Source organism: Cupressus sempervirens, chromosome 3 (genome assembly GCF_028749045.1).
Source record: "Cupressus sempervirens isolate cs-2001-9-10 chromosome 3, ASM2874904v1, whole genome shotgun sequence".
NCBI lineage: Eukaryota > Viridiplantae > Streptophyta > Pinopsida > Cupressales > Cupressaceae > Cupressus > Cupressus sempervirens.
The window spans coordinates 485,452,192-485,596,370 of record NC_143120.1 but is presented as its reverse complement, the minus strand read 5'-3'; the positions used below and the strand labels follow the sequence as shown (position 1 = coordinate 485,596,370).

At 34.6% G+C, this 144,179-nt stretch overlaps 1 protein-coding gene across 1 annotated transcript; it reads left to right on the top strand.

Annotated features, from left to right (window-relative positions):
• Nucleotides 1-71,356: 71,356 nt before the first annotated feature.
• LOC149567286 (dentin sialophosphoprotein-like protein) lies at nt 71,357-134,376 on the top strand. The gene is made up of 12 exons (XM_089820451.1): nt 71,357-72,089; nt 92,538-92,764; nt 93,057-93,130; nt 101,933-102,007; nt 125,400-125,767; nt 126,089-126,145; nt 126,265-126,353; nt 126,799-129,168; nt 129,256-129,333; nt 129,578-129,692; nt 133,796-133,846; nt 134,000-134,376. The coding sequence occupies exons 1-12, from the start codon at nt 71,718-71,720 to the stop codon at nt 134,051-134,053; spliced, it is 3,930 nt and encodes a 1,309-aa protein (XP_089676577.1). The 5' UTR covers nt 71,357-71,717; the 3' UTR covers nt 134,054-134,376.
• The last annotated feature ends 9,803 nt before the right edge of the window (nt 134,377-144,179 follow it).

The following is a 144,179-nucleotide window of genomic DNA, read 5'->3' as shown; positions in this document are numbered from 1 at the left end:
TTCTTTAAATACTTGATAATAATTATATGGAAAATAATTTTCATAATAATGATAAGAGTTTTTATTCTTAAAAGAACATAATTATTTTATTATAAGTTATGCAAATATATATATTCCTCATCATTTATCAAATTAATTATTTATTACACTATTTACTTATATACATACATAAATGTGTGTGTGTGTGTGTGTGTGTGTGTATAAACACTAATCATATAAAGAATAATGTGTAAAATTAAAATATACCTACACTTCTTACTCAATAGGTTGCTCTCACACCCATGGCATTTGTACTTACTTACCCCTTTTATGTCTTCCAATTGGCGACATATACTTCCTTTGATGTCCATTGAATTTTTTCTTCTATATTTTATTTACTTCTTCCTTGCCTTTTATTTCTCTCCATTTCCCTCCTCTTATTCATGATACATTTTGCTCAATGCACTGATGTGACATACTATCAAGGTCATGACCCTTAGAAGGGTTACATAATATTTAACACCATATATATTATTCTCACTACCTAGAAGTCACTTAGGTATTTGTCTGTTATTAATATTGTTTGAATAATTATACATAAATAATGTATTTTCATATTCTTAGTTTATTAATATTATTGAATTAATTAATAATATTTAATTGATGTCTAAATGTAAGTGGTTTATATATAGACAAATATCTTTAATAAATTATTATTCAATTTAGTATTCAATTAGTTAATCCATTGATATATCCTTTTGATCAATTACAAATAGGTACATCAATCATGATTTAATATTATATCCCTTTATTAGAAGGGGTATTATATTCCTATCCCCCCAAAATTTTCTTGTCCTCAAGCAATTATGATTTTAATTTGATTTGTTAGATCTCAATGAATCATTAGTTCTTGTTACACTACTTTGTTTCAGATCCATGTTTAAATGATACAACCAAGAGTTGAAGATCAATTGATTGAGTATTATGAGTGTTTTAACTTTGATTGGTTATATGTTAATCAGGTAGGTAAATACATGATTGAATCATTTTCAATATTTAGTGATTGATTAGAGGATAAATTTATGAGTTTGTGTTTCACGTGTTCAACACTAATTGATTATATGCTAATCAAATTGGAGAATATAAGATTGACTTATATTTGATCTTTGGTGATTGAATGAGCATGATTGATGATTGATTTATCATTTGATTCATGTTTGATGATTAAATGATATATAATGACTGATGGATTCGTGATTGAAGGGTGGATGTATGATTGATGTCCCTAAGATAATTTTTTTGTACACATTATTTTTGCAATTGATAATTTATTTGATGAAAGACTTGAATGAATTATTTTCGACAACTCTTTGGATATTATCAAACTCATTTATATGTTTCATTCCTTTCAATAGATAAATTGATTAGTTCACCTTTACCCTATAGGATGACAAGATTATAGCTTTAATACCACTTGTAATGTCCCATTTGTGGGTTGGTCAGGATCTATTCTTATTCAACCAATAGTAATATTTGTAACATTCATTTTAATTATCAAATGATATTATTACTTGGATTTATTACTAGAAGATATATATGTTATCCAAGTTGCATAGACACCATTTATGGACTCCCTCAAAGTTTATAGGTCCAAGTCCATTTCACAAAGATTTACAGAATACTGGCCCCTACCCTCTATTGGGACAAGATCCACTAGATTGGATTTATACAAACCCCTCCCTGGTAATGATATGCATCCTTCTCTATAAGTTAGTTAATGATAATATTTGAGACCACTTTACATTTAAGATGAAGACTTTAGGTGTAATCAAGTTGCTTAGACACCAATCCTCAATAGGTGTTCCCTTAAGATTTACAAGTCCAAGTTAGTTTCATGAAGATTTATGAAACGTTGACCCCCACCCTCTTTTGGAATACATCCATTATTTGGAATTCAATCAAGCCTCTCCTTGATTGCATCCTAGACTCTTCTCTTTAAATACCTGATAATAATAATATGGAAAATCATTTTGATAATAGTCTTTATTCTTAAAATAACATAATTATTTTATTGTAAGTTATTAAACTATATATATTCCTCATCATTTATCAAATTAATTATTTATGTTAATTCATATATCATGTTATTCATTAAACTATTTACTTAGATTTAAATTAATTCATTATATACATATATATAACAACCATATAAAAATTAATGTGTAACATTAAAATATACCTACACTTCTTAGTGGATGGGTCATTCTCGCATCCATAATATTCATTCTTACATTCCCCTTTCACATCTTCCACTTTGGTGATATTCACATCATCTCATTCCTTAGATGCCCTTTGAATTTTGTGTTCTACATTTTCTTTACTTCTTCCCCACCTTTTATTGTGTTGCATTCTCCTCCTATCATTCATGATACCTTCCACCCATTATATATCAATGGGTCAACGCCTTAATGTGGTAGAATACCAAGGGTATGACCCTTGGAAGGGTCAAATAATATGTAACACCAGATATACTATTTTGCCACCTAGCAATCACTTGGGATTTCATCCCTTATTAATATTATTCAAATAATGACATATAATGTAATTAGTTTATTAATATTATTCAAGTAATCAATATTATTTAAAGGATATAGTAATAGTTATCATCTCTCAATTATTCTAAGCATATAGTAATGGAAATCATAACTAAATTACCCAAAATCATATATGGCACAATACTTAACCAATCCCAGACAGTCATCTTGAATAAACATCAGTAATCTCAAATTTAAAATATACCAGATAACATTATAAAGCACCATCGATCATATAGTCAAAGTGCCACTAACAACGTGATCAAACATATGAGTCAATACTACTACATGAGCCAAATTAGATGCAACAACCCAAAGCATCACATAGTTCAACACTATTCATATCTCAAGGGTACTCACAAATCAACATTGTGACACCATACAAATCTAGGCAACCACTGGCCCATACCTTAATGAAACTATCTGATACATGATAAATTTCATAAATCAGTCATAAAGCACAATCAGTCTACTAATACAACAAGACGTCTCAAATCACTCGAAGGGTGTAAACTACTCACCATTCTAAACATGATCACTCAAGCAACAAGAATATTAATGTCATATCCATCAAGATGGCATACAAAAATCAAATAGAAGAGGCACTAAAACATGTATGTTGCAAGTTATAGGTTGTGTTGAAATACAAGTGTTCTCTAATTCTAAGAAATCTCTCTCCCTCTAGGGATATCAACATTCAAGTTTGTTGAGGAGTTGTTTTGCATGATGCTTAACTACAGGAATCCTTTCAAACTCCTCTCTTCTAAAGTTAATCTGGGATCAATTCTAAGGTTCCGAGAGATCTTGCAACCTATTGGAATCTGCTCAGTAGAAGATAAATGTGAGTGTTCACGAGGAGGCCTTTGCTAGTTTGAAACAATTTTAGATAAGATGACCAATCTTCTTGTTGTTTCAAAAATAACCACAAAAGAGATATGTTTTTTGGTATTTTCTATTTTTAAATGAATGTAATCTAACAATGCAACTATATGAATTCCTAATTTAACCAAGGGGTTAGTAAAGCAAATAACGAAGGTAGGGAAACAAGAAATTTAATCAAATAACATGAAAAGTAAATCCTAATAGACATAAACCATGATAACAACACGTCTATGAGTTAAGCCTTTGAAAAGATTGGTAAGTAACCAATGGAAATAGAAGCAACGCTTCCTTAATTCCACTAACGCTATTGTCGATGGGAATTCAATAACCATAAGATGTTTCACTTTTCATCAAATTGCAAGGCCACGGAAAGTGTGCTCATGCGAGATGAAAATTTATGCAGGAACAATATGATGATGTCTTCTCGAACTAAGTACACCTATAGAATTTGTAGACCAGTAGTAAACACTAGAATTAAAAGATCACCCAATCAAACTAACGCAATAAAATTATTGGCTTAATTACACTTCATGAACATACACTCATAAAATATAACACATTCAGGCAAGAATTACTACACTCCAAATGTGAGCAACAAAAGCATATATTATTGCATCAAAATAATGAAGGAAACCTTGAATACATATTACATTCTTGTATTTGTAAGAAATCTTCTCCTCAATTTGTGTTGAGAGTGAGAGATACCTTTATGTAATCATATGCTTCTAAACTAATAAAACAAATCTAATTATGTACAAACTAACTATCTAAATGGTGCTAAGGACTCCATCCATATTTATATCATTAATTGGATGCATGAGCCTTTACATGTCATAAAATAAAGAAAGCATGAGAAAATATGAAAGAGAAAGCCTTCAAATGATGTAGAAGTATCTGGAAGTGCCAAAAATAGGAGCTCCTTTTTCACTAGGTGTCTATAGGAGTTAAACTATTGTTAGAATGCATTTTCGATGCATGGAAAGCTCTAAATTTAGAACTAGAAGTTAACTAACAGTGCACCTTTGGATTCCTCAAAATCTTCCAAAATACTATTGAAAAAGTGCACCTACACGCCTGGCACACCAATGCAATAGTGCACCTCAGAAGCAAGCTCCAAAAATTACAAAATTAATTGTCAAAATTGAAATTTTGGCTTCTAGTTTTTGTTCCCCTTTATATCAAAGCTATGTCTGGGTATTTTCCCTTGAATTTCTCAATTATCTTAGTGACTTGAGTTGCATCTGGAAAATCTAAGGCTTCATATTTGTCTTTTACCTTCTGCCTGTAGTTGCCAACCTTGATACGAATCTCCATAAAATCTCCTAATTTCACATCCATATATAACAATGCCTCATCTATTCTAAATGCTTGCCTAATGTCATAATCATTAGTAGCTTCCTCAAAAGTTTTCCAAAATTTCTCAACTACTACCTCTGCTAGTATTAACTTCTCACGTGTATTGTCCTCAAAAATTTCTAAACATGCATCACTATAATGCTTCTCATCTTCCAAAATTTTCTCTTGGGCTTGATCCTTGAGCCTATGAATCTCTGCATGTAATGTCTCCATTACTTTATTATCATTTGTAATCTTTTCAATCCAATCATCAATCTTGTCTAACTCCTTAGTTGTATATACATCCATCAACATCCAATAACTTTGGCCTTTAATTGCATGTAATGCTTACAAATCCTTGCCCCAGGTATGTATATCATCCATCAAACCAAAATCTTGATTCAAAATGGATAGTAGCCTATCCACATTCTCTTGCATGACATGTAATAGCTTTAGATTTCCCTAAATAATCTATACACCTTTTTCCTCAAAAATTTCTCTCCACTATTGACAAGCTCTCAAAAATGGGTCGAATTGTGTTGCACCCTTATCGCTTCTCTCAATTGCTACATTCAAGGTTTTCTCAAGGTTTGTGGGATCCAAGGGACCAAAAAATTCACTTAAATATCCCTTTAGGATTTCATTTTGTTGTTGAAGTGCTATCAATTCTATCCCATCCTATTCTAAGCTCATGAATACTTCTTTGATCCTTGTTGTAACCATTAGCTTAGCAGTATCCAAGGTAGGCTTCCCAAGCATGACCTCCTTGATCTGCTAATCCCTTAGGGTAAATTATTCAACATTTGAATGTGGGGGAGGGATAGCCACATGAGAAAATAAGTCCTAGATCTGATCACTCATGATAAAGGCTAATGCATATGCATCCTTTGGTGGTGACTCAAGTTTCCTCAGCACTTTAAACAATTTAATTCTATCCTCCTCTTTAGTGGTGAATTACTACCTTTTATTTCTTATCACTTCTTTTCTGAACCATCTTGGAATATGTTGTACCAAGGATTTTCCTTTTGAGGATAAAGGAGTTTTCTGAGCTATGCCTTTCCCTTATCTCCCCTCTCTAGAGTCCTCTCCTTTTGTATGAGATGTGCACTAGGAGTCTCTATGTCTATAGAGTTGATAGTCCTTACCTTGGTGTCTTGGGAAGTTTTCTGAGGTTGTTCATTTATCTACCCTTCTTCTAACACTTCTTTGGTAGATGCTTGTTGTGGATCTTCCTCTTGCTCTACCTAAACCCATTCTTCTTTGGTACCTAGAGGAAGAGGAGTAGTTGATCCCTTATCTACACAAAATGTGACTTGCACTGGGGATGGTGAGGTTATTCCAAGACCTTGTGGTTCAGGTGTCAACTGACTCCAATCCTCTTGTTGAGGTTGATTGGTTGGAGTGTCCCTTATCTTATCCTCAACCAATTTAGTACCCATGGGTGTGAAATCAAAATCTGAAATCTTAAAGACATTAGTGCCCTCCACATCTTGCTCATCTATCCATTTTTGCATTTCATCTTCTGATGTTGTAGTCTAAATGGGTTGCTAAGGAATAGATGGAGGTGTGGTGGTGGAGCTTATTCTCCTTTCTGACTCTGTAGCTCTCACAAGACAGGCCTCTAGTTCAAAGGCAAGTTATCCTCTTCATCCTCTTCATCCTCTTCTTCCACTTCTTCCAAGGTAGGTTCAAGGACTGATGGGAAAGGAATCACTCTCTTGATAATCTTTTCTCTCCTTTTGACTGGATTCTTGATCTTAGGAGCAAAAGGGGAGGCTTGTACCTCTTTTGAAGGCATTTCTTGTACTTTTATTTCTACTTCTCCTTGGCCTTGTTCAGCTGACAACACTTGAGGATCATTTTGAGCTTATGCGGCTTCCACACTCTCTAATCCTTGCACACCTTCTTATCCTATATGTGGAGGAGCTTGGGTTTCTTGCTCTTCTGGCTCAACTCACTGAGGAGAAGTCATCTTCCTCTTTCCTTTACCTTTTCCTTTTTGAGCCCTATAATATCTAACTGGCCTATCAATTTGGTGCATCGTTTCTAGTCTTACTGGTGACTGGACTATAAATGTGGACATTGTGACCTTAGCTCCTTGACATTTAGTTGGGCAGGCTTGAGCATGAAAGACTACTATTGGAGGAATTTGATCAAGTTTGAAAGGTCTCTTGATCTAATCCTTTGTCAATTTGATGACATACCTTACTCTGTGATTGATGTATGTGTTTTCTTCTTTATCAACCTTAACATTCATGATAGGTCAATCACCAATCTTATCCCTATTAAACAATGGATCAAGAAGATCCTTTGTATCCTCTTGTATAATCTTCAATGGAATCTTCATCTTTAGAGCTCTTTCTGCCAGATATAGAGTCATCCTACTATAATCCCTTATATGGATATTGTAGTCATCTACTGCGTTCATCTAGTGATCCTCAATCGCATCTTCCTACTAAAATGTCTTACCAACTAGATGTTGCACCCGTCTGATATTATCAAAGTAGGACTGAGGAGAATTATATTCTTCTAAGTGATATTGATCCCATTCACACTCAAAAGATGGAATGTCTTGTCTCCAATCCACATTGAAAAGTTCTATTGCAATAAGCCATATCCATGTCACTTTGTGTTGTCTCCTTACTCTATCGTATGTAGACAAGAGTTGTCGAGCAATCTCCAAGAGTATAAAATTGTCACTTGGATATCTTGGGAGCTTCTTAGGATTGATTGTTGTACCTGCAACCCTCAAATATGTGAACATTCGATAATGGATGTAATAGGCTCCAACCTCTAAAATTGTAGTCACTACCTCTTTTGACATCCTCTTAGCATAATTCCCTTTGATGAACCAAATTATTGTGAATATGAAAACATCATTTACAATCCTATACTCCTTGCTTTGCTCCAAAAGCCTCTTCTTTACTAGCTAAGGATACACAATGTAGGGCCATGCATTTGCATCCTACATACTACCCCTCTTATAGAGCCCTAGGTAATCTGTCACCCTTGTGGCTAATAAATACACCAACTATGATGTCATGTGAAATTTTTTGTTATTCTTCATCATCATCAGCTATTCACCCAGCTTCTCGCTAAGAATGGAAGACCAATCAATCAACATCTCTACATTTTTTATCATCTCAATAAAATGCACCATAAAATTGTTCAGTTATCCAACTGTCAGCAAACCCATAACTCTACTCAAGAGTATGATTGAATATCCAATGTCTTCCTTCATATAGCCTCTTGTCATATCAACTTTGCATGCCTTCCATCCTAGAGGAGTCTTCTCAATGGGGTATGAAGGTTGGATTATCTCAAAAGCTTCATCAATATGTTCCCTGTACTATCTTTCCACTTGGTGATAAGTCAATCCGATAAATTGATATGCCCTTGGAAGATGGAATACCTTCTCTATATTTTTGGGTTAGAGCCCCAAGATAATCTCTCCAATAATGCTCTTGACTACCCTTTCTTCAGAAACATAGTTCTCTACTAATGTCATGATTAATTTTGAAGATTGCATTGACACGTGATGTTGCACTAACAAACCCTATTGTATCAATGCAAAAATCATCAGAGACCTTTTTGTTGGTTTGTTGCATAGTGTCAAGAATGCTCCCAAATTAGTGTGACCTAATTCAATATCTCAAATTTTTGAATGACCATCCTAGAATCATGACTTTGTAGGAACGCCTTGAAACTTGAATACTATAGGCTTTAGGGCCATCTTTTCGACGAGGGAGGATGATGAGGAATCCATTGAATCTACACAAAAATAACATCCATTAGTCCAGAGTTGAGGAAAAATGAATAAAGTTAAACCCTAATACTGACCCAAGAAAACCCAAAAAAAACCCTATGACGGAAAACATAAAAAAAGCTAGTTTATGACTCTTATTTGCAAAAAAGGGCACACCTGGTACACTTGATAGGTGTGCCTGGTGCACCTTTATACTTGGAAAACCCTTAATATATGGATGCACCATAGCACACCTCATTGGGTGCACTAATGCGCACTATAGATTGACTTAAGTGCAAAGGGTGTAAAGTATTTATGGTGTGCATTAGCACACCTAATTAGGTGCACTAATGTGCACCTTAAGTTTGCATTTCATTTGTTTATTTTTTAAGTTCTTTTGTTTTGCATTAAAGTTTTATGGAAAAAGGAGGTGCACATCAACATACCTAGGTAGGTGCACTAATGTGCTTCCCTTTTGATGTTTTATTGACTTATTTTGCAGGGGGAGTAAAGGCGAAAGGCTCACCTCAAAGGTGTGGCACTACGACTCAGGAGCTAGAGGAAGAGAAATATGGCAAGTGAAGAGTTAGATGGGGGGTCCTCGGGTTATATAGCCCAAGGTCCCCAACACCCCCTTGGTGATATGTAGTTGCGTTGTTGTGCATCACCAAGGGTAATACCCTTGCTTAGGCACTTTAGCACACGAGCGCACCTCATGAGGTGCGTTGGTGCGCCTTTTATTTTATTTTTGTAAAAAAGAATTATCTCTATCTTAAATTTTGGATTTTTGAGATCCTGGGTTTTCGAGTCAAGATTCAATCTTGACTAGAAATAATAGATAAAACCCTAAAAAGACTTAGACCCTAGACTAGGGTTCTAGAAAGCTGAAAAATAAACTAGGGGGTCCCCATTTCTAGTCAAAATGGGGCATGCGTTGTGAAACCACAACAAAGTCTTCTTATGAAATATTGATGCTAGGAGCATATGTAGTTGATCTGTGTATGTCAATATTTTTCATTGATAAACTTATGTATAAAAGCTATAAAAGCAATATTTTATTTAGGTGAGTACATGAGAGGAATTTGACCTTCTCGAGTGATTGACTCAAATTTTAGGTGACCCAGTACCTAGGAGTGTTTTCATGTTCCTCCACAAAGCTAAGTTTTACAACTTAGAATAGGGTGCATTTTTTAGAGTTAACATTTACAATGATCAAGGCAAGAGGAGAAGTTTCTACTAAAGAGTGCTTTGCAATCAAGTATGGAAGTATGACACCCAAGAATTAGCATGAATGTTGATGATATTCATATGGGGCAATACCCTAACATTACTATAGCATTGGAGAGATTAATAGGTGTTGCATTCATGACTATATTTGTCATTGATGTCAACATACTAAGAAGGTTGGCAAAGTAGAAGAGAATGTCTGAGACTGTATGGATCAAGGATTGAAGATGAGGTCAAGTGCAGTTGGAGACATGTTCTATAGAGTGTCCTAGTGTTGTGGCTAAGAGCACATACAGAAAGTTACAGACTGGTTATAGTTAGTTAAGGCTTACAAAAGACAATTTACAAAAAAATTTCATGAGAAGTAGTTTCTGGTAATTGGATTATATCTCCTACTAGAGATAGAATCTGGATGATCAAAGTTAGCTAGAGGTAGAAGACATTATGATGATAGATTGAGAAAGTGCATAAAGTTTGAAGTCACGCATGTGAAATATTTATAAAGACTGTGAGTTGGCAGTGTTATGTAATTATGAAAAATATAATGTAGCATGTTATCTTAATGAGGTCCTATTGTAATTGTAATTAGGAAAGCCTCAAGATCAACTCAATGAAGTATTTTGAGGACTTGCTACAAAGGAAGGTCTATCTCCTTGATTGAAGAAGTGGAAAAAGTGTGTGTATGTGATAAGTGAAGAAGATTAGTAAATGTGAGTAAGTGATCAAAGGGATTATCATGATGTAAGTTTGCGGATATGGTATTGAGATCTGAGAAGAGTTTGGTGTGGAAAAGGCATGGTAAGAGGACATAGCAAGAGTTTGAATTGCTGGGATCAATTGTATTTTCTATTATTCTGAAAGGAATAATACAAAGGCCAGTTGGATAGTGAGTTTAGTGGTCTTGCCCCTAAATTTGTTTGGACAATGGGTCCTTCTGCCTTCTACAACTCCTAACAGGGTTGGCACAACTCCTAATAGGGTTGGAATCTCCTCACAGGGATTCAAATTCTCCTAACAAGAACTGATATGTATTGAATGTATTTCATTGGCTCCTAATAGAGTCTATCCTCTTACAAGGAACTTATATATTAGTACATCATTTTGTGGGTACCATCCCCACCAAGTTTTTTGTTTGATCAAGGGTTTCCCTAGTCAACATATTTGTTGTTATTGTGTATGTATATCTTCTTATGGTTGTTTATATTGATCACATGTTTGAGAATTAATAAGGTTAATAAAAGTTGTTGTATTGATATGATAATTAGTTCACCCCCCCTCCCCTCTCAATTATCTTGGTGGACTTTACTTTAAAACAGTTGGTATTAGAGCATCATGTCCTTGAAGGAAAAGCTTAATAGCTTAAGGAGATAAACGGCGAGTCATTTTAGAAAAGAAATTCCTAAGTTTTATGGAGTGAACTATGACAACTAGAAAGAGAATATGAAGACACATTTTTTATGCATGGGTCCATGATATTGATTTATCACTAAGAATGGGAAGACCATAGTTAAAGAAAGAAAACTTGAAGAATGTACTAAAGTTGAAAGAGATTTGTTCATGTGTAACATGCTTGCCATAGAAGTAGTTTTGTTAGCTCCTCCTGAAAATGAGTATAGTCAAGTAAAATCTTTAGGGTTATCTAGTTAAATTTGGAAAGCTTTGGAATCTACTTTTGAAGGAGATAATAATGCTAAAATGGTTAGATTTCAAAATTGGATGTGTCTATTTCCAGAAGCTAAAATGATGGAAGATGAATCTGTAAGAAGCTATATTGGCATAATATCAAAGATTGTTGTGAGAATCAAGGCTTGTGAAGGAAATAAAGAAGAAGATGTGATCATATGGAAAATCTTGAAAACTTTGACACCACCATTCAAGAAGGTAGTGTAGATATTTGAGAAAATAATACTTTGTATAAAGAATTTCTCTAGAGAGACTCTTCTTCGAAGATTGTAAGCAACATAAATAATTTTGAAACAAGATGGAGATTTTCCTAGAGTGGAGACTTCCTATAGCACATTAAGTGTTCGTCCTACCCTATCAACTGAGTACAAGAACCAATGGAGATTATGCTAACAGCAGTAGATCAAGATATGAAGAAGACAAAAAGATTGAAGAAGGAATTTCCTTGCTTGTAAGGAGAGAACTAGATCATAAGAAAATCTTTAAATGTTGAAATTGCAATGAATTTGGTCATTGTGCTTCTAAATTTCCTAAAAGAGTAAACATGCACAAAAATAATTTCATGTCTAGAAATCCTAGAGAATGTTTGTTTGCAAATGATGATGATGAATTAGATGAAAGATTTCTAAGTGAAAGTGGTGATGAGTTAAGATTTTTTGCTATAAAAGAAGAAAATCTTAAAAAAGAAATTAAAGAGGAAAAATCTCGTGTCACAAGTCAAGATGTAATTTTATTGGATCATAGATAGTCATTGTTCACATCATATAACTGGTGATATGAATAAATTTGTTGAGTTCAACAGTTGTGATGAAGGAATTATTAGAGTTGGGAATAATGTGGCTTGTCATATTAAGGGAATAGGATCTATTACTCTTGATGGTAATACTAACATGGATGATGTTTTTTTTTTGATGGACTAAAACATAATCTTCTAAAGTTTGGACAATTGATTGACAAGGGATATTAATTGTAGTTCACAGAAAAGACATGTATCATCAAGGATAACAACGGTAGGATGATTTGAATTGGTGCAAGATCTAGAGATAATGTTTTTCAGTTGAATCCTACAAAGATTACATGTTTGGTTGCTAAAGTTGATAACAGTTGGTTATGGCGTAGAAGGTTTTGTCACATAAAATTTGATAATATTGTGAAAGAAAGTGCTACATTTGCAGTAAGAGACTTGCCTAAAATTATAAAGCCTACTAACATTCTGGATAAGGACTGCATTATGGTTAAACAAAACAAAAGCTCTTTTCCCCACAAGAATCTTTCTACAACACAGTGAAGTTGGAGACTATTCATACAGATTTGAGTGGTCCTACAAAAATAAGAGGATTCTATGGTGAAAGGTAATTTATGATTCTTGTTGATGACTTTACTAGGATGATGTGGGTAGCCTTCCTTAGAGAAAATTTGAAGCGTTTGAGAAGTTTAAGTTGTTCAAGAATAGAGTTGAGAATGAATTTGGGTTAGAGATTAAGTGTTTGAGATCTGATAGAGGTGAAGAGTTCACTTTGAATGAATTTAACACATTTTTTGAATTAAATGGTATTAAGAAAAAACTTTTAGCTCCTAAAACACCTTAGCATAATGGTATAGCTGAGAGAAGAAATATGCCTATAACAAAACTTGCAAGAGATGTGATGTTTGAAAATGATGTATTAAAGATATTATGGAGAGAAGAAAATAATAAAATAGTGTATACAATGAATAGAGTACAGATCAAAAAAGGTACAAAGAAGATTCCTTATGAATTATGGTTGGACATGCACCATCAATGAAGCATTTTAGAATCTTTGGAATCAAATGTTATATCAAGAGAGATGATGATATTGGTAAGTTTGATTCAAGAAGCAATGAAGGTATGTTCCTTGGTTATTCATTAAAAAGAAAAGTTTATAGATGTTTTAATCAGTGGACTAAGACTATTGTTGAGGGTGCAAATGTGAAAGTGGATGAGAAGTTTGGAGTTCAAGAAAGAATACTTGATTATAATTCTAATGAAGAAGCTAATCTTAAGGCTAACCAAGAAAAAGTTGAATTATTTTATGAAACTAACAATGATTAGCAAAATGAGATCCAATTTATGGAATAGAGATAAGAACCAAGTTTTGAAAATAGATCAGAAGTAAGAGTTGAGAAAGTGACACCAAATAAGAATTTGACAAATAATCACCTTGTTGATTAGATTATTAGAAGCAAAAATAGAGGAGTTCTAAAAATAAATAGAGTACATGAAGACTTATGTTTGATTTCTCAAGTTGAACCTAAAAGAGTTAATGAATCTCACAAGGGTGATCATAGGATCAAAGTGATGAAGGAAGGACTAGATTAGATTGTGAAGAATGAGACATGGGAATTGGTTCCTAGACCTAAAGACAAAAATGTCATAGGAATTAAATGGGTTTTTAGAAATAAAATGAATGAACAAATTGAGGTTGTGAAAAACAAAACAAGACTAGCATGCAAAGGATATTCATAGTAAGAAGGTATAGATTATGAAGAGACATTTGCACCTATTGCCAAAATTGAAGTAGTGAGAATGTTCTCTGCTTATGCAACAAGCAAGAAATTCAAAGTGTATCAGATGGATATGAAATCAACATTTTTAAATGGAGAACTTGAATAAAAAGTATACATTAAGCATCCTAAAGGATTTCCTTTGAAAAAAGAAGGAGATATGGTATGTAACTTGAAGAAAACATTGTACAGATTAAAGCAAGCACCTACAACCTAGTATGCGAGGTTGGATAAGTATTTGGAAAAATTGGGATTTGCTAAGATATTGCAAATAGTAATCTACATCTAAAAGAAATTAAGAATGGTATATTGATTATTGTGATATTTTTTGATGACATAATCTTTGGAGGTGATGATGATACAAGTGAAAAATTTGCTGGTGAAATGAAGAAGGTATTTGAAATGAGCATGATAAGTGAGATGAAGTATTTCTTGGGTTTATAGATTATGCAGAATAGTGAAGGTATTTTCATTTCTTAGACTAAGTATTTGAAAGACTTATTGAAGATATTTGGTTTAGATATTTGTAATTTTGTTGGTACACCTATGGCAATTGGTCATAAGTTATCTAGCAAAGATGAGACACCTATTGTTGAGCAGAAGAAGTATAGATCCATGATTGGAGGTTTTTAATATTTGACTCATACAAGACCAGACATAGCTATTGAAGTTGGTATTGTTGTGATATTTCAAGTTGATCCTAAGGAAGCATATTATGTAGTAGTAAAGAAGATTTTCATATATTTGAAGGGTGCACTTGATTTTGGGTTGTGTTATGACAAATCAAATGAATTTACCTTATGTGTATATAATGATGCAGACTAGGTAGGCAATATGGATGACATAAAGAGTACAAGTGGTGGAGCATTCTTCTTGGGAGAAAGGTGTTAGAATCTGAAAAGATTAATAACCCAGAAAATTAGTGCAAAGAGTAAATATCTAAACTATGAATGCAAATGATACAAAATCAAAATAGCATCATAGAGTTAGTCTCCAAGAGAGTAATGCAAATGCTGGAAGCAAAATAGCATTAAGAGGATGCAAAAACAAGAGATACAAATACAAGCCAGGTAGCATGCTTATATAGGCTAAGAAGAGGGAGGAGGTGACAACACCAACCAATGAGGAGCAACCATCTATCGGACTAAAGATAGCAAAGTATCTTCCCAAGATAGCTAATGGATGCTCACATGTAGGAAGGTGACACCTCACAACCATTCACCTAATAAGACATGCTTTATTAACCTAAGAGAGATTATTAAAAGTGTAGGAAAAACCTAGCAAAATAGGAAAAATAAAAAACTACACTAACAAAAGGTTGGTTTCTTTGCTAAGCAAGAAACAATATTGTATTTCATAAAGCACAAAAAAAGAAAAATGTGTAGCAACAATAAACAATTGCAATCAAATCATGTGGATGAAATATATGTTGAAATATATTAGGATAGAGTATTCAGAATCTATTGACATACATTTTGATAATACAAATACAATGAGACTATTGCGGTTTTAGGTCCCTATAAAACCTAGTGTGTTTGTGTTTATTTGGTAAACTTTAGGTTTCAAGGCCTTGTAAAACTTGGTGGTGCTTAATGTTGATCTTTAGCTTTTGTTAAAGGGTTTTGAGCCGCTTCAAAACCTATTTTTTCCTTAATCTAAAACACAAGTACAATGAGTATGTCTAAGAATCTTGTATTACATTCTAAGACAAAGCAAATATTTATTATGTTTTGAGAGAGAAGGTTATAGAGAAAGAGATAAATTAGAATATGTTAGTACAAATGACTAGATTGTAGATATATTCACAAAGCCTTTGCCTAAGGATACATTTGAGTATTTGTGAGGTATGATTAGGGATATGCCCATGCCTACTTCAAGGTAGATGATTTAGAGATTGCATTAGTCCAATGGTACATAACACTATTATTTATCTAGACTAAATGTTGATGCTTCCTCTATGGGGGAGTATCTATATTTGAGTAAAGTCATGAAGGACTCTTGGTAGCTGGTATTGAACTATGTCTTTGGAAACTTGATCTAATTGAAGACATTGAGTAGAAGATTGACATAATGATGCCTTTATCATTGATGACAATGGGGGAGAGAATGCATGAAAACATCTCCTGAGAATGGGGAGAGAAGTATCTCATGTGAATGGGAGAGAATTGTTCGTGAGATGAAGAGAATATTGATGTCAATAGGGAATTATATCAATGAGGGAGAAACAACAATGATGAAGAGTTATTCTTGAGTGATTTAGATTTAATTGATGAAGAGGATTTGAAAAAGATAAGAGCAACAACAAGAGCATATTTGTGTTTGGTATTCATGGAACTTAGATTTTTTCATCTATTTTCCATCAATACAAAAGGGGGAGATTTTTAACATGAATCTTGATCATATTCCTATGGGGGAGTATCCTAGTGTTACTAGACTATTGGAGAGATTGATAGCATGACTGTATGTTGCATTCATGACTATATTTGTCATTGATGGCAACTACTGCAAAGATTGGAAGACTAGTAGATAATGTTTGAGACCATATGGATTGTGGATTGAAGATGAGATCAAACATAGTTGGGGACATGTTCTATAGAGTGTCCTAATAACATAGCTAAGAGGGCATGCATAAAATCAAAGACTAGTAATGGTTATTCAAGATTTACAGAAGACAGTTTACAAACAAAGTTCCTGAGAAGTGGTTTTTGGTAATTGGATTATATCTCCTAATAGGGATAGAATCTAGATGAGTGAATTTAGAAAGAGGTAGAAGACGTCAATGAATGTGCAAAGTTTGAAGTCACACATGTGAAAGATTTGTAAAGACTACGAGCTGAAAATGTTATGTAATTATGAAAAATGTAATGTATTGTGTTATCTTAATGAGGTCCTATTGTAATTATAATTGGGAAAGCATTAAGGCCAGCTCAATGAATTATTTTGAGGACTTGGTATAAAGGAAAGTTTGTTTCCTTGGTTGAATAAGTGGAAAAAGTGTGCATATGTGATAAGTGAAGAAGATTAGTAAATGCGAGTAAGCGATCAAAGGGATTATTGTGATGTGAGTTTGCAGATCTACTATTGAGAACTGAGAAGTGTTTGGTGCAAAAAAGGCACAGTAAGAGGACTGAGCAAGAGTTTGAGTTGCTAAGATCAATTTTATTTTCTATTATTCTGAAAGAAATAATATAGAGGCCTATTGGACAATAAGCTTGATGGTCTTTCCCTTGAAGCTATTTGGATAGTGGGTCCTTATGCCTTCCACAACTCCTAATAGGGTTAGAATCTCCTCACCGGGCTTAAAATTCTCCTAACATGGACTAGTATGTGTTGAATGTATTTTATTGGTTCTTAATAGAGTCCATCCTCTTACAAAGAACTTGTATATTAGTACATCATTTTGTGGGTACCATCCCACCAAGGTTTTCCCTCTAATCAAGGGTTTCCCTAGTCAACATTTTTGGTATTACTGTGTATGTGTATCATCTTATGGTTGTTGTTTATATTGATCACATTTTTGAGAATTAATAAGGTTAATAAAATTTGTACTGGTTTGATAACTTATTCACACCACCCCCCTCCACACTCTTAGTTATCTTGATTACTGTCTAACACGAAGTGCCTTAGCTCCCATACTGTAACTTAGGTTATCTACATTTTATCATTTTCTGTGCCTTTATTGTTGTCTTTGTTTTATTGCTTTTGATTTTGGGATTAGTTTATTGCCTATCTTTGTGCCTTGGTGTGTTTTGTGTTTCTTGGGTTTGATTTTTGCATATTTATAAGTCCTTATCTTTCCATTATTCTCCCACCCTGGGTCACTCATGGGAGATTTGATGGTTGAAATTATGAATGACAGTAGAGGAGGAGATAACTATATCAAAATGATGAATGAGGATAAGAATATAAATAGTGTTAGTGCTCAATATGATTCACAAAGTAAGGCAAAGGATGAAAGCATGAAGTCATCTTACAAGGTTGTTGTTACTGAGGAATTAACGATTTATTGCTCATCTACTGCTTGGTTTTCTGGGAAAGTTTGTAAAATCTTTATAGATGGAAGCCAAAACAATAGACCCCAACTTATGGAAGTGACCTTAGAGGTGGAGGACATGGCATGACTTATGAGGGTGGAAGAGAGGAGGAAAGCAAGTCTTCATCCGATGAAGTGAAGACCCTTTCTCTCTCATTGAATGAGGATATGATAAGAGCCATTAGGGAAGAGCAATTATATTTAAAGAATAGTGTAGTATTTTTTACTTGTTTGGATAAGGAAGTTTTATATTCCCATAAGTTTTTCAATGAATGGATAGCTAATGTTTGGGGAAATAAACTCAAAATTTATGTTTTATGATGTAGAATGATTCAAAATGGTATTTTTGTTCTTTTTGTTAAAACTCACAATATGCAGGAAATAATCCTTAATAAGAAAATTTTGAATGAGCGTAAATCACTCTTTCGAGCCTTCCCTTGGTCTCCTATTGGAAATGTAGAGGGGGTCTCTACTAAGGTTTCACCTAATTGGGTTGCAATTAAAAATTCGAATCTGGAATTTTGGCCCTTTATTCACTATTTGTTGAAGCCTATCAGTTATGTTTTGCAGTTTGAATAGTCTAAAACTATCCTTCCTCATATGAATGTTTTTGGTTGCTCTTGAACCAAGAATTTTATTTCTAGATGTTATATCTCTTTCTATTAATTCTAAAAAAAAATTCATGGAATATATCTCTAATTGGTAATTTAGGTGCTTGTTTCCATTGCAAAAGGAATGAGCGTGCTAGGAAAGATTGCCCAGATTTAATTAGAAATCAAATAGAAAATTTTGATATTTCAAAGAGTAATGTTAGTAAAGTTCCTATTATTGATAGGAATTTTTTTTATAGAAGCACACTCTATTAACTCTAAATCTAATATAGTTCCTCTTAAGCCACATGGGTCTGATAGTAGTAAGGGTGTTTCTCCTCCCCTTGAAGAAGAATTTATTATAGTTGTCAACTCCTTGTATAATTCAGAACTATTCCCTCCTCTCAATAATGCCACTCTTGGCTCTAAGGTCATCCCTAATTTTCCCAACCGATTACAATCTATTATTTGCTATAAAAAAATGTTGACCTAGTGTCTTTGGTTGAAACCCCTACCAAATTTAATGCCTAATAACTAGCCCTTAATACTATGGCTGAGATGGAAGACATTGTTAAGATTGCCAACCAATATTTGACTAGGAAAAATATGCATTTGGATGGTTTGAAGCCTACAGGGATGGATATATCTCTTGAGAAGAAGACAAATGCCCCTTTTTTTGAAGTCATTATAAACAAAGTAAAAAAAATGGAAAGGAAATGATAATTAGATTTTAACTAGTTCTAATGGTTTTAAGAATAAGCAAGGAGATATATCTTATTGTTTTAATCAATTGTATAATAATGGTAAAAAAATCTAAAAATCATCAACATGATCAACATCCATAGTTGGAATGTTAGTTGACTAGAGATGGTTGATAGAAAATGCATTCTTAGAAGATGGTGTAATAAAATTTAACAAGATGATTTCCTTTGCCTTCAAGAGATTAAAGTTGTTGGCTTTCAGGCTCATACCATTATTAAAATGATATGGGACCAAGCTATTGCCTTTTATTATAATCATGAAAGAGGAGGAGGGGGAGGTGGCCATATTAGCTAGACCAAACTTGGTTGATTTTATTGTGAATAGAGGGTTCTCTCCTTGTCATAGAGCTCTTTGGATGGCAATTAGTAAGAATGGGTTGACTTTTGGGATTTGCAACTTATATGCACTAATGATTATAGAGATAGAGATTCATTATGGAATGGGCCACAACTAATCTACCTAATACCCACTAGATTTTTATTGGTGACTTCAACATGGTTGAGTATAGAGAAGATAAAGCAATAGGTAACTCATTTAGTTGTAAAGGTAATGGATTATTCTTTTGGAATAAACTAAAGAGAATATTTAAGGTTCCAGACCCTATAGAAAGAAGGAAAGTTGAATTCCAATATATTTGGTACACTTGGTGTAATAACCAAAAAGGGTCCCATAGGGTCTATTGTCAACTTGACAAAATCTATGTAGAATTTACCTTATTTTTCTTTCAACCTAAACTTGGTCATTCTCCTATTATTGTTAATCTTTCTTCTCTCTTAGACCATTCCCCTATTTGTGCTAAGATTGATGTTCCACGTGGGGAACCATCTCTGAGGGTGTCTATCTGCAAATCCCTAAAGTTTAATCTTTCTCTTCTTAAGGATCAAGATATAACTAGTGCACTTCAATAGGTGACCTCTTTGGTTAAAATGACTAGTTTAAACACCTCACCCAGAGAAAAGGTTGAATCATGGCAAAAAATATTTCAAATAATTTGAAAATGGAGCAAAGATATGGATATTGAAGAAACAAGGGATCAAGCTATTTTTAACATTTTTGAAAAGGAACTCCAAGTCAGGATTGAGGATATAGAGTTAGAGATTGCTTTGATTAAGACCAAAAACTTAGGGAGGAAGATCCAAAATTATAAGATCCAAGGATAGAGGACTAGATCCAAACTAAAGTAGACCCTTGAAGGAGATAGAAGATCCAAGTATTTTTTTAATACCATTAAAGAAAAAAATAAGAGGTAGATTATTGAAAGTATTTACATCAATGACCAATAGACTTCTGACCCAAAAATAATGAAATTGGCTTTTTTAATTACTAATCTCAACTTCTTTCTTTTGAAATGACTTTTGTTAATCATGAGGCTCTTGATAAGCGTCTTCATTTAATTCCTAAAAACATCATAGATGATGATTTTATAAGACTCAATAAACCTATCACTCTAGAAGAAATTAAATAGGCTATTAACTCCCTAGCCAACAAAAAATTCTCTAGGATTCGATGGACTTACTATTGAGTTCTACAAATCCAATATAGATTGGATATCTAGTGACCTCTTGGAATTATACAAAGAATCCTTCAATAGAGGATCTTTAGGTGGGAATATTAATAAAGGAATGATTAAGTTGATCCAAAAAGTTGGTGAAAAATGTCAAATTAAGAATTGGAAAATGATTCCATTGTTGAACACTTCTTATAAGATCATTGCAAATTTGCTAGCTGAAAAAATTGAGGATATGCTTGATAGGATTATTTCAGTCACACAAACATGATTGATTAAGGGAAGATACATTTTGGATCACTTAATAACAAGTTAGGAAGAAATGCATTGGGCTAATAAGAGTAATCAAAATATGGCAATGATCCTACTTGACTTTGAAAAATCCTATGATAGAATAGAGTGGTCATTTTCTATTGGCATGCTCAAAGTATTTAGTTTTCATGACTATTTCAATAGTTGGATTGAGATGCGGTTTAAATATTCTTTTACAATCATTGATGTGAATGACAATTGTTAGCATTAATCCTACTATTACTAAATTGTGGAGTATCCTAAGCATTTTTATGTATTGACATGTTGCATTCATGACTGTGTTTGTCATTGATGCCAACATAACAGTAAGTTTTTGAAGACTGGTAGAATAACACAGAGAGATCTTAGTTGTACGGACAAGATTTTTCTTATCTGGTGATGCACGGTAATGGAAATGCTTAGTACAGTGTCCTGATGACATGGTCCAATGCATAGCATGTAAGTCAAAGATGTATGGAAGTTTTACTTGATTTACTAAGGGCAGTTTAGAGACAGAGTGCTTGGAAAGTAGTTTCTAATATTTGTATTATATCTTTCATTTGAGATGTAATAAAGAGATGCATGGTTAGCCAGTGATAAAGGAAAGTCAGATGATGATGTCAACAGATGTGTAAGCCCTAGTATCATACATGTGAAGTTTTGTATAGACTGTGAGCCTACAGTACTATTGTAATTAATTAATTATCTAATTATAATTAATTAGGAAAACCTCAAGGCTGACTCAAGGAATTATTTTGAAGATAAGGTATGAAGGAAAGATGTTTTCCTTGTTTGTAATGTGTGGAGAACATTGTATGAAGTGTGAAGTGCAAAAAGGAGTAGAATGTTTACTGAATGAATGTAAGGGATCCAAGGAATTATTAAATGTGAGTTTTGTGATATAGGTACAAGATTTGAAGGAGCATAAGTCTAGTTGATAGGACAGAGAAAGAGGAAGGAAGTACTATTCATTTATATTATTCTACAAGGAATAATACAGAGATCATTTGGACAGTGGGTTCATTGGTCTTAACCTTGAAGCTATTTGGGCAGTGGGTCCAATTGTCTCCCACAACTCCTAACAGGGTCAAAATCTCCTAACAAGGATTAAAAGTCTCCTAACAAGGACTAATATGTACTGAATGTTGTTATAGACTCCTAATAGGGTCCATCCTCTAACAAGGAATATTTATATTAGTACATCATCTTGTGGGTACCATCCCCACCAAAGTTTTCACTTTAATCAAGGGTTTCCCTAGTTAACATATCTGGTGTTATTGTGTATGAGTATCTTGTTATGGTTTCTAATTATATTACCGATATGGTTAAGTTTGTTTAAGGTTGATAATTGTGATAATAGTTGGATAACTAATTCACCCCCTCCCCCACCTCTTAGTTACATTGGTGGACTATATATTCTAACAATTGGTATTAGAGTGTTAGGTCCTTGAAGAGAAAGCTTAACAAATTTAGGAGATCAATGATGAGAAAGGATAGTCTCAAGTTAGATAGAGTAAATTTTGTCTCATGAAAGATAGAGCTTCTTGGTGAGTTATCAGATCTGTGTAGAGAACAGAGCATTGTGTTTCCAGATCCAAAATCCTTTTTTTTCATACAAAAGAACATAAGCACAAGCAATGATAGAACTAGATCTGAAGAAGAAGGTATTGATCTTCTTATAAAGCCAAAAGGTATCAAAATTTTTGCTTCTTGTACATGTAAAATAGTTTGGTCATTTTTTATCTATATGTCCTAAGAGAGTGAAAAAATCTAGAAAGAGTTCACTTTCTGATGAAGATGAAGAATTTAAAGCTACCATGGAAAGATTCTCGAATGAATGTGATGATAAAGATAATGAATTTGAATTGGGTAAGAAAGAGGAAGCAATAGAAGAGATAGCTTTGGTAACTATTATTGATCCAAAGGCTAACCATGAAAATGTGGAAATTATCATTGAGACTTACAATGATTTGTGGAATGGGAATCAAATTAAAGAGCAAAGATTTGAGCCTAGAGCAAAAGAAAGAGTTGAGTTGACAATGCCTAGTTGAATTATATCAAAGAATCACCCTCCTGAATACATCATTGGGAGCAAAAACAAAATTAATGAGGAATTATGTCTAATTTCTCAAGTTGAACCTAAGATTGCAAATGAAGCATGTAAAGATGACCATTGGATTCAAGCAATGAAGGAAGAAGTTTTTCAGATGGATGTTAAATCAACTTTCCTAAATGAAGAACTTGAAGAAGAGGTATATATTTGTAGGACCTAGAAAACAGGATAAATGCATAACATACTATGAGAAAATTACAAAACTCAATCAACATACGTTAGCACCCACTAGTCTACCATGAAATACAAACTAATAAAGAAAGCAATATAAACCCTCTCTTTCATTTGTAGCTCTCATGTCCTTCTTTCTTCTCCAAATGATGTAGCTCCAACTTGCCTATAGTGCACACAATATTGAAGCAAAGTATATGATAGGGATAATGCCATGAGAATACTAGAAGTGTGATTTTAAGCTTGAGAGAAAATGGTGTGAAAATGCAAAGAAGATAAGGATCTAAGGACTTCGAAGACTTCAAGGGTTCAAGGACCAAAAATGAGAGAAAGAGTGTCCATTTTATAATCAACATGGAGGATGAGAACATTGGATTTGTCACCCATAGATATGCGATGTGGCAAGAGATTCCTTTGAGAATCCATGACGCATATGACAAATTATGCCAATCGTAAGATTCTATGACACATGGAAGTCAAACTTGGCTAAATGTGGAAGAGAATCTATGATGCATCATAAGACACCTCAAGCCCACTTAAAGCCAAGAATCTATGACAAATAAGCTAAATAGGGACATGCATAAGAGAATAAGAATATTTGATTATGACCTATCTTATCCAAATGTCAAAGGAGAATCCATGAGGTGCCATATCCAAGTGTCACTATGATGCCATATTTTATGGAATATTCAAATTAAAAATCCTTTTATTCCACAAAATAAAAATTAGTAGAAAATGGAATTAATGATGGAAAATGGAACTTAGGAAATTAAGAATTTCCATGGTTTGTGGAAAATGAATCAATTAATTAATAAAATTAATTAATTTAGGATGATAATTAGGAAGAATAATTAGAAGGAATAATAGAATTAAATTATGGGTTATTTAATCCTATAGAGAAAATTAGTAGATGATTGGCCAAATTGATTAAATGAATGTGACCGTATCCTTTAATGAAAATGTGACAATGATCGATATCGAATAAGATGATGAAAAGTGGACCAAAGTCATGGTTAGATTGATTGATTGAAATTGATAACATGCCAAGGACACATGACATGAATTGGTTGATATGTAACATTTAACTGACATTGTGAATGCTATAGGATTAAAATTAATTGAAAAGGTTTGATCATAATAACATCGACAAACACTATCAATATTATTAAAATGGTTGATAATGCCATGATATAACATTGAAAGCCTCAACAATGTCAAAGATTGGATGACATGAATGATAGTTTGACCTAGCACTGAGAGCCACAAAAGTACTAAGGTTAGATTAATAAGATTGATAGGTTGATAGGTTTCTGAGGCACTAAAAGCCACAAAAATACCTAGAAATTGATAAGTGATGATTGATTTGAGATGTTTGATATGTTTTGGGTTGATTAGGATTGATTCTAAGTGATTTTGAGTTGATTTGGGGTGATTTTGAGTTGATATGAAATGGTTTCGAGTTGATTTGATATGATTTCGAAATGACATGAATTTGATGTGAAAGAGGATACAAATGAAAATGTATGATCAATTTGGCCAAAAGATCAAAGTTAGTAGAATGATAAAATGGGACAAATTAGTATGAAGAAGTGATGAAACCATAGATGCGAACCATTTTTGAGCATCTACATTTTGCCCCTCTTTGATACAATGTGATTTAGAGCATTGTGTCAAAGAATGCTAATGAAAAAGCCATAAGAGCATGCCCTAGCAATGTGGTATATATTTATGCCCCCTCAATAAACTGACCAACATAGGCATATGATAGATCAATTTCATTGACAATGAGAAAACAAAGCCATAGCAACTGACGAATCAAAAATCAGAGTTAAAACGCAAAAGTTATGGCCTCTGGAGTGCAAATAAGCATCACAACCAACACAAAAAGGGTCTTTGGCACAACCATCTAGGTAGAAAAAAGCTATAAAAGGGCTTGGAGAGGAGTTTGAAAGTCATTTTCACTCTCTCATTTGGAAGGAAAGAGCTCTGGAGCAAGGAGGATGGATCGACTACCCAAGGAGCAACATCGTGGTGAACGGGTGCGAACCTTCCGACAGAGGGCAGATGCTGGACCTTTGGTGAGTACATCGAGGCCATCTTTGTACTTCTTCTTTTTTTCATGCTTTTTGCTGCATTTCCATGCTTTTTTACCACTTTTTAGGCACCTAGGAGTATGTCGAGGGGAAACAGGGGTCAAACAGGGTCAATCAGGGGTCCTAGGGCCAGGTAGGGCTTTCCAAACACCCCAATTGAGCCCAAAATGCAACCAAGTGCATCAATGATACAGGTGGCATTCCCAAGAGTTTCAATGACATAGTTGGTATGGCCAAGTGTGTCAATGATGCAGTTGGGAAGCCCAACTGCGCCCTAGGATGCACTAGAGCTCCGATTGAGGTCTGGATGGTCCTAGATCGAGCCGAAACTTGGTATGGGTTAGCATAAACCTAGGGTGGATGTTAGAAACATGATAAAATGTAGTCAAAAGTGGTGAAAATGCTTATAATTTGGTCAAACATAGGGTAGATGAAGGTCAAACCTAGGTAAATGTTGACAACAAACAGTGCAAAGGGCCCGAAAGGGTGCAAACGAACTCGAAATGACTGAAAATTTGGACGACATGTTAAAAACCCTATTCAAAGTTGAAAAAATAGGTTAATTGAGACTAGGATAATTAGAAAAAAGTCAAACTTGGTTAAACTTAACTTTGATGGAGGAGAAAGGCTGACCAATGGATAGGGATAGGGTCAAAATGATCCAAATGAGCTCGAAATGACCCAAAACTTGGCAAACATGTTCAAAACCCTAGGAAGAGTTAAAAACATAAGTCAACTTCATCAAAAATGCTCACAAAAAGTCAAAATTAGTCAAACTAGAGTCAAACTAAGTTAAATGTGGGTCAAAAGTAGGGTAAACTAGATGCAAAACCATAGGAGGTTGACATAGGCTATGTGATTATGCTGGAGGAGCTACCCTTGTTACAGGTACAAGGACATAAGCCACAGAGCCTTGCACTATGTCATCAGATGACACCTAGTGAGTGGGGGATATTGGCTGGGTTGGGATTATATCATGTGACATTTATGCAAGAGGTGAGGGGGAACAGAGCTTTGCTGACAGCTTTGACAGAGAGGTGGCATTCAGAGACTAGTTCATTCCACCTACCGATCGAGGAGGTGACTGTGACACTAAAGGATGTATGGTGCATTTTGAGGATCCCTATTCATGGAGAGTTAGTAGCATATGACCTAGCTGCAGGACGAACAGCTCTACACTAGTCATTTGGATGCAAAGATGCAAAGCTAGGGATCTGAGACTATGAGATCGGATGGGACCTATTGGTGGCATGCCATGAGAAGTTGATAATTGTGATCTATTGGGTGATTGGTGGATTGTTAATACCTGATAGATGAGGACATGGATTCTTGATTGGATGGGGCCGAGTACTTGAGCAGATGATTATGGAGGGCACTATGTTTGCTTGGGGCCCATGCATGTTGGGGATGTTATATTATTATTTGCATCAGGTAGCGTATAGAGGGGCACTATCCTTTAGCACTGGTGGCACATTATTATAGATCTAGGCCTATGAACATTTTGCAGTATTTAGGCCTCTAGTAGTTAAGCATTGGGTGGATGATATGCCATATGCTTACAGCTATAGAGGTGTCCTAGCCCGAGGACCATTGAGATATGCAAGATACTTTTTCCATTAGATAGACATGATGACACAGTTCATATGGAGACCATACAGAGATTGCCCCAGATGGGATGATGATGATATCCACTTAGCGCTACCTCATAGGGCGCACAGTGATTAGTCACCTGGTTATAGAGATGTACCTGCCAGAGCGAGTACGGAGATAGTTTGGGGAGACACAGGATGTACCTACAGGGTTAGCACTATTTTCCTGATCTAGAGCAGAGGTGTGAGAGTGGGGACCACCCATTAGGACACAGGTAGCATATGCACAGCTAGCAGAGTTACAGATGAGGCTATGGGGGGCAACAACAGATATAGTGGATGTAGGCACGATAACAACATATGATAGGTGGTTTGCACAGCATCGGTTGAGACCTTTAACAGATCTAGCAGTACCAGTACCTCGAGGGAGGCCACAGGATGAGGAGGAGGAGGATTGGGGAGAGGATGAGGAGGGATTTGATGATGGGGATGATGAGGAGGGGGAGGATGAGGAGGGAGATGACACTGAGGATGATGAGAGGGGGGATGATGAGGATGATGATGAAGGTGACGACGATGATGCGGGGGATGATGAGGGTGAGGATGAGGGTGATGATGAGGAGGATGCTAGGGAAGAGGATGAGGGGGGATTTGATGATGGGGAGGGTGGAGGGAGTGTGGGTGGGTATGGGGATGACTACTAGGAGAATAGGGATGCAGCTATGATGGATGTGGAGGGGGATCCCGTGGATGACACCGAGAGAGCATTAGTACCAATAAAGGTAGGGCCTAATCATTTAGATCTCTTGGGGGTGATCAGAGGGCTACATATTTAGTTGGGTCAGGTTGTGGCAGAGAGGGATGCTGTGATAGGAGAGTGGGATGCGGTTACAATGGAGAGAGATCAGGTGATGGCTGAGAGAGACCAAGCTAGGGCTAAGAGAGATGCAACTATGCACAAGATAGAGATGGAAGCAAAGGAGTCTCAGGAGTTCATCAATAGCATCAGAGATGTGAACTTTAGAGATCTAGCAATGCTGATGAGTAGGGCTCACGTGGAGGCACAGTATTGGTGAGATCAGTATGAGAGATTGGTGCCACCAAGGTAGAGAGTAGAGAGTTTCTAAGCATCAATATCTCATTCCCACATGACACAAAGGACACAAAGCAGTGCAGGGGTGATGGGGCCTATGAGGTCACCATAGAGAGCAGAGGGATCCTCCTCAAGGCCAGACAGAGGCTGTGAGGCTAGGGATAGTATAGGATGACACTAGGGTACTCACGTATAGAGGGGCTTCTCTATGTTGCTTTTTGGTTTTTTACTATGCTCTTTCATGGTTCACGCCTACAAGCAGTCAGTATTGATGTAAACCATGGTCATGTACTCCAATACTTTTGTGCAACATTTATGGGATGTACTTATGTTATGATGACTATATGTTATGGACTAGATGATGACTTATGTTATGATGCCTATATGTTATGTTATGCATATGCTTTATATGTTTTATATGGATGCATTTATGCTTTTTGTGTGGACTTATATATGATGACATCACGTGTTGATTTATCACATGTTATGCATAGGAAATGCCATCTTTTATTTTGTGAATGCAAATGAAATGAAATGAATGCAAATGAAATGTGAATATGATAGCGAATGAATACAAATGCAATGTAAAATGGATGTAAATGAAATGTGAATATAATATAAATGCCATGTTTATTGCTTTGGATCATTTTGGACTTTGGACATATGTAGGAATGCAAGATGACAATGCTTTTGGTGTATCAGAGTACGAGATCAAGTTAGCAGATGAAGAAGACGCAGAAGATCGAGGAAATGAGATGAAGAATTGTTAGTATGATGAGAAGAATTTTTCTTGTAGAAAGTGCACTATATGTCAAATGGAGCTTTATTTTGATATGGAAAATGGAATGCAACACATCATGGCATAAAGGCCCAAAGCGCAAATGCAAGCCTTTTGCATAAACAAGGATGATGCAGACAAAAAATGACCTTGTCCTTCCTAAGGCATATGTACATGCCCCAAAATCTCAAAGGTACATTGTAATAGATAGAAATAGAAAAAGATGACCATGAACCATCCCAACCACTCTCATAGATTAGTTGATATCATCGAGTAGCATAGGGACATGATCAAATAAAAACAAAGCAAAAATAAATCATTCACTAAACAACATGAGCCAACAGCTATTCTTGTCCATTATTACATTCTTATTAATGTTTTAGGTGTGTAGATAGTGTTTTACATGTTGATAATGTGATAGTTCTAGTTGTGGATTCAGTTGATAAGTTCATAGTGACATGTTGGATTGATTGTTGGTTCACATTTCTTAGATAGTGTGATTGTCTTAAAAGCGAAGTGCTTTGGGTTTCAGTCTGCAAAGTGTAAGTGTGTATGCAAAAGGGATGGTTATGCACAGTGAATATGTACAAGGTTTATTGCAAAATTTTGATGGGTTTTATGATTTTTAGGGTTTTTGGGGATATTTGATTTTTTTGTGTGACTAGTTTTTTCAGGACATTTTACAATTTTTAGGGCTTATTCAAGACATTTTATGATTTTTAGTGATTTTTTCAAGATCGTATTTGAATGTTTAGGATTTTTTCAGACATTATGTGATTTTTATTGATTTTTTCAGGATCGTATTTGAATTTTTAAGGATTTTTTCAAGATCATAAAAGCATATACATGTGTTAGCTCCAATCTGTTAAGCGATAGGTCCAATGGACAAAAGATCCTTAGGGATATGCCCACAGTTCAAATTCAAACTCATGCACCGTGTAGGTAATATGCCCCCAGATAAGACAGAAACTATGTATAAAGGCCAATGACATAGTGCATGCAAACTGGTGATGCTTAGGCAAGGTAACAAAGGACATTAACTAGTTCATGAGCCATGGTCAAGGAGCCAAGGATGTCTTCCAATAGGAAGAATATGATCAAGGAATGACAGAGGGGGAAAAGATTAGATGGAATCCCAATAGATGGAGGAGCAACAACTAATTACACATGGCACCTATTTGCCAAGTTTTCACCATGGTACTTTCCCAAAGCACCTGTTTGCCAGGTTTTCACTTTTGGATGGAATTTTTCTCTTGACTCAAATTTTCATGCCAAGATGCCTGTTTGCCAAGTTTTCATCAAGGCATCCATTTTTTCATGACTTTTTTTTTTTAAGGACGTTTTCATTTTTTTTTTTTTGATATTTTTTTAGGATGTTTTCAAGACTTTTTCAAAAAAAATTAATACTTTTTCAAGACTTCTAGACAGAATCAAGTGTATTACTTGCGAAGATGCATGCTATTGATGGAGATGGGCAGTGGTTCACCTTCTGTAGTCACAGGCTAATATACTCTGAACCCAAATGATGCAGTAACTACATAAGGTCCTTCCCAATTTGGCTCAAATTTCCTTGTTTTTCTCTATGTTGTTGAGTCTTGTAGTTTATCTTTAGGACCAAATCACTGACCTCAAAATGACGACCTTAGACTTTCTTGTTATAGCTCTATTTGAGTCAGTTTTGGTAAGCTTGCAAATGTGTCAAGGTAGCTCATCTCCATTCATCAAGCATTTCCAGTTCATGGAGTCTAGATATTTAGTAGGTTTCATCATTAACAACATCTTGTAGGGATACTCTCAATGATGAAATTTCAACTTCATTGGGAAGTATGGCCTCAGTGCCATAGATGAGAGAGTATTGTGTTGCGCTAGTAGGAGCATGCACACTTGTTCGATATGCCCAAAGAGCTAGATTTAGTTGGAGGTGCCAGTCTCGATCTAAATCATTAACTGTCTTTTGGAGAATCTTAACAATGGTCTTGTTAGATGCTTCTGCTTGGCCATTTCCTTGTGGATGGTAAATACTAGAATATTCATGGTATATGTTGTACTTCTCGCAGAGCTTGTCTACATCTTTGTTTTGAAACAGACTACCATGGTTAGTAATAATAGCCAAGGAGACTCCATACCGACATATGATGTAGTTTAGAATAAACCTTGAGATCTACTTGTCAGTGGTGAAGGTTAGAGGGACAGCTTCAAACCACTTGGTAAAATATTTTGTTGCTGTGATAATGAACTTATGACCATCAAAGGATGGAGGAAAAATAGCTCCAATAAGATCAAATGCCCATTGTGAAAAGGGCCATGGTGATATGACTGGTTGTAATTCTTGTGCTGGTGCATGGATTAGATTGCTATGTATCTAACACTTATGACATGTTTTGGAAAAGTCATGGGCATCCTATTCCATGGTAGGCCAATAATACCCAGCTCTGACAAGTTTCTTGGCTAGACTCAGACCATTGAAATGACCTCCACATATACCTTCGTGAACCTCATGCAAGGTAGTTTCAGCTTCTTGCAAGTCAAGGCATCTGAGAAGAGTGTGGTCAAAGGATCTCTTGTAAAGGGTGTCACCGATGATGACGTACCTAGCAGCTTGACGGATAAAGGCTCGATGATCATTTTTGGATAAGTTTGGTGGTAGGATTTGGGCATGTAGGTAATTGTAGATGTCTTGATACTAGGGGGAATTGGGACCAACAAGTTCGCACACAAACTCACATTGAGGAAGTTCGAATGCCAAAATCAAAAGTTGCTCAACAAGGAATTCACAGCATTCCACATTTTGAGGCATATCAATCATAGAAGCAATGGTGGCCATAGCATCTGCTTGCTTGTTGTGTATTCTTGGTAGCTGACGAAAATAGATAGTGACAAATTTAGACTTAAGGAAGTCTGTCATCTGCTTGTAGGGCATTAGTTTATCATCTTTGGTTTTATAGTCATCATTGACTTGGTGGATGACCAACTAGGAATCCCAAAGACTTGTAAATGTTGAATGTTCCATTGGATAGCTATCTTGAGTCCTGTGATCTGTGCCTCATATTCTGCTATGTTGTTTGTACAATGAAATGCTATCCTGTATGACTTGGGGATTATGTCTCCTTGAGGGGTGATAAACATGATGCCGACTCTTGAACCATTTTGTCTATGTGATCCATCAAAATAAATCTTCCATTTATTAGCTATATCCATGTGAAATATGGCTTCATCTGGAAAGTCTATCAACATGGGATGATCATCTGACATAGTTGCTTCTGCTAACTGATCTGCTATCACTTGCCCTTTGATTGCCTTTTTGTCTACATATTCTATGTCAAATTCACTAAGGATCATGACCCATTTGGCTAAGCATCCTATGAGAGCAGCTCTACTGAGGAGTTGTTTCAGTGCGTCGATCTTAGAGATGAGCATTATTTTTTGATGGAGCCTGTACTGTCTAAGCTTTTGGGTTGCAAAGACAACAACAAGGCATGCTCATTAAATTAGTGAATAATTTAGCTCATAGCCCACAAGTGTTCTACTAATGTAGTATATGGCTCGCTCTCTCCCTTGTTCATCATTTTGTGTTAAGAGAGCTCCTAATGTTGTATCTATAGCAGATATATATAAGATAAATGGTTTGCCTGGAATAGGAACCATTAAAATTGGTGGATGTAGAAGATAATCCTTGAGTTGTTGGAAAAATTCTTGGCACTACTTATTCCATTGAAAGGATACACCTTTACGTAAGAGATGTTGTAAGAAGTGACACTTATCTGCCAGTTGTGCAATGAATCTATAGATAGATTGTAGTCTTCCTTGTAGTCCTCTTAAGCTTTTTATATTTGTTGGAGGAGGCATGTCAAGTATTGCTTTTACTTTCTCAGGATCCACTTCAATGCCTCATTGAGAAACAATGTAGTTTAGGAGCTTTCTAGAGACAACTCCAAATATACATTTTTTCAGATTTAGACAAAGCTTATAGCTTTCCATTCTGGTGAATATCTGATCTAGGATGCCCAAATGATCTTTCCTTTTATAGGATTTGCAAAGTAATTCATCAACATAGTCTTCCATGAGGATGTGCATGAAATCATGGAAGATAGTGGTCATTGCTCTTTGATATGTTGCCCCAGCATTTTAAAGACCAAATGGCATGACATTCTAGTAGTATGTTCCCCAAGGACTTGTGAAAGCTATCTTGTGTTGATCTTCAGGGGCTATTCTTATCTGATTATAGCCAAAAAATCCATCCATTAGTGATAACATCTCATACCCAACTGTCATGTCTACAATGATATCTATGTTTGGTAAAGGAAAATCATCCTTGGGACATGCCTTGTTAAGATCACAGAAGTTAGTGCATATCCGGACACCCCCAAAGTGTTTTCTTACTGGTACTAGATTAAATATCCACTCTGCATAATCAATGGGTCTTATGAAGCTGACATCCAATAGTTTCTTCAACTCAGCTTTGACAAGGAGGGCAACTTGAGGATGCATTTTTCTCAACTTTTGCTATATTGGTTTCACTCCTGGTTTTAGTGGTAAGTGATGAAGAACTAGTTTAGGATCTAATCCAGGCATATTTGCATAAGACTAGGAAAAGTTGATTTGCCTCTCTAGAAAGAATCTGATAAATTCATCCTTTTCTTCTCGTGATAAGGAGGCTGCAAAATGTATGACTTTGGGGTTGTTAGGAATTCCCAGATTAATCTCTTCTGTCCTATCCACAAGTAATGTTGATCTTTCCTTTATAGGGGGTGTGTCCAATCTTCCATCCTTGAGTGCCTCATAGAGGTTTTCACCCTCGAATATGTCCTTTATTTTTACTTTTTCATGGTCTAATGGCACCTTTCAGTTTTCACCAAGAGACCTACTTGTGTCTTTTTTTGTTTTTTTTCTCAATTTTGCGACTGAAAGATGGAGTTGACTCCCCAAAATATGCCATGATGTTAAGATCAATGGAAAATCTTGTGGTACATCTTCACGGAGCTCAAAGAATTCTACGATGGCATCATCATTTTCAAATTGGTCAAACATTGGTGGTCCTTGTTGGTCCCAATCAATAAGTTCAAGGAAAACTAAGGAAATGCCATCATTGATGTTGAATAAGCTTTGGTAAAAGGCATATATATGGATATTCACTTCAGTGACATCATCGGGATCATGTTCAGAAGTAGGAGGGCTTGGATCCCAAAATGTTTTGATCCAAGGTGAAGAGTTGCTTTGAGTGACAGGTGGATTGACATGTTTATCTTCCATAGGTAGGCTATCAGGGTCTGCAAACATATGATCAAGACCAAGGGAGGTATCAGGATCATCAATGTTGGATATAGATTAGGTGGGTTCAGGTTGTTTGTTCTCAGATGCCTTGTCATCATTGGAAGCATTCACCTCCTCAGATGAGGATGAATCAATATTAGGAAGACCCAAAACAAATGGTTTGAATCCTAGTCCCAAGCTACGAGGTCGTCCTGATGTAGTGATGGGTTGAACAATGCCTTGCTTTTGGAGTCCTAGGCCACTACATCCATCATATTCCTTTTTCTGCATGATGGTGAATCCAGGTCCATACTTGTTAGGGGATATAGGAGTGATTTCTTATTTTGCTTTAGCCTTCTCAATCCATGTAGAGGTATTTTCATAGACATGTTCTTCATGTAGCCCGCCTCAACTAGTGAAGGCCACAAAAGGTTTCTTTTAGAGAGTGAATTTAGGCTTGATCTGTATAAGCTGAGGTTTACCATATGACTTGGGGGATAAAGGAAGTTTCTCAATGTGAAAGGCATGAGACATGGAGTACTCACTGCAACCTTGGTCTTGGATTTTGAGCTTCCCTTTGGATGCGGGTGTGAGTTTGGAAGGATCAACATACTTGGAGGACTGTAGGGTTTGTTGCATGGTTTGTAGGGACCTAGTATGCAGTGGTTCCTCTAAGATTGGTACAGAACTAGAAGGGATCTGGATCACTTGGGATGGTTACCTCTACATTGTTATAGGAGAACTTTAGGCACTAGTGATATGTAGAAGGGACTGCTTTCATAGCATGGATCCATGGGTGGCCTAGTATCATATTGCAGTTCATCTCTATATCTAGGACCTGGAATAAAGTGTTTTCAGTAGCTGGAACAACTCTAATAGGTAAGATGATAACCCCTGTAGAGAAATGGTCACCATCATCATAGGCTTTGATTGTGATCCTTCGAGAGGGATCCATATCATTTTCAGAATAACCCAAACCTTTGACTACTTTAAGTGTACATATATTCAACTCAACTCCTCCATCTATCAAGACACGTCTAACTTTAACATTGTGAACAAAGACTTCAAGGTGGAGGGGATCATTGCGGTTGGGTTTGTCTTTAGGAATATCTCTAGGTGAAAAAGTGATATGTTGTGATGCGGATAGGTTCCCAACCATGGCTTGGAATTGGGCAACATCAATGTTATCTGGGACTACTGACTCTTTAAGGGCTTGATCCAAGATCTTCTGATGTTGGGGAGATGCACACAGTAGGTCTAAAATGGATATTTTCATAGGGGTCTTGCCAAGCTGTTCAACAAGGCTATAATTAGATGAAGTAGGAATAGTAGGTCTACTAGGGGGTGCAGGTCTAGTAGAAGCAGTAGATCTAGATGGGGCTCTAGGTAGGGTGATCTTGCTATGGCATGTAGTGACAACGCAAGAAGGGTCTTCAGCCCTTAATGTGAATTTGGATGTGTGAGAATCAGACTCATTGAAACAGTTGATAGTGTAGTCATATCCCATGCATGTGTAATTCACATTAGCTTGTGAGCTTGAGTTTGAACTGGAGGGTTTCTTTTTGTCATGATTACCCAAAGGATCTTTGAATATAATGTGGTCAGAGTTGGATGCTAATAGTGATGGATCAATTGTGATTACACCGTCATCAATAAGGTCTTGTATTGCATGTTTCAATTGGAAACACGATGAAGTCTTATGTCTTTTGGTGCAATGGTAATCACGGTACTTTTTGTCATCCCACCAATCGGCTTTAGTCAACGGTTCATCTTTGATTGGGGGTAACTACAAGAAGTTATTATTTAGTAACTATTGTAATGTTGTCTCAAGAGGTATCCCCAATGGTGTGAATTTTTTGTCCTTGGTTCTAGGATGTCTTCGAGGTTTGTCTTGCGTGGAAGTCTCAATTTTCTATTGTTGAGGTGTTGTTTAATTAGGAGTTTGTGAATTTGTGGGGTTTGCACCTTTCAAAGTCAATTGAGGTTGTGCTGTGCTATTTGTGCGAGCATCCACAATGCCATCATTAGTGACGTTCTTGTTTTTGGAGAAAAATTTTGGTTTGTCATTAGATGAGTTGGTGCTTGTGTTTTCTTTGTTTATCTTGAGGATTTCCTTACGAATAAGAGCATCTTCAATACTAGCCCCTTTTTTCATTAGTTTAGAAATGGTGCTTGGGCTCTTGATTTTGAGTTCATATATTAAGTCTGGGACTAAGTTTTCAATGCACAAGTTAACTTGTTGTTCTTCAGGAATGTCTAGTGAGCATTGAGTAACTAAGCTTCTCCAATGCAGTAAGAATGTGATGAATGGCTCTCTTGCCTTTTGTTTAGTTGAGTACAAATCGAAAAGTGTCACCTCATTTGTAATGTTAAAGACAAAGTGGGAGATGAACTTGTCTGTGAGTTCTGACCAAGATTTGATATTACCAGGAAGTTTGGAGTACCATTCAAGTGCAGGCCCACCTAGAGAATGAGGGAACAATCTCATAAGGTAAGTGGGCTCATCACTGATTTCGGTACATGAAGTAAAAAATTCTTTGTTATGATCAACAAGGTTTCCTTTTCCTTGGTATTTTTCAAACCTTGGAGCCTCAAAGTATTTTGGGAATGGAAGCATATACAGACCTTTATCGAATGGATTAGGATGTAGGTCCCTTTCTGTATATAGAGCCTATTTCTTCTGGACTCCCAATGCCTTGAGTTTTTTGAATTGTTGTAATAGTTCTTCATTAGGGTTTTGCATGATGGTCTTTTCTTCAAGTCTTTTGTGTCTGTGAGTAGACTGTTTGTTGTGGCAGGAGCTATGTCTACTCGATTTTGACATTTTTGTGTCTGATGAGTCTGCTAAAGTGTTGCTAGGTGGTGGAGGTATGTTGGCACCTCGAAGATAGAAGGGTCCTTATTGTTGGGGTACTTGTTGTGGCAATTGATGTGGCACTTGTTGTGGGATTGACTGTGATTGTTGTACCATGTGTTGTTGTTGTGCCATGTGTAGCAGTTGCTATTGGGATACCTCTGTTGGTTGTATGTGAGACCATGTATGTGAGTGTTGTTGTAGAGGTATCTATTGAGGTTGTTGTGGCACATGTTTTTGTTGTAATAAATGTTGTTGGTATGCAATTTTTTGCTCAAGGTGTCTTTGATATTCCATTTGTTGTTTGAGTTGTTCTTGTTGTTTAGCAAACATGGTTTGTTGTTGTTGGAATTGTTGCTGAAATTGTTGTTGATAAATTGTGTGTAAGTCAAGTGGGTTCACATGGGACTGTGTATTAGGAATTTTGGATGTTTGCCCCACTTGAGGTTGTTGTCGTTGTGGTTGATGTTGTTGTTGATATGTGGGATGTGTATTAAGTAGATGTATACTTGGTTGAGGGTTGGAAGTGTTGAGTCCTTGCACCACCATAGGTTGATGTTGTTGTGGGAGTTGACTAAGTCCTTGGGAAGTGATCGTCATGTTGGTATTGTTGTTTTGGATCCTTTGTGTTTTGGAGGTTTCTACTTGGGACATCATATTGACTTGACAATGAGGTTCATTCCTTTTGGGAATTGGTGTAATGTCAATAAGACTTTTCCTTTGTATGTCAATAGGGATTGTTGTAGATGATGTTGCACATGGTGCACTCGTGGGAGGCTTTGTAACACTTGATGGCATACCACTTGGTAGGGTTAGGAGCAAAGGTGTACTTTGTTGATTTGTCTCCAAAGAAGGTATGTCTGGCATCCCTAGAGCACAAGTCCCTTTAGGTGCATCTTTTTGTTGCATCATGTGACTAAAATCAAGTCTCAATGTCCTTTTGGGGTGTTTAGGAATTGGTGGTATTTCATCGAACAAGGGATTGACATTGATGTGTTCAAATGTACTTTGGAGGATTTGAATTGTTGGTTCTTGATGGGACCTTATAGGTGCCATTATTGCATTTGAAAACTCCAAATGTTGTTTTCCCTTATCTAAGTCCAAATTGATCATAGGTTGTAGGTTTTCAATGGTTGTGTTGGTTTGATGTTTGGACTTAGGTCCTTCCATATTTAGGTTGAATTTGACAATTTCTTGGGCTGCCAAAAGTTTGAAGTTTTTATGAAAGTTTTTCTCTTTACATGCCCTAGCCATTTCTTCATCGCTGATGCCATAATCAGTGTTAGAGTCATCACTTAGGTGTATAGTACCTTTTTGTATGTTTGATGTGTTATATTTGAAGGTACTTGTGTTAGGTTGGCTGAATTCGAAGGAATGTGATTGTTCATCTTCAGGTGTGGTTGGTACACTTCCACCTCCAAGTGGTATCAACATGAATATAGGTTTAAAGTCAGGACTCCACTGAACCATCCCATGTATAATGGTAGGTGCATTGTTTAAGGTTTGTTGTGTAATAGCTTGATTATGATGCTCTTGTGGATACATGTTTAAGGGGTCTTCTAGTAAAGGTTGTGATGCCTCGATTTGTTCTTCGTCAATGGTTTGTTGGGTTCTCTTGCTTTTCTTCTATCTTGGATGAGGTTTTGGTTGTGTTTGTGCCTCAGAAAACAAAGGTTGATAAAGTTCCTCGGGTCTCTGGGCTGATTGTGTCCTAGTAAGTGTTGGCATGATACCTAAGAATGTAGATGCAATGGAAATTTTGAGTGTTTTGGGTGATTTAGAGTGGTGGGTATGCAAGATATGAGTGTTTTTTGGATTTTTAAGTGTTTAGGGATGTTATGCAATGTGAGGAAATGCTAAATGAATTAGGGTTTTGATGTGTAAAGTGCAAATTTCCTAGGGATGTTATGCAAATGCAAATGCAAGGTGATGTTTTGAGGGTATGCAAAATGAAGGTTAGGGTTATGTTTTGGACTTGCTAAGGATGCCAAAGGTTGATGTATGCAAGGTAGACTATGCAAGGGGTGGTGTTCAAGGGTTGATAATTACGTTTGGGATATGTAAAATGAGGGTAAATGATCAAGAAGACAATTTGGTTGATAGACAATTTGATAGGGTTTGGTAGTGAAAATGATGCTAAGGTTTGAATCATGCAAGATGAAGGGGATGTACCACTAGGGTAAACCAAAATGACATTTAGGGATGCTAGGGATATAATTATGCTATGACAAGGGTATATGCAAGGTTTTGAAATTAGTTGAAATCTTTACAAGGTATTAACCTAAGAGTTTAATGTTATGACAATAGACTTTGGATCTTGACCAAAAAAAAAGGACAAAAAAATGATATGATCAAAATGAAAAAGCCAAATCTACCATGACATAGGTAGTTTTTGAACAAATAAAATGATAAGAAAAAGTGATAAAATGACCATGGTCAAGATCCATTATCCGTTGACACAATGTAATACTCTAGGGTTCATACTTTTGTTTAGATTTTTGACTAAGTTCAAAGGTTTTGGGGGTTCAAAATGATGTTTCAAGGACTCGAAATGGTGGTGATGCTAAGTGGATATGTAATAAGGACAATGCCTATGATGCAAAAGGGGATTTTTGGTGCAAGATGCAGTTTTGGGTCAAGTGTAGAACAAGGAGGTGTAGAGGCTCCTAGATGCAATTTTGGGGTCCTAAAGTGTAGTTCGGAGGCCCAAAATTTGTCATGCAGGTACCCAAGTGCACCCTAAAAGTTCCAAGTGTGCTCAAATAGTACCAACTATGTCATTGACACACTTGGAGCCAATTTGGGCATAGTTGGTAGTTTCTGGGCACAGTTGGTAAGCTAGGAAGAATGTTTGTTGATTTTGAAAGGTATGGTTGCCAAACTAATATGCCAGGAAGCTAAGATGTTGGGGTTGATGTTATGATGGGTTGGGAGATGTAGAACAGAGCTTATGACTTATAGAATGATGTCTTAAGTGAAGGTAATGAAGACTAGGTGATGCAAAATGCAGATCTGGGAAAGCTAATGCAAGGGGAGCTAACCAAGTACCTAAGGACACTGTTGAAGCCCCAAAATGCTATCTAGAATCCAAAACTAGTTCTAAGGACCACTAAGTTTTCCTAGATAGTGCCAACTACATTAATTATGCAGTTGGTAGTTTCAGGGCACAGTTGGTAAAATGGGTTGAAACTAAGGCAATTTTGGGAGCTATGTTTTCCAAATTGATGCTATAGAGAGGTAAACAGTAGGGGAAAATGTTAAGACCAGTATGAATTCTCAAAATGATGGTTAGGACACCCATAATAATGGATAAAGTGGTAAATATGATGAATAGGTGTGCAAAGATGCAAGGTGGTGAATGCAAAGTGTTGAATTTGAGATGGGAATGCCAAAGACTAAGGGAGGTAAACTGAACCTAAATGGATGCAATATGAAAGGTAATAGATACTAAATGAGGACTAAAAGGTGCAATATGAAGTCTCTATTGATGCAAGAATGAAGCCTAGACTAGGGTGAATGCAAGTGAAGTCTATGCAAGAATGAAATCTACATTTTGCCAAGCACATTTAGGAGCACAAGTTTTCCAAGGTTTGAGTGTGTTGAACCAAAGTTTGCAAAGTTTGGACAAGGGCTGAAATGTTTTGGCAATGTGTGATGTTTTGACAAGTTTTTGCATGTTTCCAAGGTGTAAATTTGAATGTTGGCTTTTATCTTGATTATGTTTTACACACACGCAAGACACATTAAGACAAGAATAATTATTGTTAAAAGTGAACAAGCACACCACAACCTAGGCTTTTAGGACTGTATCCACTAAATTCCTACTTGAACCAAAGTTCAGCCACACTTATCCAGAGCAGACAACCTAGGGTCTTGGCACCACAGGCTCCCCCTTACAACGCACTCACTTCTTGGGGCTACCAAGATCTGCTTTCCAAGGGGCATGACTTCCCAAGGGACTGTTGCCTCTATTAAAGACTGCGAGAATGTAGGATGTCTTCACGGGCATGGGTGACCCCTTGAGCCAGTGGATAGAAAGGATTTTGGCCACTAAAACACAATTTTTAGTAAGGTCATACCGTTCGGCAAGTGAATGATAAACTTTCGCAAAAGGTCTCCTAGCCCTGAGAACTGGGGTTTGACGCACCACAAGGGTACTAGAGGAGAGCTATCACACAACAATACCACTGACACAACTTTCACTGTTATCAAATTTTATTTAGTGGCTGGAACGTTGACCTGGATTTGGCCCCTTACCACTCTGAGGTCATCCCCTGGCATACCCAATACCGAGTATCTTGGTCCAAGGTAGGCCTCCTATAGAAGTTACACAGATTTCTCTTACACCTAAGATCCACGAATGGCGAGGGGAGAGGATACGTCCAATGTAACCCCTAGGGATTTAAACATAGTAGACACGCCAAGTAGAAAAGAAAAGGTTCATTTTAAGCACCAAACGAAGTGTTATCTAATCTAGGAGATCCACACACATGGTTTTAGCAAACACGCAAAGTCTTCGACAATGTCCTGCAAAGCAAGCATTAGTAGTTTTTTATGATCATGTCTTCATCCCACGATTGCCACATGCTGCAAGTAGACCATTAGTAACACAAAATCATCTAATATAAGTTCTAGAAGGAAATGGAAACCTTATGTGCATATTTTGATTGATGTATGTGCCTACTATGAACTAGGTGTGCTCTGATAGAGCAGGTGGCACCCCAAAAGGCCAAAATGGCCTAAAACATCCCCAAGTGTGCCCAAACAGTGCAGACTGCATCAATGATGCAGTTGGGGCCCAATTGGGCTTAGTTGGGAAGTCAAGTGCAAAGTGTGGGGGAATGGTGCCCTAAATGAGACCTAAAAACTGCAAATCTTGACAGCTACACTCCCAAGTGTGCCCAAATAGCGCAGACTACATCAATGATGTAGTTGGTAGTTTTATGAAGTAGTTGGAAAGTCAAAAATAGTAGAAAGGGGTTTTGGTAATTGCTCCTAGGAGTCCCAAGTGCGCCCTAACAAAGCAGAGTGCACCCTAGGATAGCAAGCTAACAAAATGCATAGAATGAAAGGATTTAACCATATTAGTATACCCCCTAATTAATCTAGGTGTGAAAAGGAAGAGCAGATAGTTGTTATACCCTTCCAAGTGAGCTCCTTCCTTGCACCCACAAGCACAAAACAAGAAAACCCAAGTTAGATATGCATGTTCACGTCGGGTTCACCAAAATGTAGGACCTAGAAAATGGGCTAAATGCATAACATACTATGAGAAAATCACAAAACACAATCAACATACGTTAGCACCGACTAGTCTACCATGAAAGCCAAACTAATAAAGAAAGCAATAGAAACTCCCTCTTTCGTTTGTAGCTCCCATGTCCTTCTTTCTTCTCCAAATGATGTAGCTCCAACTTGCCTATAGTGCACACAATATTGAAGCAAAGTCTATGATAGGGATAATGCCATGAGAATACTAGAAGTGTGATTTTAAGCTTGAGAGAAAATGGTGTGAAAATGCAAAGAAGCTAAGGATCTAAGGACTTCGAAGAGTTCAAGGGTTCAAGGACCAAAAATGAGAGAAAGAGTGTCCATTTTATAATCAACATGGAGGATGAGAGCATTGGATAGATATGCGATGTGGCAAGAGATTCCTTTGAGAATCCATGATGCATATGACAAAATATGCCAATTGTAAGATTCTATGATGCATGGAAGTCAAACTTGGCTAAATGTGGAAGAGAATCTATGATGCGTCATAAGACAACTCAAGCCCACTTAAAGCCAAGAATCTATGACAAATAAGCCAAATAGGGACATGCATAAGAGAATAAGAATATTTGATTATGACCTATCTTATCCAAATGTCAAAGGAGAATCCATGAGGTGTCATATCCAAGTGTCACTATGATGCCATATTTTATGGAATATTCAAATTAAAAATCCTTTTATTCTGCAAAATAAAAATTAGTAGAAAATGGAATTAATGATGGAAAATGGAACTTAGGAAATTAAGAATTTCCATGGTTTGTGGACAGTGAATCAATTAATTAATAAAATTAATTAATTGGGGATGATAATTAGGAAGTATAATTAGAAGGAATAATAGAATTAAATTATGGGTTATTTAATCCTATAGAAAAAATTAGTAGATGATTGGCCAAATTGATTAAATGAATGCGACCGTATCCTTTGATGAAAATTTGACGATGATGGATATCAAATAGGATGATGAAAAGTAGACCAAAGCCATGGTCATATTGATTGATTGAAGTTGATAACATGCCAAGGACACATGACATGAATTGGTTGATATGTAACATTTAACCGACATTGTGAATGCTATAGGATTGAAATTGATTGAAAAGGTTTGACCATAATAACATTGATGAACACTGTCAATATTATTAAAATGGTTGATAATGCCATGATTTGACATTGAAAGCCTCAACAACGTCAAAGATTGGATGACATGAATGATAGTTTGACCTAGCACTGAGAGTCACAACAGTACTAAGGTTAGATTGATAAGATTGATAGGTTGATAGGTTTTTGAGGCACTGAAAGCCACAACAATACCTAGGAATTGATAAGTGATGATTTATTTGAGATGTTTGATATGTTCTGGGTTGATTAGGATTGATTTCGAGTGATTCTGAGTTGATTTGGGGTGATTCTGAGTTGATATGAAATGGTTTCGAGTTGATTTGATATGATTTAGAAATGACATGAATTTGATGTGAAAGAGGATACAAATGACAAAGTATGATCAATTTGGCCAAAAGATCGAAGTTAGTAAAATGAGAAAATGGGACAAATTAGTATGAAGAAGTGATGAAATCGTAGATGCAAACCATTTTTGAGCGTCTACAATATTGAGTAGCTTGAAGATTTTCCTCTGATAGAAGACAAAGATATGGTATGTAGACTAAAGAAAGCTCTATATGGACTCAAACAAGCACCTAGAACCTGGTATGCAAGGTTGGACAACTTTTGGCAAAACTTGGATTTGCTAAAGGTATGATAGATAGTAACTTATATTTGAAAGAAATTGATAATAGATTGTTGATAATAGTAGTACTTGTTGATGACATCATATTTGGAGGTAATGATGAAGTAAGTGATAAATTTGTTGAAGAAATGAAGAATGAGTTTGAAATGAGCATGATAGGAGAAATGAAGTTTATCCTAGGATTGCAAATTGTGCAGAATAGTGATGGTATTTTCATCTCACAAGCTAAAAACTTGAAAGATTTGTTGAAAATATTTGAATTGGAAAGTTTTAAGCCTGTTGGTACACCTATGATAATTGGTCACAAGTTATATAGCAAGGATGAGACACATATAGTGAAGCAGGGGAAGTACAGATCCATGATTGGAGGTTTGCAGTATCTAACTCGCACTAGACTAGATATAGCAAATGTAGTTGGGATTGTAGCTAGATCTCAACATAATCCTAAGGAGTATCACTATGCAAAAATAAAGAGGATATTCACATATTTGAAAGAAACATCTGACTATGGAATTTGGTGTAATAGATTGAGTGATTTCACTCTATGTGCATATACTGATGCAGATTGGGTAGGTAGTATGGATAATAGGAAGAGCACTAGTAGTAGAGCATTCTTTCTTGGAGGAAGATTGGTTCATTGGCTAAGAAAGAAATAATAGATTGTATTTCTAAGAGTACAACTAAGGCAGAGTATGTTGCAATAACTAACAAGTATAATCAAGTGATGTGGATGAAACAAATGTTGAAGGATATCAAAATTGAGTTTCTAGAACCTGTTATCATTTACTATGACAATACAAGTGTAGTGAGTATGTCTAAGAATCTTGCATTTCATTCTAAGACTAAGCATGTATCTATTAAGTATCATGTGTTGAGAGAGAAAACAAAAGAAAAGGAGATTAGATTAGAGTATGTGAGTACTAAAGATCAAATTGCAGATATCTTTATGAAGTCTTTACCTAAAGATATATTTGAGTACTTGAGAGGTATGCTTAGGGTTATGCCCCTACCTCTTGTGAGTATATGATGCAGTAAGTGCATCAGTCTAGTGGTACATAACACTATTGTTAGACTAGATTGAATGTTGATGCTTCCCGTATGGGGGAGTATCTATGATGAGTTGAGCCATTAAGGACTCTTGCTATTTGGTCTTGAACAATGTCTTTGGACACTTGAGCTAGTTGAATACTTGGAGTAATAAATTTACATAATGAGGAATTTGTCACTGATATCAATGGGGGAGAGAATATGCATGAAAAACATCTCCTAAGTATGAATAGAGGAGATATGTGCATGAATGGGGGAGAGATAGTTATTAGGGAGATTTAGAAAGATTAATTTAAGAAAGAAGGAGAAATATCTCTATGTGGGAGATGTGTATTGCAAGTTGTTTACTGTGAACTATTGTTGATGATCCTAAAGAAGAAAAAGAACATAACAGTGTCTAGAGGATTTAAGATTTGACTGACGAAGAGGATCTAAGAAGATGAGTATAGGAACAACATCAAAGTACTATTTGGTATTCTTTGAACTTAGATATTTTTCATCCATGTTGACATCAATGCCAAAGGGGGAGATTAATAGCATGAATGTTGATGATACTACATTGGGGAGTATCGTAAGCATTGGAGAGTATTGATATATTGCATTCATGACTATGTTTGTCATTGATGCCAACATAGCAGTAAGTCTGTGCAAACTGGCAGAATAGTAGAGAGAGATCTTAGTTGTAGAGACAAGGTTTTGCTTGTCTGGTGATGTGTGGTCATGGACATGCTTAGTATAGTGCCCTGATGATGTGGTTTAATACACATTATGTAAGTCAAAGATGTATGGAAGTTGTACTTGATTTACTGAGGGAAGTTCAAAGACAGAGTGCTTGGAAAACAATTTCTAATGATTGTATTATATCTTTCATCTGAGATGTAATAAAGAGATGTTTGGTCAACTAGTGATAGAGGATAGTCAGATGATGAAATCAACATATTTGCAAGCCCTAGTATCGCACATGTGAATTTTTGTATAGACTATGAGCAGACAATGGTATTGCAATTAATTAATTATCTTATTATAATTAATTGGGAAAGCCTCAAGGCCAACTCAACGAATTATTTTGAAGATAAGGTATAAAGGAAAGATTTTTTCCTTGTTTATAATGTGTGGAGATCATTGTATGAAGTGTGAAGTGTGAAGTGTGAAAAAGGAGCAGAGTGTTTATTGAATGCGTGTAAGCGATCCATGGGATTATTGGATGTGAGTTTTGTGATCTGGTTACAAGATCTTAAGGAGTAGAAGTTTGATTGACAAGAAAGAGAAAGAGAAAGGAAGTACTATTCATTTCTATTATTCTACAAGGAATAATACAAATATCATTTGATAGTGGGTTCATTGGTCTTAACCTTCAAGTTGTTTGGCTAGTGGGTCCAGCTGTCTTCCACAACTCCTAACAGGATTGGCACAACTCCTAATAGGGTTGGAATCTCCTAACAAGGATTCAAAATTTCCTAACATGGACTGATATGTATTGAATGTTGTTATAGACTCCTAGTAGGGTCCATCCTCTAACAAGGAATATTTATATTAGTACATCATCTTGTGGGTACCATCCCCACTGAGGTTTTTCCTCTAATCAAGGGTTTCCATAGTTAACATATCTAGTGTTATTGCATATGAGCATCTTGTTATGGTTTTTGATTATATTGCTCATATGGTTAAGTTTGTTTAAGGTTGATAATTGTGATAATAGTTGGATAACTAATTCACCCCACCCCACCCCACCCCCCACCCCTCTCTTAGTTTTATCGGTGGACTATATATTCTAACAAATCTTGCAGATATCTTCCCTCTTAGGAGATAAATTAGACAGGGTTCTCCCATTGTCCCCTTCCCTCTTTGTGATAACAGTTGATGCCTTATTCTATACCCTTAGATATCCCTCTCCTTGTCCTCATGTTAATGGTCTTCTCCTTCCTAATGAAGATACCTTTTGGAATTCTCAGTTTGTTGATGACACTTCTTTTTTCTTAGAACTTGAAGAGAAATTTTTCTAAGTCCTTAGACAGACTAGAATTTTTTTGTTTGGTCGCTCCACATAAATCTTCTATCCTAGGCTGGTCTAACCCTCCCCCTACTTGGATTTGGTCAATGGGTTGGCAATGGAAAGATCCAAATGAGATTTTCAGATGCCTTGGTATCCCCTTTTCTATTAACCTTTCAAATAAAGACATGTGGCAATGGGTTTTTGATAAAATCCAGAAGAAACATACTAAATGGAAAATCACTACCTCTCTCTAGCTAGTAGAATTCAAGTTGTTTAGAAGGTGTTGTCCTCTCATCATCTAAATTTTGCCTCTACTTGGTTGATGAAAAATTATAAAATAGATAAGCTAGAAAATATTTTGAGAGAATTTTCATAAACTGATGGAATGGGTAACAAAAAAATAAACTATGTGAATTGGAGTTGGTGTTTCAAACCCAAATAATATGGAGGCTTGGGATTGAATGATCTTAATAAACATGTTATTTCTCTTTCTTTTAAATAGATATTAAAGGCTATACATGGCAATAGCCTTGGAAATTTTTGATTAGACACAATATTCAATGCTCCAATTCTAACTAGACATAATATTCAATGCTCTACTATCTCCAAAGGAAAAAAATAGGAGGAATGTCTCATTTTGTGACATGCTAATGGGGGACTTTAAAATCAAGACGTTCTCTAATTTTTTTGCTACCCTACGTAAGGCTTAGACCCATGCAAAGATATTCCTTCTAGTCAGAGTTGTTTTTGGGTCTTTACCACCTTATATTGTATAAGATAGATCAGTTTGGTTGAGGTTATATCCAAATGGAAAACCTTTGACACTTACATAAAGTTGTTCAACAAAACATTGGAATGATCTTGGTATTTAATTAGTCAGTGATTTAATGATTAGTAATCAGTTGGGACCCTGGGAAGAGATTAGAGTCATGTTTGGCATCCCTCAAACTCACAAAAAAACTTATACACTAATTATCAAGGCAATTGGTAATTATAAATTTTCAAGGTTATTGATTCAGATAGTTTCTTTAAACAACTGTTGTGGTATGATAGGATAGTTCTCAATGAAGTAATTCTAAGACAAATATACAAATGCTTGTTTTAGATCTAGATATATGCCAAAGAGTGATCTAGGGTTGGAATTTTTTTTCTCCATTTTCTAATTGCTATTTCTTTTTTCAATATTTTTAGCAGTAAAATGTTGAACCAAAGAATTTATGTTTTAGATGGTTGCTATTACTTTAAAAAGTTGATTTAGGGTCCAATATGGATTCTTGGGCCTTAGTCCTAGACATTGTAATAGTTGTGACTCGGTTGAATGTTTTGAACATGTCTTTTTCCAATGTGATTTTTCCATTATGGTTTGGTCCATCTTTTTTGGTAATCCCATATCGAGGAATTCAAAAATAGGTCTTTCTTGGAGTGAAGCTTTAGCAAAATATGTTGAAGCCTTTGATTCTAAACTTAATATTTCTAGTTTGTACTTACTTGTGAGATCTTATGGTTCCTTTGGAAGGTGAGAATGAAGAGGTGTTTCAATAGAAAGATAGAAGGCTTACTAGATTTACATGTAAAATCACCAATTTTCTAATCGTGTCATAGGTTTCTCTTTCCTTGGAAATTTCTATGGCTCAATTCATGATGTTGGTTCGAGATGGTATGTTATTGATTCACAAAGAAGAGGCCAAGGCTTTCTAGTTTTTGGATTGGTTAAAATACATGCTAGATCTTGCTGATTTAAATCAACTTGAGAAATTGATTGAAGAGCTACAAATCTCCAGTAATTTTCAACACTCTACTACTATTACTAGTGACAGTGAAGAGGTGAAAGAACTTAGTGAGAATGTTCCTAAAGCATATGTGCTTGGAGGTTGAAAAGTTGGACTTTTTGATACAGTTTTTTTACAATCACTAGAGTCTAATGATGGATGGGGCAACATTGGAGATAATTAGAAAACATCTACATTTTTTTTTTATCTAGTAGTATTTTTTGTAAAACTTGTATAGTTGCTTTGAGTTCTTCATACTTTATATACTCCCATTTTGGCTATATGGGATACTTTTCTGATATGTATTCAAATGTGTAGTATTTTTGGGTCTAGATACTAAAGTAATTGCTTAAGTTAGGTACTCTTTGTTGATTACTTTTAGCTGAACTTATTGTATTTAGTCTCTAAACTATTCTAATATCAATGATCAAGGCAAGAGCCTACAACAAAACAATAGCTTATTAGCCTCTCATGTCAAAGGTCATGGGTTTGAGTCTACTTGATCTTAACACATAATAATAATTAATCTAGGCTTCGACCCATTACCTATTAAAAAACATTTACAATGATCAAAGTATAACCAATGGGTCAAACACGTATTAGACTAGGGTTAGACCAAAACTCCTAACCACAAGAGTTTGAAAAATGAGTAGTAATCACATTCCCAACTAGGAATTAACAAAGATAATGAAATGGTTATTGAGTTTGAAAAGGAAGAAACTCTAGACACAAATAGATGTCTTAGACCCATAAGGAATATAATGTATTATGTTAACTATGTGTCCACTATATTAATGTAGTCTATGTTATTCCTTAAAAACCTAGAAGAAAGGTCATGCCTTCCTCCATTATCCTCTAAATAAGAGACAATAATGAATTCTCCAAGGACCCAAGGAAGATAAGTTGCAAGGAATTAAAAAAACCTAAAATGAGATCAATTAAATGATTTCCTTGGAAGATTAGTTGGAATATAAATTTTAGAGAAACATATGACTTCACTTGATTCCAAATTTAAAATTATTAAGGAAACTTAATATATACTAATAATTTGGAACAAAATTGAGTGATTCCTAAAAGAAAGAAACATTGATTGAACTACCTTGAGCCCCTATACACTAATATTAACTTATAACCCTAATCATAGAGGGAAAGTTTACCACATCTTCCACGCACAACTCAGCCCCTTGAATACAAATAATATGAGAAAAATGAGTGTGAATAAAATCTCAACTAGTTTTTTTTTTTTTTTTTTTCTAGTGATGGTCTTCAAAACCTATACATTCCATGAGAAAATAAATCATCTCTAGGAAAGAGAGAAATGAAAATGAATAGTTTTCATGGACCTAGATTTCACTATGCATTGCTAATTAATTTCACTTTTTCCATATCTTTCTTGTGTGCCACTTTGGAAGGCCTTTTTGGAACATCCTTATTAAGAAAATTATTTTGTAATCTTAAGAGTCACATAATTCTTTTACTTTTTTCTAATATCCACAATATCTGTCTCTAAATTGACTAAGATTGAGCCATATTTCAACTCTGTACATTCACTCATTTGCAACTCATTAGGAGTTAAATGAGGCAAATTTGTATACATATCAAGATATATTGACCTCTAATTTGTGACAAGTCAACATTATTAGTTTGAAAATTTGATTGAACATCTATTAAGAAGCCATTGATAAATTAAAATCCCATTGGAATCCCTTCATTTTAGGCCCAAAAAAAATAAAATCAAACTAGTTAAATATCTTATCACCCTTCCTATCTAAACAAGTGAACTCTATTTTCCTTTTTTCATGTTGACCCTTTATATGAATAAAACCTTCCTTATCTACAACACCATTTGAAGTAGGTGCTTTTCCTTTATCTCTCTTAGGCATAGGATGAGAAGGTACATTGACTATAATCATTGCATGGTTGACTATAGGTCACTTCCTATGTAGGTGTCCATACTCACGATATATCCAATAATAAAAATGGGGAGCTTCATAATCTAATTGTCAAGCCTAAGAGGAGGCCCTTGAGACAAATTTTAATGAAACTTTACAAAAATGTATTAAATTAAAATAGTTAAATCATTTTTTTAACAAAATCAAGCATAAGAAATACCCTAGATCCAAATCAGTAGAAACAACTTTCCAAAACACAAAAAAAATCAATAAAACCTCCTTCCATAGAAAAAGATGAACAAAAAAAACTTGCTAGACCCTCAATAAATATACCCAAACTGAAAAAATGCCTTTTTAAGAGCTCCCCCAATACCATACACCGAGCATAATAAAAGGATCTCTCAATACCACCCTACACAACAACTAAAACTAGTGAAAATGTAGCAAGGGCCATGAAGCCCTAGCTTATGTAGCTTATCTTGTACTTATTCAAAACATTGTATCCATACCCTCAAAATCTAATCTCTTATCAAGGATTTCCTATTTTCTTCTTGTCATTATTTTCCAAGAGTAATATTTCTAGAAACATTTAAGATACCAATTTCATGAAGAAACTAAAATGTAGTGCATGTCTAACTTAAAAAATATATTACATACATGTAGCTTGTTAATTCAAAAGAATATAATAAAAAAAAAAAAAAACTCCTTTTCTCTTGCATTCATACCTTTACATAAATTATTGGTTTTAATTTTACATGGATCAATGTGGATTCAACTAACCAAAAAGCTAATCCAATCATAGAACAAAAATATTACAAACATCAAATGTTAGATAACATTTAAAAGAATTTATGTAAGTATTTTAGGCATATCTTAACTTTGATATTTAGGATGATATGAGAAGCCATCTTGATAGGATGATAAATATCAAGAAATGCAATTAGCCTTGCCTCTTTTTCCTTAGAATGTTGAGCATATACTCTATGATACCAAGGATAGGGTGTGAAACACAAAAATTGATATGTACTAAGCTATTCATTTCTAAATAGGATTAGGACATAGTTCACAAACAAAGGCTAATAAGTTGACAACAAAAAAGGACCACAAAAAACTAAAAGAACATAGGCATCCCTCCCAAGGGAAATATGCGCACACGAAATTGAGAAACAAATCACAAATGTTTTGAAATAGTATCTGTAGACACTCAAAAATGGTTCACATCTACGATTTCATCACTTCTTCATACTAATTTGTCCCATTTTCTCATTCTACTAACTTTTATCTTTTGGCCAGATTGACCATATTTTGTCATTTGTATCCCCTTTTGTATCATATCAAATCAACTCAGAATCATATCAAATCAACTCAGAATCACTCGAAATCAGTCCTAATCAACCCAAAACATATCAAAAATCTCAAATCAATCATCATTTATCCACTCCTAGGCATTGTTGTGGCTTTCAGTGCCTTGGAAACCTATCAACTTATCAATCTTATCAATCTGACCTTAGTACTGTCATGGCTCTCAGTGCTAGATCAAAATATCATTCATGTCATTCAATCTTTGACATTGTTGAGGCTTTCAATGTCAGATCATGGCATCATCAACCATTTTAATAATATTGAAAATGTCTGTCAGTGTTATTATGATCAAACCTTATCAATCAATTTCAATCCTGTAGCATTTACAATGTCGGTTAAATGTTACATATCAATTAATTCATGTCATGTGTCCTTGGCATGTTATCAATTTTGATCTATCAATTAATTTGACCATGGTTTTGGTCTACCTTTTCATCATCTTATTCGATATCCATCATCCTCACATTTTCATCAAAAGATACAGTCGCATTCATTTAATCAATTTGGCCAATCATCTACTAATTTTCTCTATAGGATTAAATAACCCATAATTTAATCCTATTCTTTCTAATTATTCTTTCTAATTATTCTTCCCAATTATCATCCTCAATTAATTAATTTTATTAATTAATTGATTCATTATCTGCAAACCATGGAAATTCTTAATTTCCTAAGTTCCATTTTCCATCATTAATTCCATTTTCTACTAATTATTATTTTGTGGAATAAGAGGATTTTTAATTCAAATATTCCATAAAATATTCCATCATCATAACACTTGGATGTGACACCTCGTGGATTCTCCTTTGACACTTGGCTGAGATTTTTCATAATCAAATATTCTTATCTCTTACGCATGTCCCTATTTGGCTTATTCGTCATAGATTCTTGGCTTTAAGTGGGTTGAGGAATCTTATGACGCATCATAGATTCTCTTCCAAATTTGACTCTCGTGTGTCATAGAATCTTACTTTTGGCATATTCTATCATATGCGTCATAGGAATTACTATTACCTCTTACGCATGTCCCTATTTGGCTTATTCGTCATAGATTCTTGGCTTTAAGTGGGTTGAGGAATCTTATGACGCGTCATAGATTCTCTTCCACATTTAGCCAAGTTTGACTTGCATGTGTCATAGAATCTCACAATTGGCATATTTTGTCATATGTGTCATGGATTCTCAAAGGAATCTCTTGCCACATCGCATATCTATGGGTGAAAAATCCAATGCTCTCATCCTCCATGAAAATTATAAAATGAACACTCTTTCTCTCATTTTGGGTCCTTGAATCTAGAATGCTTAAGTCTTGAGTCTTTGAATCTTTGAGTTTTTGAGTCTCTACTAATTTGCATTCTCACTCTCTCACATAAAATCACACTTCAAGTATTCTCATGGCATTATCCACATCATAGACTTTTGCTTCAATTTTGTGTGCACTATAGGCAACTTTGGAGCTACAATCATTTGGAGAAGAAAGAAGGACATGGGAGCTACAAATGAAAAAGGGGGTTTCTATTGCTTTCTTAATTAGTTTGGCTTTCATGGTAGACTAGAGGGTGCTAATACATGTTGATTGGGTTTGTGATTTGCTCATAGTGTGTTATGCTTTTAACCCGCTTTTCTGGTCCTACAGTATCAAAGTTAAACATGAGCATAAAATGTCCTAGACCTAACATAGCTAATCTCTCAATTTCAAAAAATGTCCTAACACATAGATCCATTATAGCTACTCTTAAAGCATTTACAATAATGGGTAATGAAAAATATGAATAATGTAAAACAAAATGATCTATTCATTCACAAGATCCTTTGTTGAAGTAAAACCATCAAAACATAATTGAACTCTCCTTATATCTCTGAGTGGGCTTTAGTTTGCATCTTATATTTTTATATTCTCTTGCATGCTCCTTCATCTTGATTATGGATCACTATATGTGATTCAAAGCATTGATGTTAAAAAATTCAAACACAATAAAAAAATTCTAAAAAAATCACCATGCATTTATGATGGATTGTGGAAATCTAATGAAATTAAATAATTGAACTCACTCATAATGAAATATTTCACCAAAATAGGGTTGTGATGCTTTTGTTCATGATTGGGAAACAAAAAATACTATACGTAATCATGAAAATCTTATTTGCTCCAAGCTATCAAATATGACATATATATTGTCTAAGTGAATAAAAACATTGTACAATATAACATGTAGTAAGGTAGTTTTCAAGTCAACCTAGTTATCTACCAATGCAACTAATTTTAATCACTATAATATAATACAAATAATCATTGACTAATCAAATGAACTTTTCCCTCTAGTATCAAACATAATATTTCATAATATCAACTTTATGCTCAAACCCACTTGAGGGCAAACACAACATCACACAATATAATTAAGGAAATACTCATATGTTGTTACTATTGTGGTCAATACTTATATGAAATCTGTACTAATTAGGTCACAATTTCATTATTAATATTGCACCACTAAGTCATAACTTGCCATATTATACCTTGTAAGAAAGCTCATGAATAGTGACAACAAATTTGTGGAATTGTGAGGACAAATAAAAGAGGTGTTGAAAGTTTGAACATGTTTGTGGTATGGTTTAGATACCAACCTACCTTGGGTTAACTAAGGGTCATATTGTAAAATAGGGTTTAGGGGGATAGTCCTAATGTAAAATTGTGTGATTAAAATCCTGTTGTTCTTAAAGAGAAAATTTGGGTGACTCATCCAAAATCCCCACGTCGACGTCAAACATGTATAATATAATATATATTTAATGTGGTCATTGTATGGAGATTTTATTATATATATATATATATATATATATATATATATATATATATAGAAATTGAATAATATTGATACTTTGTTTTGTGTATGTTTCTGTGACATACTACTAGAGCTTTATCACACAAATCCTTGTATTGTTGATACTCATTTATATTACCATATTGTATTGTTTCATGGTACAGGAGCACTTCATGAAGACCAAGTAAGAATTTGAAGGATTATGGGATTATAGGAGTACTAGATATGTAATAGGGGTATTTTGGGATAAAATAAGGTCTCAAGGACCAAGTAGAGATGTAATAAGACCCATTTTGTAAGACTAATGACATGATATGCATGTATAAGCCATCATGCTCAAGCTTGGTCAATGGGTCCTAGATGGTCTAGAGATGGGGTAGATGGGATATTAGAGTGTTTTGAGTCATTTGAGATCAATTTTGGTCAAGTTTGAAGACCTAATGTGCAAATTGATAAAAGCATTTTGCAAAAGTTGTCAAAACATTGCCAGGGAACTTTGGGACAACATTGATAACTTTTGGAAGTTGAAGATATAACTTTACCCAATGATCAAAATAGTTCAAAAGATCATTGAGGAATTTTATAGGAGTTTATTTAAAGTTTAAAAAAAAAAATTGATGCAAAGTGGTAGCTATGGAGTTGATGAATGGAGAAGAGTTTATTGTTTTTTTTTATTGTTTTTTCTATACTTTTTAGTGTTCTTCAACTTGATAACTATTTGTGCAAGTTTATTCATTGCTAAAACCTATTGGAGAATGTAGATGAATATGTTAGATAACCCCTAAACTTTATTTGACCTCATTTGGTGCAAGTTGAAGGTAGAAAAGCTCATTTTTGTAAGAATGGGTCTGAAACCCTAGGCTTGATAGAGTTTGCAAGCTAAAATGCCATTAACTTGAGTTTTCACCATTGGAATTCAATGGCTATAGTGGGAACACAAGTAGATAAAGTGTGTTTCATGTTGCAAAAGGTTTGGTGCAAAAATCCTAGTGGAAATAAGAGGAACAACAAGCTCTAGCTAGGCATGTCCATGAGATTGACCATGAAATTGACGCAAATTTTATCACATAAGTAGAAGGGACATGGGTAGACCCCATTTAAAAATATATTAGGTGATTTTGAAGTGTGGCAATAATTTCCCAAGCATTGGACCAATGCATAAAGAAACAAAAGTAGTTGCTCTATAAATGTGCAAATTAGGCTTAATTAGGCTTGTTTACACTAGTAAAGATTGGCCTAGCTAAAGGAGGAACTCAAATTGAATTATTTGGAATTTCAAGGCACTCCTAAAAGGTACCAAGATACATGATTTTTTTGAGGGGTTGTGTGAAGGATATTTAAATTCAATAGGAAAAATTACTTTAGGAGGGCTAATTAGAATTAGGTCTCTTCTAGGTCTAAGATTGTAGAATTACACCTAGGTGGAAGAATGGGTTGTCAAACCTTGGTAGTTTGCATCCAAACAAGAGGAGGAGTCACAAGGTTCTACCTATACTAGAATTGTTAGTTTTTCTTGGTATGATATTTGGAAGGATGTGTAAGTACAAGGTGGTGGTTTAGTGGATTTTGTCACACAAATGTTTGAGGGGTTAGGCATATCAGAGTCTTGGAATTTGTCAAAAGGCTCTAGGGAGTAAGTCACATCTGGTTTAGTTCCATAAAGAACTGGGCTTCACGTCACCCTTTTCATATTAAAAATGACCCATTAGTTAAGACCCCATAATCCTATCTATTGCCTCCTCACCATTTCAAGCTTGTGTATATTTTTAATATATATATTTTTATAATAACTAACTTTGAATTATTATTAATTTATAAATATGCCATAGTATCTAAGCTTGAATTATAACTAAAAAACATCACATTTAACAAATTTATTAAATAATATTATCAATTCCACAAGCACAATGAGGATTTAAACCTTGGTGACAACCTCACCAATGGAATGTTTTAATTACTGCTCTAAATGGGTCAACCCAAAATTATTCTCACTTAATTAAATATATATTTTATTTATTTATTTATTTCACTATAATTCTCTATTAATTAAATATATATTTATTATTTATTTTGTAACGCCCTGCCAAGGGATCCAAAAGAATTAACCTAAAGTTTTACTTAGTTTGCTAAGCATTTTTTATTATAAAGAAAGTATAACATGCACATCAAACACAATAGTAGCGGAAGTAATAACATGTAATCATCAACAAACATACATAACAGGTTACATTCCTTAAGGATCCCAAGATGTTGAGTCACATTTAAATTTAATTAATTCTAAGTCTAACAACTACCACATCCACAACATCCATATGAAAGAATAATTATAAAGTCCAATGTCCTTTTAATATACATTTGTTCTGAATGCCTCTTGGCAAATTAATTCAGAATGCTCAATCATCCACTATACATGTCACAGGGTATGAAAGGCTAAAAGAATATACATATGAAGAAATATAAAATACAACATCCCCCTTGGATCCATGATACAAGTACAATAAAATAAATGAAACTAATAACACACATGATACATCTATCAATCATAAAGATATAACATCATAAAACAAAACTAACTAAATGTGTGGTTCCTCCCAACTGTCAATAGCATCATTAGACCATTGTGGGCCCTAGCCCTCCCCCCACGCGTAATATCCCAAGCCACCAAAAAGATCATCGGTACTATCATAATAGGGATGTCACACCTAAACTTGCTACAACACATGCATAAAGAAATCTAACATGCCAATCATCAATATAAGGAAATACACCAGTAAATAACATCACCTAATCATGATAAACAAGCATCCCAAGAAGCTCTAGCCATGGTGACTATGGAAGGATCTCAAATGGTAAGAGTAAAAAGCACTACCACCCGACCGTGTGGAACCTAAATGGTCCACTCCCACCGCGCTGAGGAGATAGTCTCAAGTCCCAAACAGGATATAAAATCACATAACACAAGTACTCTCTAAGTCCAAGAAATCCTAAAAGTATACTAACTCAAGGTTCCAACACATAGATCGACATCTAGACCTAGAGGCACAACATAGACATGTAGGAATCTACTATGCAAGCGAGAAAGTGTCATCACACGAATCATGTTGGAAGTTACCTGAGCAATCCCCTAGGAATCTTGGGTCCCCTGTGTTCCTATGGCCACTAGTATCCTCTCGTATTGACGAGGCATACTACAGAATGCAAGGTCGCAACCAAGCGTTCTCTCTACCCCATCCTAGTCTGTACTAGCACTCAAGGCATGAGAGAGAACATACAATTATCTTATTAGGATCATTTTAATCCCCATTTAGTGTAAATTTTATCACTTATTAAAACAACTTACAATGGGTTTCTCCAGGCAACCTCTTAGGGCCCCGACCCCCATTGCAAGCCACTTCCCAACACTACACATAGATAACCTACCCTAAGCTCATGAAATCACAAATCACAAAATTACCTCAGCCCTATACAAGCAACTAGAAAGCATCAAAAGATAAGCCACAATAATCACATCAGTTCTCCACGAGAAGCTGGAAAGCATCAAATCATAATCATAATGATCACAACAGTTCTCTATCAGCAATTGAAGGCATCAATGATAAATCACAATATCCATTGGTTCTCCAATGAGCAACCAAAAAGTATCCCAATAATAGATCACAATACTAATCGAAGACTCCAAAATGGTCAAGTCGCAACATGTCGCAACATGACATCATCAAGAATAAATCACTCAAAACATCTCAGTCCTCTCAAAGTGACTGGAAGACAAATCAAATATAACTAATCGATGACTCAAAAATGGTTAAGTCGGGTAACTCAAAAACATACACCTCAGCTTCACACAAGAAGACTAGAAAGTAATAACAACCCATAAATACATCCATCATAGAGCATATCAACACATCACCATGGTTGGGTTTAGAAAGATCGAGAACAAAACATCGTATCATCACAATCGCATAACCCCCGAGCCTCTGGTAAACGTCCTAAACTGGTCAAGCTAAAACAACCCCCAACACCCCCAAACATAGATAACATAGAGAAAACAAGATCATCTCACAGATGGGTATGAATGATAATATATTGTTGAGCCAATGTAAGGTCTCTATTTCTAATTTCATATATGTTTCAAGTAATAAGTTTTCGTAATTACCCCTTTTTCAATTAACCCATTTCTATGTTCGGATAAAATACAAAATTACCCCCTTTATATTTAAAGTTAATTAAATTTAATTTAATAAAGCTAATTATTAGTTATTTATAAAATAACTAGATAATTAACATTTAATTAACCATTATAATTTAAATCTTTTAATAAATTTAATTATAGCCTATAACTATATTAATATTTTATTAAATATAAATTACTTAATAATTAACATACTATTAAATAAGAATTATTAAAATAAAGTACATTACATTACATTTAATTTAACAATTATTAAAAATAACCATTGTTAAAATCAATATTAAATATAATATAATATAATATAACTTAATATAATAAAACCAAAATTAAAATAAATCCTACCATGCGTTTAGGGCCCGCCGGCCAAAAGAAGCCTTGTGGCCCTTTTTGAAGGACGCCGCAAGCTTAAATATGCCATGCGGCCCCTGTACCTTCGCAGGTACACTGCGAATTGTTCAGACCGCAGGTTGTAATGTAATGTTCTCTTTTTTAATATTAAAACTTTAAAAAAAAATGTTTTCCCAAAAGTGATATATATATATATAAGAAACGATTTTTATTTAATCAAAATGACAATTCAAACCCTCCCTCCCCGCCCCCCCACACCCCCCCCACCCCCCCCAATGTGTAATAATTTATGTATTATTTTATTTAATTATAATTTTTAATAAAACTCATTCCTACAACAATTTTATTTATATATATATATATATAATTTTCTTTTTATTATATATATATATTTAATAACTTTTGCAATATTAGTCTGATAGAAAAAATAAATAAATGTAACCATTCGAATTTTTAGTCTAAAATTTTCATTTCCAAAAATCAAATCCTTTCCAAATTCAAATTTCTCGATCCCTTTTTAATTCAACCCAATTCCCAGTTTAATTTCTAATTTTAGTTCTATTGAGGGAGGATTGCTACAATATTTGAAACTTCCATAACCAGATGAAAACAACATGCATGCTCGAATTCCAAATTACAAGAATGTAAGATTCGTCACAAATAATTATTTAGACAAACATTAATAGACACGATGAAGACAGGGGAGAGAAAGAACGTATTAAAATATGCAAAAATCACAAGCGCCTACCTGGACATTGATGCTAATCACTACACCCCAGAGTTGTAGAGAATGTTCCCCCTTTCCCAACCTTCTCCTTCCGAAAATCTCTCCTCCAAAATTCTCTTCCAAAAGTTGTCTCCCAAAAATTTTTTGTCTCCAAAATTCATTCTCCCTCAAAAATGAACCCCAAAGTTGTGATAAGGAGTTTTCTCCTCAAATCGGGGCACTAATTGTGCGTTCACCCGAGAGGACTCCTTGCTCACCAAACTCAAACTCAAAATTAACTTTTATTAATCTTCGCTTTATCTTTTCATGCACATTAACTGAATTATTAAATAACTTTATTTAGTTTTCCTTTTGACTTCTATTTTTAATCTTTATTACTTTTAATTTCATGTGCACTTTATGAAATAAAAATAACATTATTATTTTCACTTATTTTATCTTTTTAATTAATTTCTTTTATTTAATCTCATGCACGCATCATGCGATCTTACAACTTTTTAATAATTAATATCTTTTCACTTTTTTAAATTTATTTTAGAAACCTAATTTGATAGAATATTTATTAACTCAATTAATAATAATATTTAGCATTTATTTAAAAATGAACTCTAAATATATTATTATTAAATTGAATAAATATCATCACGTTCTAAATTTATTTTTATAACTTTCATCTTCAAATTTAATCCTTTTATTTAATTAATTTCTCAATTAATTAAATATTAAAAATATCATATTAATTTTCTATTAAATTGAATCATTAATTTAACCTTTTTAATTAGACTTAATTAATAGAAAATACACCAAGGACTCATAAAGCAACATATGAAAACCCATTATAGAAGAACACATACAAAATCAAACAAAAAGGGTTATAATCACGACTTAACATCATTCGACACATTTGAAGGGTACTCAGCTCATATACTTGTCCTAATTATCAATTAGGACAAATGGCTAAAGGGTTTAGGATTTGGACTTAAGATTTATCTCCCCTCTCTTACCATTGAGATAATGCAATAGGGTACGCTCATCCTGGCAATTCAAGGAAGTCGATACCCGGTACCTGCAACCTACATAAAATTCATGCATGTACATACACAATTTATACTAAGCTAAACAGACAATGGCAGGAAGTGGTGCATCATGTAGATCCTGACTAGCAGGTGACTACGACTCCCTTCCTTAACCGCATCAGAAACGTCATACATAAAGAAAACAAACACACGCACCATACACATGCAAGTATGGGATAAGTATTCATAAGAAAACACGTACAATAACCATCTAACTAATCATCGTCAATAACTGCAAACACTGTGATAATCTTCATACACACATGAAGTATAGAGTATCAAGTAATCTCATCATATAATCAATTGAATGTAGAACAATATCTGATAATCTTAAAACAATGCTTCTAATCATAAGCATAAAACTAACCTAAAAGAGTTCGGTATTGATAACGAAAATGTGAACTAGGGGCAGGCACTACATATTTAATTATTTTATTAGCCTTTTCTCTCTATTATTTATAATATTGATTTAATCATCTAACTTCATCTTTTTCCTGATATTTATTTATTTAATTCTTTAACTTCTTTCTCTATTTTTAGAATAAACATAGTAATAATTATTTTTATTTTACTAGTGTTTTCTTTTCTGATAATTAAATAAATAATTTTTAGTTTATATAATTATTTTATCTTTACTTTCCCTTTTTAAGGAGGAGGAAAGTGATTAATCATCTAAGCAATGAAGTCAAATCAAGGCAACCAAAGCCTAGCCATCGAATCATCATATTATTTAAGGTGAGTCATCTAACCACACTTGTATTTTTGGAGAGCTCTTGCAATCTTGTCATATCTAGTATCACATTTTCATATCTTCATATCTTGCATAAATCAATCATACTTCGTTCTTGAGTAGGGTTTACAAACAATTTTAATTTTTTTTAACATTGTCAATAACAATTGTGACCAACTTGAGTGGAAAATACATCAATATTACAACTCAACACAATGAGTTTTATAGTTTAACCTGAATATCATATTTTAATGAACCTAATTTCTTCTAATAAATGATCTTAAATTTTTACAATCCATAATTTAGCCGATAGGCTATATGTGGAAACTTTGTTCCCATAAAACTATTTTTTTGGCCGAAAAATTGTGGGCTTTTGAATGGAAAACTATCAGCCCTTACCATTAATTATTTTTCGACCAATTTTATCTCACTCCATCTTTAACTCTTATTCTTTTCCTATTTAATTAATTTAATTAGTTATTATCTACACGATTATTTTTTTCTTATTTATTTATTTATCTTCATTTTTAGCACTTTTATTTAATTTATAAATTAATTTATCTATACTTTGAACTCTTATTTTTTCTATTTATTTAGAAAATTAATTAGTTGTTATCTCCACTTTTAACTCATGTTTTTCTTTCTTTTTATTTAATTTTGATTTTTTTATATTGATTCAAGTTTTAATTTCTTAAATTAGTCTAGTTTTTTACTTTAAATATTAATTTTTAGTTTAGCCAATAGGATATTTGTGGGAGGAGTTCCTTTTTTTTACTATATTTTTTTATATTTCTCATATTATTTTTTAAAAATATTTTTCCACAACAAGTTAAATTATTACGCCGAGAGGCGTTCTATACAATGGCAGCACAAATGCCCAGCACCAGAATATGCCAAGATTCCTTGTCAATAAAAAAGAAAAGGGAGCAGTTACAAACTTCTAAATTCATAGAATTAAAAAGCATTCCTGAAATAATAGCTGGTTGAAATTATAGGAAGCCAAATGGAGGCCAAAATAATAGGGCCCGAAAAAGTAGGACCCCAAAAAATAGGGCCCAACACAAATTTATATTAGAAATATTTGATATTCCATAACACAAATTGTCGTTACAATTGAAATAGAATGGCAACTGCATGGTTTGGAATAAAATATTAATCTCATTGCATTCCTTAAAAGGTGAAGAATCATCGGTTATAATTGCAGTTGAATTGGAAAATATGAAATGTAAGGGAGTGGGGAGTCTTCCGTTACGATTGTGCCTATATATCTTTCATTGTGGAACTCATTCCGAAGGTGAAGCAATAGGAGATTCGATACATTTGTTATAATGTGCAATGAGGTTGATGATTTCTGTTCACTGTTTGATAGGAAGAGACACAAATGACAAAGAGAGGTTTTTCGGGAATGTGCAAGGTTGATAAAGTTAACACATACAATTGCAGTGGTCGAATCATATATTCTACCAAAATTATTTTATACTTTGTTGTAATTTTTAGTGGGTTCTGCTATGGATTTCTTTATTGTAATTTAATCTTTGGCTAATACAAAGCTAATTCGTGACTGTAGTGAAATATTGACGATTTGTGCAGATGGAATATGAAGACGAATTTTTTGGTTTTGGAGATGGGTATGATGAATTTGAGGAGAAGGCTTTCTTTTTTAGATCTTCCAGTCTCTGAGCACACTAAAATCATTGCAGAATTCAGAAGATCCATGAGAAATTGAAACATTGAATTTTTGGAGCCTTTTGATTTCAATTTCTATTTGACTTTGATTTGGGTCATTGTATTTGGACAAAATTCCAGAGTTGCTCGATTTTCTTAGATTTTATTTATTTTATTTCTCTGTAAATGTTGTTAATAAGAATGAGTCTTGTTCATTTGAGTGTTGATAGCATCAATCTCTCTGTTTTGAAAATATAGTATTTGTAATGTTTTTATAAAAAAAACCTAAATGAATATTAGATTGTTCTGTGATAGATTGTTCTATGAGGTTCCAGCTTGGAGCTAATAAGATGCTCACTTCTAAAAACTCTTCGTAGTATACCCGTGTGTCTTCTTTAAGTTCTTTACTAATCTTTATCGCCTCCTTGCAATGGATTGTTTTTCAGTGTATTTTAGCCGGTGTGATTCATGAGTACGGAATCAGTTTAAACTATTGATGTAAGAATGCAAATCAACGACAAACCCATTTTGGATTTCGTCATACTCTTCTATCAATGTGAAAAAAAAATTATTTCCTACTTACATTAATATTAATTGGTATGGATTTACTTTCATTATATAATGTATGATATGAACAAAAAAATTTATATTAGAGAAGATACAATAGTTGGAAGTCAAGAATGAATTGTTGCTACATAGTTTTAAAATCTGTATTATGCAGAACAACAAATCTTTTACATAGTTTTAAAATCTGCATTATGCAGAACATATCTATGTTGTGTAGATTTTCTATTTTTAATTTAATCATGTTTGAAACAGAGCAATTAAGTTTTACAATGGGGTGGGTAGATTTGGTAATTTAGTAATTCAATATAAAAGTCATCATTTAATCAATGAAATACACTTCAACACAATTTATTTCTGCCTTGCATCCTGAGCATTTAATATTTTAGTCATTCATTTTAATATTTTCAACTTTGATATTTTATATCTTGATATTGCTGACTCATCTTTGATATTGCAATGCCAAGATGAGACAAAGTTCATTCAAAACCATTAGATAAATGAAAAAAATTAATGCATTTAGTGCACAAAATAAACAATGCATATGCAATCAATTTTTTTATCAATCTTCACGATAGCTTTTTTTTTTAAATAGAAAAGAAAAAATAGAAAATAGAAATTATTCTTTTATGTATGTAGAAAAAAATTAGAAAGATTTTATGTATGTAAAAAATTAAAAGAATTCTATATACATCTAGATTTTTTGAAAAGAATTCTATTTACATCTAGATATTTTGATTGAAATAACCATAATGTAAAAACAAAATATAAAATAGAAATGTTAATATATGTATGTAGAAAAAATTAGAAAGATTGCATGCATCTAAAAAAATTCTATTTACATCTAGATTTTTTTAGAATGGAAAAAAATGGATAATAGAAATATCAGTTGCATGTTTGTAGAAATAAATTAGAAAAACATGTATTTAGAAATTAAAAACATTCTATATGTGTCTAATTTTTAGATTTTACTTTATTCTAAACTAATCGTTGATGGATATATATTTTTAAAATATTTATGTAGTTTAAACTTTAGATTTTAATTAATTTGTATGCAAATAGGAAAAAGAATAAATATTTTATATATATGTAGATTAATTTCTATTTTTAAAATTTACAAGTAAATGAGTACTTTATTCATTTAAAGTAAACAAGTTTTTAAGTAATATATTTTTATTTTAGAAATATATTAATCATAATGTTCATTTATTATTACTTATTTAATATATTTACTCTCAAATCTAAGACAATAGAAATGATATTTTATTAACTTTGAAATAGGGAAGTGTTATGCAAGTTCATTTACAAAAATACCAAAAATATATTTGGTCTTTGATCAAATTGGAGTTAATATTAGAAATATAAATATGATCATTAACAATTAAGCTAAATTCAGTTCAAAACAATAATATTATTTAAATTTAAATAAAATAAGCCATGTTTACTTTGAAACATCAAACAACTAATTAACTAATAGAATAATTAAAATAAATGAATCTATTATGACATAGAAAAATATTTTCAAAGTATAATTTCTTTGTTTTTCAATCAATATGAGTTTTTTTTCTACTTGAAAAGATAAACCATCCTAATTGTCATCCTTAGTTAACCCTAACAGCAACCCCTACCTTAGCCCTAGCCCCAACAATGATGTAAAATCTAACTATAATCCAACATTAAACTATAATTATAGCACTAAAACATATCCCTATTGATATTCTAAACTCTAATCATAACAAAAATCTCAGCCAAAACCATAATCTAAACCAAAAACCTACACACTAATATTGGTTATAGTCCTAACCCTAAAATCTAACCCTTAACCATAATGTAAAAACAAACTCCATAATATTGATCAAAATCCTAAACCTAACTATAGGGATAACCATGATATTAAACTCTAAATCCAGTCCCAAGGTCCTAACCATGGTGTAAACCTATTACTAAACTCTTAAAAAATTTACTAATCCTTGATCCTAATCACATTCCCAACTTTAAACTTGAACCATAAACCATAGTTGTAACCATAATCATAAACTTAAACAAAACCCTAAACCTAAAGGTACAATCATAAAATTAATCATAGCTTAGACCCTAATCCTAGCACAAACCACAATCATGACCAAATATAAATCTTCACCTTACCCCTAATCATAATTTCAATGTTAACCCTAACATTAGTTTCAATCCTACCATGATATGAACCCTAATATAGACTTCGCCTTGATCCTCACCCTAATCTTAAGTCTAATTAAACCCTGACTAAAACCTAATCTAAATGATATATCTAACTATAATCCTAACTGTAACTATCATACAACCCAATGCTAACCCTCATGTATATTTAATCCCTAATCTTAACTCTAAATATTCTATAAACTCTAGAATTGACCTTGATTCTAACCCTAACCCTAAAATCTAAATTGTAACCATAGCACGAAAGGTGGGGATCCCCGCTACGTGGCACAATTCTGGGTCTTGGAGCCTCGCAAAAGCACTACAGAGTGAGGAAATGTCAAAAAGGTGACATGTGGTAACATGACTCAATTTTGGGCTTTAAAGCATTGAAGAAACAATACAGCGTAAGGAGGCGCTAGAATGGAGACTCGTGGAAAGAAGAGGAAAGACTTTCATGTCGCTGGCAGAAAACTGCGAAAAGGGATAACATGATGTGTTAACCTCCCACAAAAAATGCAAGGTTGACCACAGGGGGGAATTTGGTTTCCCCAAAAATCAATGATGGTCATCGATGAAGGTCTTCCTCTCGAAATAGACGACATAGATGCATCGTAAATCCTCACCAATGAAGGATTAAGTCGGAGCCATCAATGTAGATTCTCCCCTCAAAAAGGATGATTGAGATGCAACCAAGAAACTCCTCCCAATGAAGGATTAAGTCACATTCGTCGATCAAGATTGGCTTTATTTCCAATGGATGACTAAGATGTAGTGAAGAGATTCCTCCCAACGAACGAAGCAGATAACACAAAAGGTGTGAACCCCCTCCATGTGGCACAATTTTGGGTCTCAGAGACTCGTGAAAGCATTGTGGAGTGAGGAAATGTTGGAAAGGCAATGCATGGTAGCATGATGCAATTCTGGGCTTCAGAGAATTGAAGAAACAATGTAGCATGACGATGCATCAGAATGGAGATGCATGGCAGCATCTTGTGCAATTCTAGGCTTTAGAGTGTTTCGAAGACACTAGCGTATAAAGAAACGTTAGAATGGGAATGCATGGCAACATCTTGCACTTTTGGGAAGATGGGAAGATAGCTCGCGAAGAAACAAGAGTTGTCGAATCTCGCAGCATGAATCAACCTGACTAAGAAAAAATGATCCAGCTTGGTCAATGAAGAAACCGAGCCAACACAAAATGTTAGCCGCCAACTTTAGCAATGTTAACCCTTTGCAAAGAACCTATCCCATTTAAGGTCTCTCAGATCAAGCATTAGTGATGGGTTGAATAGGGGGAAAAAATAGCCAACAATGCCCTCCTAAATGAGATTCTAAATGTAACACTAATAACCATGGTCCTACTTCTTTCCCTAACCTTATCCATGAGCGTGAGAATATACATATTATTATATAGGGCACCTTATATAATAATAAATATAATCTAAAATCCCAACCCTTACTCCCCTCCTAACTATAACTATGACCATAAGAAAACTCCTAAATATAACCCTTCCTCTAACTCTAACCCTAACCCTAACCCTAACTATAACTATAACCCTATCCCTACCACTAATTGTAACCCTGAATCTAACTCTACCATAATTGGACTTTAACCCTAACTATAACTGTAACCCTAAACCTAACTCTAACCTTAACCGTAACCATAACCGTAACCCGAAACCTAACCCTAATCCTAGCTAGAATTCTAATACTCTGTCTACCCCTAACTCAAACTATAGCCCTAACTATAACTCAAACTCTAACCCTAACTCATATTCTAACCCTAACCTTGACCCTAACCCTAAGCCTAAGCCTAAGCCTAACCCTTTATCTACCCCTATCTCTAACTCTAACCCTAACTCATACTCTAACCCTAAAATTGACCCTAGCCCTAACCCTAACCCAAAACCTTACCCTAACCCTAACCCTAACCCTATCTATAACCCTAACCCTAACCCTAATTCTAATCCTAATTCTAATCCTAACACTAACCTTAACCCTACCCCTAACTCTAACCATAAATCTAACTCTACCGTAATTAGAATCTAACCCTAACCCTAACCTTAACCCTAGCTCAAACCCTTACCCTAACTTTGTCCCTAACCATATATCTACGTATGACTATAACATTTTACATTACAATATCCCAAAAATAAAATATATATTTTTATCTAAATTAAACTCCTTATATTAAATTTAAAATAATATTTGACTCAAACCTTAACCCTAACCCTAACCTTATCCCCACTATAACCCTAATTATAGCCATAATGATAACTCGAACCCTAACCTTAACCATGAGCATTACTCTAACCCTAACCTTAACCATAAACATAACTCTACGCCTAACTCTAACCCTAATTCTAACTCTACCATAATTGGACTCTAATCCTATCCCTAACCCTAACTATAAGCATAACTCTAACCCTAGCCTTAAACATGAGCATAACTCTAACTCTAGATCCGACTCTACCATAATTGGACACTAACCCTAACCCTAACCTTAATTTTGATCCTAACTCAAACCCTAACCCTAACTCTAACCTTAACCTTGATTCAAACCTTAACCCTAACCCTAACTCTAGCCTTACTATAACCCTAACCCTAATCATAACCATAACCATAACTCTAACCCTAACCTTAACCATGACCATAACTCTAACCCTAACCTTAACCATAAACATAACTCTAATTTGAACCTTAACCATAACTCTAATGATAACCATAACCATAATTCTATCCTTGACCTTAACCATAGCTCAAAACCTAACCCTAATTCTATCCCTAAGGTTAACATTAACTGTAATGTTAACTTTGTCCCTAACCATATATCTACGTATGACTATAACATTTTACATTACAATATCCCAATTTTTTTTTTTTAAATCTAAATTAAATTCCTTATATTAAATTAAAAGATATATTTGACTCAAACCCTAACCCTAACCCTATCCCCACTATAACCCTAACCATAACCATAATGATAACTCTAACCCTAACCTTAACCATGAGCATTACTCTAAACCTAACATTAACCATAAGCATAACTCTACCCCTAACTCTAACCCTAATTCTAACTCTACCATAATTGGATTCTAACCCTATCCCTAACCCTAACTATAAGCATAAGTCTAACCCTAGCCTTAACCATGAGCATTACTCTAACTTTGGATTTGACTCTACCATAATTGGACTCTAACCTTAACTCTAACCTTAATTTTGATCCTAACTCAAACCCTAACCCTTTAAATTCTAACCTTAACCTTGACTCAAACCTTAACCCTAACCCTAACCTTAGCCTTACTATAACCCTAACACTAACCCTAATCATAACCATAACCATAACTCTAACCCTAACCTTAACCATGACCATAACATTAACCCTAACCTTAACCATAAACATAACTCTAATCTAAACCTTAACCATAACTCTAACAATAACCATAACCATAACTCTATCCCTAACCTTAACCATAGCTCAAACCCTAACCCTAACTCCAACCCTAACTCTAATGCTAACCCTAACCCTAATTCTATCCCTAAGGTTAACATTAACTATAATGGTAACTTTGTCCCTAACCATATATCTATGTATGACTATAACATTTTACATTACAATATCCCAAAAATAAAAAATATTTTTTTAATCTATATTAAACTTCTTATATTAAATTTTAAAAAATATTTTGAAGCGTAATTTTATAGTAACTTCATACAACTCTAATTAAAAATTAATTAACAAATTTATAGTAACCTTATCAAAATAAAAAATAAAAAGTAAATATTTTTCCTATTGCGCCGCGACTGCCACTAGCTTATATATACCTCTATATATATTACGCTGAGAGTAATCGTTCTCGAGGCGCTTATTTTTATTTTCATAAATCCCAACTTTGATTAAAATAACTTTGGGATTAAATAAAAATAGGCGCTCCGAAAACGATTACTCTCGGCGTAATATATATAGAGGTATATATAAGCTACTGATATTGTTATCACTGTTTAACTATGTAGTTAATGAGTAGTGATTTACAAGAATCCATCTCTTATGATAATAAATAAAATACTCAGCGGTCATTGCATCTAGTCAAGCATGGAGACTTCCCTTAATTTAGTTTTTAGTTTATATTTTTTGCTCCACTTTATACATCTTATTTTTTCATATTATTTTCTTATTAATTTTTCATAATAATTTTTTACGAGAATATTTTTTAGATGATAATTTATTAGTATATAATAAATTAATTAAATAACTTTATTTATTTGATTTATTACAAAATTAAATTTTATATCGTTGCAAGCACAAAAGCTTGCGACTATTAGTTTAGTTGTTGTATACTTTCAAGATTATATTGTACATAGAATTTATTTAATCTCCTTTTCTAAAATATATTCTTAATATATATACAATAATTTCAACAAAATTGACAATTTATAATTTTGTGCGACTTAAAATTATACTAATTAAAAATCCTACATTTGATATTTACAAATTTGTCTCTAACAATTAATTTTATATTTAAATTATTTTTGAATAAATACTTATTATTAAACTTTATATTTAAAAAAAAAAATAGAGAAATTGTCATCAACCAAAATTCTAATAAAAGATGGTAGATAAAAATTTATTATTATTTGCTCTTTTTTTTTCCGTGAAGGGTGCAAGGTCTGAATCACTCCCACCAAATAAGTTTAACTTAATACACCAACATGAGTCTGGACTGAAGACTAAGTGCACTTTATATGCACCATTTTTTCAGTGTATTAAGAATATTCTTTCTATCAAATTCTCCCAAAAGCGAATCCCGAGCCTTGATCTTTACGATGTGTGAGACTTTCCTGGACAAAACTTGTCTGATTAAAATGGAAAAACGCAATTTTAAAATTGTAGAAAAGCAAGCCGCAGAGGCATTAAAACCCTCTGCGAGACCGTCAAAATGTGATCTCGTGTGGGCGAGGGCGACTCTCTATGATAATCCTTCGCTTCAATTGGTAGCATGCAAAACCGGAAACGGAAAGGTTGCACGGTTTACGATCATTTCCGTAACACTTGCAAACCAAAGTGGCCTTTCAAGAATACATGCAACCGAGTCTCTGAATTCCATGCATTCTCCCAACATAAAATTACCAGCAATACGCTTGGAAAACGCAGACGGAAGAACAGTTAGTAATTCCCACGAATTGAATTGAACTAAGGGCACACAAGAGATTACAATCAATCAATTTCATATAATCGTTGACAGGAGCAATGTTCAAAGACAGAATGTTCAAAGGGCGAGGGGCGGGTAGAGGAGGACCGGGCCGGATGGTGCCGCCATCGAGGCCGGTCGCTCCAATTGGGCAGAGAAACCCTCGCGGAGGCTCAATTCTCCCACCATCTCGAGGTCTCAATGGCAATGGTGGCGGCGGCAATGGCAACGGAAAGGCCACTCCTCCTCCTCCTCTTCCCGCTGGTGTTGGCACGGAAGAAAACTTTACTCTCAAGCCAGGAAGGGGGCTGCCATTTGCGATGATAATAAAGTTGGTTCCAGGCCTTGTGGAAGATGTCCAGCGCGCTCAGGCCCAGGGCTCCAAGGTCCAAATCAAATTCGGACCCCAAGCCAACAATTCCTCAGGAAATGTGAGTTATATACCCATTTCAAGCATATCCCCGAAGAAACCTATTCCTCCACTTTTTGCATCCATTGTGTGATAAATGCATAATTTAAAGTTCCCAACAAATCATTTTTGGCGAGAATGGATATCCGTGTTTGTCCCGCAAGTTTACTGTATTGCCCTCCCACCCTTTTTTAAGTTCTTTAATTGGCTTCAGCACATGATGTTACGGTGCATACCCGTGTGAATACCTTGTTGATTTCGCAGGATTGCCAGTTTCTCTTAACCTAGAAAACCTGGAATTAGTCTCATTACAAGTTTGCCATTTCAACATCCACTCCGAATTGCCAGATTTGTGATGCTTTCTACCTTGAACTGCTCCCAACCACTACATTATTTGGCTACTACCACCCTAAGTTCACAACACTCATCTACGGTTATTACGATTGACAAGTTTTCCTCTTGAAGAACTACGGTGCATTCCTTTCCTTCGTGGTATATTTCCAGTATTGACGTAATCCCAACCCGAGCTGCCTATGACTGTAAAGTGCTGACGTACTCTCAATCGAAGCTGCTGATAAATGTCTTGTGTTGAGGAAATCCCAACCTAGGTTGCCGATAAATTGCCGATAAATGTCTATTCTTGATGTGATCCCAATCTAAGTTGCTGATAACTGTGGTTCCCTGCTGCCTCGTAAATGTATAGTGAGATAATTCTGACTTGGCAACAATTTTCTTCTTCAGAAAACTCTGTGGATCAAGCTTATAACCAAATTGTGGTCATTGTGTGCCAAGTATCTCATAAACACATATATACGCTGATATCACAAGCATTCCTCACTAGGAACATTGAGAGCTACTGCTAGAAAATCTGATATGTGCCCTCTCTTTTAAACTTGTGTGCTACTGAATTATTTGTCCACCTTAGCTACTTTTTCATAGAATTTTTTGCTCAAAAACACCAAATTTGTTTTTCAATGAAGCAAATTAATGAATTTTGCACCCACAGAAAGAAAATTCAATCATTAATTCATTTGGGCCCGGGGGAATGAAGTTCTTTCTTCTTAGGTTGAATAGTTTGTACTTTTTCATCTTATGCATAAAGCTGTATCCGTGTAAGAAAATCAATTAAATGAGAGTTTGTTTTAAGACTTAATTTGAAGAGCAAAATTTGTCATTTGAAGTTTTTGAACAAAGTAAAGTCGTCATCAATTTTTTACATTTCAGACTGATCCCTTCAACTTTGATTAGTCTGTCTGCGTTAAAGTAATTCCAAGCAAGACATATTTCTTTTAAATTTAAATGATCCAATTGACTGTTAATTTATCTAGCTTCACAACAAGGTATCTGAAGCTTCATGTAATCCTTTCCCTCAATAACCTTCACAGGCATCCCCACTTTTTTCATGTGACGAGTTCATATTTGTTCAACTTCATAATAACATCATCATTGAATAAGGATTTCAAAAGTTTGGAGATGATGAGAGTATGCAACTATGGCGACTTTCTTTACAAGCTACAAGCTTAAAACTGCACATTCTATGGTGAACCGCTAGACACATTGAAATAACCTATTTTAAGATGTATGAAGTTATGAACAGAAAGAAAGCTGCTTCAAAACTTTTGGAAAGCTTCCTTTGAGTTTTTTTCTTCTACTGGATGACTGCAGTGGTGACAGTATCAATGAGTTGTTCTATCCCTTTCCCATTTCATTATTTATTTCTGACCTCATACAGTACTATTTGTTTTATTTCAGTTTTTTTTTGATCTACAACATTGATTTCTATTTATTACAATGATTCTTCTCTGAAGTCATATGGCTAGCAACCCCATACTTTTTCTGGATATTTCCTTTTCTGTCTCATGGCAATCATATTAAGATGTCAGTGTGACCTTGACTCATCAATGCCAAACTGCTATCACCAATATTTATCCAATTGGAGAGCAGGTAATAGCTTTTTTCTGCCTCAACTAAAAAAGTTGTTAGCCCTTTGGGGCCTGAAATTCTAGTCCAAGCCTTGTACACTGCTAGGCTCCATAGTTAGCTTTTTGACTTTTTTTGAACCCTTTTTTCTGAATTTCCAAACACACTTCGATTTCCTGATAGTGAAGTTATTTCATGTTGTACGAAGAAAAACAATACTAGACCTCCTTTATAATACATTCAGACAAACATCAAATGCTAACCTGTATTGCAGTTCTTTAATGCACAATTGCTAATTAAGTATTTTGGAAATGAGGAGAGGAGACACTTGAGTCAATATTGAGAGGAGATACAAGGTAGAATTACTGCTAACTTTTAATGGTTGACTAAGATTAAAGGCAGAGTAACTTCCAGATTTCAACTATGAAACAAGATTTATGGCAGAATCATAACCTGTTAAAACATGTAGCTTTCGTTAAGACAATATCTCTAATCAATATGAGAATATATTCATGTATATATATGTATCAATATGATTTGCATAGTGATATGTATATATGCAAATATATAATCTGCATTAATTATGATGATCACTGTATATAAAACCAACTATGCATATTTATTTGTTTATATCTGAGATTGGATCTCAGTAATGATCACATTATATTCTGATCATTATCGATTTGATTTGCATTGGGCTTTATTAAAGTCTTTGAAACGATGGATTAGTTTTTGTTACAGTTAACATCGGGTGTGATTAAATCACCGATCATGTATACCGGTGAATGGTCATGTCTCCAAATGGAGACATGCCCATTCACCTATATACCTGACCTTTCTTGTATATATGTTCGTTACTGCCTGATATTGCAAGCATCAAAACCAATTAATGCAAGCAGATTGGAGGTAATATAAGTATTGAGGTTTGAAGAAACATTTCATCAATATCTTTGCATTGTCATCACATATATTGTGGAGCATATCATGTCCTTTACCAGCAGAGATCAAACCTGAAAATAAAAAACTATATATTTGTGAGTACTGTCATAGAAATCTGATATAAACTTTACATGCTATTAGAGCCTTGTTAAGGAGAGATCTCATTAAGTTTAAGAGATCAGATTTCACATTAAATTGCAGTCAATCGTTTCTCTACAAGATGACAAACACATTAAGATTCGAACATCACCTTGCAAGTGCTAATAACTTTAAATCCTGGAAACTTCATATAATGATGTTATTAAAAGAAAACAAATTGAAATCTTTTGTAAGAGAAGATAAGGAAGAACCTAAAAGATGATCCAGAGAAAACATTATGGATTGAGAAAAATGAGAAGGCCATGAAGATAATCGTGGATGGTGTTCGAGATCACATTGTGCCTATTGTGGCAAAACATGCAATGAGATATTGCATGTTTTGAGCTCTTGAAAATGCATTCATAATAGATAACACTGGCATAACACTTGCTCTCAAAAGACAAATGAATAATATCAACATGGACAAAGGAGAAACTACAAATGTCTTCTTCATGAGGATAATAGATTTGAGAGATCAATTATTTGTAGTCGATTATGAGATTGAGAACCAAGAATTATCCCTAATGGCGTTAGGAGGACTTCCAAATTCTTGGGGATCTTTTGTACAATTAATAAGTGCTAGATCTAAAATTCCAAAACTAGATTGACTAAGATTTGACTGTCTTCAAGAAGAATCAAGATTAATGATTAAGGGAAAACACAAAACCTTAGATGAAGACATTCAAGTTCTTAACACAAACTCTCATAAGAAGGGAAAGAAGAAGAACAACAAAAGGAAAATAAACTTTCATGGAAAAGGACAGTCTAAACAGAAGAAAGACTTGTCCAAAATTCAATGCTTCAGATGTGATCCATATTGACATTATGCAATAAATTGTCCCGATCGATCTAAACCTCAAGCATCATTTGCTAAATCTGATAAATCAAATGAAGGACACGAATCTGAGAAATATGCCTTCTATTCAGCATTGTCCAGTCAAATTTCAACCAAATCTAACACATGGATAGTTGACAGTGGATCTTCAAGGCACATCATTGGATAACTTGATAACATAGAAAGCATGCAAATAGAAACATATGAAGAAGTTATAATTGGCGATGATTCTGTTCTGCACATTCCGTAAAAGGAATTGGGACCTACGCCATCAAATTGAAGTCTGGAAATTCCATTCACCTTTTCGAAGTTCTTTATGTACCAAGTATTAAAAGGAATTTAATATCTATATTTGCACTTGAAGATGATGGTTATAGAATTGCATTCATGGAAGGTAAGGTATTAGCTTGGCCTAAGAAATCAACCATAAAGAAGGCTCTAACAATAGGAGTATGACAAGGACTATTATATGAGCTATGCACTAAGAGAAACTTTGCAATTGTACATGAGACTTCAGATTCAAATGAAATATGGCATAGAAGATTAGGTCATATAAACTTTCGTGTCCTAACATCCATGGAAAAGTTAGTAATCAGAATGCCCAAATTAAGCCATATTCACAATGAATCCTGCAAAGGTTGTGCCTTATTGAAAAACACTAAAAATCCATATCCTCATAGTTTGAGCAAAACTAAAGATGTGTTGGAACTAGTGCTCTCTGATCTATGTGGACCCATGTCTTTACTATCTATAGGAGGGTTCCTGTACTATGTGATAATTGTTGATGATTTTTCAAGGAAGACTTGGATATACTTCCTTAAGTGCAAAGAATTTAAAGAGATTCTTTCTAAGTTTAAAGAATTCAAAACAATCACCGAGAACTCCAAAAAGAACATTAAAGTTTTGAGAACAGATAATGGGAAAGAGTACACTTCCGAAATATTTAAGGAGTTCTGCAAACTTCCTGGGATTAAGAGGGAGTTCACAGTCCCCTACAATCGTCAACAAAATGGAGTTTCTGAAAGGAAAAACAAAACTATTGTAGAAGCTGCCAGGGCTATGATTTTTGATCAAAACTTGAGTATGTCATTCTGGGATGAAGCATTTAATACAACAGTCTATATTTAGAATAGATGTCCTCACTCGTATTTGGACAATAAGACCCCTGAAGAAGCATTTTCAGGAAAGAAACCTGACATCAGTCACTTAAGGATATTTGGATGTCCTGTGTATGTTCATGTACCTAAGGAGAAGAGGACAAAGTTAGAATCTTCTAGAAGAAAAGGTATCCTTATAGGTTTTAGTGAAACAATAAAACGATATAGAGTTTACATACTTGGACAAAAACAAATAGAACTAAGTAGAGATGTCATTTTTGAAGAAGGCATTGCCTTCAGAAGAGCCAAAACTTCTAATGAACTAGATATAGTTGACGTATTCCAAGGTGAGGCTCTTGCTTTTGAGATTTAGAGGGAGTACCCCGAAGAGACTTCAAATGAAATGGAGATCCTTTTTGAGACCCAAGAAGAGAGTCTTGATCATTCTAAAAGGCCACTTTGGGCAAGGAAATTATACAAGGAGGAGATGGATTTGCAGCCCCTTCAAGGACTTTCCGAGAAAACAAGAGACCTAGAAAATTGACATACAATGCTTTCATGTTTGAGAGTCCAAAACCTGAACCTTCAAGTACTTCAAAAACACTTAAACATCAAGCTTGGAAAGATGCAATGGTGGAAGAGTATTAGTCTATACTAAAAAATGATGTTTGGGATATAGTTCCTAGACTTAAGGGAATTTCTGTTGTGTCTTCAAAATGACTCTTCAAAGTTAAGTATGTTGCAGATGGCAGCATTGAAAAACATAAAACTTGTTTTGTGGTTAGAGGTTTTTCTCAAAAGGAAGGAATCAACTTTGAAGAAACTTTTGCACTAGTTGCCAAGTACACCTCAGTTAGAGCTATAATAGCCATTGCAGCAACCAAAGGTTGAAAAATCCGTCAAATGGATGTAAAATTGCTTTTCTTAATGGAAAAAGTGAGATGTATGCTTGGAAAAACTAGAAGGATTTGTGACTCATGATGATGCCTCTTATGTATGCAAATTGAAGAGGGCTCTATATGACTCAAAAAGGCTCCTTGAGCCTAGTATGAAAGGATTGACGAATACCTTTTAAGTCTTGGATTCACCAAGAATGTGGCTGATCCAAATCTTTACTTTAAGGTAGCTAAAGCTGGTATGCTAATTCTAATTCTTTATGTTGACGAACTTTTGATTACAGGGGAAGAACATCTCATTAATTAGTGTAAGAAAGATTTGGCTTCTGAATTTGAAATGAAGGACTTAGGAATTCTTTATTAGTTTCTTGGTTTGGAAGTGTGTCAGAAGTCTGGGAATATCTTTTTACATCAAAAGAAGTATACTGTTGATAGTTTGAAAAGATTTGGAATGCGGAATTGTCGACCCATGTCTACAGATATGGAAATCAACTTACACAAGCTAAAGAAAGCAAGTGCTGAATCCAGACTAGTTGATCCTACCTTATATAGACAGATAACTGGGTCTCTGATGTATCTTGTAAATACTTGACCTGATATATGCTATGCTGTGAATGCATTAAGTTAGTTCATGTGTGAACCTCGTGAGATTCATCTTGTTGCGTTGAAGCATATATTAAGGTATCTCCAAGGTACTATTGGGTATGAACTTAAATATGAGAATACCAGCTTGGAGTTGCATGGATATATTGTTTTTGATTGGGCTGGAAGTGTAAAAGACCGGAAAAGCACGTCAAGATGTTGTTTCAGCTTAGAATCAGCTATGTTCTCTTGGATTTGCAAAAAGCAAGCTTCAGTTGCTTAGAGTTCTATTGAGGTAGAGTATATTGCAGCAGCAATGGGAGCTAGAGAAGTAGTATGGCTTCGAAAGTTGCTTTCTAACTTGTTTTGTGAGCCTATGAAGCCTACCACTAGTCACTGTGATAACCAAAGTTGTATCAAGTTATGTGTGCATTCGGAATTTCATGATAGATCCAAGCATATAGAAATTCCTTACTACTACGTAAGAGACATGGTGGAAAGAAGAGCTGTTTAGTTGGAATATATCAATATAGGGTGATCAAATAGTTGACATTCTCACCAAGGCACTTCCTAAATTGAATGTTGATCATTTCAAAAAGAAACTTCGCTTGGTTGAAATATAAGTTTATGAGATTGAGTCTCAAACTTTGTAAATTTGTATAATTTAATATAGATGCTTAAAGTGTAAACTCTTTTGTCATATGTGTGACTCTATGACTCATGGGCCTACCCTATGTTCAGTATTAAAAGGTGACAATCTTTTATATTGAAATGTCAACTCTAATAATATAAGACGACGACTTTATGATTATTAGATTATTATTATGATGAATATCATGTGACTTGATATTCATGGAAAATCATGATAGTTAAAAGAGCATGTTGATGGATATCATGTGACTTGATATCTATTGAAGATCAATATGTTTAAACTCGTGGTGGATATTATGTGACTTAATATCTATGGATATGCGATGATCTTTTATGGTGGATATCATGAGACTTGATATCTGTGTACACACCATAACTGAAAGAATATCATGAGACTTGATTTTCTTAAAATATCTAGAGGATATTACTTCTTATAATGAGAAGTATTTATATTCACTTTGTCTTCCCTAGCTAAGAGGGAGTGTTAAAACATGTAGCTTCGGTGAAGACAATATCTCTGATCAATATGAGAATATATTTATGTATATATATGTATCAATATGATTTGCATATTGATATGTATATATGCACATATATAATTTGCATTAATTATGATGATCACTGTATATAAAACCGACTGCATATTTATTTGTTTATATCTGAGATCGGATCTCAGTAATGATTACATTATATTCTGATCATTATCGATTTGATTTGCATCGGGCTTTATTAAAGTCTTTGAAACGATGGATTAGTTTTTGTTACAACTAACATCTGGTGTGATTAAATCACTGATCAGGAATATTGGTGAATGATCATGTCTCCAAATGGAGACATGCCCATTCACCCATATACCCAACCTTTCTTGAAAATGTTCGTTACTGCCCAATATTGCAAGCATCCAAATCAATTAATGCAAGCAGATCGGAGGTAATATAAGTATTGAAGTTTGAAGAAACATTTCATCAATATCTTTGCATTGTCATCACATATATTGTGGACAATATCAGGTCCTTTACGAGCAGAGATCGAACCTGAAAACAAAAAAACTATACATTTGTCAGTACTGTCATAGAAATCTGATATAAGCTTTGCATAACCAAACATCAATTGTGAAGTAGAATAATGGTAGAATTACTGCCAGACTTCAATTTTGGACTTAAGGTCAATTATAGAATTTCCAAAACTTTGGTAGTTTAACTGCCCTATTGCAAGCAATGCTTCAGAGTTTGAGTTCGTAAAATCAAGTGTTTGCTTCCCTCCATAATTTTAGGGAGCATCTCCAGAATGTTTTCCTCTGGCAGGCTACCCATAATGTCCTGAAAATTGCTTTGCTTGTTTGGACACAGGTGACTTGATCCCCTTGGGCAGGAGGAGGTAATGTTTTCTGAACCATTTGGATTAACCAATCAATTTTGACCAAGTTGCCATTTTGACCTTAATCCAATCCTTGAGCTTTTTGGAGCTTTATTGTCCAAGAAAAATTACCTTATAACACCACTCCATTGTGCCAAATGAATACTTTTATCCCTTTTTGTGAATCAGGAGTTTCCATATAGAGCCATATTAGAATTTGTCAACCATTTCTGAGAGATTAGTCATCACAGTAAGGCTTGGTTGCAGGACTATTCTTAGAGCTTTCCTCCCTCTACTCACTGTCATGAATGTCAGGCGATATTCAGCACTTCTTGTGGCTGAAAGGATATGTTACTGTCTATGCTTACACTCATGTTTACATGACACCTTTGTCATACAGATTCCTATTGCAATCAGGACTCATATTCAGATTTTTTTATTGATTAGCTGCACATGTACAAACAGAGCTTAAATAGCTAATATAGGACCTGCAATGCTGTTTAGCACATTAAAACATTCTAGCGACATATATGTTGGGGGAAGGTAAAGATGATTTTACAGTTATGGCTTTTCAAATAGTACCTTTTTCATTTGTATTGTACATACGCTTAGCAGCTGGGTTGGTCTGCAAGACTTTGCACTGCTAAAATGTTAAAGTTGGGATTTAATTCTTCCTTTGCTTGTTGGACCCTTTGATGTGAGCAAATATAATGTTCTGAAGCTCAAAGAAGCACTTTGGAATCTCTTCTCAGAGGCTTATGGGCAACCTTCATAAAGTGACTATTTTCTGGTATCTCGAGGAACTTATGATATTTTCAGATCCTCATGAATTATAAATTGCTTTATTGAAATTTTAGAAACTTGAATAGTTTTATCAATCATGTAAGTACACCAATCGGCACACGGTCACTCCATCATAATCATAAACTCAGCTTCTCAGCTTTTGTGGAGCTCAAAGTTAAATCCTTCAAAGTTGGCACATTTGGCATTTCTATTTTCCACACAGAGTGATGCCGATATGTAGTGTGCAATAAGATAACAATTTCAAATTTGAATGTTCTATAAATAACAGAAATTTCTTAATTCACCAGGGTTATGGTTAAACTTGTATATTGTGGAGTTCTCTAGGTGATAATTTGCCTCCTGAATGATTGATCTGTACTCAAGTTTCATTGGACATTGTAGTAGTCACCTCTTTAGAAAGTTATTTCATCCATTAGTTTCAGTCATATTCCACTATGGTGGGAATTGATTATTTATTCTTGAAATCTTGACTTTTTTCCGCACCAAGTAAGTTTCATTGTAAACATGCTACATGTTCGTCACACTTCCCTTGATCACACCCAGTCTGACATGCCAAACACCAAGATCACTCCTATTGGTAGCATATGTTTAGTCTATTGCAATGTGTTATAGTTTTCCCTAAAAGCAAGTTTTCATGGCTTCGACAACTCTACAGAATGTCTGCTAACGTGTGCTGGACTATTTTTGCTTTTTTATGTAAGAGGAATGCGAATGATGTCATAATTCTTAAAAAAGCTAGACCTGCTAATCAGCTCTTGATGTACACATGCCAATTTTCACAATTATTGTTGCTTTTCCCATATATTTTTGAGACAAAAGATGTTGGTACAGTAATTTTTGATGCCCACATGGAAGAGTGCCTACAATATTACTTATGCTCTTTTAAAAGTGTACATGAAGCACCACTAGCATTTTGGAAATAGGTGGATAGAATACTCTCCATTGTAGATGAAAGAGTATTGGATTTATTCTAGTCTCAAGGACAACCTATCAAACTATCAACCTTTGGAGTACCATAGGTTGGGGACCTTTAAGGAGTGTTAGAGACTCAGTTTCAAAAAATATTAATCATTGGACACCTGCTCACTCTATTAGCAATTTCTACCTTGAGTTGGTTTGTGCAGTCTTGCCGTGGCTCCCTAATATATGGCTTGAACAACATTGCCAGCAATACCAGTCATGTGAGACACATTATTTGTAATGACAATGTTGCCTACTCCCTTTTCTGGTCACTACTGTATCAAAAATTCTCACTTCTTAAATCTATGACCACTTGTATACAACTAATGTGCCAATACAGGTTTGTTTTTATGCCAAATTGTAATGTTTGAGGTGAATGATTAGAATTTACTTTGATACCTCCTATTTTGTATGATATCTGGGTTTCTCCTGCTAAACTGAGACAATTTCTTCTGTACCTGGCAAAATGAAAATCTTTCTAGAAGGACCAGGAGGAATGAAGTCACATTTTTAGTTGTAATCTCTAACAACTAGTGGGCCACTTGTATCATCTAGGGATTTGTGTGTAGATACTATCAATTGTGTTGTGATGCTAATAAGTTGTTGGTTTGGTTATGGGATTGGATTGGGCAACCTTCAACTTCTGACTTCGGATTGGTTGAGCTCAGACTGAAGCATCGGATGTAAAACCTTTTCACTGGGCAGATGATACCATTCAATAGAAAGCTGCTATCTGGTGATCCTTGGATTAAGGGTTTATACAAGACCCCTCCAGTCATTGCCACTCACCAAACTTTAGGGCTGTATTTGGTTTGATCTCTCGTAATATGTATCAGGATCTGCTCCTCCCATCCTACAGCATACTCTTCTAATGTGGTCGATGATTGCAAATGCAGAGATTTCCCGAGTGTTCAATGTGAAAATCTTTTGAGCGCAGAGGTCAAATTGACTTTTCAAGGACACGTATCCTGTTTTGACATTTTTAAAAAACACCCTGCAGGATTTGGCCAGAGCACAATACCCCAGGGAGTACCAAAAGTTGTAGGGCTGTTCCTGATCGTCTTGTCTGGGCTTTTGACTGCCATTCTGTTCAGTGATGGTATGTACAGTGTAGTAACTTAGCTATTTAGTTAGAAAACTATTCTTGAATTTTCTTACTGCTCTTCTTTATTCCTTGAATGAAATGACTGAAGGGTGCTTACAACATTGCTTGGAAGCTGACTCGCTTTACATTGTTAGACAATCTGCCACCCATTATGTAGAGAGACTCTATAAGAAACTTTCCAAATGTAACTAAGCCAAACCCACATTACATTTTTTGGACAATAAATCACTCTATATAAAGAGAGGTGTATATGAAATGTTTTAAATGTAACTTGCTGATCCTACTCTACATTGTTGGATAATTTGCCACCCTATAGAAAGAGGGCCTGTTTAAGAATCTATATTAATGTAAGTTGTCTGAGGAAGGTTTGAAGTAGTTGGAAACTTGGGAGGATTGTCTTAGCTAAGGACAAAATTTTGTATGGCTTAGAAATAGATGATATCTGGATCATGTTGTAGGTGCAATAGGATTCCATAAGCTAGATTCTTTTAATGATTTGTAGCTTCGGTCAGATTAATCTAACTGATGAAATCAAATGCATAATTGGCCTATCTGTCTTGAACATCATAAGATGATTATGTTTATCATAATAATCTCTTCTATTTATGATTTTAGTTAGTAATAATCACCGATTATATATATATATATATATATATTCATTTAATAGTGCTTATATTATTAAATGTGTGTGTGTGTGTGTGTGTATATATTCATTTAATAGTGATTATATTATTAAATGTATACATATATAATTGATGATCATATTGATCTTATGATTCTTATCATATCGATAGTAACGTGTGTATGGTTGCAATGGATATCGATTATGATTAATGTTAATCTTGCTGAGATATATTAATGAACAGTTGATATTTTTAAACATAAAGTATCAAATCATGTCTCACATAGAGACATGACTCTACGTGAGATCATATGGTCCGTATAGAGCCATGTCTCTATGTGGGACATGGCCCTTCAATCATATACATATTGGAGGCCATTCTCATTCTTGGCGATGTGATGAAATTGACAAGTGCAAGGCAAAGATTCAGCAGTTTCTCATAAATATATCTCAGCAACATTTACATATCTTAAATTGTTATCTATATTGAGATTATAACTGATCGATATAAATTCATATCAAATTGATATTGATATATATATCCAAGCTTATTACCGTGATATTGTGATCAACAAAGGACATTGAATAGTGTATTGTTCGATTTGCAATAAAGAAGCATATACATCTGCAGAACATTGATTAAAATTAAAATTCCTATAACATATAAATCTGATCAAAACTTTAACATGGTATCAAAGCCAGCATAAGGAAGATCCAAATCAGATTAATAAGATATCATCTAAACTGCTATTAAACATCTTTAGAATTCTTTATATACTCTACAAAATGGTGAACAACATCAGATTTGAGGATCAACTTGAAGGAGCATCAAACCTTGTATCTTGGAAATTTAGGATAATGCTTGCCATAAAAGATGAGTTAGATTCATTTGTGGAAAAGGAAACATCTATACCTAGTGAAGAAAGTGAGAAACGTCAATGGATGAAAAACAATTAAAAAGCCATGAAAATATCAGTGGATGCTATAAAGGATCATAGTTCCAATCATATCAAAATTAGATGCTACTTCATGTTCACAACCTTGGAAAGCAATAGATAATACAAGCAAGGTTCTTGTTCTGAAACAACAACTCCACCATGTGAAAATGAACAAAGGAGAATCCATCACATCTAACTTAATAGGGATAACAGAATTAAGAGATCAACTATCCAACCATTGGTCACATAATTGATAGCAAGGAATTAACCATGTTGGCTCTCAATGGACTTCCACATCTTGGGAATCATTCACATAAGGGTTAAGTGCTCGATCTAAACTTTCTAAGTTTGATCATTTAAAAACTGATTGCATTCAAGAAGAGTTGAGGCTGATCACAAGAGGGATTGATAATTGATTGAAACTCCACTAATGAAGATATCCAAGTATTAAAATTCTCATTCTCACAAGAAGGGTAAGAGAGGAAACTTCAAAAGGAAGAAAGACAAAGACCAAAACGGAAAATACTCATCTAAGAGGAGGGACATTTCTAAAGTACAACGTTTTGGATGTGACAAATATGGTCACTACGCAATTGTCTAGACATGCCTAAACCTCAAGCCTCCATTGCACAAGTGAATAAGGCGAGCTTGGAGAAGGACTCTGAAAGACTTGTATTTTATTCAACATTATCAAGTCACGTGTCTTCGAGTCTTAACACTTGGGTAATTGATAGTGAAGCATATCACAATATTTAGAGAAAACCAAGATAGCTTGGTGGTAAACTCAGATGAGGAAGTTACCATGGGAGATGATTCCAACTACCTTGTGAAAGGAATCAAAACTTGTACTATACAATTAAAATCTGGCATCCCTCTCCAAGTGAGGTGTATTATTTGTATGGTATCAAACGTATTTTAGTTTCCATTTCAGTCCTTGAAGACAAAGGATATTGGATTACCTTTATGGATGATAAAGTTCTAGCATGATCCAAGAATTCAAATATCAAGAAAGCTCACACTATAGGAGTTCAACACGGATGCTTATACAAACTTTGCACTTCTCCTTCTCAAGCCTTAATTCATGAATCTTCTAATACATGTGAGATTTGGCATAGAAATTAGAGCATCTCCACTTTCGTCCGCTAGCTGCAATAGAGAAAATGGTGACAAACCTAAGATGTAAATAAGAGCATAAAGAAACTTGCAAAGGGTGTGCCTTGTGTCTTGGGAACGAACACTAAAGGCACATTTCATAGTAGTGAAAGTAGATCTAAAGATGTATTAGAACTTATTTATTCAGATTTATGTGATCCTCTGACAGTAACCTTTTTAGGAGGATTTTTGTACTGTTATTTTTGTAGATGACTATTCTAGGAAAACATTGATATATTTTCTGAAATGTAAAGAGTTTGATGAAGTCCTTATGAGGTTTAAGGAATTCAAGGCTCTAGTACAAAATATGTTGGGTAAAAGAATCAAAACCCTGAGATCAGATTATGGGTGGGGGGATACATCTCTGATAACTTAAAAACATTTTGTAACAATTCTAGGATTAAGAGAGTTTACAGTTCCTCACAACCCTCAAAAATATGGGGTGGTAGAAAGGAAAAACAAGACAATTGTAGAAGCATCCAAAGCCATGATGCATGACCCTTAATACCTCTTTTTGGGCTGAAGCCGCTAGAACTGCTCTCTATATCAAAATAGACGTCCTCACTCCCTTTTGGATAACAGAACCCTTGAAAAAGCATTTTCAAGACTAAAACCTTATATAAGCCATTTGAGAATCTTTGGTTGTCCTATCTACATTCATATACCCAGAGAAAAGAGATCCAAACTAGAACCCGCAGGGAAAAAGGGAATATTTGTTGGCTACAATGAAACATCCAAAGCCTATAGGATTTATAACCCTGGGCAAAAATTAATTGAGCTAAGCAAGGACATAATATTTAAAGATGTTGCATTTAAAAGATCCAAAGAATTCATGAAATAGATATTGAAGATCAAGAGTCCCCTCAAAATATGGAAGTGGATAATGCTTCTAAGATTTAGAGGGGGATCCATGAACATATGGAAGATGGTTTTCAAAATGAACCTATGGATTTTATTGATGAGCCTAGAGATGGGCAAGGAAAATGATTGAAGAGGCTGAAAATTCTGTAGCACCAAAAGGAACTTGAGGAAAGCAAAATACCTCATAAATACTCCAGCCATGTTGCCTTTATGAGTCAAATCATCAAATCAGAACCAACTAGTGTTGAGGATGCTTTCAAACATCAAGTCTGGTAAGATGCCATGCTAGAAGAATACCAATCTATTCTTAAGAACGATGTTTGGACATTGTACCTGTAGACCGAAAGATAAATTAGTGGTTTCATCTAAATGGCTCTACAAAATAAGACATGATGTAGATGGTAGTATTGAAAAATATAAAGCAAGATTTGTTGCCAGAGGCTTTTCTCAAAAGGAAGGACTTGATTATGAAAGAACATTTGCTCTAGTTGCTCGATACACCTCTATCAGGGCTATGATTGTTATTGCCGCATCAAAAGGGTGAAAAATTCAACTAATGGATGTGAAAACTGCTTTTCTTGATGGCATAATAGAAGAGGAAGTGTACCTAGAGCAACTTGAAGGATTTGTAATACATGGTAATGGTTATCATGTTTGCAAATTAAAGAAGGCTTTATATGGTCTTAAATAAGCTCCTCGAGCACGGTATGAGAGAATAGATCACTATCTTTCGGGCTTTGACTTCTCCAAGAATGGTGTAGATCCGAATCTATACTGCAAAGATAATTAATGGTGAAATGTTGATTCTCATTCTTTATGTTGATGACTTATTGATTATGGGGGAAGATCATCTCATTACCAAATGTAGACAAGATCTAACATCTGAGTTTGACATGAAGAATTTGGGCTCTCTACTCTATTTCCTTGGTTCAGAAGTATGGCAGCATGCTGATGGTATCATGTTAAATTAAGGAGAATTCACTATTGACATTTTGAAAAGGTTTGAAATGATGGATTGTAAAGCCATGGCCACTCCAATGGAAACAATTTACTTACGTTAAAAGAAGTTGCAGCAAAGTCAGAATTGACAAACTACACTCACTACCAACAAATGATTGAATCCTTGATGTACTTTTTCCACACTAGACTTAATGAAGTACGCTCTGATACCACTTGATGAAGGTACGCTCTAATACCACTAATGAAGGTACGCTCTTATACCACTGACGAAGGGCCACACCACCCTAAGCGAGTCTAGATCCACAGTCTGGTAGAAATCTCTGAGATCTCAACTTGTGCTCGCAAGCCACCAAGCAACCTCCTTGTTTCTAAACCGCAGCCACTAGCTCTTCTCCAACCTTATCCAAGATCCAAGCGTAAACTGCCTCACATTCGGCGCTCTGCCTACACTCACAAGTCCATCACAATCTTGCTGTAAACTACCTCACATTCGGCGCTCTGTCCACAGACTCAGGAAAACTCACTCTTCACTTCCTCCTTCTCTTTAACACCGTGAAGCCTTCCAAGCTTTCCAAGCTTCACCTTCCACAACTTTCACCTTTCCAAGCTTTCCTTCCAAAGCTTCTACTTCCTGAGCTTCTCCTTCTCAAGCTTCCACTTCTCAAGCTTCTACTCCTCGAGCTTCCACTTCTCAAGCGACTCCTTGAGCTTGATTAGAAATGCTCATATGCCTTGCTTAAATAGGCACTTACCACCCAATACATGACTTATCCACAACCTTTTACATCTTCCACAACCTTCTACAACTTCCAAAACTTTCTACAATATTCATAACTTTCTAGAATTCTACCCACACACCTCGATAAATGGAATGACAACCATTTATTTTTTATTTTTTTCTATTATGCCACCTATGCACCTCGAAAATAAAAATCCTCTTTTCCTTTCTTTTCTCCTTTTTCCCCTTTTTTATTTTTAAAATTATTTCTCCTCTAATTTTCGTCACTTTCTCTCTCCTCCAATTTTTTTTTTTTTCTCAATAATTTTTCCATGCAAGATGCTCTTGCATCAAGACTAGACATTTGTTATGCAATAAATGAACTTATTTGGTTCATGTGTGAGCCAAGACAATTACATCTAGTTGCAGCAAAACACATTTTTGAGATACCTATGTGGCATAGTTGGACACGGTTTAAAATATAATAATGAAGATCTAAATCTGCATGGACATACCAATTCAAATTGGGCTGGAAGGGTAGATGATCGGAAAAGAACTTCAAGGTTTTGTTTCAGCTTAGGATCAGCTATGATCTCCTGGTTTAGTAGAAAGCAATCTTTAGTTGCACAAAGTTCCATAGAAGTCAAGTACATTGCAACATCTATGGGAGCTCGAGAAGCTGTATGGTTAAGAAAACTTTCTGTGAAATTGTTTGACTTTGGACAATTCTTGGATCCCATTGTCATTCACTGTGACAATTAGAGTTGTATAAGTCTTTCAGTGGATCCTGTATTCCTAACAGATCAAAACACATAGAAATTCCTTATCATTATGTTAGAGAGATGGTGGAGAGGTTATCCTATTGAGATATATTAGTACTAGTGAACAAACAACATATATTCTAACCAAGCCTCTCTATCCAAGACAAAGGTGGTATACTTTAGAGGTAAGCTTGGTACGGTAGAATTGTAATTTTATCTAAGATTGCATCTTAGCAATATTTATTTATTGTACTAATATATTCTAAAGATGTTTAATTTGTAAACTCTTAATTGTCATGTGTGTGACTCCATGACTTCATGTGAACATCATTGAGAGGTGACGATGTTTCAAGGATGAACACTTACACTTCTGATTGTTCTTGTGAGCTGATGACTTTAGAGTAGTTAACCATACTATCATGATGGATATCATGTGACTTGATATCCGTGGACATGTCATAATAATTGATATGTCTTAAAAGTAATATCAAGTGGTGGATATCATCTGAACTGATATCTATGGATAGCCATAATGAGTTATATTAATGAGATACTCATGGTGGGTATTATGTGATGTAATATCCGTGGATATGCCATGAACAACGATCCTTATGGTAGGTATCATTGTGACTTGATGCTTGTGCACACACCATAATGGATATTGTGGGTGATGATGAATATCATGGACATGTCATTACTCCTGAAACCACAATGAGGCAGTATTGTTCTCTCACAAGCTTATGGTGGATATCATGTGACTTGATATTCATGGATATGCCATAACTCCTGATATTACAATGAGTTGATATCTTTCTCTCTCATAATAAATGGATCTATTGTGTTTACATTAGGATAGTAATTATCCTCCCTAGCTAAGTGGGAGAGTTAAAGATATGTAGCTTTGGTCAGATAAATCTAACTGGTGAAATCAAATGTATAATTGGCTCATCTGTCTTGAACATTTGATTCCTAACCTTCATTGTTGTGATCATTTGCAACATCATAAGATGATTGTGTTTACCATAATAATCTCTGCTATTTATGATTTTAGTCAGTGATAATCACCGATTATATATATATTTAAAGTGATTGTATTATTAAATATATACATATATAATCAATGAACATATTGGTCTTATCATATTGATAATAATTTGTCTATGGTTGCAGTGAATGTCAATTATGCTTAATGTTAGTCTTGCTGAAATATATTAATGAACAACTGATTTTGTTACACCTTAAGTATCGAATCATGTCTCACGTAGTGAGATGACTCCATGCAAGACCATATGGTCTGCGTAGAGCCATGTCTCTATGAGAGACATTGTCCTTTGATCATATACATACTGGAGGCCGTTCTCATTCTCGACAGTGTACAGAAATCAAAGTGCAAAGCAAAAATTCATCAGTTCCTCATATATATATATATATCTCAACAACAACATTTACTTATCTCAGATTGCTATTGATATTGATATTGAGATTATAACCGATTGATATATATTATAAACTAATATCAAATTGATATTGATATATATCCAAGTTTATTATTGTGATACTATGATCAAGACATTGAACGATGTATTATTCGATCTGCAATAAATAGGCATATACATCTGCAGAACATTGATTAAAAAAATCTGATCAAAACTTTAACAGATTCGAGGAGCTGTAATCTTGAAATCAAGTTTAATGTAGCTCAGATTTGTTTTACAAAATGCTTACGCCAATTTCTTCTAGAACCATGTCATGTGCCATTTCTTCCAGAGGTTGTGATGTTGGTAGAGTGGATGGTAAAGAGATTTTTTTATATTGACAATTGCCAAGGAATCGGTACAATTTGAGAAATTTTTCTTTTTAAAGCCTTGGGGAACTAGGAGTATGAAACAGCTATGAATCATTAGGGAAAATGTTAAATATGGGATTGGATTTTTTTTAAGAACTGTGCAGTCGCTGGAGAGGAATTATTACTGATCTACCATGAAACACTCATAAATTTCCCCATGAGTGAGTCACCCTAAGTAGAACTACAAGCATTCCATCTTGAAGGTTCCAAACCTGAACCGGGGGAACAACCAAGGCCCATTACCCTCTATTTGTCTCAAAATTTTTTGACTGAACCTTTCTAAAGGGATTTAAGATATTCATACCTAGAATAATGAAGTCAAGCTAAAAGGGTTCTTCAAAGCTAAGTGCCAGGTTAAACTGTCTCTCATTTATTGAATGCTGCATGACTTGGAGTTCCAAAAAAGGAAAAATATTTCATCAAAAGGGTTTGTTTTCATATGAGGAAGCTAAATAACTACCAAATAATGATCTACATTATTCTTCTAGAAAAACTTAGAAATCAGAAAAATATCACAAGCATTCTATAATCGTGTGAATAATATATATTTCACTGCAAACTGTCCAAATGTTAAATAATGAAATCATATATATTTCAACCTTTTGAGTTTCTGCCATTTTAGCTTAACTGAAATAATACAGGGAAAATAAATTGGATCTCTAGAAGTAAAACAAAAAACTGGATAATTCATAAGTATGCTAGTTATGAAAAGTTTACCTCAGTGAATAACCTTGCAACAAGTATTTTGATTGATTCGCCTCAAGTTTTTTCAATAAAGAAAAGTTTTATAAATCTCGCCAAACTCAAATAAAAATAAAAATAATAAGACAGAACACAGGAAGACATTAACAAACTTGGTTTTTGCAAAAGGGTAATCTTCACTTTTCAAATCATTTTTTAATTACCTTTTATTATATGCATTGCCTGGTAAATTTCAAGAATGTTTCAATTACTGTGATCAAAATCTTTCTGTCCTGAACATTATCCATTGTTTTTGATTGTGTGTTTGCATGTTTTGCTTTGTAAATTACATTCAATATATATATCAACATAACAGCATCTGCATTTTTTCAAAATTAATCATCTCCCTATCCTGGCTTTAAAAACCAATATGACATTGTAATTTACCTTTATCCTTTGTAAATTCTTTTTGGTTGGCCAATATTGTCCATCACATTGTCTTCTGAAGTAGTTTTGTATTTTGGTCTTTTGCATTGACCATAGTGGAGGCATTTAGTGAAGCTTTGTGGCAATCCTTTTATATATATAGGCATTATTCAAATTCCACAACCAATTACATTTACAAGGGTTACCTATTTGATTCCCCAGATTATTGATGTGGGTGGCAAAGAATTTAGATTTGCATGGGCACAAGAGCCAGGTGACTTGTGTGACATATATGAAGAACAACAAAGTGGTGAGGATGGGAATGGTGTACTAGTTGAATCTGGTTCTTCATGGCGCAAATTAACTGTCCAGCGCACCCTCAATGAATCTGCCAGGGACCGTGTAAAAATGAGCTCAGCAGAGGCAGAACGCCAACAGAAATCAAGAAAGTACGATTCTGACTTTTGGAAAGGCTGTTGGTCTTACACAAGATTTGATAAATTTCAAATATGTTTCTATTTTCTCATTTTCTCCATGGATGAAATTCAATCAGTAACACTCTTGTTTCTTTCTCAATAAATCTTTTGCATCTCAAATTTATCATCATTTTGGAAAGCTATTCCTCTATCTCTATTTTTGTCAATCCTATTCTGTTTGTTCTTGTATATTCTGCTTTTACTTTTTGATTAAAAAAAGCATAACATATTTTATGTATTTCTATCATTATTTAATTGATGGCAGGGCAATAATATTGGATCACGGAAATCCTGTGGTGAAAAATCAAACAAAACCGGTGTTAAACACTTTGAACGATTGTAAGTGTTTAGCTTCTGTTTTTTGGCAGTAATTTCTTTTCTACGTGAAATTTCTGTAATGTTATTTCAAATGGATTTAGAAAGATCTTTCTTTGTTGTTTTGTTTTACTTTCCTATTACTTGCTGTATTAAACCAATGCCACTTGGAGTTAATTGGATGGCTCTAGCATCATTGAAATCTGACCTTCATTTTGAAGTTTAAGACTCATGCTTTCTGTTGTCAATTTTTATGGCAATGTAGTGAGTTGGAAGGTTAGCCTCCATTTCATTAAGTTTTATAGGCTTCTTTGAAAAGAGCACTTTTGGTGATATCTGTGTGGCAGGAAGATCTGCCATCTGATGTGGAAAATGTGTTCTATGTAATTTGGAAACATTTTCAAGCAACAAGGAACTTGTTTGGCAAAATGTAGTTGAGTGGAAACCTTTTTTGCATGTTGAGAAGGGACAAAATTGGATAGACATATTTAAGACATGCTGAGTACAGGAACATCTTAAATAAATTTTTGCAATGTTAGGAAGCAACCTTAATTAGATGTAACAGGTAAATTCTATCGTATTATATACCTCTAATGTAAGCACATTACTAAAAGCTTTAGGGTGTAATCTTGGAAAAATATTGGTACTTGGACTAAAAAATTACTATTATGATCAGTTCATGTAGGATTTAGAGCTTGATTATAGACTTCTTGATTACCTCTGTCTCTAACATTAACTATTGGCAAAAGAAAATTGAAAAGGATTCCAATTTGTTGTATTTGACTTAAGTATTTATTAACTTTATAAGAGAATTTAACTCCAAAATATCAGAAACACAGAAGTTATGCTACAAAGTATTGTTATAGATGAGATAAGATGAAGAACAAATTCTGTGAAATTGACTTCAAATCAAGACTTACACTGACACTGACAAACTATAATTGTGCATGAAAAACGTAAGTGTTTAGGGGCACTGTTTCTAAAAGCAAAACTCTTGTGCCTGCATACGGATGACATATTTCTGGTATATTATTATATGGATCAAACAAATAGCTTAGCCCCATCCCTAATCATAAATGAAACTTCAGTTACGATAATTAAGGTTATGAAGTATCAGGATGTCATGTTTAATGGACAGACATTAGAAAAGACTGCAAAATATAAAGATCATGCTACCAACTTGTTAATAAACTTTACATGAAATGAACAAATAGAAAATTACATAATTGGAGGACAGAAACATCTGAAGTAAATGGAAAAATTGTTTCATGCATATTTTAGGTATTAAAAGTAGAGGGCACTTCTTGAAAACTTTGGATGCTCTGATATTATCTAATTGCTTATGAGAAGAAATGTGTGGTAGTGTGTTAAGGAAAACTAGTCTAGTATTTGTAGAAATATAATCATATTTCAGGCATAACACTATGGAATTATAATAAAATCCAAATATTCATGATAGTCATAGAGCTGACATAACACCACAATAAATTAAGGCGATTTAAACTTATGTTCAGAGTTAAAAAGGAACTGGATGAGATGGTAAAAAAATGGGATCCTTTATGTGTACAAGTAAGGATTGTTCTCACAATAAATAAAACCTAGCTTGAAAAAGAAATTCATGATTAGATAGAGAGTCTTCAATTTCTTTTAAGACCGTATAACAGTGAGATGCAATACTGTTTGTGGCAATCTGTTTCAGTACACAAAGGAATAAGCTGGGAAGCAGACTGCGCAAGAACAAAGTTAAAACAAGGTCTGGCTTAACTTAAGTAAGCAACTATCCTGTTTGCCTTTCCTCCAACTATCCTGTTTGCCCCTGTGAACACTGTCCCCAAACTTGATTTTACATAACACTAAACATAAAACAAACTAAAAAAACATGACATTCTCTCACAAAACAACAAGAAGCTAGACAGTTAACATACTGAAATCTGTGTGATTTTAGATCTGGTCTTTAATTTAAACCTACAATGTATGTTTTAATTTTGGAAGATAGTTCTTACAAACATTTGTTCTGTGTTTAATACTTTTATGTAGATGATTTGGTCTGTATTTTCAACCTATATAGTATAAACTATGTTATAATTTTGAAAGTTAGTTTTTATAAACCTTTGTTCTGTGTTTAAAACTTTTATGTACACCAAAAGATATGCGTAGTTTTTGTTTATGCACATTTTTAAATTTGTCTTTGGCATGATTGTTTCCACTCTGCTCGAGATCCAGGGGGTTACTTGAAAAAACAGTGTTTTCTGTTTCATTATTAAGTTGTGGGTAACTCAAGATTAGATTAAAATACAGCGAAGTTACAAGGATCTCACTTACAATCTCCTGGAAAATTTGAAATTGAATATGTAAATTCTGTGACAAGACATCATAATAAAACATATCTTAAACTGCATGATGTACGATTGACTATGCTTCAAATGCAAGATAACTTATCCATGCATTTTTTTTTCATTTACTTCCATTTTGTAAAGAGTCACATGACACATTTGACTGTAGGAGAAAAATCATTTTGGGAAAAAATCAGCAAACAAGTATAAGATTTACTGAAAAAATCGTGTAAAAGCAGAATTAAAAAAAATGTAAAAAATTGCAGCAAAAGAGATAAAAACTTAAGGGCATTTCGATAGCATACAGATGTAGAGAACAAGTAAAATCTAGTCTATCTCAATTGTTGAAAATACATTTTGTCATTTATATTATTCATATTGCTGATTGCATAGGCAAATCAGTTGACTTTGTAAGAGGTCATCTACCAAATAGTTGCCTAAGTCTGAGGTCAAATATTAGTGAAATCTATGAAGTAACTGAGATCAAAATGAATTTTAGAAAATAGATTTTGTCATTTATATTCATATTGGTGATTATGTGGTCAAATATTCAGTTAACTTTTTAAGAGGGCAGTCACTAAATAGCTATCGAAGTCTGAGATCAAATATCAGCGAAGGTAATGAAGTGACTGAGTTCAAAACTTATCAGACTTTTGAAGAGGGCACTCACCAAATAGCTGTCTAAGTTGCAGATCAAATGTGAGCTAAGTCTATGCAGTAACTAAGATCTAAATTTATTAGACGACAACCTAGCTACTATTAGGATTTTATTAAAATTGGAAACCATTTGAAGAATCAAACAATTTCTTTGCAATCGAGGCAAATTTTTTTGTAGGGGTAGTTCAATATTTGAGAAAGCTTATCAAATCATAGTCTACAACTGCTTTATATTCCCTAATGGCAATTGGTAAGTCCTTTATATGGGGCAGAATTCAACGAAAGACATTTATTTAGTTGAAGTAATAGATTAGCAACCCACTGGTTTTGGCAATACCTTGCTTGCAACTACTACTCTAGGTGGAGACCAATGTTAATGATAAAACTAATATATACATTATAAAATTTTCATTATTATTAATTATTAACTTATTATATAACTGTTAATATAATACTAATATTCAATAATAATGGAATTTTTATAAACTACTTTATAAAATTTATTGTAATCTATAGGGATAGAGGGCTATCTATATTAGTGCATAATAGTTATAAGTTCAATATTAATGCACAATATTAATTGTATATTTCATTGCATTAGAATCCATGGGGCAAGGCATGTAGAGAGCTTGGGTTGTATTGAAGCCACTATTTAGAGCAAATTCATTAGCTACTGCAACACTATCTCACATGCCTACAATGTAGGATTATTAAGGCCCTCTCAAATTTGATTGATGATCCCTATTGCTCCTTCTGCTCCTTTCTTTAGTATAGAAAACTAAAGGGACAAAATAACAAACTATTTCCACACCGATTCTTCGTTGACTTCACTTCTGTGTTAGAATCAACCATATATAATATCTCCAAATGGGATGTTAAAAAGGAAACCATAAAATCTGCAAACTAGGGCAGAAACTGATAACCAAAAAAACTCTGCAACTAAGGCATAATTCTGGAAATGAACTTGCATCAGATTAGCCTCATTACATCTCAGATTTCCAAACAGATTTAGGACCATAAACATAAATTTTTGAGAGTTATTATGATCAGAAATAATTTGAACCTAGAATTTTCAGAAAAGCATGTCTAAATTTTCTCTATTTTTTCTGAGTTATAGGCAGGAAAGTAGATGGATTTAGGCACAAGAATACCTCAGATTTATTTCTGAGCTTTCTCAAACCCTAGCCATTCCTCAACCATGAGTTAGGCTTCCAAAAAGACCAGCAAACAGATTGATTTAGCTGCTTCTTTGCAGCCATCCCAAAAGGTGCTTAGAGCTTGACAATTGACAGCTGTAGATGTTCACCAATCTGAATCTTCAATGCTGATCAGATTAACGAGACTCGCCGTGAGCCGTCTAAGTCAGCGAGTTGAGTTACCTCAGCCAGGTCAAAATGACCTGTGACCCTGGCTCGGCGGGTCAATTTGGCTGACTCAGCTGACTCGGCTGGCTGACCTGGCTGATTTTTAATTTTTGTTTTCAAAATTTTCTTAATACATCTAAAATTTACCTTTGTACTTATGTAATCGATGTATGTTATGTATGTGATCAATTTACCTTCTATTTCATGATGTTATTGTGTCTTTAAGCTTAATTCAATAATGGGTGCATGTAATTTCTTTAAATCCTAAAAAGTCTCTAAATTTCAAGGGTTTTGTCACTTTGCCAAGTCACTACCCTATCACAAGCGAGTTTGAGCTGGGTCATGAGTCGAGTTACCCTTGCCAAGTCCGGGCCGGGTCCAAGTCTCGTTACATTAATGCTGATATCTTTTTCTAAATGGTCTTCAACTTGATAAATGCTTGTAGCCTTATAATTTGCAATGTGCTAGGGTTTCATAAACTGAAGTTATTCCACCAAAATACACTCTTTTGACTATGGAGAACTTGAATGTTTCACCGAGATCAGTATTACTCAAGGGTTTCAATCAAAGTTGCCGGAAACTCCTTTGTCTTTGTTTGGGCGCGCGTATCCTCGTATCCAATTTGGAAACGTATCCAATATTGTCCGGATACACGTCGAATATTTGTACCCATGTTTGCCTAATAAATTTGATTTTTGAACTGTACCAAATACTATGGGATTTTTTTATTTTAAAGCTTTGATGTAAATCTTTCCTTTAATGTAAAAAAAACTATATTAAAGCAATTTAAAAAAAAAATTGTATAAACAAAACTTCCACCGAATGAGAAAGGCAAATAAAATGTTTTTCTATTTCAACAACCCATTTTTGGGTTATCTTCTAATGCAACTCTACTATGTTTACATATTGTAAAGCATTAAATTAACTTTAAATATTTATGTAGCATTTATGTGTCAATATTACTTTTGAAGTAATGAAAATCTCCTACAATAACTTAGAAAACTATGTTAAATATATTTATGTGTTATTTATTAATGTCGTGTCCAGCCGTATCCATATTGGGGTTCTTAAAAAATGGCCATATCCATACCCAATACCGTATCTGTATTTGTATCCATGCAACTTTGGTTTTAATCCTTAAGCCAACTTAGTAGGAATAAATGAGCTCTAAATGAACCCGTAAGGTGTTTTATAGCATCTTCTAAAACATGAATCAATCTTCACCCTTAATAGTCCATCTCCTAATCCAATAATCTGAATAAAAAACCTACAGTATGCACTAATGCAACTCGTTGAAGTTGGGTGCCCCACCTTGGCTTTTTCTCACGTTTTTTTATCAAGTCACTTAAGTACATGAAAGAGGGGATAACTTAGATCCCTTGGCTAGGCATCAGTTATAGTCTTAGCTGCTGGATTCATCCTAGACAGGCCAGATCCGGATTCGTGCTTGGATCCTTGAGGATCTGGGCAAGATCATTGATTCTGCATATGGATCCGCAGGCCGCTGATCCTGACGGATCCACACGCAGAATCAAGGATCCTCAAGGATCCAAGCCACAGCCTGAGGATACACAGGAAAAATCAGGGATCCTACTCAGATCCTCCAAGATCCAAGCCACAGCCCGAGGATCCCCAAGGATCATAATTTCATTTTGTAATTCAGTAATTCAATGTGAGTGTGTTGATTTTCTTTATAATCATGAAAATAAATCAATTATCAAGTATACTAGATTCATAGATCCATACTAGAATCTTTTATTCATACTATGAAATGATTTAGTTTTAGAATTATGTATATTTCATTCATTTTTTTAAATATAAATATATACACACGAATCCTCCACAAATTATAATCTGGGAAAAAAGTCTCCTGAATCCATGGATCCAATTCACGTTCCCAAATTGGATTTGTTTCACAAATCGACAACTAAGGTTATAGTTGCCTAAAAAGATGTGCCCAACTTAAAATTACTAATGTTCACTTAAGTTGCATCAAAAGACATGCACTTAAATTAGAATATAGAACAAGCCAAGGACTATTTCTTACCCAATGATGCTCTCTGTCCTTTTCTGCTTGGTTAAATCAAGGAAAGGACAACCAATGCTGCTAATAGTTGTGCTTTGAGTTGGGTACATTGCAGTCCTTCCTACCCAAGGAATGCTTTTTCTCAAGCGTTGAAGCCAAATCTTCTTTCTTTCCCACAGTGCATTTTTAAAGGCAAGTTTTTCCACTTGATGAGATATTCAAAACATACCTTATTCCTCAATCTTTTCTCCCTCCATTGCAAAATTGTTTTTGATCAATTTGCGCTTTTCATCCATGGTAGTTAACTTGTAGAAGGTGTCACATGTTGTCCAAGTGTCTTTTGAGGCATGACACATGGAACACATTGTGAATCTTGCAAGTAAATGGCAGTTTGAGCTCATATTCTACTTCAGTCCTCTTAGTCACTTTGAAAGACACATAAAACCTAAGTTACCTGGTTTGCTTCCTAGCACTCCAGACCAGGCAAATTTTGAACGGGTCCGTGGTCCCGGTCCTTGTTTGCCTATGGGTTTGAACCCAAGCAGTCTAGTTCATCCAAGCCAAGCCTAGGTTAAACCAGGGCAGACTTAAGTAGACCAATTGCGAACAAGTTAAAGTTCCACTGAGAAACATTCTGTAATTTAGTGCAGAAAAACATACTGCAGACACCGAGTAATAAGTTTAACATTACAAAACAAAATTTACTGAAGTTCAGTTATTTATTACATCGATTTTTTGTAGCCCTCAAGATTTCTTCCAGTGAGATTTTTATATCCAATTGCTGAGAACGATCCATGTCTGATTGATTGGCAGCTCTATATAGTGATAAATTATATTTTAAACATTAAACAATATCTTCAATAGGTTAAGGGAGTTGAAAGCTACTTTTTAAACATTTTTCAAATAGGATCTTGCATTGGCTCCAAAGAGTTCATTTATTAGAATTTAGTCCTCTTGTGGCACAAATTTGTAAAGTCGGACCGACTTTTTGTAGTTAATGGAATGAGAACTAAGAGAGGGTATTAAAGTGGTATTGTAACATTTAGTTTATAATGGTCATTTAAGCCATTTAGTTAGTTTTTAACTTCCTATTCTGTAAGTCAGTTATTATGTAGTATCTTTCTGTTCTGTCTATAGTTCTTGATTGTTTCTGTTATGGAAAGATCTTTGTAATTGCTTGTATAAGGAGTTTTCCTCTCTTCTGTTTTATACAACAAACAGTTATTATTTCATGCTCCGAATCCAAGATAACTGATCCATGTAAAGCTTTATTCATTTACTTTTATACCGCACCATCTATTTACAAGCATATTAGCAAGTATAAGGGTTCATATTTGCTTATATAATTATATCATTTATAACTATGCATAAGAAGATTCAGAAAATCTAATGGTGCCACACCTCCATCCATCTGACCTGTGTCATTTCGATGGTCAAGTTAGTTAGAACTCTATCTTGTCTTTTTATGCTTTGAACAGGTGCTCGTGTGCATGCACACACATTAATTCAAGGTTCTTCTTGTCCCTCTGTTTGCAACTTATCATCTCTATCATATCTCCCAAGCAATGTTCATTTAAAAAATACACTAAAAATTTAGAATTCATTATGTCCCTCTGGTTTTCAACGTGACATCTCTATTGTGTCAAAGAGAAATTGAAACATGATAGAATTGGTTCTTGATAAAAAATTTTCACTAGAAAAAGTACTATATTATGGTCCTGCTTATCTAGTCATCTAAATGTCATTGCTTTGCTGACCATTATTTTCCTTTCTATTCAAAATTTTGAAAAATTTAGAGACTTTATGATATGCTAATTATTATGATGTTGGGCTACATGAAATTCATCTTATAACGATAATCTGAACTACATAAGCATTCATCTAGATTAACTACTTGACCATGAGAGTTATGTCAGTTGCAGTATCATTTTTTTATTGATATGGATAAGCACTTCCAGCTTTCAGTTTAGTGCAAGCCTTGGAAATCAATAATCATAATATTTTTCTTGAAAACTTTGTTATAATATACTCGAATATAATTGAATATAATTATAAACCAGAACTTAATGTTTAAAATATAGCTGAATGATTCTGCTTTCACCTTTTTAATATCTCTCTCAAATGGGGTAAGACAAGATAGGCGGCTGGCAAGCCTATGCTTTGTATATTCTATATGCTAGAATTCCAGATCTTCACCGATGGCAATATCTACAGTTGTGTAATCAACTCATCTAATTTCCATCTTTAAGATGAAGTTTTCTTGTAGCTAATGTGAGATTGTTGTCAAGCTTTAGCTTAATCTTTTTCAGATGAGATGTTAAAATTATTGTGCAATTACTTTATAGAAACTTTGAAAGACTGAGTCTATAATACAACTCTGATGTATATTTGTATATGTTTTTCTTCCATTTGTCAAGATGTAAATTAATAACTTTTGCTTTGACAGCCAATGCACGTAAGCTACAGCTGAAAAATAAGAAAGAGCCTCCACCAAAAAAACGGAAGATTGAAGGAAGTTCAGGTATGCGTTATGCTGTTTCTTTTCTCTCATGTATCTAATTTCCCAAGTAAGGTGATTAGTCAAGGCTAGAAATTACCGCCTTGGTAAAAAATGTTGACCATGTATACTAATCATTCATTTTTAAAATTAATTTCCTCAATACATGCACAAAACAAATGAACATAGCCACGTGGAGGGTTAAATCTCTCTTATATCATTATAAGAGACCAATTATGCTATTGGTCATTCAGACCTAGAAAGCTGAAATTAGCTACGTTCCCCCAAGTTTCCGGGATGGGTTTTTGGGACAGCAAAAAAATTTGCTGATTTTGAGGACCGGGGGGGGGGGGACACTAAATGAGGACGGCTATATAACAATAGGGAAAATTGAAATATATAGAGAAATTTAAAATATTTATATGAAAACATGGATAAAGCATGTACTTATACATAATAGAACTTTAAAATATAAGAATCAGCAGAATCCACATGCCAAATTTCAAATTTGTGTTACTTTGAGAGTCAAAGTCTAATTTGTTCTAGAAGTCAAAAGTCAAAGTCCCCTAGGTGTCCCCAAGTCTTTGAGATGTTTTCGGGATAGGGATGACTGAAAATATACTGGAGACACGTCCCTAGGTAACACTAGAAAATTAGTCTATAACAGTCGTCACATTTAAAATAAGTTATTGGTACATTTTGCACTTTGCGCATAGCCTACTCTAAAAAGGAAAAATTTCATACAATAAATAAACTAACCAATCTTTTTTCCCACCAATCTACGTGGACACTAAAAAATGATCCACACTTATGTGTGCCCTTTTAATATATCTTCTATATTGTGTGTTTGATCTTCATCACTCATCAATATCGTGTCATTCTTTTATTAATTAAATAATGAAAATAATTAAATCGATTAGTAATGTAACTAATGTTCATCCTTTAATTTGCATCATGTCCTGTTTGACTAAATGACCATGTCAATTAATTCATCCTTCTCGGGGTAAAAAACCATTAATTTGTCCCTAGATCCTAGCTTTGATAAGTAAATTACATTTATGTGTTCCTTTTCCTAAGTTGCACAATTAATTATAATTGGTTATATTTTGAAGTTTCTTGGAATTTCCTAATTCCTAAAGTCCTTATTACTAATTTGTGAGGAACATTGAATTTAAAATCCAAATAATCTCTCATATTTCCATGTTTTATTTATTTCTAAAATCTAGCTTTTTATAATCCCTTAATTTGTGCTTCATTTCCTATTTTCAAGATTACACCTATTAATTATTTTCTACCTACCTCATCTCTTACACTTTCCTCTCTCAAACTCTTACACTCTCCAAGTTAACTACTCATCCATTTTTCAAGTTTCCAAACGAGCTTTCACTAATTTTGGCTTATTTTTAAAGTGAACTTCAAAATCTTGTCATAAACAATAGCATATTTCCAATTCAATGATATCTTTCCAATTGTGCAACAATTTGCTGATTTGGACATCTGGCCTTCAAATTCTATAAATTGAGATCAATTCTCTTCATTTTTCCTAACCATCACCTTTTGAAATTTCTCGTCATTATTGCCAATTTCTCACTTTTATTCTATAGGTGCTTTTTGTTATAATGGGAGCAACATATCAACATGGACATTGAAGTCCAATTGAGGGAGTGCTTTTGATTATATTCTTTTTATGTTTTGAGCATTTTATTTCAATTGCATTAGTGGATAAGTTAAGATTTATTTTGTATGCTTTTGAGGTTTGATGGTTGCCTTGGCATTCAATGATTTCTGAATTTTCCTATCTTACACTAAGAAGAAAAAACCTAAAGCTATCCTAAACATGTCTGTGAATGCTATTCTATAAAAAACTTCATGCTGTAATTTGTATTGATTATATGAGCACCTTCTGAGCTGTACTCACAAAGATCATGTGAGCTTTTGCTATCTACCACATTTCACACCACTATTTAGTACTGCAGTCAGCTCAGGTCGTTGACCTGAAAAAGCTAGGATTTTTGAAATAATTTGTTATTTATAAATTGATTAATTGAATAACCTGAATTACTCCCAAGTCTTTATAGAAGTGCTCTGATCTATTTCTGCATTCATTTATCTATTTTCCCAAGCATTTCCTATTATAAACTCAAGCATTTGAATCCCATTTAATCTTTTGCCATGCTATATCCATGTTGAGTAAATGGAGTGCTGCTTTGTAGAAAACATCAAGGTGTATTTTGTTATGCATTTTAAGGTGTGGAAGATAATTGTAAAAGGTTATAGATCTATGGTTGCACTGATTCACTCTCCCCTTTGAGTGCCTTATAGCATTTACAATTGGTATCAGAGCCAAGTTCCCTTCAGGGAGCCTAACAACTTGTGGAATATCCTTAAGGCAAAGATGGAGTCAGCTACATATGTGAGATGACTTGAAAACCAACTTGTAGAAGCTGAGGATGCCATTGACCAATTGAAGGAACAATTCAAGAAATCAAGAGAAAAGAGGAAAGAACCTTGTGATCAACTGGAAGCATATAGCAATAGTGAATCTTAGGAATCTAAGGCATTGGAGGCTATGCCACAAGAGAATGAGCAGCTGCATAAGGAAAAAAAAATATCAAGAGGGACTTAGAAGCCTTGTCCATTAAGATGGTGAAGAAATGGAAGCAAGGAAAACTATAGAAGAAGCAAGGAAGGCAACAAAGGATGCAAGGAAGGTTGTAGAAGCCCTAAAGACTAAGGTAGATAAACTCTTCAAATCTGACCAAGAGGTTTTGCATGCACATCTCCATGAGACTAACGAAGAAAAAAAATAACTTCAAGAGGATATTGAAAATCTGACAAAAAGCAATGAATGTCTGAAAAGGGGGAATGAGAGATTGCAAGGAGAGCTGAAAGCTGTGAATGATCTATTGAAGAAATTCAATGAAAGTTTTACAAAGATCAATGAGAAACAAGAGTCAAAGGATGCATGGTGAGACATATGGCCTTGGCTATACCAGTTGTGAAGTTGGTAAGTCTTCTAGAATCCAAAAGGTCAAGCAAGCTGACAAGTCTCCACCTAAGGTAGTCAAAAGAAAACCTGGTAAAAAACCTATAAACTTGTTTGTTTCAATTATCGCAAGGTGGGACATATTGGTAATGTTTGCAAGAATAGGCCTAATACTCTTACCGTTTGATTTTTCATGAGATGGGACATATTGCTATTGTTGGTGGAAATAGACCTAATGTTTTAATGGTCATTATTACAATTGCAATAAATATTGTCATAGAGCTAATGAGTGCAGGATAAGAATGAACAATCATGGATCATTTGTGAATTGACAAATTCCTTATCAAAATGAGAACCGGTGGAATGTTACATGCTCACATTGTTACAATTATGGTCACATGACAATTAATTGTAGAATGAGGACAAACATAGGCAATGCCAGACCTTGGAGAGCAATTGGAATGACATGTTTTCATTGCCACAAGATTGGACACATTGCAAGGTTTTTCAAGTCAAGGAACAATTGTGTATACCATTCAGTTAGCAAGCAAAATGATTAGAAAGACAAGAAGATTGTAATTGTTGAGGAAGACCAGAAGCCAAATGAATCAAGTTTGGGTGATAAAAGATGAGAGCAAACCATTAGAAGGATCCATGTCTTCATTTGGTGTGGGGAATTCATTAACTAAGTAAGCTTGCATAGATTTGGGGGGAGCAATTACTGTTAGATGAATTTTTGGACACCCTAGAAGTATGTGCGGTAAGATCTATTTGCATATTTAGATGTATAATGATGTTTGGAGATATGTTGTGAAGTTTTATTCAATTGCATAAAGTTTTATTTTATCGAAGGTAAGATTTTTGGTGCTAAGTGGTGTATGATTATTTTCAACTGGTGAATCATTAAATGCTAGTCTACATTAGTAGATAAAAGGTGTTTTTGGATTCATTTCTCTTTCATGCATTCAAAGAGGCAGTTTTGGAGCCGCAAAAGTGATGGATTAAGCAATTAAGAGCAATCTAAGTGACCAAAAGGAAGTATTTGTAGTGGCTTTGTGAAGACCAATGAGTCGTGTTCAAGTTTGCTCAATGGGAATCCTAGTTTCAAAGTTTCAAATGTATTTACTAGTTCTCAAAGCTTGAATCAACCGTCTTAGTCATGTGTAAACCAGTTGTGATTGATATTATTGAGAGGGCATGACTGAAGTTTAAGAGACATCCTTTCAATTCGATTGAGGTTGATCCAATAGGTGCTCTATCCAACGTGCCGTATGAAGTGATGCATGTTGAGGATGTAAGGGTTTACTGCGTACATATGCTATATGTTAGAGAATTTGGGTTCCACAATGATCTTTCACTGGTGTAAGGAGGAACACAAGGTCATTGCAAATAAAGGTTTTGCGAATGCAGTGTACTTCCTGAAGGATTTCGAGGATGAATAGGCGAGATATGTCTTGACTTGTGTACATGATCAGTTCATGTGGTTAGACTGACCCTACAAGATCACTAAGGAGGCCATCCATGCAATAATTGGTTTTTGTGCTGCTAGTGATGTTCCTACATTGAGAACTACACAACAAGATGAGCTCATCCAGTTGACCAAATCAAGGTGGGACACAAGGGCAATGATGGTAAATCATATTGTTGATCCAATGGTGAAGTTTTCCTTGATGGTAATTCAATGTAAGGTATATCATTCTAGTAGAATGAACAATATTCAGACCACAACTATTCTCACTGCTTCCTGGATGGTAAAGGAAAATGTAGATTATGATCTTTGTAAAGCAACAAGGGACCAATTATGCTTGAATATGGAGAAGATCAAGAAAGACAAAAGGCAACCCTTCAAGTACCTTGGAAATTTTGGAAATAGGGTTCCCATTGAGAAAACTTGAACATGACTTTGATCTTCACAGAATCATTGCAAATATTTCCTATTGGTTGCTTAGATTGCTCTTAATCGCTTAGTCGATCACTTATGTGGCTCCAAGACTGCCTCTTCGAGTGTGTGAATGAGAAATGAATCCCAAAAACAACTCTTCAAGTACATTTAGGTACTCATGGGCTTTTCAATTAGTTTTGGAATTTCTTTCCTGGTGTTGGAATTATCACATGGCAAATGGACACACTGGCAATAGTACAGATCAAGAATTGCATTAGAATGCTTGGGAATAACTTTACAAGTGAAGTATGGGGCTACTTAAAGAGTTTTTAGAAGGAGACACACCCGAGAGAGTGGATTTGATCTGCTATAGTTGAGAAATACAAGGATACAATATGCTTCATGGTTGATACAAATACTTGCCTCATGGAAGCAGTAGAGCCAAGAACATAACGGGTTATGCCTATGGGCTATGAGGCAGAAGAAAACTTGTTGACTGTCTATGCAGAGGATTTGCTGTCCAAATCAAGAGATCAAAGTGTTCCAAGGTTTGGAACATTTGGTGAGAAAGATAGGGAAGTTTTTAGTGAATTAAACCAACTGGTCATTGAAAAGAAAACCAGGAAGTGGAGTGATTTTCTTTGAAGAATGAATTTACAATGGAACAAATTGTTAAGGCAAGAGCTAAGTATCAAGCACAATAGGCTGACACATCTGCTACTGCAGGAGATGATGATGAAGAGGTTGAAGTCGTATAGTCAACAACCGGTAAAGCTCCAACTGATAGACTAACAAGAAGCACAAGAATGAAAAACGAAAAATGCACTCCTCCAACGGAATTGCCAGGGAAGAAGAAGGATAACGCTGCTATGGCTTATAGGCTTGAGCCTTCTAAGGGCAAGAATGTATCTAAACAAGTAAAGGAAGCTGATAAGAGGAAGAAGGAGAAAGCACAAAGAGAAAAGGATGTTGATAAGTAGAGAGTAAGGAAGAAAATCAAAAGAAGGCCAAAAGCAGATGAAGGCCAGTTGAATATAGTCTAAGATAATCGGTGCTCTTACCCTGAAGATTATTCAACCAGATATGAGTAAGTTTGTTTCTATTGATAAGATTGTAAATAAAGTCAGAAAATGGGGTATTTTTGTAGAAGTAAAGAACTAATATGATAAATTAAATGACGAGGAACAAAAAAAAATAGAGGATGCTGTAGTGTTTAGTATGAGTAAAGCTCTGATTGAGTTGCAAGGACAAATTTCTACATCCTTGTATGATAAGCTTGAAGCTAGATGGAAAATTTCACTAAAGCAAGATTAAGAGCTTATTGAATATGTTTTAGTCCAATTGCAACTGGTATTGTTAAAAGAGGAAATCAAGGGAATTCTTGATAAAACTAGACCAGCTTTAAAAACCAAGAAGAGATTGACTAGGTTGCTAAGGAGCAAGTCTCAATCTGTCCAAGCTGAGACAATAGTTATATTGAAGAAGTTTTTGGGACTGAAGGAGCCAAAGAAAGAAGTGCATGTAGTTGAAGATGAACCAGAACTAGAGGAGCTTAAGATCACTCATACAAATGAGGGATGGAAGATTGGAAGTGTATAGGTTACTATTGATGATATTCCTATCCTCAATGTAATGGTTGATGATGCCACATGGAATGTATCTAGCAGTGAGCAACAACGGGTATCGATAGTAGATATTACCGGAGGTGATGAACATAAGGTTGAGCAAGGACATATTGAGGATGCACAGTTGGAAGGAGAATAGAGAAGCAAAAACAAGTAGTAGCTGTGCAAATCTTAACCTCTCTTAAGAAAAGTGTTGATGAAGAGGATGAAGATGACATACTGGCCATTGAAGTGCCTATTGAAGTCAATACTTTGAGCCCCAATGAACTCATAGAAATTGCCACAACGATGCAATCAAAGGAAAAGACGTAGATGATGAAGGTACAAAAGGACACACAAGTGATTCAATCAGCTAGAGATGTATTGTCAGACTTGATGCCAGAAGTAGATTGTGATGCATGTGCCACTCCAATTGAACAATTGGATAAATTGGTGACTGCTACAGGTGAACAAATGCAAAGCTTAGAAGATGCAGCCATGTAAAAAGTCAAAAAGAACCATGAGCAGAAGAGGTCAAAGAAATTGGTTCGGTCTATGGCACTAAACAGAGTCATATTGACAGTTAGTGTCAACCAAGTGAAGGAGGCATTGCTGGGAGGTGGTAAGTTACTTGCCACTGTATTTGATTTCTCAAAGTTTGTTCAAGATCTTGAGAAGAGAAAAACTGAAACCCAAGAGGAATTGAAGAAGCTAATAGCCAGTTTTGATCCGATAAGTCATTCAGCTACAAATTTTGGTGTGTCGGTAAGAATAGTAAATCATAAGCTCAAAACATTCAATAACATGCAGGAGTAAAAGATTGCAATATTGTTAGAGCTGCAATACAACTTGATTCCTAAGATAGACTTCCTGCAATAAGGTACAAATGAAGCAAAGGTAGTATTAGCATTACCGGGTATGTGTATAGTTGATGCATTAGAAGAGCTAGCTTATTTGTTAAGAGGTCAAATAGTTATAATGGAAAATCTATTGAAGAATTGGGAGAATGCGCTTCAGGTCTTAAAGACTAATTTCGCAGATGTTTTCAGCAGAATTTAAATATAAAACAGTAATAATTTTTGGCATTTTGTATATCTTTTTGCATAACTTTGTCATTGTTGTCAAAGGGGTGGTGGTGAGTAGTTAGAGGATAGCGAAAAATTGTGGATATAAGTAGTTAGAGGTCAATGAACATCTAACGGGGAGTCATGTAGAATGTGTTGGCATCAATTGAAGGGTATTTAATCTTGTTTTTTACCAGTTATCAGAGATTCTTATTAGCTAGGTTAGACACAACAATTTTCAGTAAGTGTTGCCATCAATGCCAGAGGGGGAGATTGTTGGCATAATGATGAAGTTTGGAGAGATTGTTGGCATCAAAGAGCATGAATTATCATAGTGGTATTGTCATTGCTAGTAACTATTCTGGAGTTGATGGATCAGCTGAATTAGTGGAAGAATGGATCAAACAATTAGAATTGTTGATTGTTCAGTATACTGGTGACATGATAGCCAGTCATAGTATTTGTGACGTGTGATGAGGAGTTTGATGTTTCAGAGTTTGCGGTTGATATGGAAGCATCATCAGAGGCACATTTTTGTAAATCTAGAATTGAAAGAGTACAGTTTAGACAGTTAATGAGTTGAACTGGAGACAACAGTTAGAACAATGCAACCTATAGGGCAAGTTGTTTAGATTTGGTAATCTGGTATAATCAAAGTGAAAAGTTGATTTGTTTGATTGGTAAAATATTTTGGGATGACATCAAAGCACATAAATCAATGGATTAGGATTCGCTCATGAAATTTGAATTGCTTGTGGAGCTCACTCATGGTAACATGTTTAGGGTTTTTTCACTGGCTTGAAATAAGTATAAAAAGCATGTTGTCAATTGAATTATGGTATGTTATTATTGGAAATGTAGAGTGTAACTAAGAGGGGAGGGGTGAATCAATTCCAACAAAAATAATTCCCTGCCCCTAGATGTCAATTCTAACTTTCATTGATCATGCAATATTGTCCAACTCGGTTAACACTAGAATATTACTGTCACTTGGTTAACTAGAATATTACTGTCACTTGGTTAACAAAGCAATCTTATGATTATTAATCCGCTGTAGGCTTTAGTGACTTAGTTGCAAAAACATAAAGCATAAGAAAATAACATGAACACAGACCACACCAAGATTTAACATAGAAACCCAATTTGAGAAAAACCACCTTGCAACTAGTCACGATATTTTTCACTCTTCTGAAGTGAGCCCTATTAGGAGCCAACCATGTCAAAGGTTACAATACATACTTTTAAGTATGACCTTGTTAGAGGATTTAGATCACTCTGTTAGGAGTGGCTTGGTTAGAGGTCTTCAAACACTTCACAATCTTGAAATGTCACTTTGTTAGAGGATTTACAATATGACTGTTAGGTCAACTCTGTTAAGAGATTTCTTTATTGCTACAATGGTTAGAAGGTTACAACAATTTGACCTGATTTATAAAAGAACTTCCTTTGCAGATTCAAATCTTTGTTCTTACTTGACCTCTGGATACTTACTGATCAAATGTTCTTTGCAGCTTGTTTTTCACACTTTCCTTTGCCTTCGCTCACATATCCATCTTATTTCACTTCTTATAACTTACTCTTGATCCTCACAACTTGACCTTTCTTATATATCCTAAGATAGGACAAGTCGACTTGAATATTGTTCCAAATAATCAATAAACATCCAAATTGTCGACCTCAAATAATTAATTATTAGATAATTGCATTCTATTGTCACTCGGTCAATACTTAGATTGAACGCTCGGTTAATACTGAAAGTCCTTTGATGCCTGACAACTTGGTTAATACTGCAAGCAATATATCCTTCATTAACCAACTGCTCGGTTAATATTGAAATGTCTTCATTACCCGATTGCTTGGTCAATATTGAGATATGCAAGGTTAATACTGCCAGCCCTTCATTGCTTGGTTAATACTAACATTTGTGTAACATCAATGACAATATACAATTGAAGAATTGTTTCCAACAAACTCCCTCTTTGACATTGATGGTAACACAACATGTTAACATAAACTAATAAAAGTATGAACAATTGAATAATATTCTTAGTTTTATTCTAGTTCTCATCAATACCAACTCCCTCTGATATTCTGCTTGGATTTGTCTCAATTGCTTCCACTGAATTCTCCCTCTTACTTCTGTCAATACTTTGCTCTAGACTACTGTCATTTTCTCCTTCTTTGCTTTGAATTCCATCATCTGATTATCTTCTTTTTGAGATACAAAATTCTCCCTCACTCTTCCTTTCAACTCTCCCTTGTAGCTCTCCCTTGTTGACACTACAAAACTCTCCCTCTTTGACATAAAATGCCAAAGGATATAAACTTTTGAAGTTTCTATGTACCTTTTGTATTGATTCATATCCAATATGTTTTGCATTTTATACCTGAAGTGTGACAACTTGCATCAACTTGATAGATCTTCAATGGAACTTGGTTGATGCATCACTATTTTTTGCTTTAGTGAGCATTAGATAGGGGAATAACGCCTAGTTTACCTCTTAGATACATAAATGCATCCTTAGGTAAAGCCTTAGTAAATATATCTGTTATCTGCTCCTTGGTGTACACATATTCCAATCTCACCTCTTTGTCTTGAAGCAATTCCCTTAAGAAATGATACTTGATTGCAATGTGTTTTGTCTTTGTGTGCATCACATGATTTTTGGATATATTGATTGCACTTGTTTTATCACAGTAGATAACTACCAGTTCTTTGATTTTCTCCTTCATACCTGACAATAGTTCTTTGATCCATATTGTGTTAGAGCAATTGACTGTTGCAGCAACATACTCTACCTCTACTGTGGATTAAGAAATACAATTTTGCTTCTTGCTTGTCTAAGATACTAATCTCTTTAGTGCTTTTTCTATCATCAATCCTTCCTACCCAATCCGCATTAGTAAAGGCTCTTAACTCAAGATTTCCTCCTTTTCTATACCATAGACCATGTTCTTCAGTTGCTTTTAGATACCACAGAATTTTTTTACTATCATCATGTGATTTTCTTTTGGATTAGCAGAAAACCTTGCAACTATGCCAACTGCTAATGCAATATCAGGTCTGGTGTGTACCACATACTAAAGTTTCCCAATCATTGATCTATAAGTATTCTGATTTACCTCTTTTGAATCATCATTTTTTGAAAGTTTATACCTAGTAGACATAGGTGTTCCAACTGGTTTGGAATCTTTCATTACAAATACTTCCAATGTTTCCCTGATGTACTTTGATTGAGAGATGAATATGCCATCCTTCATTTGATGAACTTATAGACCCACAAAGAATTTAATCTCTCCAAGCATAGACATTTCAAATTCTTTCCTCATTTCTTCAACAAATGATTTGCATAAGATCTCATGTCCTCCAAATATGATATCATCTACAAATATTTTTGCAAGCAATATCTTGTCATGTGGTCCTTTCTTGATATACAAATTACTATTATCATTTGTCTTTTCAAAACCAATTCTTACTAGATATCCATGTAGTCTTTCATACCATGCTCTAGGAGCTTGCTTCAATCCATATAAAGCTTTGTAAAGTTTACATACCATGTTTCTTTTGCTTGGATCAATGAAACCTTCAAGCTGTTCATTATAGACTTTTTCTTTCAAGATCCCATTTAAGAAAGCTGATTTTACATCCACCTGATATACTTTGAATCCCTTTTGTGCACCATATGCTAGAAGTATTTTGACTCTTTCAAGTCTTGCAACAGGGGCAAATGTTTCCCCATAATTAATACCTTCTTCTTGAGCATAAGCTTTGCCTTGTTTCTTGTTACTTCTCTTTTCTCATTCAACTTATTTCTGAATATCCATTTTGTACCAATCACATTCTTATCCTTAGGTCTAGATACAAGAGACCAAGTTTCATTCTTTTCTATCTGCTCAATTTCTTCATTCATTGCCTCTATCCAACTTTCATTTTCTAATGAATCTTTTACAGAGCTAGGTTCAAATTCACTAAACAAACATGTACCTTTTAATTTGTTTTTTGTCAATATGCCTTCTATCTCTCCTCCAATTATTTGTTTAGGTGCATGATGTCTTTTGACATATTTTGCAAGTCTTGGATCTTTCTTTCTTGATTCTGAACTTGGTTCACTTGGTTCTCCAAGATATTCTGCCCTTTGCTCGGGCTGATTTGGCTATAACTTAGGTTCTACTGCTTGTGACTCGGGTTGCACTGCTTGTGACTGCAACTCGGGTTGAACTGTTTGTGACTTAGGCGCCTTTTGACTCAAGTTGAACTACCATTGACTTGCTAGGTTCAATTTTCTACTAATTGATTTCAACTATTTGTGGTAGAGTCTCAAGTTCCTCATAGTAAACAAACTTTTTGTAGTCTTCAGGCTCCTTGCTGCTCTATTCATCAGTTCTTTCTGCAAACTCATCAATCATCGCATGTGCACTTTCTATGACTTTTTGAGTAGCAAGATTCAAACATTTGTATGCTTTACTTTTATTGGAGTAGCCTAGGAATATACCTTCATCACTTTTTGCATGAAGTTCTCCTTCCCATACATCTTTCAAGATATAACTTTTGCTTCCAAATACTTTGAGGTAACAAACATTAGGCTTGTACCCATACCATAATTCATAAGGTGTTTTGTTTGTACATTTCTTCAATTGAACTTGGTTCAGTGTATGAACAGTTGTACTGATTGCTTCTCTCCAGGATTTTGGTGCAATATTTTTCTTAGTGTTTAGTGTCCTTGCAAACTCCATGATGGATCTATTTCTTCTTTTTTCTATTCCATTTTGCTCTGGAGTTCTAGATGTTTTTTCCTGTCTTTTGATTCCTCTTTCATTGTAGACTTCATTTAATTCATTTGAGATGAATTCACCTCCTCTATTTGATCTCAGGCATTTCAAATTTTCCCCTGCTTCTTTCTCAACTCTAGCCAAATACCATTTAAACTTTTGAAAAGCATCAGATTTCTATTTCAAAAACATTACAATGATCATTCTAGAATAATCATCAACAGATAGAATGAAATATATGTTTCTACAGTAGCTTTTTATACCTATTGGCCCACACAGATCTGTATGAACTAGTTCCAAAACTACTTCAGAATTGTAGGACTTACTTCTAAAACTTATTTTACTCATCTTTCCAATTTGACATTGTTTACACATGCCCATCTCGGATTTCTTTAAATAAGGTATGCCTCTTATTCTTTTGTTCTTACTTATGGTAACCAGGTTATCAAAGTGAACATGACACATCCTCTTATGCCATAGCCAACTTTCTTCTATTTGAGCTAACATACATGTACTTTCAGTGAGATCTAGGTAAAACAAGTTACCTTTTGTCTGATTTACAGTCCCAACCAGGTTTCCTTTTCCATCCAATAGTTTGGCTTTGCCATTCATGAATTCTACCTTGTATCCTATATTGTTTAGCTGTACTACACTAAGTAGATTATGTCTTAATCCTTCAACCCAATGGGCATTTTCACATTTTATTCCTTTAGTTAATCCTATGATTCCTTTTCATTTTACATAACATGGTTCATTGTTTCCAAATCTAACACTTCCACCATTATAATGTTTTAAATGTTCAAACTTAGTTTTGTCACTAGTTATGTGATGAGAACATCTACTATCGATGATCCATATATCATTTTTGCTAACATGAGAGATAAGTGTCATCTTTTCACTTTCCTCATCAGATTCATCCTTAATAGCAGTGTAAACTACTTCTTCATTATCATCACTATTAGAATCTTTAGCAATGTAACAAGATTTCTTGCTTTTGTCTTTGAAGTCCTTGTAGCTCTTGAAGTCTTTCTTGCCTTTGAACCTGTTATTTCTTTTCTCATCTTTATCTTCTTTGTTTGGACATCTTCCAACAATATGACCAACCTCTTCACATGAGAAACAAATCAATGGAATTTTGCCTTTTGATACTATTTTTGCTAGTAGGGCTTCAATGACCTCAAGGTCTTCATTTGAATAATCTTCTTCATCACTATCAACCTGTTTGCCTTTTGAGTTTCCTCCTTTTCTGCCAAGGGTTAGTTTGGCTTTGAATGCAAATTCGAGGTTGCTAGAAGTAGGAGCATAGTTGTCAAAGTTATTCAACTCAAAAGCAATTAATCTTCCCACAAGTGCATCCAAGGTTATTTTATTTTTAGCATTGCATCTCATCTCTTGAATTGCTGAAATTCTAATTGCATAAATAGGAAGAAGAGTTCTTAGTACCTTATTGACTACTATCTCATCATTTTTGTCTCCTCCTGCAGCTTTGATTGCACTCAGTCTCTTTGATTCTTTCACTATATTGGTCAATGTTTCACCTTCTTTGATTTTAATTCGATCAAACTTGCCTCTTAAACTTTCAACCTAGGCTCTTTGCACATTTTTATCACCATCATAGACTCTTGCAGTTTTTCCCACATTTCAAATGCAGTAGGACACTCTTTAACCTCATCAAATTCAGAATAGTTGAGAGAAGAAGCTATATCAATCATCATTATATTGTGATCCTTTGCCTCTTTCATCCATTCCACAGTAATAGATTTAGGTGGTGGTACATATTTGTTTTCCAAGTAAAACAGAGCAATATCACTAATGCTTGATAGGTGCAGTTTCATCAACTCCTACCATGCTGAAAAGTTGTCTTTGTTAAGCTTAGGAATCTCCTTTCTGTATGACATCTGTGGCTTAGGTCCTTGAAACCTTTCTTGCAAGCATCAAATGCTCTAATACCAATTGTTGGAAATGTAGAGTGTAATTAAGAGGGGAGGGATGAATCAATTACAACAAAAATAAATTCCTTGTCCCTAGATGTCAATTCAAACTTTCACTGATCATGCAATACTGTCCAACTCAGTTAACACTAGAATATTAGTCACTTGGTTAACAAAACAATCTTATGATTATTAATCTGTTTTAGCCTTTAGTAACTTAGTTGCAGAAACATAAAGCATTAGAAAATAACATGAACACAAACGACACCAAGATTTAATGTGGAAACCCAATTTTAGAAAAAACCACCTTGTGACTAGTCACAATATTTTTCACTCTTCTGAAGTGAGCCTTGTTCGGAGCCAAACCTATTAAAAGTTATAATACATGCTGTTAAGTATGACCTTGTTAGAGGATTTAGATCATCCTATTAGGAGTGGCCTGGTTAGAGGTCTTCAAACACTTCAATCCTGAAATGTCACCTTGTTAGAGGATTTACAATATGATTGTTAAGTCAACTCTATTAAGAGATTTCTTTACTGCTACAATGGTTAGAAGGTAACAACAATTTGACCTGATTCATAAAGCAACTTCCTTTGTAGATTCAGATCTTTGTTATGGCTTGACATCTAGATCATTACTGATCAAATGTTCTTTACAACTTGTCTTTCACACTTTCCTACTCTGCCTTTGCTCACATATCCATCTTATTCCACTTCTTATAACTTACTTTTGATCCTCACAACTTGACCTTTCTTATATAACATAAGCTAGAACAAGTCAGCTTGAATACCCTTCTAGATAATCAATAAACATCCAAATAGTCGTTCTCAAATAACTAATTATTAGACAATTGCATTCTGCTGTCACTCGGTCAATACTGAGATTGAACACTTGGTTAATACTGAAAGTCCTTTGACGCTCGACAACTTGGTTAATGCTGCAAGCAGGATATCCTTCATTAACCAATTGCTTGGTTAATACTGAAATGTCTTCATTACCCAGCTGCTCGGTCAATACTGAGATATGGAAGGTTAATCCTACCATTCCTTTATTGCTCGGTTAATATTGACATTTGTGTAACATCAATGACAATATACAATTGAAAAATTGTTTCCAACAGTTATGAGAGGTTGTGATGCAAGATTATGATTTGTCGAGTAAGTGCAGAAGTGCAGAGTTGTTCTAAGAGCAATTCAGAGAAAAGCAATTGAGTAGAAGTGCATTGGATCTGTCAAGCAGTGAGTTCTATTATCAGATCTCTTTCACTTGTTGATTCTAATAGATTGGCAAGCTAAATCCCTTAATCGGGTCACTCCTAACAGGGTGAGCAAGAATTTAACAGGTTTGAAGAACAAATTCTCTAGCAAGGTGACTCTTAGAAGGAGTTTTAAATACCTTAACCATGTAGATCCTAACAAGTCTTTGTAATAGCTTTTAACTGAGCTATAGATACTCTTTATCGGGTATGCCCCTGACAAGGTGATGTGATTCTTCTGACAAGGAAAACTTATTACTAGAATAGTGAGATTTATGTGTACTAATTCCGACCATGTTTTCCCCTTCTAACCAAGGGTTTCCATGTGAAAAAATTGGCATTCTCTTGTTTCATGTGTGGATGCTTTATTTACTTTACTGCTATGCTTTAGTTTTCATTGCATGTTGGATATTGTGGAAGATGATTGTAAAAGGTTTTAGATCATGTAAGGCTGATATCCTGAATTGCAGGGCCTGTTTTTCTGGGGGAATAAAATTAATGTTAATTTCTGCTGCTGAGGGACATCTAATTATTAATTTATTGCATACCTTTCCTGCTTCAGGAGTAGATTTAGAGAAGAAAAAGGAGTAGACCTATAACTTAAAGTCAGACATCTGAAATAGCTTTTAAACAGAAGAAAAGAAAAGGTCTATGAGCAGAAACCGGACATATTTTGTAGCAGATGTAGTGCATATTTTCATGAAGATAAATTTCAGATTTGAGAGAGTTTATTGAAAACCTTTTTGCAGATCTGAGTGGGAGCATTTTGCAGATTTGACAGAAGATTTTAAGGCATTTTTGTTGAAGTTGTGAGCAGTCCCTGAAGGAAACTAGAGCAGATTGAAAAATACTATTAGGCCATTGTATATTGAAGGTTGGTGCCTCTCATTCAATAGATTGATGTCAAATAAACTAAGTTGACTAAAGACCTTTCCCAAGTCACCCAAAATAAGTCCAATTAAATGGAATTCAACTTCGACCAAGGAGTCGGTAATTAAATAAATTTATTAAACTAACTCCCCAAATCTCAGGATTAAATAAATCCTCTTTCACGGCAACCATGGGAACACTAAATGCACAGATTTCCTTACGAGTCTAATCACAAATGTAATATGAATCCGGATTTACTAACATGTGCGGAAGGGATAATAATATAATATGGATACACCGTCCATACAAGGATGATATTGGCTTAAATATGAGGGGAGGCGGGGCGGGGGCGCTATAAGTTGCTACCTCTTGTGTCCGTTGCTAGGGATATATAGGCACACACTAAATCCTTGCAATTCAGGGTGAATGTGCTTGCTACCTGTTCTCTAAAACATGTACACATCAAGTGTAGTTACTCACAATATAAATAGCTGAAGCACATGAATATAGATGACATCGAATGGTGAAGGAGAATGGGGTATCATGTAGATCTCACAAGTGACTACGACTCTGTCTCACTTTGTACCAATAGAAGATGCAAAATGCATATCAGTGGTGCGGTGAGGCAATACACCTCATATAATCACATCAACATTGCAATTGAACTAAAAGCATTTAATAACCATTTTCAATTATCTTGAGTCATATATCAATGAAAGTAAGCAACTGAAATACCCAACAACATATATGACACAAAACTGCATAAAATGCCATAAAGTCATCCTAATATAACATCCATAGTCCTAAATGCAAAGTAAACCAAATAACATCACAAGGCATCATAATGCAGATCTTGTCATGATACTAATAACAACATAATCTAATAGATAAATCAACACTACTACAAGAACTAAAGTGCAGTAATCAAATGCATCACAGTGTAAACACCAGTTCAAATCACATAGGTACTCACAAAATAACATAGTGATACAATGAAGGTCTAGGTAACCACTGGCAAATACCTGAACAAAGCCATAATCCCATCAAAGCCAAACAAGCAGACACAAATCTCCCCCGCATCAACAATTTTGGAATGAACACAAATAATGGAACTGGGTGCAGCTGACACAGTCAACATAAAAGCATAAGAGTGGAATAGTCACCACATCACAAGATCAACTCAACCAATCCATAGGGGCAGCAGTACAAATATAAAACCAAAGTGAGGCATCTGAATTAAGGTACACTACCAACCAAAGCACCATGGTTCACACAACAAAATATAAAGCATATACAACTTGTGGATGCAATGGCGTAAATCAGATCACCCCGAAGGTACAAGCCTTACATTGGTCCAACATAATCACAAAATACAAGCATGAAAGTCAAAGGTGCATCAATCAAAATGTCATGTAGAAAGAAAATGGGGGAGGCACTACATGCAACAGTGTAGTAAGTCAATTTAAGATCTTGAGAGATGACGTAGAGGGTGTCTGGGCCTCTAATTTTGCTACCTTGTGTGTCTATTGCTAGGGATATATAGGCACACACTCAATCCTTGCAACTTAGGGTGAATGTGCTTGGTACCTGTTCACTAAAACATCCAAACATCAAGTGTAGTTGCTCACAATATAAATAGCTGAAGCAAATGAATACACATGACATCAAATGGTGAAGGAGAACAGGTCATCATGTAGATCTCACAAGCGACAATTCTTGCAACTCAGGGTGAATGTGCTTGGTACCTGTTCACTAAAACATGCAAACATCAAGTGTAGTGGCTCACAATATAAATAACTGAAGCACATGAATACACATGACATCAAATGGTGAAGGAGAACATGGCATCATGTAGGTCTCACAAGCGACTACTACTCTGTCTCAGTTTGTACCAATAGCACGAGCAAAATACATATCAGTGGCATGGTGAGGCAATGCACCTCACATAATCACATCAGCATTGCAATTGACTTAAAAACATTTAAGTAAGCACTTTCAATTATCTCAAGCACATATCAATGAAAGTAAGCAACTGAAATACCCAACAACATATATGGCACAAAACTGCATAAAGTCTCATAAAGTAATTGTAATATAACATCCGTAGTCATGAATGCAAAGTAAATCAAATAACATCACAAGGCTTCATAATGCAGATCTTGTCAACATACTAATAACAACATAATCTAATAGATAAATCAACACTACTATAGGAACTAGAATAAAGTGTAGTAATCAAATGCATTGCATAGTGTAAACACCAAGTCAAATCACATAGGTGCTCATAGGATAACATTTTGATACTATCAAGGTCTAGGTAACCACTGACACATACCTCAATGAAACCATCAAATCCCATCAAAGCCAAACAAGGCAGACACTAAGGTCCACCGCATCAACAATCTTGGAATGAACATGAATAATTGAGCTGGGTGCAGCCGACACAGTCAACATAAAAGCATAAGAGTGGAATAGTCACCACATCACAAGATCAACTCAACCAATCCATAGGAGCAGCAGTACAAATATAAAACCAAAGTAAGGCATATTAATTAAGGTACACAACCAACCAAAGCACCACGGCTCACACAACAAAATATAAAGCATATACAACTTGCCGATGCAATGGCATAAATTAGATCACCCCAAAGGTACAAGCCTCACATTGGTCCAACATAATCACACAATATAGGTATGAAAGTTGGAAGGCGCATCCATCAGAATGTCATGTAGAAAGCAAATAGTAATTCCAATTTAATATCTCAAGAGATGAGATAGAGGATGTCTGGGCCTCTAATGTTATGCAAGTGGTCTTTGATTTGGCATGTGTTTGCAAATTAGTTGGAATGGTGGTTGAGGGTTCTTGTAAGTACATCTTTTGGACCCCCTGTGTTCATGCATTGGGCAACACATTGAAAAACAAAAGACAAATTTGGTGTGTAGTAGATGATTATAGAAGCTAAATATATTGACACGTTCATTTGTAGCCATCATGTCTTACTCTCTTAAGGACATTTTCAAAGGACTTTCTCAAACTTGTGTAGACAAGTAATGCTAGCTATTCTATTTTGTTAAAGAGGATGCTTATGGTGTAGGAGGCTCTACAATTCTTGATGGTCAATTTTTCTTTGTAGCCATCATGCCTCACTCTCTTAAGGACATTTTCAAAGGACTTTCTCAAACTTGTGTAGACAAGTAATGCTAGCTATTCTATTTTGTTAAAGAGGATGCTTATGATGTAGGAGGCTCTACAATTCTTGATGGTCAATTTCGAGTGAGATGGTTTACACTAGAGAAGGAAAACATATCAAACAAAGAAATTCTTCAAGATGATTGGTGGCCCAATGTGAAGTAAAAACTTGTTATATAATATCCTTTTCTAGTAATTAAATTTAATCACAATAGAATTGAAATATAAAATAAATAAATAATAGATAAATAATTAACAAATATTAAAAAATATATATTAAGCAATTACAGTGTTGACAATGTTCAATAATAGTCATCCACTTCAAATATTGATTTAGACAAAGGATAATCTAATGGATATCATTAAGAAGAGTCTAAGAGTAGTCGGTTTAAAGATGATAAATAGGATGTAACATCATCATTAATAAGAGATTGTTGAATATAAAATGAGAATTGATTATATTATATTAAAAAGTAGAAAGTAGCGGTTACTAAATATAAATACAAAAGGCATCAATTAAGAATAATTGAATCAATTGGTTAGTATTACTATTAAGCAAAGGGTGCGATTGAGAAGTCATGAACAAGCTGTGGTTATAAAAAGAAAAGAATTAATTATGAATAGATGCCAGATGTCTCTCTTAAGAACACAACCTTTTACTTCCAATGCAAGATAGAAAAGGATACTTAGTCTCATTCTAAAAGGGCATCGAATAGGAAATAAATATTTTTTGGATACTCTTCAGAAGGAAGAGACTATATTAGGAAATAAACGAGTTACTGTGTTTAAGCACAGCGTGACAGATATAAGGTTGGAAGTAATTGTGATATCCCTGTCAAAATAAAATTAAAACATAGTTAATAACAAATAAATAATATAATAATAATATTAACCATATCATAGTATTGCATAAAATATTAAAATATGAGAATTTAATATTATAAAACATTAATAATCACAACATAAAGTGAATTGTATTAATATTAATAAAATTATTAATAATAAATAACAATATAATAATAAATTAATATTAACCAATGGTATAATGAAAAGACACATCATATCACATATCAAGGTATATTAAGAATATCAATCACCTAAAAATGGATACAACAGGAAATAAAAATATTAAATTGGATCTGCAAAAAGCTCAATTAAATAATTTCAATTAGATTTTTGAAAGTTCCTGATAGGGAACATTACAGTAATTTAGTTAGATTTACTCTCGGAATGTTGTGTATATATATTCTATCAAGGACAAAAGCTAGTATATTCTCCTGTATATATAAGATTAGATTTATAAATTATATATAGTTATATGATGTATGAACATATATACATACTGATACATAAATATATGCGCATACAAAGTAAATAAGAAACACTAAGATCTTTGTTATTACTACAGTGATAAAGAAGCAAGGCTGAAGCAACTCAATGAATTGCGTTCTAAATTGTAAAAGGATAGTTCCCAAGATAGGGTAGGGATCAATGACCCTGAGCACCTTACGTGTATAGTCCCAAGATAGGATAAGGGCTTGGATCTGTAAACTTTGAGGGAATCTATCAAGTGGTCTCTAAGCGACTTGGATCTCTAAGTGCCTTGGATTATATTCAAACCTCCTCTTTCCTTATAATAAAGTATAGAAGATCAAGCTTAGCAACAAGAAATATAAATAACATGTGACATTAAATACAAATGGATGTGTTCCTATCCATATTTTATATTTGTGGAAAATCAATGCATTTTCTTGCCAATTCAAATTAGGATATAAGAATTAAGATTAAATGTAAATAAAAACTAAACTTAAAACTTCTAGGGGAAATTATTTGTTATTTTTAATAGCTTGCTCTTTTTCATTTTATTAATTTTTTTTTCAAATTGTCTTTTTTCAAATACTTGTTTGCACATACATTTTCTTCTTTATTTCAGCTAGTGTGAATGTCATTAGATATGCTGATACAAATGCTACTAGTGTTGGGTTGAGACGTTTGGCAACATGCTTGGAATAATGAAGCAAACAATTTGTAAACGGGAATCTTGTTATATGAGCACACATTCAACCCGTTGTGGTGTGGCAATGCAACACTCAATCTCAAACAATATGCATGAAAAGCTGGTAAGTTTGCCTCTTTGTGCTGATGGAGAGGTAAAATAAGGGTTAATGAAGACCTAAGTCCCAACATGTGTCCATGAAATCAGGATTTTGGCGAATTTTTGACCTTGCCAAACTTCATCCAAACTTTATGATATAGTTTCTTTGTAGCTTTTTGGCATTTTGATGTACACAGAATTACTACTTTCTATTTTTATATCATATGCACATTGACAATGTATTATGGAAGCAAGTATCAATTTGTTTGACTTTCACATGAACTCTTTTGTTGCGTTTTGAATTCTTCTACATTTTAAAAAAAATTCTCAATTTTGTATGGTATTCCTCTACTGTCCCCAAAATTTGCCTAAATAGTTTGTCCCTGAATTGCACTCGATCATTCTGGAAACCTGGTTGAACCTAGCTTCTCAGCAAGCCCCATGTATTATTGATCCTATTGATTGACATTTTCAGGAACTTGTGCTTGGTGGCTAATGTAAGAACCCTTAAAAAAATGGTCAGTGTTAACATTCTTTGCAGTTTTCTTCATTTTCTTCAAGTTGTGTTTTGTAGGAATGCTTGGGTGGTGGATTTTGTAAGATTTGGCCATGAAGGAGCCATCCAAGATTTAGAGGCAATGGAAAGCATAATACCAAAAAAGAAATAATATGATAAGAATAACTTATTCTCACCAAGAATGCAATACAATCAATTGGAATGAATATTTCATAGGTTATATAGTCAAGGTGAGTACAAAGGAGTGAATGAGACAATGACATGTTGTTTCATTACATGATAATCAAGAGATAACTTATCACCCACATAAGATGGAATCACATGGCCGCTAGAGGTGGATCCTCCTCCAATGTGTAATGAAATTTGACAACATATGCAACAAAGTTGGAGGGTGATAGGGTGATAAGTGGACTAAAGGTGGAGTCAACACGTAAAGTGGAATGTGATAACTAATAATACCACATAAAGTGGAAATGCTTACCACATAAAGTGGAAATGCTCCTAAGAGCTCCTATGTTGTCCCTAAGCTTAAGAGTAATTAGTACCTAAGTGAGAATCAACCAAGGTAAATGCCTTAATTACACCAACAGATTCAAGGCAACTTTGTCTGCTTTGTAGCACATCAAGTTAGGACTCCACCCATATGGTGGGGCGGTATCAGAAAGCTGCCCCTGAAACGCTTTCTGTAAACCAGATGAAGTTACCTTGAGTTTCATACGCTGTTTTGGATGAGGGGACTGCAATTATTGGGTCTTTACATACACGGGCTTCAGTAGTTGGAGACCTTGGGGCTAAGTTCAGCTTCCTACATGCATATTGATATAACTGATGCTGCTGGTCTCCTGTGGATTATGTGCCTTGTTATGCAAGCCTTGTTGACATGGAACACTGGTTCATATGTCATTGAGCTACATAAGAACAACCTGCTAGTCACCTTAACAAATAATTGGGGGTTTTGTTGTCAGGAGCTTAGTTTATTTAAATTTACTGTTGTGTAGGTTATAAATGGGCATTCTGTGCATAAATCCTAGTGACATCTATACTATACATGGCTACAGCAGTTATAAAGAAAAATGAAGATTGACATCTTATCCTAAATGGTGGATGGAAAGATGACTAAAAATTGTTGCCATATCTGGTTGAAGTATTCATTAGTTATTGTTCACATTTTGTGCAAAATACTCAATTTTTTTGTGCTTATTTTTGCCATTTGTTTCTTATAAACTGTTTTCTATTCATGCATCTTTGCAGCTGCAGCTGCAGTGGCTTCTGATGCAGTTGCTAAGCCAGCCGCTACTCAACCTATCCTTTCTGCTGCTGAAAACATTAAATCTGCAAATTCACCAGTTCCATCTCCATCTGAGCAGCTAGTTACTTTACCTCAACCTACATTAATGCAGAAACCTGCTAGAGGGCACTCTTCAAAGGGGCTCTCAATTACTGATGGAGCTGTTACTCATCAGCATTCTAGTAAGCGAGATGTTGACAAACGAAAAGATAAGGCCCCGGAAATGGCTTCAACACCAACCTCTGAAGCTGGGAACCAGAAATCTGCATCAGAGTTGCGCAACCTTTTAATTACACAACTTACAGAAAATCCTAAAGGATCGACAATAAAGGTAAGTAAAAGTCTGTCTCTTTTTGGTATAATAGATGGTAATCATAGAAAGTATAACCTTCACATCTAATTACAGAACATTTTAACTGCTTTTTTCCCTTTTTTTTTTTCGATTTCATCAATGAACTGCCTACTCGGGGCTATTGAATTGCACATGAAATAAATAATTATTTGAAAAACTTCATTTTAAAATTTTTTTAACAAAGATTTGAAACACAATTTTGCATCATTTTATATTGGAGGATGTGGTACAGATCTCCTTTCCAGAAATATTAGTTTTGATTGCTTTCTCAATAGTTTTGTGATTATTTTCTATCAATAGGCCATTGAGAAAGCAATTGGATTCCCAGGAAAAAAGATTGAGCCAGTGATTAAGACTGTGAGTACCATGCAATACTTTTTGATATCTTTGTTTCTTGATGATGAGGAGAGGTGTAAGATGCTCAATTGAATTTTTAAATGCAAAAGCTCACAGTTATGACATTATTTTGGTTTCAGATTGCCACATACCAGGCTCCAGGTAGATATATTTTGAAGCCAGGGGTGGAGAAAGAAAGCTCTACGAGACTTTCCCCTGGCAACAGGAGGTGAGAGAACCATTTTTGTATTTTAGGTTTTAGCCACATCTTTGATTCCCGCATTATGCTTGTGAGGCTACACTTGGTTGTGTTTTACCATTAGATTTTTGGTACATGGTGACTTCTCCACAGTGGCTTGCATAAATCTTACCTTATTTTCTCAAAAAACTTTCAACTTTTGTTTTGATCTCTTAGATTCTATTGTAAATTTTCCTTTGATACCTTTGCTTTTAATATTTTATCTTGTATCATCAATTGTGAGTTTTTGGGAACCTTCCTATGTAGGATCTCTTTATTTTAGAGAACTTAAACCTTCCAAAGAACTCCATACCTCCATAAGATGAACTTGATGGCTCTTCAATATACTTTGTTTTGCTTTTCATTAGGAGTCAAGTGCTTGTAATAGGCTCTTGGTTATCTTGACTTCTCATTCTATTTTAAATCTTCCTTGCAGCTCACCTGAATCTCAGCCTACAGAGTCTCCAATCGTGGACTTGTCACCAATGTCAGAAAAAGTTGGACAGCCAACTGACGAGCAGCAGATGCATAATTCTCCAGCACAGGATTCATACGTGAATATTGTTGATGAAATACATGAGCATTTGCATGAATCTCCAGGTCCAACTGCCAATCAGAAGAACACAATTAATAGTGATGGAAGTGGTTCCAGCAGTTCGAGTGATAGTGGAAGTGGCAGTGAGAGTGACACTGGAAGCAGTGATAGTGGAAGTGATAGTGGCAGCAGCAGTGATACCGAAAGTGAGGCTAGTTCTAGCAGCAATGAAGGGTCTGATGAACATGTAGACATTATGAGTGACGATGATAAACCTACCAATGAAGAAGAAATACAGCAAAAGCTCAAAGATTCTAAACCAAGCCCATCCCAAGTTGATGGAGATGGTTCTGGTGAAAGCTATGAGCAGAAGTGCATGGTAAAAGAAAAGGATGATGATAAACTCCCAATTTCTCCTAGGGACTCAGAAGATGTTGAGATTTGTGATGATATAGGTGAAGGTGAAGCTATCAGCAGTATTGCCAAGCATTATGCTGGGAATCTAACATCTGATGGTGATGATGACACTGAAATGGCCATAGATGTTGATGTGATCAATTGTGAGGGTGAAGTCAAAACACCGGAAGAAAAAACAAATATTTTTACAAAGAATGGTAAACGAGGAAATAACCACAGCCCCGATAACACTGGTGGGTTCTTTCACCCACCAGAGGATAAGAAAATTGAATCAAAAGATAATCAAATTGAGGAAAGTCTACAAAAGACTGAAAGGATGCATAAAAGTGTTGCTAAGCAAGGATATGGCAGGAATCAAGGTCAAAATGGATCTGATAAAGATGGGTATAACCAGGAAAGTAGAGCACAAATAGAGAAGAAAGAGGAGCCCTCAGATCCAGATATAAAAAGAAATAGAGATTTGGCATCATCTCAATCCTGCTTCGAATCTCCAGCTAGGCCTCAAATTAGCCCTAGTATAAAAGATTTTGAGGCACGGCAGCTTTCAAAAGAAATTTCTAAATCGAGGTTCACAGACACCATTTCCGAGAGATCCATGGAAAACGCAACCCATCTTGGAAGGTCTGGAGGCCAGTCTAGTGCAGCTGCTCAGATTTCTCTGACAAAAGATTCAGATGATGAAAGACTTGACCAATATTCTGATGGGCAGCAGCCATATCAGAGGTACTCTGATCCTGAATCAAGATCGAAGGCTCTGGATGTAATGCACAGGTCAGGAAGGTCTCAGGATATTAAAATTCCTAAGCCGCACAGCAGAGCATCAAGAATAGCTAGTGAAAGTGATGTTTCTGCTGCCAAAAGCTCAATTTTGGAAGAAAAGAAGTCCAAGCATGAAGCAACTTTCAGGACTGTATCCGAGGAGTTTGATCTGACCAAAGATAAAATCAACAATTCCTCTAAAATTTCAAAGGAAACTGAAAATGCAGAGAAATACTCGAGGATGTCTGAGTCACAATGTAAAAGAGCGGGAGATCAGAGTGAGTGGCAATCAAGAGATGTGGGACCATCAGGACAATTATCAATGGTCAATGCACAAAAGGACACCAAGAAAACTGAGTTTGACAAATATCAATTACATTCTGGTAGGGAGAGTGTCCTGAAAAGAGAGTATTCAGATTTGGAGTTGGGAGAGTTCAGAGAACCCTTGTCTGAAGAAGAGCCTCAAGAATTGAAAGCTAGACTTAGTAAAATACAAGGTGGTAGAGGTCCTATCGACACTAAGGTAAAGAATGTAGGTAAAAGGGGAAGTGCAAGTCCTAACATTACCAAGGGGCGCATCATTGGAAAAGAAGCTCCTGAATTAAAAAAACCATCAACTTCTGAGCCAATTGATGATTTCAGCAAACTTGATGGACGAACTGGAGTACCCAATTTGGCAAGGCCTTATAAGAAATCTCGAAAATCCCCGCCTTCAGAGCATACAGATTTGGATCCTTTGACAAGACCAGAGAAAATGACAGGAATGCCATTGAAAGCTGCAAATGGTGAGATAACAAAGACAAGTCCACGTCAGGGTGTGGAAGTTCAGTCCACTACCACTTACAGAAAGAGTCCTACCAACATCTTGCAGAAGTCAGAATATAAAGGAAGAGTGCAAGAGGCAACATCACTCGAGAGTAATGAGGACAAGGGCATTACGAAAATTGATGAAAAACGTAAAGAAAACACTAAAATAGACAACAACCAGGTTCCAGTGAGAAAGAAATCTAGTTCATCTGACGAAGACCAACCTTTCTATGGAAAATATGAAAAATCTAAAGCTGACCTAAGAGGTCCCATCAAGAACATTTCACAGTGAGTTATACTCTTTCCTGGTTCTGTCAATCCATCAGCATGAAATAATTTATTTTTTGCTTCTGAATGACACCATTTGTATCCCAGGTATAGTGAATACACTCAGGAGTTCAAGGAGAAATATAGTTGCTATCGGAGGCTAAACACATCTCTTGACAGTGATAAGTAAGATTTACAATGTTATATCACTTATTATTATTATTGTTCTTCGATTAGGGAAATTGTTCTGGAAATTTCATAGATACGAGGTCTTTTGTGTTGGTCTTCACTTTATTACCTGTTTTGTAAATCTGGTGTATCATTTGCATGGAACTGTGAAAATAGATAACTTATCATGAAGTTTTAAGGAATAGAATACTAATACCATATTGGATTGTTTGTGTTTCTGATATTTAACCTTGCATTTCAGGGAGGACTTTCAAAAACTGGGGAGAGAATTGCAGTCAGCGAAAGATAGGGGTGATACACAATCATTTGCTACTATTTCAGAAGAAGTGAAGAAAATTTTTAATCAATGTGTTTTGGTAATGTTTCTCCATTTATTTCTTCATGCCGTTTATTAATTATTAAGCTACCAAGAATGCAACTTTTGTCAAGAACGGTGATTGTCTTATTATCTGGAATGGGGTTTTTGGGAGAGCAAATCTTTTGTAGATTTTGGGAATGGTGGCAAGGCAACAGCTAATAGTAATAAATTTTATTGCAAGTATACAAAAATAACCATAATTGGCAAAAAATGTACAAAATTAAAGACAGTTGAGAACTCAGCAATAATTGATAATTCAATGTCAGTTGTGAAATCATACATGTTAAAGATAAATCAAAAGTGTTCGTAACTTTATACCATAACAGCGCTACTCTGAATTGGGATTGACTTGGCAAACTAAAAGTATAAGTGTAGTTTGATTACTTGGGGAAAAAGGGTGCTTTTCTATCTGCTGCAGCACAATTTGTTTTACGGTTATTAAAACCAGAGTGGAGGTTTGGAGATGACAGCAACATTGTAGGGGAATGCCCTTGTGAGATCTGGAGATGGCACCTGCAGTGCATTCCCTGTAGTGATATAAGATGGGGTCAAGAGGTGGAACCCCTACTTCCATTTCTGCTGTCAAGTCTAACTTAAGGCTTTTGAGGCTACAGGGATCTTCATGGCAAGTATCATATTTGAATGCCAAATGATAAATGTTTAGGCTGTAATCTTTATTTTTTCTTTTAATCTTTATCTTTATGGGAGGGGCAAATTTCTGATGACTCTGGCATGTCACAAGGATGTTGGGTACAGCTTGCATCCTCAAGCCCTCTACAGAAGAGGGGCAACGCAGGGAGTGGTTCCCAAATTGAAGGAATGTCCCAGAAACAATGTAAAAATAACAAGGACAGGTAGAGAACATTCTGTCTTGCTGCCCTCAAAACACCTGCAGATGGGTATGTTTAAAAAACCCTGGGCACATATCCTTGAGGCACAATAGTTAGGATATAGTCCAGAGCCTACATCTGATGCAACTTTGTTAAGATAGGGTCAACAGTCTTATTTATAATGCAACTATTTCAACAAGTGTCTGGTAGCTTATTTCTAAGGCTAGATTGTTAAGACAGGTGGCACAGTAGTTAAGATATAGTCCAGAGCCTACATCTGATGCAACTTTGTTAAGATAGCATGAACAGTCTTATTTATAATGCAACTATTTCAAGAAGTGTCTGGTAGCTTATTTCTAAGGCTAGATTGTTAAGACAGGTTGATTACTACTAAAAGACTAAAATTCTTATGTTGTAAGTAAAGTAGTCAGTGGATGAAAGATTTCTCCTATTTTACTAGTGTTAGGTGGAGCTTTTTGTCACCACCTTTAGCCTATAAGTATGTTATTCTTTCACTAGTCTTTGAAGGGTAGGAAAATATGCATTTCCATATATTACTTCTGTTTATTGTGTAACATTTATTCTTTATATTTATGTGGAGCTTTTTGTCACCACCTTTAGCCTATAAGTATGTAATTCTTTCACTAGTCTTTGAAGGGTATGAAAAAAAGCATTTCCATGTATTACTTCTGTTTATTGTGTGACATTTATTCTTTATATTTATGTATTTATAAATAAATAAACACATATGTGCACACACCCACACATGTGCACACCCACACCGACCGACATGCTTGCATGCATACACAGAGTGGGAGATAAAGATGATTTGGTTTTTCTGTCATCTCATTTTCTACAGAGAATATACATATGTTCCCTTTTAGAACAAGTACTCCATGACTAAATTTTTTAAAGGTCCAATTCTGCAATCCCATCCTTTTGTATTAAGACCTTGACCAATCTTGTGAGCACTGGGGTTTTAAAATTTCATGATTTCCTAGCCTCTGAACTTATATCAAGTGGTTCGGTACTCTGGTTGCCTGTCATATGATCAAAGCAGTTGAATACATTTACTGTTTTTTGTTGGACCTGCAATCATGGTATTCCCCATCTAGCTCAATTAATCTAGATAAACGTAATGCTTATTTTTGCTACTTAGCAACTTCATGGAGTCTGATTGAATGCATATGCAATAAAGATTATATCTCCACCATTTTCTTGTATGCCAATTGTTGATTCTAGTGACTTAGGATCAACTTAAAAAGAAACTCTATATGATATAAGATGAGAGGGATACTAAATGTTAATATCATCAATACATAAAATCTGGCATCTCTTAATGATCTTTTCATGAGCAGCTCTTAAATGAGAGGTCTATGGCTGTTCATTAGCTTTTTATGTCCTCACATCTGTTAATTTTTTATTCTTAAGCACTGTGGTCTTGAAACATTTTTCTCAAAATATTCTTAATTTCTTAAATGATTTTCCCGTGCAGGAAAGATTTTAGTCTAGACAGATAATTAGATGATTCAATTGAAATTTTGATTTACATATAATTAGAATTACTATTAATCAATGGCATAGGATTAGGGATCACAAACATAAAAGATGATTTCTATAGCATCTTAAATTAATGATCTTTATTATTCATTTTATATAATTCCATGTATCATGCTGAGAAAGGAAGCAGTGGTCCATGTGGACATGTCCACTGAGGTTAAATGCACATCTGGGTTGTTTTGGGGATGAGAGATTTCCCTTCTTTTTTAACAATTTTTTGGGAGGCTCCCTTTATTTCTTGATTATTTGGCATGCTCTGGCATTCTTGAGACAGCTGGGGGACTTCTAGGGTCAGCCCTATAGTCTTCCACTTAAAAAAACAGAAAGTAAAAAAATATTCATGATGAAACATGAAAAGTAAATAAACCCTAAAAGAGGGCCCCACCAAGGCACTAGGGTACACCATAGACACAATCACCCTTGTTATTTTGCATTCATCAGAAGAGAGAAAAAGGAGGAAATGGAAAGAAGAGAGAGAGGACCTCCCAAATATAGTACTCTTTTATTTAGAGCTCCTCATTTGCAACCCCATTTAACAAAACAAGTAGATGAGGAACCATTTCTGCTGAGCATAAACTGGATGAGATTTTGGAACCATTAGCAACAAAATATATCTCAAGCCTTTTATACCAAATTATTATTCCTTAAATTTAGAAAAAAAAGCAGTATTGTGTGCAAATTGGATATTTTTCAACTCAATACTATTTTTGCAGTGTGTTGAATTTGCTATGACAACTATTTAAATGACTTAAACAGACTAAAATAAGTTAAATATTAAAAAGCAAATGCACTGTGTTGAGTTTGTTATGACAATCGTCCCCCTTTCTAGGAAGACATACTACCCAAGTCTTTAAGACATCCTGGATGCCACAAAGACCCTAGCCGGCAGTTCCTTGTGGAACACTGACAAAATGAAAGTGCTAATCTGTAAACTAGGTTCCTATCTCTTAATTAGGTTTGTTGTTCTCCATTGATGCTGTGGGACCAAGTTTGGGTGATGTGCCTAAAGCCAATTCTCATATGTAAGGATACTCCTATTGATCAAGTGAAGTAGTGAGCCCGCTCCCTGTTCAATTGCAAGAAATACACTTAATAATGAACTCATACCCACCGTTGTGAACTATGCCAGATTTTGCCTGGAGGATGAGATTGATAACTTGAATGCAGATATAAATTTGAACTGGAGTGTAATATGGCCTGAAATTATGGTTAGGGATGATATATCTTATTTGATGGAAATGTTGGCGGTCCAGAAGCTTAATGTCATGTCACTGTACAAATATACATGATGGATCCTAGTGAGTCAAATGATAATTTAATATGGACCAAAGACGGGGGACTTAATGAATTGATGAAGCGAAGGGTAGGAGGGACAAAACACAAGTCCTAAAAGAATTCTAAGACCCCAAAGAGGCTCTAGGTCTCTAAGTTCTTGTGCATCCTCAAGAACAAAAGGAGTACTATGCCTATTTTCATTTTATACGATTACATCTATTCTTGCCTATGTTGGCTAAATTTGCCGAGTTCTGGGAATAAACAAAGAGCAAACAATGCCATTACTGGTTTTAATTCCTAAATACTCATTTCATTTGAAATTTGGAACCCCACACATAACTCATGGACACATCAAATTTATTTCTTTAGAGTGCGATGCAGTAGTTATTTGATGTTTTAAAGACTTACAGATACCGCATAAACTTTCTGTGTGCAGAGGCATAAGAGGATGAAAAGGGTATTCATTGTACTCCATGAAGAACTGGAAGTAAGTTCTGTATGGAATTTCGGAGGCTTGATTTGAACTACCCTATTTTATATCATAAATATTTGAAAATTGTTTTTCATTTACACATTTCTGCATATTTGGAATCACATCTTGATCAAGAAATATCTGGAAATTTGTTTTGTTTGTGAACAGAACCTGAAGCAAAGATTAAATGAGTTTTTGGAGAGATATGAGCAACTACTCTAAGTTTATTTCTTCCCAGCATGAGGTACAAAAGAAAAGCGTTATGTATTATAGCATGTACAAATATTATGGCTCCCAAGTTTTCACTCTGTAGCATTCTAGCCTTATCTCATTAGTTTTGACGATGGTATTCCTGATGTTAATCACGGTGGTTCTATTAGCCACATTATTTAATCTTTCTTTTCTTCTTTATACACAAGGAAATTCGCTCTGTAAATTTTTTGTGGCCACACTAGCCAACGGCTTAGCATATTTTTGCTTTTATCATGGAAGAATCTGTAAAAAGTGGTAAAAGGAAAATGAGATTTATATTTCAAATTTCCGAATGATTGGTTTCGTCTGGCATTGCGATTATAATTTTTCTGGTACCACAGTTCCACTTCAACTTGTGCGGACTACAACTTCATTGAACACTAGGTTATGCGGAGTAATACTCCTCTTGCCGCTATTTTTGTTCCTTTCAAGTACATTGATTGAATCAGCTTTGTGGAAGAGCCTAAATATCTGAGAAAGCTAACATGTCCCAGTATGGTAATTAATTTGTTGATTGAGTTGACTAATAAACATCCACAAAATGTGTATTCTCCTGCATATTACAAACAAGCTTCAATGGAATTTAGAAAGAACTAATTAGAGAAGCAAAAATAATCAATCACTTATCTTAAATTAGAACATTTATTCTATACATAAAATCAAAAAATAGGCAAGGTTTTAATCATGATACTATGCTAACCCTATTTTTTCCTAGACAATAAATTGTAAAGCCAGATAGCTCACAGGTTGCAACTACTGTGTGTAACTAAAACCATGGCGAAATTATAGCTACTTGTCTTTATGAACAAATTGTTTATATAAAAACAAAGAAGAGAAATCATAATTTGAAATTTTAAGTGGATTAACAATGCTCAGATTCTGTTATAAAACCATTGTCTTATTAGAGACTTCATAAGGTTACAAACTGTGACTTATCTGTTTATCTTAGCTGCCATCAAAACACAGAATGAAAAGACTAGCATGCTGCTAGATATATTCACATATTAACCCAAAATTGGATCTGTGTGTGGCAACAGAGAAGACCTGGATATCAGCAAAAACATTTAACTAGAGCCAAGGGGTAGATACTATAACGTGTTAATACTGGAGTAATTTGTATGTGTCTGGTAGCAGCATTCTGGAGTTACCATAGGGGAACCAACTATTAAGGTTTTGATCCTTTGATTGATTTGAGAACTGCCTATGTTACTGGAAACAAAACCATCTAGGGATAACATAAGAAAAAGAGAATTTTCCAAACGCACACTCCTAAGAAGACAAATCTAGAAATTTGAAGTTCCAAGGAGACAACAAAAGGTCTCACAAGCTCAAACAAGATAAAAACTAATTAAATAGTTACAAGGATGAGATGAAAATTAAGTGGCAACAATGAATAATCACCCACCCTTGCAGGGTAAGAGATGCTTCGCAGTCCACTGAGATGTGCCACATGTCTTAATAGCTTTCTACTGTAGTCCTTTATTTGGGATTTCTGGCCTGTACACTTTGTGGGTTTTCTGAAAATATATGCTTCTAAACTGAAACATCGTAGGCACTCCAAAAACTTGAAGTGGTTTAAAGATCTGCTAGAGCCAAACCACCTTCATCCAAGAGAAGGGCTGTTGCACCTTAATAACCTATATTCCAAGATGCCCAGCATGTACCAAAATTATGTATCACCTTCAACCAAATCTCCCTGAGGGTTTTTAGAAAGAGGCTGAGAAGGATTCAACCGTCCTTTTCATGCCTTTGCCACAAGGCATGGATGATCTCCCCAAAAAATGACTTCATTTGGTCTACCAGCTACTGGAATCCATGTATGTAAATGAAAATAACAAAATACAAATACCTTAGGGGAATGACACTTGATATCTTTATGCCCAATTTTATTACACATCTAAAGGGCAGCCCTTCAAAGTCATCTGAGAACCATTTGAAGAGGCAATGCAAATGGAATGGATCATAAATTCTGAGGTCCAGTAAGCACAAGCCCTAACATAAGTTTTCTTCAGAACATCCAGCTTTGAGTACATCACAAAATCTCAAATAATCTCAACCAGAAGCTGGATCATATGTGTATTTTTTATACCCAGAGGGAATAATATAAAAGAATTGAATAGGAACCCTAGAAATTGGATCAACCTTTGGATAAAAAATGGGTTTCTAGGGGCAAACTAACATACTAGTCCTCCTATGGAACCCAAAACTATCATTTGAGACAAAATCTTAATATTTTTATGTCACAAACAAGTTATGGAAGAAACTCATTAGCAGCAAAGACAATGGAGGGTACTCTATGCTGCTCCAAGTGAGACCCATCCAATAGTCAATCCTCCCATAAAGCCACAAATTATTAATTGAGACAAAATCTCAATCAATCTATCTTAAACAGGTTATGGAAGAAACTCTATAACAACAAAGACAATGTAGGGTTCTTTGTGCCGCTCCCTGTTAAACTCATCCATCTAATACTTTTTGACCATAAATTTGTAAATATTGGACCTACGTCCAATTTTGAGAACCTTGATCAACAAAAGCATTAGGGAAGAAAAGATTTGGGATCTCATTTGCAAGATTTATCAGAATATCCTACTAAGAGAAGGGAAATGAAGTCTCATGACCCTTTTCACCATAAACATCATCGTATTTGGCAACAATTCTTTGATAATTATATGGAAGCCCTTCAACGACCCTTAAATTTGCCACTCATGTTAGTAGTTTTTTGGGTGGACCAAAAAAGGAATGATTTCCATCAACGGGGCTGGAAGATTATTAGTTTTTAATGATCTAAAGCTTATAAAGATTTCCACAACTATAGAAGGGGTTAAGGGAGTTCTTACAACCTCATCAAATTTTCCTAACAACTCGCCCCTCATCCAATAGGGGTTGTTCAACTTCATTGGAAATTAGGATCTAGTACGTAGAGGAGTGAAGGAAGCCTTGTCAGAAGGATGACTTTCATATGTGTTATGTGGCTTTGTTCCTTCTACTAGTGATGGACCCCACTTCATCTTTATCATTCCCTTCCTCTATAAATGCCCTTTAGCAATTTGCCTCTAATGTACGATTTTACAAAATTGTTATGTATTGGAACATTCTTTTGCATTCACCTTCATTGATTTTGTCACATTGTTCCCTTTCTTACCTTTGTTCAAAAATGCCATTTCCATAAAGTAGGGAAATATACATTTTGACTTGAAATACAAAGCAAAAATAAATTCTAAGATGGGGGCACCTAGGGGAAATGGACATTTTGAAAGAAAGCAAAATAAAGTTTAAGATGTGGAGAACCCAAGAAAGTTGACATTTTTACTTTAAAAACAAACAAAAATTTAAGACTAAACACTAAGCACATGTTAACTATTAAACCTCATTTTTGTTTGAATTGATTTAAGTTATTCCTTGTTTCAACAATAATTTAATGTGAAAATCATTGTTATCAAAGGCTTACTCTAGTTGATGCATGAGGGGAAGGTGAGGACTATATATTAATAATTCTGTGTCAATCTCAAGACTTATAAAGGATTGAGATTGATTGTGGTGATATTATAATTACTTCTAAGAATTTCGATATTGCCATTAAAACATTGGGGTATGCATCCTTGTGTGCTTGGGGGCATGAGAGTTGAATTGTGTTATTAAAAGCCTTTACAAAATAGTCTTTCTAAATAAACTTCTTATTCATTTCCCTTTTCCTTGAAGAAAATGGAGTTCCTTATGTGGCAATCACCTTCACTCATTCTACTTTCTATTGCTTACTAAGGAGAGTTGTCTCAAATGGAGGTATGAATTGTGTTTATATGGGTAAAGAGGATTTCAGAGGGCCAAACCTTAACAACAAATGTATAACAACACAAAAATTGTAGACTAACAAAATCATAGCCAAGCTACACCACACCACCATGCCACAACCTTAAAGAAGGCACGGAATTGAATAACACAATCTAAGCCAAGTGTTAACAAGGAGATCCGCAACAAACAAATAATCCACACAATATTTGACACTTTCCTTGTAATCTTCACACACTTAATTTTGGGTATGGGATTTTGAAATAGATATAAAAATACCTCTTCCTCTTTTTCAAATTCCACCAAGCATAGAGAGAGGTGAATGTCATCCTTGTGTGACAATGAAGAACCTTTTTCTTGAGTAGGTTAAAGGAGCACTTGATTCAATGCTTGTTCAATAACAATTGCAGCTGAGTCTGAGAAGAGAGACCCCCAACAAATAAATAATTTATACAACATCAGATACTTTCCTTGTAATCTTCACACCCTTAATTTTGGGCATGAGATTTTGAAAGAGATTTAAAAATACCTCTCTTCCTCCTCTTTTTAAGACTCCACCAAACATGAAGAGAGGTGAATGTTTTACTTGAGGAGTTTGAAAGTAGCATTTAATATCCGAAAGGATATTTTTCCAATACTTTCCTCAGAATAAATTTTTAGAACATAAACAGATGAAGATGCAAAATAAACCAACAATATAAACCAATAGATTCTCATAAAATACCTCAGAATATGTTATTGCATTTTACATTAGTAATACAATAACTAGTATTGTAAAATCCAATCTTAAACATAGTTTTATAGTTAGATTGGAATACTAAGAAAAGAACCTGTAAGCAGATGTGAGACACCTGGTGGGACGCCTCCATGGACAAGGGGTTTGCATCCACTGTCTATCAGCACGAGGGTTTGCATCCTCAAGCTGGATGAACGCTGAAGCTTCCCAAATAACTCTCTCAAGAGAGGAATTGAAATCTAAATCATAAACCAAGCATGTCCAAAATGGAATAAGGCCCTTCCTTTTAATTCTAAAAGTTGTGACTCTTCAACTCCCTTCCTATCTTTTCGTCTTATCCCTTCTTGTCACTTTTGGTACACTTTATAATATTAAATTGACCTTTAGTAACTCAAATTATGCTCCCCCATAGTCAATTTTAATATTATATGAATGCCTTTAAAGTTTCTAATGTCCCCAAACAAAGAGACATTACATAGCACTTGATTCACCACTTGTTTAGTGCAAGAGTCTCCCAATAGTTCACTGCTTGAGCAATGAGGGTAGATGATGCAAGGGAGTTCAAATTGATTTTGAAGAATTCTTCCATGCCATGCAATTAGCATTGTAGGTATAAATTGTTATAGTTTCTTCCCTAGTTAAAATCGACAACCTTCTTAGCTTGGCGGTTTATCTATACTAATATAAAATTCTAAGATCATATGTCAATTTATCATGTTAATCATTTATGCCAAGTGATCAAGATTCTTTGATTAGGAAGAAAAATGATTTTTTTACTTAAACATTACTAACATGAAATTCTAAGATCACATGTTAGTACATCTTGTTAATCATTTATGCCACGCTACCAAGATTTATTCTTTGATTAGGAATAACAATGATTTTTTACTTAAACATCACTAGTATGACATTCTAAGATCACACATTAGTTTATCATGTTAATCATTTATGCCATGACATGGTACACATATTGCTTACTTTACAATTGTATCAGGGCATTTAGGGCTATGCTTGTTAAATTATTATAAATTGATCTCGAGCTTACACTAATACATCTTTAGTCACATTGAGGGATACCATGCTATTAACCATTTACATTTTGACTATCATTTCTTAATCTTTACACAAAATAAATAAAAAATCACGGGCATTGGTATTTTAAGTGTTAGAGATTCAAATTTCTTATTTGACTATTATTTGCCATGACATCCACTTCCATGCAATTTGTCACTTTATTAATTAGGGAAGACAAGAAGACAACATATTTTGTGATATTGCTATCATAATTTAATTGTGTAGTTTTTGAGTCAAACTCATTGACCCATATTTCAAAAACTATGCAAATTTTATGATATTGCTACCAAGACTTAATATGTAGTTTTTGAGTCAAACTCATTACTTGAGTAGTACTGGGATGGGTGACCTCCTAGGAAGTTTTGATGCTTCACCTCTATGAGCATCACCTAGATCCAACGAGTGCTAAGTGTTTCATTTATTCTCATGGGGATGGATTTGTGTGAATCACTACTTATGAAACATGGGTCAATAAGTTTGACTCAAAGACTACACAATTAAATCCTGATAGCAATATCCCAATTTGACTTGTTGTGGAAAATATCTCCTACTTATCAATTGATGAGCTTAAGGGGCTTTCTAATGAATGGATCATAAGGCGCAACACTTGGTGAAGGTTTTGCGAATGGGGTTGCAAGTAGAGTGGGTTGAACCACAGAGAAAACTCCGTAGTTAAGCGTGCTCAAGATGGAGTTTTATTGAGATGGGTGACCTCCTGGGAAGCCTCAATGCTTCACCTGTGTGTGCATTACCTAGATCCAATGAGTGCTAAGTGTTCCATTTATTCTCATGAGCGATGGATTCGTGTGAATCACTACTCACGAAACATGGGTCATTGAATTTGACATAAAAACTACATAGTTCAATTTTGATAGCAATATAACAATTTGAATTGTTGTGAAAAGTATCTCCTACTTATCAATTGATGAACTTAAGGGACTTTTTAATGATTGATTCATAAGGTGCAACACTTGGTGAAGGTTTTGCAAATGGGGTTGCAACATAGTGGATTTAACGATGGAGAAAACTCCATAGTTAAATGCACTCAAGCTGGAGGGGATGCGTGACCTCTCGGGAAGTCCCGATGCTTCACCTCTGTGAGCATCACCTAGATCCAATGGGTCCTAAGTTCCATTTATTGTCATGAGAGATGGATTCGTGTGAATCACTATTCAAGACACATGGGTCAATAAGCTTGACTCAAAAACTACATATTTCAATCTTGATAGCAATATCACAGTTTGACTTGATGTGGAAAATATCTCCTACTTATCAATTAACAAGATTTGCTTCATGTTTGGTGCATGACCCAAAGTTTCCACTTTGGTACCTACAAGAGTTTAGCTAAATTTTCGGAGTCTGAAATTTCACAATTTAAATGTATATTAATTTGCTCCACCAACTCTTGGGTATATTGAAATGTGGATTTTTTTCATGTCCCCTTCCAAAGAGTGACTCACTAGAATTACCCTTAGCCTATTTTCATCCTGATAGGTTAATGTTATCAACAAGGGACAATGTGGGACTAGATTTTGGTAATAAATTTTCATGGTTCCTCAATTTCTTATTATCATTCAAATAACTTGAGAATTTGGCCACCTATCCCTTATTTCTATTTGTGGATTCTAGTTGGTTGGTGGAAGTCAATATAATGCTTATAACATTGAGTACAATCTGACATCATGAACATTTCATACTCGATGTAATTTGTCCAATTTAGGGGTTGCGCTCAAGTGTTACCAAAGGTGATTGGTTGTATGCTACGTATGGTAACGTTGGCTCTTCTATTGGGAAGATTTATCTTATATTCATGCTTCTAGGTAAGATTGTGTGTGAGTATTTTCAACATCAATGTTTTAGATCATACTCAATGACCCATCATCAGGATGAGAGAGCTAAGAATGTCAAGTATTAGGATGCAGATCTAAACTTAGATACAAAGGAAAGGAGAGGGGGCAAGGAGAATAAGCATGCATACAAAGGGGAAAAATAATAACTAAATATAAAGAAAACACACATAATGACCATAGAAGAAAATTAAAAAAAGGAGAAACTAAATAGAAGACCAAGCAATCAAGCTACAAAATAAATGAAAAATAACAAAAATCAACAGACCCACAAACTATATGTAAGAACAAAAAAAGCCACCAACCAAAAAGACAAGAAACAAGAAGATAGACACGAGAAGAAGAGCAACAAACTAAGTCAACAAGCAAAATGAAGCGATATATATAATATAAGAAATAGATATAGATCAAAATAAGATTTATCTTGGGTTTAGTAGACTGAGAAATAATACACAAAGAAAAGAGAACAAAAAGAACGTTGAAGATTTCCTTTTTCTTAAGGACAAAATCCCTTACAAGTTGAGATTGGATGTACCCCCAATCTTTTATTGGAAACAAATACATTTATGAGTTTCACTGTGATTCCATAAATGCCTGAAGAGTTTACAGGAAGAAATTGATTAATTCCAAGCATTCCAACTCATAGTAAAGACGCCTGGCATCATAGAAATTGCCTGCGATGCCAAGTAAGTGGAATGTGACATGAATGTCATCTACCGTGGTATTGAGGGTCGACTACAATTTGACATTATATTAAGCTCAACATAAGATTGAGAATCCAATGTTGCTTTTTGTAGAAGCTGGAGATTAGTTGGTGACAACACAAAAACCAGTGATGGAATATAGCCCACATCTTATCTAACGTTAGTTTATGGTGACCCTTAAACATTACACAATGAGGGAAAAAGTAAGCTTGGAAAAAGAAGTTAACTTTGACTACTTAACACTTTTAACCTAGGAAATAAGTCTAAGTGTGTGATGTTTAAGCCATCTGTTGAACTAGTTGTCTTGGTCATTTGAGTGAAGTCTCTACCACGTGTTGCAACATCCTTATTTCATCCCCTTTATTGGTCATTCTGTATTGTAACACTTTAGAATTGAAGCTTGTTAGAAATAATAAAATTGAAATGAACTAAAAAATAAAGAATTATAATTTAATCCAAGAGAGTTTGTGATGAACATAATTACCATACTTTATAAGAGCTTTCCAAGATCAACACAAAGGAGGAGACAAGGATTTTGAAAGGGGAAAGCAAAGAAAATCCCTTGTGAATTATATGAATGAGGCAAATGCCTAAAGAATGAAAGGAGAGAGAAGAGAGAAAATGGAGCCATAGGCTCATTACAAGAACTACATAGTGATTGTATATTGAGAATGAGAGAGAAGCATCTCTTATAAAGAGATGAGAGGAGGAGTTATTTGTAACTCCCATGTGAATGATTGCCACATTCATAAGTGTGTGCATAACAAGTGTCATAATCCTCTTAAGGAGGAACAACTATTTTCCTTAATAAAGGAATTACAAAATAGACTTGTCCTCACATGTGGACTAGAGGAAAAACAACATAAGGGATACCTTGGTTTATCTCATTTAATAAATACACCAATTAAAGATTACCAATTCTAACAAAGCTTTCTTGTGAATCATTCTATTACATATCACTACATAGACATTTCCTTGTATGAAATATTGTGACATGCATTTGTATCAACTAGTTGGATGGGTAATCCTTTATATTCTCTTATCTTGGCTAGTGAAAGATCAATTGTGATAATCTTGAATAGAGTTGTATGAATTACTCTAACAAATACTAGTTCAGATTATAATATGAGTTGCAAGTTTACCAATAGTTTCTACTTAAAATTCTTGAACCATTTTAACTCTAGAAATCTTCTCATTTATTCGGGACACAGGTAAATACTTCTATAACTGGAAACTAAGGAGTTTTACAACAAGTCTAATCAATGATCTTGTAGTGGTATCAAAGTAGTGAGCCTGCTACTTAGTGGGAAATTTCTTTGAATGCATTAGTATAATAGGGCATCATGTAGAATTTGGAGACCTCCCTGATAACAGAAAGTAGGACAATTTTAGAGATTGTGGGAGTTTGTTCGGTTGCTGAAATGGTTGCTAATCATGTAGATGAAGTAGATAGAGAGGCTAGGAAAATGTTGAGATCTCTAAGAAAAGGACATAACCATGTTGTTGATGCATTGCAATAGCTCACTAAGACTGTACATCAGTTGAATGCTAGGCCAAGAAGACCTTGAAGTCATCATAATGTGGGTGAAAGTGCAACTAGAACACCACAAGGTATTAGAGCACCTACTCTTACTACAAACAACCCCTTAATGTCCATATTTACTAAATAAGGAGGAAGCTGAGATGACAAATAGCAACAACGGACATTAAGTGAAATTTGTTCCTTGATAATGTTAAGGGGGACTTGAGCTTTGTTCAATACATGGGATAACGAAGGGAGAGTTGGTAAGGCTCAACATGACGAAAGGTCTAGAGGCCCAAATAGGGACTTGAAGCATGCTATGAATAAATTAACCTTATTAGTATTTGATGCTAGCAAGAAAATTGCAACTAGGGTATGGATACATAAACTGGATACATTTCTTACATTAAAACCCATGATTGGA

What these genes read in the sequence shown, in the direction of transcription:
- LOC149567286 (XM_089820451.1), top strand. Translation starts at nt 71,718, where the DNA reads ATGTTCAAAGACAGAATGTTCAAAGGGCGAGGGGCGGGTAGAGGAGGA. An exon ending in CCCATCAAGAACATTTCACA is followed by an intron (nt 129,169 to 129,255) that starts GTGAGTTATACT and finishes TTTGTATCCCAG; the next exon opens with GTATAGTGAATACACTCAGG. An exon ending in TACTCCATGAAGAACTGGAA is followed by an intron (nt 133,847 to 133,999) that starts GTAAGTTCTGTA and finishes GTTTGTGAACAG; the next exon opens with AACCTGAAGCAAAGATTAAA.